The 123,704-nt window shown below is 44.2% G+C and overlaps 2 protein-coding genes across 4 annotated transcripts; both read right to left on the bottom strand.

Annotated features, from left to right (window-relative positions):
- Positions 1-15,821: 15,821 nt before the first annotated feature.
- On the bottom strand, positions 15,822-87,856 carry DCDC2B (doublecortin domain containing 2B). The gene is made up of 11 exons (XM_073551953.1): positions 87,425-87,856; positions 68,068-68,125; positions 66,837-66,901; positions 54,596-54,727; positions 54,369-54,503; positions 54,212-54,251; positions 53,400-53,468; positions 40,841-40,988; positions 39,655-39,758; positions 17,722-17,781; positions 15,822-16,139 (listed from the first exon to the last, which is right to left on the bottom strand). The coding sequence occupies exons 1-10, from the start codon at positions 87,703-87,705 to the stop codon at positions 17,722-17,724; spliced, it is 1,092 nt and encodes a 363-aa protein (XP_073408054.1). The 5' UTR covers positions 87,706-87,856; the 3' UTR covers positions 15,822-16,139.
- A 6,046-nt stretch (positions 87,857-93,902) lies between these two features.
- On the bottom strand, positions 93,903-108,523 carry IQCC (IQ motif containing C). 3 transcript variants are annotated; one of them, XM_073551954.1, is made up of 5 exons: positions 108,401-108,523; positions 104,806-104,949; positions 104,127-104,727; positions 98,804-98,901; positions 93,903-94,173 (listed from the first exon to the last, which is right to left on the bottom strand). In XM_073551954.1, exons 1-5 carry the CDS (start codon positions 108,482-108,484, stop codon positions 94,135-94,137), a joined length of 966 nt encoding a protein of 321 aa, XP_073408055.1. In that variant the 5' UTR covers positions 108,485-108,523; the 3' UTR covers positions 93,903-94,134. The 3 variants fall into 3 exon arrangements, with proteins under 3 accessions (XP_073408055.1, XP_073408057.1, XP_073408056.1); XM_073551956.1 differs by lacking the exon at positions 108,401-108,523 and adding an exon at positions 105,747-105,908; XM_073551955.1 differs by lacking the exon at positions 108,401-108,523 and adding an exon at positions 105,436-105,737.
- Between the last annotated feature and the right edge of the window lie 15,181 nt (positions 108,524-123,704).

Raw genomic sequence — 123,704 nt, forward strand, 5'->3', positions numbered from 1 at the left:
ATGCTGTGATCAGAAATCAATTACAGCTGAAACCACTCACACATTTCACAGAATTGCCATTCATACGGCATATCATGATTGATAGATCCACCCAACTAGAAGACTGTTCTATAAAGGTCAAAGTGACGTGTTCGTAGACAAATACATATAGTAATGTAAAAACTGTCTCACGCAAACTGCTGATTGTGACATAGAAATGAGTATTGGACTACTACAAGCCCTGGCACGCACTTGGCATCTGATGTATAAATGACCAATGCATGTATTTCAACAATGTGCTCCCGGAAAGCTTTGTTTTATGCCAGCTGGAATCGTATAAGGAGACACATGCCAACAAGCCTGTGTGTGAAAGAGCAACAGTCAAGGAAGTGATTAGGAAAGAGAGACAAAGTGCACTCTCACTTCACAACCTGGACCCGTTCCGTGCCACCGTGTCATTAGGATGTCAGGGACTCCATGACCTGATATACTTTTTCGACTTCCAGATCAAGCAATTATACAGCGAGTATTATAAAGAAGCACACACAAATGTATATCTGAGACAGAAGGCATTATATGCCTTGGAAGAAGCCCCAAAGGTAACCCCCCAGTTATTTTCCTCCTGCATGTATCATGTAAACAAAGCAGAAGTGTTCATACTTCTAAAGCGTCAATAAATTGCTCCAATAAAGGTGTTTTTCCAGCCAACCTCCCAGGCAAAACTCTTGATAGGGTTTACTAGGTCACCATCACTCTCTCCAGCCCCAACAAATTGATTTTTGGCCTCTCACCCTCATAAGTCTTTGATGCGAAGTTTGAAGCGACATCACGATGCAGCTTCCATTTTTTAGCATTTGAATGAGCAGTGTTCCTGAAATCTCTAAAACCTATCTTGCAGTCTTCCATATACTGTGCATGTTGATAACTTTATGCTGTAGTTTCCCTGGAAGGTTCTTTGCATTTTATTTTCACAGCCTTGCTTCAGATTCACTGCTAGAACAATGGTACTCAACTTAGAAGGTCTCTTACCAAAAAACGCTCCCTTTGATGTAAAAGCTAATTTGCTAGGTAAAGATGTTTACTGTGTTACTTGGCCCTTTCATAATACAAAGGTTTTATTAAAAGGAAAATTAAAATAATAATACTTCTCAGAATGAATGACTTTAGAGTTTGAACAGCATTATTATACTCAGGTATAACCAGGGCTGCCATCTGCTTCCCGGGCCCTAGCGGCAGGATTCTGCCAATGCAGTAACTGATGTGCGAACATATAAATCCCTTAAAACACAGTTTAATTAAAGTACATTAAAAAACACCTATCCCAGTGAAAAAATGGCAAATGCCATGAATGAAAAGACCTAATCTGGGATGCTACATAGCCCTACATTAAGGCTTACTGATACCTTCCTAGCCGTGGAGGTTGGCACCCTAAAAGAACGAGTTTTGGCGCCCCCACTCAACGAGGACTGTCCCTCACTCCCCTACCAGTCCCTGATAAGACAGGAGGGAAAACAATAATCCGAAAATATTCAGAAATGAATATTCAAATTGCCCTAAGCTAGAGCAAGACCCCAAACAATTGGTAATACCGCATCCTGATCACTTAAAGACTAATATATCAGGCAGATGAGCCCCCCACAGGGGTAAATTTTGAACTAATAAATTGCTTGTCATGTGCAGGTATGCCCCTCTGATGATACAGCCATGAATATTCAAATTGCCTTAGGCTAAAGCAGGACCCCAGAATAATATCACAGATATATAAAAAAATTTGCATTAGAGATTTTGGTAACTGTAGATCTACAGGTCTGGTTTATAAGGCCACGTGCACATGTCCCAGGGATTATGTGGGCAAGACCACTAGAGAACTCAGGGTTAGGGTGGCGGAGCATTTGGGGGATATCAAGAATAAGAGAGACTCCCCTGTCGCAAGACACATAAATGCAGTGCATCAGGGCTGTGTGAGCGACATCTCCTTCACTATGATTGAACTAATAAAGCCGAAAGTGAGGGGAGGTAACCTGGATAACATAATTCTGAGAAGGGAATGTGAGTGGATCTTCAGGTTACAGTCCCTCTCCCCAGATGGATTGAATGAGTGCATGTCATATACCTGCTTTATATAATAGAAAAACGTATTCCTGATATGGCGAATGTTCCCTAATACGTGTTTTTGATTGATGGGGGTTCTTTATTTGGAGGGCATATCTGAGGATGCTTGTAAGGCATACGCTGCATTGGAAAGGCGGCATTTATTTATTATATTGGTTTGCTGATTTGTATCTATATATAGAATCTTTTTGTCCCCAATATGGTCTCTCTAATAAAAAGGCATGTGGTGGAATATTATGTGCCTCTATTTTTAGTATAAATGAGCGATATACTTATATATTTTGTACTTTGGAACATCTTGCACCCTGCTTGGGGTTCAGCGTTTCATTCTCTCCATGGTAACTCTGGAGGCGGGTTTAGAAGGACTAAGACCGGAAGGTCCGGCGCCATTTTTGGTGCGCCCCGCTATGAGGTGTACACTGTCTGCTCCTCCCTGTATCCGAGGACGGAAGCTTTCTGAATGCCGATATTGGAGCCTGATTATAGCTGCCGGAACCAGAAGTTCCGGCGCCATCTTGGATGCGCTCCACTGTGGAGCGCACGCCGGGGCTTACCCTCCCGCTATGTAACTGAGGCGGTTATTATGATGACGTGGGACACTAATGCTGATGCTGAGGACAGGTGGCTATTGATTACGTTATCATGTGGATGTATTGGGGCTATCACTACCGTCTCTTATGTGATTTGCCCACCGGATAGTGGGTGGGGCTGATTTGTGGCTTTGCATCATGGGGGTTATTTAAATCCACCCTTTCCTGACCACCGGTACCATCATGCATCATCTGGGTATCGTATATGGATATAATGGTTATTGATTGATCCTCCTGATGAACCGCTACAGGCGGAGAAACGCGTCGGGGTTTACCTGCACATGATAAGTGACTCTGTTTATCACACTATGATTCATAATATACCCCTGAGAGGGGTGAATCTGTATTATCTGTCTCTTTGACATATTAGTCTGTCACAAATGATCATGATGTGGAGATATTAGAATTTTTTTTATATATCTGTGATATTATTCTGGGGTCCTGCTTTAGCCTAAGGCAATTTGAATATTCATGGTTGTATCATCAGAGGGGCATACCTGCACATGACAAGCAATTTATTAGTTCAAAATTTACCCCTGTGGGGGGCTCATCTGCTTGATATATTAGTCTTTAAGTGATCAGGATGCGGTATTACCAATTGTTTGGGGTCTTGCTCTAGCTTAGGGCAATTTGAATATTCATTTCTGCACTATCAGATTATTGTTTTCCCTCTTGTCTTATCAGGGACTGGTAGGGGAGTGAGGGACAGTCCTCGTTGAGTGGGGGCGCCAAAACTCGTTCTTTTAGGGTGCCAACCTCCACGGCTAGGAAGGTATCAGTAAGCCTTAATGTAGGGCTATGTAGCATCCCAGATTAGGTCTTTTCATTCATGGCATTTGCCATTTTTTCACTGGGATAGGTGTTTTTTAATGTACTTTAATTAAACTGTGTTTTAAGGGATTTATATGTTCGCACTGCTTTTTGATTTCCATGAGTTATACATTTCATATGTTCAATGCAGTAACTGAACCTGCGTCCGAACTTAACCTACGGGCCCACACGGCAATAGTTAAAAGCCGCCAGCCAATCAGAGGCTGGCAGCTGACGTCAGTGCGCACGTCGCCGGTGTATGACGTAATTGTCATTCGCCGGCGAGTGCGCGCTTGAACTGCATGGAGGGAGCATCGCTGCAGGAGCACAGCCAGGGAAGGAGAAAGGTTTTTTTTTTTATCTTTATTGAAAGTGGCGCAGGGGCAGGATGGGAGACACTGGGGCAGGATGGGAGACACAAGGGCAGGATTTTAGACATGGGAGTAGGATTTGAGACACAGGGGCAGGATGGGAACTACGGGAGCAGGATTTGAGACACGGGGCAGGATAGAGACAGATGGGGCAGGATGGGAGACACGGGGGCAGAATGGGAGACACGGGGGCAGAATGGGAGACACGAGGGCAGGATGGGAGACACGGGGGCAGGATGGAGACAGATGGGGCAGGATGGGAGACACGGGGGCAGGATGGGAGCCACAGGGGGCAAGATGGAAGACACAGGAGGCAGGATGGAGACCCAGGGGGCAGGAATATGGGGCAGGATGGAGACAGATGGTGGGGTCAGGTAAGAAGAAAGGGTTTTTTTATTTTTATTGAAAGCGGCAAGCCGCAATATGTTTTGACGGCAGAATGGAGACACAGGGGGCAGGATGGAGACAGATGGGGCAGGATCATGGGGCAGGATGGAGACAGATGGGGCAGGATCATGGGGCAGGATGGAGACACATGAGGCAGGATGGAGACACATGGTGGAGGATCATGGGGCAGGATGGAGACACGTGGTGTAGGATCATGGGCAGGATGGATACAATGGAGACAGATGGGGCAGGATCACGGAACATACGGGGCAGAATGGATACTCATGAGGGCAGGATGGGAGAACATATGAGACCAGGATGGGAGAACATATGGATGGAGTCGGAAATGAGACACACAGGGGCCAGGATGGGGGATGTTATTACCATAAAGGCTAATTAAGGGTTATTATTATTGCAGTGATGGATTTATTTTATTTTTTGAGGATACTGTTTTAAATGGGGGAGGCGGTCCTGTTACCGTGCAGAGCAACACTATGTCACTTTTTTTTCTTTGTCTGGTGTAGTTTAGAAGTTGGGAAAAAAATTAAGTAATGTGTTCTGCAAGCGGTGCTCTAACTAACTGTTATTTCCTGCAAAGACGAGCCCTGGCTGGATAAAGATGAAAAGCAAAAATGAAAGACTTCACTTAGAGATGTCACTGATGAGTCAGTGTGTTACCTGTACATTGACACTATACACTGTATATTATATACAGAGCTCCTGTGTACAATGTCACCAGTGATCACTGTATTACCTTTACACTGACACTATATGCAGAGCTCCTGTGTATAATGTCATTGATCATAGTATAACCTATACAAAATATACAGCGCTTGTGTGTGTATAATGTCACTGATCACTGTATTACCTGTACATTGATACTTTATACAGAACTCCTGTATATGTCACCTGGATCATTGTATTATCTGTACACTTTATGTTGTATACAGAGCTCCTGTGTATAATGTCACCGGTGATCATTTTATTACTTGTACACTGACACTATATACAGATCTGTGTATAATGGCACTTATAGAGATATTAGTATTGTGGTTTTATTTAATGATGATCAGTATTGTAGTATTCAGTCACTATGTGGTAGTAATATGTTGTCCGGCCATGGTGTGGCGGTATTTGGTTCTTGTATGTGCTATTATTTGGTCACTATGTGGAGGTAATATGTGGTCTGGTCATGGTGTGGTGGTATTTGTTCCTTGTATGTGGTATTATTGGTCACCATGTGGTGGTAATATGTTATCTGGTCATGGTGTGGTGGTATTTGTCCCTTGTATGTGATATTATTGGTAATTTTAAAAATTGAAAAATAAATAAAAATATACCTAAATTGTATTGAATAGAGTAGAGCTCGGCCAAAAGAGTCTACCTTGTCGTGGTGGCGGCTTAAAAAATCTTTTGTCAAAAAACAAAAGCTGCTGGGATGATGGGAACTGTTAATGTGTGATTGGTGAGAAGTGGAGTTTTTCCAAGAGAGAGCGGTGGGACAGTTTGAGGGCTGGAGCCTGGGCAGAGTCTCAAGGGGTCCCTGAAAATTTTGCCAGTATGGGGCCCAGAAATTCCTAGTGGTAGCCCTGGGTATAACGAATCCTTACATTTCATTAGTAGAAATATATGGTGTTGAATTACTGGGATTGTCCTCTTTCAGATAATGTTCTGTAACAGCTGCAGTTTGTTATAAAAACAACTAACTGAGCTAAACTCACTATTCCCAGGTCCACTAACGAGTCTTTGTCCGGAGAGCTGACTGACTGTCGCACAGTTGACATGACATCATTGTCACATCCAATAGCAGCCATCGGGAACAATGGTAAGGACCATTGATGGACCCAGGGAAGGTGAGTACAGCACATATTATTTTTTCATAAACTGCAGCTGGTGTCGAACAGTGTCGGAAATAGGACAATCCCTATAATGACACCTCCAGTTTTCAATTTTGAACTTTCTTTGTTTCCTCCCCTTCTTCCAGGAGCTTTAACTTTATTTTTCCTTCGACATAGCTGTATGAGGGTTTTTTGGGGGGAACGTTTTATACTTTTGAGTGGCATCATTCATTTTACTATTCAATTCACTGGAAAACAGGGAAAATATTGTAAGTGCAATGAAATTGCAAAAAAAACCTGCAACTCCTTAATAGTTTTTTTTATTACTATTTTTACAGCGTTCATTGTGCTGTAAAAATTACATGGCAATATGATTCTCAAGATCAGTACAATTACGGTACTACTAAATTTGTAAAGTTTTTTTAATTGAAATAATGTAATTTTTTAAAAAAATATAAAAATTCACCATTTTTCAAGCCCAGCAACATTTTCATTTTCACGTTCATAGAGCTCTATGAGATCTAGTTTTTTATGCAGTTAGCTGACAATTTTATTAATAGCTATTTTGGACTATCCCAACTGATGCAGTATATATATGTCATGTCCATCAATAGATCACCGTGACTATGGCCCTGCTGTTTTTCACTATGATCACTATGATTGGCTGTTGTGAACAGACAATTGTGGCATTTATCGGTGTTGTAAGAGCCCCGATCATAGGCTGGAGCCTAGCAATGCCGACAACACCAGGGCCAACTCTGATTGGTGCGATCGACGATGGCATCGATCGCACCAATCAGAGCACACAGAGATGCAGTGTGACCTGACAGTGATCACCCTGTACCAATCCACTGCTAGAATGAAGAAGGACAGGGCAGTCACTGTGTCGCTCTGTGCGCCGTGTCAGGCCTTGTGGTGCCACAGCAGCCTTTGCATCGCTGCTGCTGCTGCTTCTGAGCCTGCTGATGAAAAAAGAATTCCTGATTACTCCCTGATCCTTGCCTGATCTTTCCTCATTCACCCCAATCACTCTCTTACCACCTATCCCCCCTCCTCCCCACCCATCCCTTCTGCTGCCGAGTGCTAATCAGTACTTAATCGTTGAATAGTATTTTATCGCTCGATTTTTGGCAATTGTTTTCTTTTGAATGCTTCCTTCACCCGCTGAGCAAGTCACTAGTCTGCACTTGTACTTTCTATTTTCCACTAACAATTCCCCTCCTTTGTAACACTTTGTATATGCATCCTAAAGCTGCTGAGCCGCTGATCAGACTCATACCACTGACTAGCACTCATGCTCGTTTTTGGCAAGAACTTTTTTTCCTGTCTATTTTTTTCATGAATCCAATTTGACACCACTCGCCTTCCAGAATTTGACTTTTTCAAAATCTTTTTCTTTGAGAATTTTGTAAATCTTATGGTGTCACAGACAAATCTGTACTCACACCAATTTTCACTCACAATCCTGGGAGTGAGTGGGAAAATTGTGTGGGATTTGGTGCACCCACTGCTGGATCAAGGTTATCACCGCTATGTAGATAACTTTTATACCAGCATCACAATCTTCAAGTTTCTCTCTGGGTTAACTACCGCAGCCTGTGGTACTTTCCGCAAAAATCAGAGAGGCCTCCCTAGGATGTTAATTGGGCAGCTGATCAGAATGGTTGAAATCAAGGCCCAATGTAGCGACAACATGCTGGTGGTCAAGTGCAAGGACAAAAGAGATGTCCTTTTCTTGACGACCATACATAGTGATGGCAGCACCCCCACCGCTCTACGAGGTACACAGTTCACCAAACCAGACTGTGTGCTGGGATACAACAAGAACATAGGGGAAGTTGATTTCTCCGATCAAGTCCTCCAGCCATACAGTGCCATGAGAAAAGCCAAGGTGTGGTACAAGAAGAAGGCTGTGCACATCGTACAGATAGCAATGTACAACGCTTTTGTGCTTTCACAATGTGCAGGTCAGTCAGGGATCGCCCTTCAGTTCTAGGAAGTAGTGATCAAGGCCCTAATATTTGGCAGTCAGGAAGGAGCCGGCCAACATTTCCCCGGTAAGATCCCTCAAACTGGAAAGAGAGGAAGGTCGCAAAAAAGGTGCAAAGTGTGTTACAGAAGGGGGATACGAAAGGACATCATTTATAAGTGTGACACCTGTCCTGACAAATGAGGACTGTGTATGAAAGACTGTTTCTAAGTCTACCATTCATCCATGGACTAATTTATTTCTGGCTTACACAACACACATATGCCAACCTGACGTACACTACACAACTGATAAGCCAACCTGATGCACTCTACAAAACTCCCGTATTCCAACCTGACGTACACTACATAACTCACGTATGCCAACCTGACGTACACTACACAACTCATATACCAACCTGATGCACTCTTCTTTACTCACGTATGCCAACCTGACACACACTACACAACTCATGTATATCAACCTGATGTACACTATACAACTCAAGTATGCCAACACAATAAAAAAAATCACATACCAGGAAAACACTAGATCAATTCCTATACAGGTTTCTAGTGGGGGAATTTCCACTGCTTAGGCATATCAGGGGCTCACCAAACGCGACATGACACCTGCAGGCCATTCCAGCAAAGACTGCTGTCCAAAATGTCACACTTTCCCTTCCAAGCCCTGCCATGCGCCCAAACAGGGTTTTTCCTCCACATATGGGGTATCATCATACTCACAGAAAATTGCACAACAGATTTTGGGGTCCATTTTCTACTGTTACCTTTGTGAAAATGAAAAAATTGGGCCTGAATGATCATTTTTGTGGATTTTTTTTTTTTTAAATTTTCACAATTTAATGTTATAATTTTCTATGGCGCACCTGGGGGTTCAAGGTGCTCACCACACATTTATATAAATTGGGGATCTAGTTTCCAAGGAAACTAGTAGGGGGTTTCCACTGTTTAGGCACATCAGGGGCTCTCCAAGCACGGCATAGGGCCCGCTCTCAATTCCAGCCAATTTTGCTTTAAAAAAAAGTCAAGCGGTGCTCCTTCCTTTTTGAGCCCTGGTGTGTACCCAAACAGCAGTTTTCCCCTACAAATGGGGTATCAGCGTACTAGGAGAAATAGCATAACAAATTGGGGTCCAATTTCTCCCGTTACCCTTGTAAAAATTAAATAAAAAAAATGCGTCTAAAGTAAAATTTTAGGGAAAAAAAGTTAAATGTTAATTTTTTCCTTCCGTATTGCTTCACACCTTGTGCAGCACCTCAAGAGTTAATGAACTTCTTCTTGAATGGAGTTTTGCGGGGTGCAGTTTTAAGAATAGTGTAACTTTTTGGTATTTTCTGTCACATAGACCCCTCAAAGTCACTTCAAATGTGATACGGTCCCTAAGAAAAATAGTTTTGTAAATTTTGTTTTTAAATATTAGAAATCGCTGGTCAACTTGAACCCTTATAACTTCCTAAGGAAAAAAAAATTGATTCAAAAATTGTGCTGATGTAAAGTTGACATGTGGGAAATGTTATTTATTAGCTATTTTGTGTGACATAACTCTCTGATTTAAGGGCATAAGAAGTAAATGTTTGAAAATTGCTAAATTTTCCAAATTTTCACCAAATTTCCTTTTCTTAACAAATAAATCTTACCACTATCATGAAGTACAATATGTCACAAAAAGTGGGATACGTTAAAGCGTTCCAGAGTTATTGCTTCATAAAGTGACAGTGGTCAGAATTGTATAAATTGGCACAGTCATAAAGATGAAAACAGGCTTGGGGGTGAAAAGGTTAAATCACCCACAGTATGATGCACACACAAAGTTTGATGGCTCCCACAGAGTAGGATTCCCCTACAGCTCCACCCCAAACTATAATGCCTCCTCAGTCTCCCCCAAACAGTATTATGCCTCAAACAGCCCTCCCACACAAAGTATGATACCCCACAACACTGCCAACCACACAGTATGACGGCCACCACACTCCCCTTCTCACACACACACAGTATGATGCCTCCAAACAATATGAGGTCCCCACAGTCCACCAAACAGTATGATCCACCACAGCATTATGGTTCCCACAGTTTTCCATTTGAAGTACCAGCTGACAAAAAAATAAATAATATCTAGCCTTGTTCTCCTGATGCGCTGCTCCACTCAGTGTAACATGTGAACTGAGGCTCCGCACAGCAGGCGTGATTTAGTAACAATATTACACCTACTGCGCTGAGACAGAGATGCATGAGCTGAATGGTGGAACAGGCTCAATGTTCCACCACTCTGGTTGGAAGATACAGTTGAACAAAAGGGTCAGATGTGGCCAGCGGGCCACAGTTTGTCCAGGTCCATTTTAGCGCCACCCTGGTGATGTTTTGTTGTAGCTAGAAACCCACATTTGCCATGTACATTTTTCAAAGGCGATTGTGCCAATACTTTTTTAATCCATTTCTCCAAAAACATTAATACATTTTTTCTTATCACAAAACCATGAGGGTGGACCATGCATAACAATAAACTGAGGAGATACAGTAATTGTACAAACTATTTTGACCTAAGTGCAGAGTTTAGCCCATTAATGACCACTAATTCTCCTTTTTGCTGACCTGAGACATAAGTGAATAACATCCCCCGATGGGTGAAAGTACAGCAGCTGTCAGTTAACACCCTACTGCATAGGCCATGATTGGTGATGGAAGGCAAATAGATGGTTAACAGATCATGGTGGCTCCCTCTTTAAACCCTGTGACAGAGTCACTGGCAAAGTACTGGAGGCGAGATACGCTTTTCTGAGGCTATTAGCTTCAGTGATTTGAAACCCAGAAATTTGCTCCGGCACACTATGTGTTGAGAGAGGTTAATCGACCATTTTAAGGGCTGAGTTTTTGTGTACAACCATAGAGCCGGTGTGAGGTTGTCCACCTTATCTCCACCCCAGAGCTTGGTCTGGGGTTTAAATAGTCGGCTCGGCATTCTGAGGTATTCTTTGTTCAGCAGGTCTGGAGAGTGGAACTACAGTGCTAGGTGTCCTGACAAGGAAGCTGAACCATTGAATGTGAATTCCCTGAACAGACAGAGCCCCGCAACAACACGGACTGTGCTGTATGATATGTTTTGTTTTTCCTTAGGCCAGGAAGGTCTTGAAGTCTTGTTTATTTTTGTTAACTCTGCACTGGCTTATGCAGCACCCTTAATAAACCAGTGAGAGTCTTAAAGAGACAGTGTACCTGTGTCTATCTACCTCAGTGATGCAACCGAGTGAGTTGATCTGCCACACACCATAATTTTTTGTTCCTGGCATTTCACTTTCCATTAATTCATGAAAAGCTCCTGAAGTGTTAAACTACCTAAGTGCAGTTTTGAATATGGGGTACTGTTTTTAAAGTGGTATTGTCATGCCAAGACATAGGGGGGTCTAGAAGATCGTGGCGTCTCGTCACACAAACTCCTGCATTGATTACAACTGCTTCACGCTCCTACTAAACAGTGCAGATTTTCCTTGCTCTGCCATTGCATGTGTTAATCAGTTTAGTTTATCTACTGGAGCTCTCCATCCTAAATTGCCTCAGCTGTTTTGTGTTGGCCACTCCTCTCTGGTATATACACTCACTGGCCACTTTATTAGGTACACCTGTCCAACTGTGTGTTAAGACTTAATTTCTAATCAGCCAATCACATGGCGGCAACTCAGTGCATTTAGGCATGTAGACATGGTCAAGACAATCTCCTGCAGTTCAAACCGAGCATCAGTATGGGGAAGAAAGGTGATTTGAGTGCCTTTGAACGTGGCATGATTGTTGGTGCCAGAAGGGCTGGTCTGAGAATTTCAGAAACTGCTGATCTACTGGGATTTTCACGCACAACCATCTCTAGGGTTTACAGAGAATGGTCCGAAAAAGAAAAAAAATCCAGTGAGCGGCAGTTCTGTGGCCGGAAATGCCATGTTGATGCCAGAGGTCAGAGGAGAATGGGCAGACTGGTTCGAGCTGATAGAAAGGCAACAGTGACTCAAATTGCCACCCGTTACAACCAAGGTAGGCAGAAGAGCATCTCTGAACGCACAGTGCGTCGAACTTTGAGGCAGATGGGCTACAGCAGCAGAAGACCACACTGGGTACCACTCCTCTTAGCTAAGAACAGGAAACTGAGGCTACAATTTGCACAAGCTCATCGAAATTGGACAGTAGAAGATTGGAAAAACGTTGCCTGGTCTGATGAGTCTCGATTTCTGCTGCGACATTCGGATGGTAGGGTCAGAATTTGGCGTAAACAACATGAAAGCATGGATCCATTCTGCCTTGTATCAACGGTTCAGGCTGGTGGTGGTGGTGTCATGGTGTGGGGAATTTTTTCTGGGCTCTCTTTGGGCCCCTTGGTACCAATTGAGCATCGTTGCAACGCCACAGCCTACCTGAGTATTGTTGCTGACCATGTCCATCCCTTTATGACCACAATGTACCCAACATCTGATGGCTACTTTCAGCAGGATAATGCGCCATGTCATAAAGCTCGAATCATCTCAGATTGGTTTCTTGAACATGACAATGAGTTCACTGTACTCAAATGGCCTCCTCAGTCACCAGATCTCAATCCAATAGAGCATCTTTGGGATGTGGTGGAACGGGAGATTCGCATCAGGGATGTGCAGCCGACAAATCTGCGCCAACTGTGTGATGCCATCATGTCAATATGGTCCAAAATCTCTGAGGAATGCTTCCAGCACCTTGTTGAATCTCTGCCACGAAGAATTGAGGCAGTTCTGAAGGCAAAAGGGGGTCCAACCCCTTACTAGCATGGTGTACCTAATAAAGTGGCCAGTGAGTGTATGCTTGCCACTGGCACTTGGGAATTGCCAATGATAGTTCTACTTTCTGGTTTGGTGTTGGAGGTGAAGTTCAGTGTTTGGAGTTGGCAGTTCAGGAACTATTCAGGAGCTTTTCTGCTTGGACTTTGTGTATTTGTTTATCCTTATCTTCTGTTTGTTTTTTCCTTCCTATCCCTCCTCTGTATTCCAGTCTGTTGTTTGGTGAGTGTATTTTGTATGATTGTTGTTTTCATTTATCCCAGTCTATCTTCCCTTGTCTGTCTGGTTAGTGTAATCCTATACACTTCAGCCTCACACTTCACTGGGTGTTAGGAGGGGACAGATAAGGGTTAAGATTGGAGAATAGCAAGGTACTTGACCCCAGAATCTCCACCCTCCGGGGATAGGTTTACACTAGGGCGCCCCCTAATTTGAGGGATTGGGTAGGTGCTCACATTTTTTCGGAGTTTTACAATATACAAGGTGCACTAATGTCACTGCAAAAATGAATAAGTTCCTAAAAATTAAAAGGGTTTTTCACTACTAATACAACCACTTCTCGATCTGAATGTTTGCCTCTATTAAAGTAAAAACACCTATACTCTCCTCCCATGCTGGCACCATTCCAGAGGTGTTGGCATTTGCATTTCTGGGGCTCACGCAAGGTTGTGACGTCACATGAGCCCTCCGCCAAATCAGTGCTGGCATCACTCTCCCCGCCTTCAGACGTAAAAGTAAACAAGAGAAAGTGAGCAGTTAGCCACAGTTCTGACTTCCTGTTGATTGCTTATACATCTAAAAAACGGGGACAGTGACACCAATGCTGATTGGGCGCAGGGATCACATGTCATAATAACTTCATGTAACCCCCGGGAACGTGAGTGCCAACACTACTGGAATGGTGTGGGCACGGTAGGTGAATTTGGGTCTTTTTATATTAAGAGTGGCAAGTATTCATATCGCCAAGGGGTTGTCCCAGTAGTCGACAACCCCTTTAAGTTTTGTAATTTCCTTGAAAAATTGCTGGTAAATTTGTAAACCTTTTAAAATCTTACTAAAATAAATGGATGTTTGTCAGGTGGTACTGATGTAAGATAGACATAAGGTAAATGTTATTTATTAATCATTTTTGTGGTGTGACTATCTGAATTGGATGTACAGTATACACATTCAAAGTTTGAAAATTAGCTAAGGTAATTTTTTGAAATTTTTGTAAAATTTCTTACATTTCATAAGTAAACACGAAACATATCAAGCTAATTTACCACTGTCATAAAGTTAAAAAAATAAACAAATTTAAAATCATTGGAATATATTGAAATTAGTGATGAGCGAGTATGCTCGTTGCTCGGATTTTCCCGAACATGCTCAGGTGACCGAGTATTTTGGCGTGCTCGGAGATTTTTTTTATCGCCTCATCTGCATGATTTACGGATGCTGGACAGCCTGAATACACGTGGGAATTCCCTAGGAAACAGGCAATCCTCACATGTATTCATCCTGTCCAGCAGCCACAAATCATGCAGCTGCATCGACAGAAAATAAATCTCTGAGTACGCCAAAATACTCGGACGTCACCCGAGCATGCTCGGGGAAACTCAAGCAACGAGTATACTTGCTCATCACTAATTTCAATATATCCCAGTGATTTTGAATTTATTTTTTTTTTTAACTTTATGACAGTGGTAACTTCGCATGATATGTTTTTTGTTTACTTATGAAGTATGAGAAATTTTACAAAAATTTCAAAAAATTACCTTAGCTAATCACTAATCATTGAAACATTCCAGTGTTATTGACACATTACGTAACATGTCAAATTTGAAACGTTTGGCTTGGTCATTAAGTGGTTACTCCCTAGGCTTTATAGACACCACATAAAAAAAATTAGACTCTTAACTGGTGTTGTATTAGATAACAAAGATCATTATCAGAAAGATCTTAATCTACTTTCTCAGTTATGACTTGAAGGCTTCATTGTTGTTTGGGTCTAAATTAGATATTTTTTTCTTTTCCATAGTTCACTGCAATCTTTATAATAAAGTTTTTAACAAGTTCTAAATGAGGTTAGCCCTGCACACCTGGATGTAACGGTAAGCTCTTGTGTGTGAGCCCTCAGGATCAGGCATGCTGCTACAACAACAGCCACACGTACAGGAACCCGTTGTGACAGTCAACCTCAGCTTCCTCTCAGAAATAATGGTTTCCCTACAGTTAAGAGTCATTTCACATAGTCATAATCACAGATGCTTCAAGAGATGACCTTTTCTTCCATATCATGCAAATTCCAATTATGTCATCAACAAAGTTTCCTGACAGATTTTTCCAGAGTCTATTAAAGGGAACATACCTGGCCGAGATCATATAGTGTCTAATACATATTGCCCGTGGATCGGGCAGCATGTATCAGCTGTCAGGTTCCCTTTTAAGGGAACCTGTCACAAGAAATAATGCTATTAACCTGCATATATAGAAATACAATTCCAACTGAGAGCCCCAGTGCCAGGAGAAAATTAACTTTATTCACCTGGCAGCATTTGGATTTCAGTCATAGGGGTGCAGCCAGCATGGTTTCAGTAACTGCTCTGTGCATAGAGAGGGGCAGCTGTAATCGCGCCTCCGACACTGATTCACAGCCGGCCATAATTTTAAGCCTGCTGTCAGTCAGTGCGGGGGTGAGGTTACAGATGCCATTCACCACTCACAGAGCTCCTGAGACTGATAGAGGATGCAGGGCGAATTAAGTTAATTTCCTCCCGGCAGTGGGGATCTCAGGGTGAGCACCGCATAGTGTCAGAATGATATTAAGCTGCAGATTAACACCATATCTTCAGGTTAACAGCATTATTTCACATAACTTGTTCCCTTTAAGTCTAGTAATTGTACGAAAAGAAAAAGAAATACAAAATTTCCATGCCCCAAAAATGGCACCTGGCAATGATTATTATACCAGTAGAACATATACAACCTCTTGTTTTATTGTGTAACAGCATTGGATGCAGTTGGGTTTATTATATTATTATTTAGCCCAAAAAATGTTTGCAGAAAACTCTTGAAACTGAAATCTTAGTGGAAAAATTACTCCAATTTTTTTTCTTTCCTCACAATATTTGGAAAACAGGGAAAAATGTTGACGAAATAGCTATATAAGTTGAAGAGCTCATAAAAAATGTATAAACAGGGAATATACGCTTATTACAGGGGTAAGGAGTGTCTTTCTTGCTTCTGTATGTTGAGCATAGTAAATATCACTGGTCTTGAGATTTACTTTGCCTAAAGAAAACACAGGAATATTAGGAAGAACACAAAAATAACTTGCACATGTACAACAGGTGCATCTCACAAAATTAGAACATCATCAAAACGCTAATTTATTTCAGTTCTTCAATACAAAAAGTGAAACTCATATATTCTATAGAGTCATTACAAACAGAGTGATCTGTTTCAAGTGTTTATTTCTGTTAATGTAGATGATTATAGCTTACAGCCAATGAAAACTCAAACATCATCATCTCAGTAAATTAGAATACTTTATAACATCAGCTTGAAAAATGATTTGAATATCCAAAATGTTGGCCTACTGAAATGTATGTTCAGTAAATGCACTCATTACTTGGTCAGGGCTCCTTTTGCATCAATTACTGCATCAATGCAGCGTGGCATGGAGGCAATCAGTCTGTGGCACTGCTGAGGTGTTATGGAAGCCCAGGTTGCTTTGATAGCAGTCTTCAGCTCGTCTATATTGTTGGGTCTGGTGTCTCTCATCTTCCTCTTTACAATACTACATAGATTCTCTATGGGGTTAAGGTCAGGCGAGTTTGCTGGCCAATCAAGCACAGTGATACTGTTGTTTTTAAACCAGGTATTGATACTTTTGGCAGTGTGGACAGGTGCCAAGTCTGGATAGAGAATGAAATTTCCAACTCCATAAAGCTTGTCGGCAGAGGGAAGCATGAAGTGCTCTAAATTTTCCTGGTAGATGGCTGTGCTGACTTTGGTCTTGATAAAACACAGTAGATCTACGCCAGCAGATGACATGGCTCCTCTAACCATCACTGATTCTGGAAACATCACACTAGACCTTAAGCAGCTTGGATTGTCTGTCTCTTTGCTCTTCCTCCAGACTCTGGGACCTTGATTTATAAGGTCTACTGTGAAGTATCCACAATCAATGATGGTTTCAGGAGCCATGTCATCTGCTGGTGTAGGTCCATTGTGTTTTATCAAGACCAAAGTCAGCGCAGCCATCTACCAGGAAATTTTAGACCACTTCATGCTTCCCTCTGCCGTCAAGCTTTTTGGAGATGGAAATTTCATTCTCCAGCAGGACTTGGCACCTGTCCACACTGCCAAAAGTACCAATTCCTGGTTTAAAAATAACAGTATCACTCTGCTTGATTGGCCAGCAAACTCACCTGACCTTAACCTCATAGAGAATCACCTCAGCAGTGTCAAAGGCTGATCGCCTCCAAGCCATGCAGCATTGATGCAGTAATTGATGCCAAAGGAGCCCCGACCAAGTATTGAGTGCATTTACTGAACATACATTTCAGTATTCTAACATTTTGGATTGTAAGATCATTTTATCAAGCAGAGTTTTTAAAGTATTCTAATTTACTGAGATAATGACTTTTGGGTTTTCATTGGCTGTAAGCCATAATCACCAACATTAACAGAAATAAACACTTGAAATAGATCACTCTGTTTGTAATGACTCTATATAATATATGAGTTTCACTTTTTGCATTGAAGAACTGAAATAAATTAACTTTTTGATGATATTCTAATTTTGTGAGATGCACCTGTATGTCACATACATTCCGAACTGTCTTTAGTGTGTACTTGTTGCACATACCTATTTGGGCTGTGTTCTCTTTACATGAATATTTTCTTCAGGGACAATCTCTGCTTCTCTCTGTGGTCAAGCCAAACATCAAAGGAATTATGCAATTTGTTATTATACTTTAACAGATATGTCTTGTAGTTTTAAAAATTCAACTTAACAGGATTGTACCAAATTTGGAAATTAACCCTTATCTATAGGATGCGGTATAACTTCCCAACCACTGAGATCCCCATCTATCTTGGGAATAGGGATGGGATTTAAGTAGCCTCTTCTGAATATAGTGGAGGTCAAACATGAACACCTCCGTTACATTTATTCTCAGTGGGACCACCGGAGATAGTCTTCAGCACTCCCATTAGGAATGAATGTAATGGAGATGCTTGACCTCAGCTCCATTCATGCTCAACCTTCACTTGACTTCCACTCCGAAGAGCCTCATTCTTGAGATTATTGGGGGTCCCAACAGCAGTACCCCCAGCAATTGGAAGATTATCTCCTGTTAGAAAACTTGGTACAACCCCTTTAAATAAGATTGCTTAGCAATTTTGGTAGCCAATTTTCAGCAGTGAGACCTGCATCTATCAAGCATTTATGGCAAATCCTTTCAATATGCCATAAATATTAACGATGGGAATAAGCCTTTAGCTTCAAATTTCATCAGGCAACCCCTTGAATAAATGGCATAATAATAGTTTAAATAATAAAGGCCTCAACATTGAAATTGAAACATCAAAAAGTAATGGGATTATGGAAATCACAGGAATGATAGACATGTTAATGGTATCAAATGATGAAAAACTGAAACAAATTTTTTTTAAAAATCTTGATTTATTCATTATCGAGTATATGCGCCACACACAGAAATACATGCACTTGCACACATTGATATGCCATAAATGAGTTTACTAATGGCTGTCTGAGGAATGTTTTGCCACAATGAATGAACTTGGGCACAAAAATTATCCAGATCCGCTGTTGGCAGCTCTCTTTGCAATTGCTGACCAATTACGTCCTAGATGTGCTCAATGGGAGACAAGTCCGGAGACACTACAGGCCATGGTAGTGTGTTAAGGCCTCGCAGACTGCTCACTGGAGCACCAGTGTAAGGTCACGTTCACATGTTCAGCATTTGGTCAGTATTTTACATTAGTATGTGTAAGCCAAAACCAGGAGTGGGTGATAAATCCAGAAGTGGTGACAGGTTTCTATTATACGTTTTCTCTGATTGTTCCACTCCTGGTTTTGGCTTACAAATACTGAGGTAAAATACTAATCAATATTGAAGGTAGGAACGTGGCCTAAGGGTGTGACAGGGACTGTCATATACCTGCCCTTGAAGACAAAAATTGTAGTGTGAATACTTTCATGCATTTTACTGTGTCATGTGAAATAGAAACTGTATAGACTGTGATAAGCATTGAAGGTATAATATGCATAGTGTTATAAGTACTGATTCTGCTGTGTGGGTACTGCAAGGTAATGCCTAAAGTGACTCTGGGACACTCAGCTCAGGTATAAGAGAAAGTGAGGGGTAAACACAAGTTAAAATATAAGTTAGGGTTTAGGGCCCAGAGTAGAGCAGATTAGACAGTGACAGGAAGTTCAGTGCGCTCTGTTAGTAGACAGTGACTGTAATTAAGCAGTAATGTTAGAATGTAGATGAAAGGTTATGTAGCCCAGCAACAGACTGCTGGGACAGATAGACTAATGAAACAGTTAATGTTTGGGACCAACCCAGCATGGAAAGGATGAAGTGAAGCAAAAGGGGAACGCATTTCCTGGTTTAGTCAGACAGTTTTAGTGTGAAGTTCGTGTGACGTTCAGGTCCAAGTGGCAGTGGGATGGAGACACGTGAAACACATAGCGTTCACTTCTGACTGCATGAGGTCGTATCGAGTTTCCTGTGGGCATTCCTGTAAAGTTCGGGGCTTACTTCCCTAACTAGGCACTAGGAAGTGTGCCTTATTCCCATCCATACAGAGGAAACCTGATTGGGAAACGCATAAGGAAACATAGCGGATCTCGGGAGTGCTGTGGGGCCAGACAGGAAATTCCTGGGGCCTTTTCCACCCTTCGATTGGCATTGGCTTCATTGTTCTTCTGCGCAGGCAATGGCGAATCACTGTTACTTCAGTTAATTAACATAAAGGATGAAAAGATGATTTATCTATAACAAGACAGCATCCATGAAGCATACAGGTATGGCTATTTGAACAATTCTATGACCTGTATTAATATATTAATAGCTTAAAAGTATCCCAGGGGGTGACAGATTCCCTTTAAAAACCTCAGTGATAACATGCCACAGTGTGTAAGTGTGTGTAGTGTGTAAGTGTGTGTATTTCTGCACATGGTGCCAATACTCGATAATAAATTGAGATGCTTAGAAAATTTTGTTTTCATTATTTGAATTTCTAGACTTTTGAATGTTGAGGAGAGTATAATAAAAAATATTTTCTATAAGTGTGCTGTTTGTCCAATATGTGTGTGTGTATATATATATATATATATATATATATATATATATATATATATATATATATATATATATATATATATATGTGTGTGTTAGTTATGACTGAAAGTGTTAGCACCCTTGAAATTGTTCTAGAAAAAGAAGTATTTCTCCAAGAACATTATTGCAATTACACATGCTTTGCTATGTTTGTTTCCTTTATGTATATTGGAACAACACAAAAAATCAGAGAGAAAAAAAAAGCGAATTGGACATAATTTCACACAAAACCCCTAAAATGGGCCGGACAAAATTGTTGGCACATTTCTAAAATTGTGGGTAAACAACTTTGTTTCAAGCATGTGATGCTCATTCAAACTCACCTGTGGCAAGTAACAGGTGTGGGCAATATGAAAATCACACCTGAAACCAGATTAAAAAGGGGATAAATTGACTCAGTCTTTGCATTGTGTGTGTGCCACACTAAGCATGTAGAAGAGAAGAGAACTGTCTGAGGGCTTGAGAAAGAAAATTGTTGAAAAACATCAACAATCTCATGGTTTCAAGTCCATCTTCAGTGATCTTGATGTTTCTTTGTCCATGGTGCACTACATAATCAAAAAGTTTACAACCCATGGCACTGTATCTAATCTCCCTGGACGTAGATGACAGAAAAAAATTGATGAAAGGTTGCAAAGCAGGATAGTCCAGATGGTGGATAAGCAGCCCCAATCAAGTTTCAAAGAAAGTCAAGCTGTACTGCAGTGTCAGTGCAAACTATATGTTGACATTTGAATGAAATTAAACTTTATGGGGGGGGGGCGTGGCCAGCGATTGAAGGAGCAGGACGTGCCAGCCTGAGCTCCTCTCAGGAAAATAACAATCAGCCTGATTCAGGGCTCCCTATAGCCCATCCGCCCTCATTGGGTACCGAGATACATTAGAAGGGACCTGGAGGATAACCCCCGTTGGTCCTGGGTCCACCCGATGCCTCGGGACAAGGAACCCACTTGTGGTCTAGCTGCAGGCCTGAAGCCTGCCCGGGTCACATCGCGGCTGCTGCGGTGCTTAAGGTTCGGAGGCCACCTTCCTGTCACCGGAGACCGACGGTGGGAGAAAACCGGCCGCTTGCCTTCTGCTGTCATCTGGCGGTCGCGCGGGGGGAGCTCTCTCCTGGACGCCGGGTGCGCCGAGGGAGACCGTGGAGCATGCTGCGGCCTATACATCCGGCGGAGCCATGGCCTGGAGTGGGCGGACGACCCGCGGCGTGAGCAGTGACAGATCCGGAGGTGACACCGGGAATGCGGTGAGGAGGAGGCTAGCTGCATGCTGTGCCCTGGCGGTTGGTGACTGGCTGGGGCTGCGGGAACACCCGGGACCACTCCATATTGCAGGAGGACAGCAGGAACCATATTGTGGCACACTTGTGGGACCCTCTCTGATTAGCAGAGTGTCTGAAAAGATTGCGGGAGCCCTGCTGTATCCCGACCCTGGCTATCAGAGAGTTATACAGTATGTTCTACCCAGTCCCCAATTGAAGGAGAAGAGTTCATATAATCTCCAGTGCTACCCTGTCTTTAGGTATAAAAGCTTGGGACTCCACCTGCTGGCTTGTTGATGCAATTGCACATACTTAAAAAGAAGGAAGAGAGAATATTTTCTTCTTCTCTTTTACCTATTCTCTTTTGTCTGTTTTCCTATTTTGGGCTGTTACTCTGACCAACAGGCTCATACGCCCCCTTATTCCTGTAAAAAGGGGTATTGCAGCAGAACTGCACCAGAGGCATACTCTGTTCAATAAAATTTACCTACTGTCTTGCTAAAATCCAACACGGTGGGCATGGACGATCCTGGTGGACTATAATTATGGAACACTAGACCTGTCACCACGGGCACAAGTATGCACCCACCTATATAAGTAACTGTCATGCGATAACTTTCAGAACGCAGGAGGTCTCTGAGCAATGCATCCCAAAAAATCTACCCGTCCGATCACACAACTGATGACTCAACGTACAAAACCAGCTAATCGCACTATGTCAGCGTCACAATCAACCTCATTGAACACCGGGAGCTCCCCCCAGAGGTCACAGCAAACTAACTTGACTACTCCAACAAACATGATTCCAATGACAATGGAGGACCTCCTGGCTACCATTCAGAAAACTTTCAGAGCTGAGTTATCTTCTGCTGTGAGCAATTTCACACAGCAAATCCAGGATATTGCTCAAAGAACCAATGATTTGGAAAGAAGAATGGATGATACAGCAGATGCCACTGAACATAATAGAAAGCAACTACAGGAACAAGATGCTAGACTCGAGTTCCTAGAGCTAAAGTGTGAGGACTTGGAAAATCGATCTCGGCGAGGCAATATCAGAATTAAAGGACAACCGGAAAGTAGCTCCAATCTAATGGAGGTTTCCTCAAATCTCTTCTGCACCCTCCTGCCCCAAGCAGGCCCTAATTCTTTAAAAATAACCAGAATCCACAGGGCCTTGGGAGGTCACAAATCTGATGCCTCACCTATGGATGTTGTCCTTAAAATGCACCATGAAGAATCCAGAGACCTGATTCTATCCGCTGCTCGAAAACTGAACAACTTACCAGGTGTCCCAGATACCGTATCTTTGTTTCCTGATATTTGTCCAGCAACTCTAATAAGGAGAAAAGCCATGAAAGATATAACTCTAGCCTTAATAAAAGCAAAGATTAAATACAGGTGGGGATTCCCATATGCTTTAATTTTCTCCTACGGCAACTCCACCTATTCTCCAAGAAATTAAGAGGAACAGAGAAAAGCGCTGGAGAAAGCAGGTATCCCGATTTCTGATTCGGGAGCCCTACCACAGAGACAGAGACCGCGCAGAGAGTGGACGGAAGTTCGCCATGCTAGACTCAGTAAATATTGACGAATGTGCTGGAATATTCTCAAAGAGCGGCCAAAATGCTAAGATATCGTTCTGATAGTATTACTATTTGATGCTTTTTATAGCAATTTATGAATAATATTGTTTCTTTTTCCCATTAGTGGAGTGTTGCGCCCCTGGAGTAAATATGCCACTCCATTTTGGGCTGTTACTGCCTATGGTTCCACTGATAGTGGGCCGGCGCACTACAGCCCACAAACTGGTCATTGGTTGTGACCATTTCTCTTGTTGTTGTATTTTTTGTTACCCTTTCTTCCCTCCTTTTCCTAAAAGAGTGTTGATGAGATGTAAAAATATTTTTGGATTTGTGATTAAGGTGAAAATGCTTGTTCCAGGTCGTAGTTTAATTAGAAATTTCATTAGAATCTCTCTATGCATACCTAATGAATAAGGTACTATCGCACAATGTTAGGGGGTTCAACTCCCCGATAAAAAGAAAACGCGCCTTTATTGATTACCAGAAACATTCCCCTGATGTGCTATTCCTACAGGAAACTCATTTCTCTAATAACTCCTCTCCCAAATTTTTTCATAAGCTTTACTCGAGAATTTTTCTTGCTACCCATGATAAAAAAAACGAGAGGTGTCGCTATATTGCTACATAATTCCTTCCCATTTATACAGGAGGGTTTGGTCGTGGACACAGAGGGTAGATATATAATCCTTTGGGGCACGGTCCAGGAGAGGTGAATCTGTCTTGTGAATTGTTATGCACCCCCGACATTTCAAATGAAAACAATTAAATCTATTGCAAGATCTTTAAGGTCCATATCCTATGATACTATCATATGGGGGGCGATTTTAACCTGACTATAAACCCAACCCTTGATAGCTCTAATAAGGGGAAGCCTGACATGTCAAGCAGGGAAAAAACTATCTTTGATGGTATCTTGCAAGCTCATCATCTGGTGGATACATGGAGAGAATCTCATGGACAATCCAGAGGTTATACCTATTTTTCTAGAGCTTTCCATTCATACTCCAGGATTGACTGGATTCTAACTAATTCAGAAAACATACCATCATTGATGTATTCCAGACATGTTCCCTCCTCTTGGTCCGACCATGATAGTGTACTCTCTGTATTTGAATTAAGCGTGGAAACTGCACGTCTGTATACGTGGAGACTGAATGAATCTTTGCTTTCTGATCCTCAAACGCGAATAATGGTCGAACATGAGCTCAATGCCTTCTTCCTTTCTAATATCACCCCTGACACCTCTATGGGTAATGTTTGGATGGCTCATAAAAAATATATCACTGGTGTACTCATTAGGATAGCATCCCAAAAAAAGAGGAATCGTCTTAAGGAGCAATTGACTCTTGAGAATGAACTTTATAAATTAGAAACCACCAATCAGTCACACCCCTCTCTATACTTAACTAAGCGAATCTATGACTTAAAACTTCAGCTAAACACTTTGCTAACGACTCGTACGGAAAGAGCAATCAGGTGGATGCAAGCGACATTCTATCGGTTCTCTAATAAAATGGACCAAATGCTTGCTCGAAAATTAAAACAGAAAGAGCGATTAAACTCTATTTTCTCCATAAAAGATGAACAATCCCAAACTACTTTTAACCCAAACAAAATTTACAGAATATTCCAAACTTATTATCAAAAACTATACACTGATAGCACGAATTTTTCATTGCCCAAATTGGATGATTTTCTAGCTAATGTACCACTACCTTCCCTAACTCTGGCTTACGCTGATACATTACATTCCCCTATCACTGAAGAGGAAATCACATCTACTATAAACCATCTTAAAACTGGGAAGGCTCCGGGCCCCAATGGGATAACCGCATTATATTATAAAAAAATTTCAAATATTTTATTAAAACATATACAAACATACTGCAATAATATGCTAACAGGCCAAACAATGCCGCCGGAATTCTATACGGCGCATATCACTGTCATCCCAAAACAAGGGAGAGACCCATTGCTCACAAAAAATTACAGGCCAATATCCCTTTTGAACGTGGATCTTAAGATTTTCTCCTCCATAATAGCCAATCTAATATATAAAGCTCAAGTGTGTGTATGTATGTATGTACTATATATATGTATGTATGTCCGGGATTGGCATCCGCACCGTCACAGCTACAGCCACAAAATTTGGCACAGTCACACGTCTGGACCCCGAGAGTGTCCTAGGCTATGTTGTGAGGCGAAATTTTAACCCTGCGTGTTCCAATTCACCAAACAATTTTGCCCCTATCTACATAATGGGGAAAAAGTGTGTGTGTATCAAGCCCCACCCCTCATTATGTCATAATGGTTGCCATGGCGACGCTGATGTCATCATAGGTTGCAAGCCCCGCCGCTCATTATGATGTCATAATGGTTGACTATGGGATGGAGGATGTGTGATGGGTGTATGGGCACTGGACTATGGGATGGAGGATATGTATGACGGGTATATGGGCACGGGACTATGGGATGGAGGATGTGTGATGGGTATATATATGGGCACTGGACTATGGGATGGAGGATATGTATGACGGGTATATGGGCACGGGACTATGGGACAGCGGATATGTATGATGGGTATATGGGCATGGGACTATGGGATGGAGGATATGTATGATGGGTATATGGGGATGGGACTATGAGATGAAGGATGTGTGATGGGTATATGGGCACTCGACTATGGGATGGTGAATATGTATGATGGGTATATGGGCATGGGACTATGGGATGGAGGATGTGTGATGGGTATATGGGCATGGGACTATGGGATGGAGGATGTGTGATGGGTATATGTGACACTCTTGTCTGAGCGTGTCTATGGTGATGCCCAGGTACTCCTGTACTTGACTCGGAGTCGTCCAAGATTTTGGCAGGTTTAGCAGCCAGCCTAAATTGGTTAGTGTTTCTATAGTCCTGTTTAGCTGATCCATGCAGTGAGAAGGGGAGTTGTCTACCATTAGAAAGTCATCTAGGTATGGAACTATGAGTACATCCTGCTCCCTCAAATGTGCCATGACTTCCGCTATGATTTTTGTGAACACTCTCGGAGCGATGGCCAGCCCAAATGGGAGGGCCTTGAACTGGTAGTGCCTTATTTCTCCTTTTATAGTAACTGCAATCCTGAGATACTGGCGATAGTTCGTGTGTATGGGGACGTGATAGTACGCGTCTTTTAAGTCGAGCACTGTCATGAAGCAGGCAGGAAACAGCATTTTTACTGCGGATTTTATTGTTTCCATCTTGAACGGATGGATTATCAGACACTTGTTTAGTCTTTTCAGGTTTATTATCGTCCTGAATGTCCCGTCTGGCTTCCTCCTCAGGAAGATAGGGGAATAGAAGCCTTCTCTTTTTCCTGGCGGGGGACTACTTGTAGTACCGATTTCTCCACCAGGTTCTGAATTTCTAGTTGGACTGCTTCCTGCTCTTCCGCTGACTGTCTTTGCGGGGTCACTACAAAAAAGGGTTTGGGTGAGGTGTGAAAGGGTAATCTGAGGCCTGTTTTTATCATGTTTAGGATCCAGGAACTGTTTGATATTTTTTCCCAGGCTGGGAAGAAGTGGCCTAATCTTCCTCCTACCTGGGAGACACCTTCATTGGGGTTGTTTCTTGTCCGCTGGTTTCCCGAACATGAACCCTTTCCCTTTTCCTCTCCTGTCCTCCCACTTATCCTGGGGGTTTCTAGGTGGCTTTCTCTGGATAAATTTCCTGCTCCGAAAACGTTTGAAGGGGAAATTAGACTGGTTGGGGAAGGATTTCTTTTTATCTCCTGCTTTGTCAAGGATGTCGTCCAACGTAGGGCCGAACAGGAATTCGCCTTCACACGGAATGGAGCAGAGTTTGGATTTCGTCTGCAGGTCCCCCGTCCAGCATTTGAGCCAGAGTGCTCTCCTTGCCACATTTGAGAATGAAGCTTCCCTGTCTGCCAGTCGGATTGAATCCGCAGATGCGTCTGCCAGAAAGGCCGCCGCTCCTCTCATCAATGGGATGGAGTCTAAAATCGCACCTCTTGGGGTCTTGCTTTTTAGATGGCTCTCCAATTGATCTAGCCACACCATCAAGGCTCTAGACGTGCATGTGGCGGCTATGGCGGGTTTCAGTCCTCCTCCGGCTGCCTCCCAGGAACCTTTTAGGAATGTTTCCGCTTTTTTGTCCATGGGATCCTTTAATGTTCCCATGTCTTCAAACGGCAGGGCAAATTTTTTTGATGCTTTCGCTATGGCTACACCCACCTTTTGTCGCTCTCTCCCAATGAGAGCAGCTTGGGTCATCAAAGGGATACTTCCTTTTGGGAGTCAGGAGGCTCTTTTTTTTCTGGCCTTTTCCATTCTTTCTGTATTAGTGCCTGTATTTTCTCATTCACAGGGAACGACCTTCTCTTCTTTTGTTCCAACCCGCTGAACATGGCGTCTTGGATAGTTCTTTTGGGCCTGGTGACCGCCAGCACCATAGTCGTTCTAATTGCTTTTATTAAGTTATCTATTTCTTCAATGGGGAAACAGCTGCGACCCCCTTCTTCGGAGGATGAGGAGTCGGACCCTGAACTTCCCGAGTTAGATGAGGATGATGAAGGTTCGCTCTCCCTGTCGCTGAGGTCTGACTCGGGGTCTCTAGTCGTAGATTTCTTATGCTTTTTGCTTCCTCTCTGAAGGGTTTTAACGGCATTTTCTACTTGGTGTTGGATTAGGTCCCTCAGATCGGAGGCGAACCTTGGGGATTCTTTACAAATTGTGTGGTCAATGCACGCTTGGCAGAGCCTTTTTTCCCACCCTGTGGGAAGCTCTTCTTTACAGAGTGGGCAGATCTTATGGTTAACCTTCTGCGTGCACTTCTTTCCCTAAAAGAGAGGGACCCTAGTTACAGACTGTACGTTCACGTAGTCCACTTACCCACCAAGCCGAAGAAGGATACCGGATCTGGAGGGACCACGGGTCTGCCAAGCCCTTGTCCTTTGGGGTCACCGCCCCTATGGGCTCCTTGCTGCGATGGGACTCCGAGCGGCTGCTGCTGCTGTGTCGCTGCGTCTGGTCCTTGGGATCCTTCTTCCGGCGTTGCGGTTGTTGCGGCGACTGCCGCTGGCGTCCTGTATCTGAGGGCATATCCAGCTGTGACTGTTCCTCTGGTGGCTCACTCATTGTTTCAGCAACCCCCTTTTTTTTTATATACCCTCAGCGTCCCCCTCCCGATCTCTGCCGTGTGGGGAAGTGCGCCTTTTTGTTTTTTTTTTTCTCTAGGTGTGTGCCGCCGCCGCCTCTTCCCCCAGCCTCCCGGGGTTCCTAGAGGTGCATTGCGCGTCCTGGGCTGATGTCAGTAAGCTCCACCCCCCACGCTTGCGCTCTGGGATCCTTCCCAGAGATGCATAGTGGTGGTGGTGATGGCCGCCGGCCCCTGCACGCCACTCTCTCTGCCCAGCTCGCCGCGCTGCCCCGGCCCTACTCCACTGGGCTTCCAGCGCCCGCTGACGCCGCTGATGGAGACGGCTGCCGGCTCCTCTCTGCCGTCCTGTGAGCGCGGGCTCCCGCTCGGCTTCCAGCGCCCGCCGACGCCGCTACCCTGGAGCGCTGCTCTCCTGGGGTTCCTGGGTGAGGCGGACTCTGGCAACACTTCTGCCGCCTCACCCCCCCGCACACCCTGGAGGCCCGCTGACCTTCCAGCGGTGGCGCCTCGGGTCACCACCCCAGCCGGGACAGGGAACTCCCGCTGTCGTCCTCCGGACTGGTTGGCCCCAGCAACTAGTAAGTCCATAGGTTCCCTGTGGGGACAGGAAACCAACATACATGGGAGAGAGGTACCGCCTTTTTGTCTGTAGGTTTCCTGTCCCCGTGGGGCGGATCCCCTCTCTCCGTGGGGCCGTCATGGGGGAAGGAGAAAACCTAAACCTTATACATAACGCCAACAAACGTAAAACCCCTTAACCTTGCTAGCTTTAGATATAGAGAAAGCTTTTGACACTGTCACTTGGTCATATATGTTTAATATCTTGCACAAACTGGGAGTTTCACAACAATTAATCGACTCACTTAAACTTCTATACAATACTCCGCTTGCCTATTTAAAATTACCCTCGACCACTCCAGTACCAAGAATTATCGGCAGAGGAACCAGGCAAGGGTGCCCCCTATCTCCAGCCCTATTCGCTCTAGTGATTGAACCACTAGCGCAGAAGATCCGTTTACACCCCGATATCACAGGCCAAACTATAGGTAGACATTAATACAAGGTCAGTTTGTTTGCCGACGACCTACTTCTGACCATGACAAATCCCCATATATCCCTGCTGAATCTCTTAAATACACTTAATTCTTTCGAGGAAATCTCAGGCTTAAAGGTCAATATCGATAAATCAGAGATTATGTTTCTGAACACTCCTCCTGCTGAACAAGCTTCAATAGTAGAGAACGTTCACTTCCGACATGCAAAGCATTACATTACATATCTAGGAATTAACCTTACTCTATCCAAGTCCAAGCTATTTAAATATAATTACTCTCCTCTCCTCCAAAAACTAACACAATCTTTGTCAAAATGGTCATCCCCATCTCTTTCCTTTTTGGGAAGGGTGCACTCGGTTAAAATGGTTACTTTGCCTCAATTTCTATATCTGTTCCAATCCTTGCCTATTTCAATACCCCTAATGACATTCAAAATGATACACTCACATATACTACGTTTTGTCTGGAACAATAAAAAGCCCTGTATTTCCCAGCAAATTCTGTTTAGACACAAAAGACAGGGAGGAGTCTCGCTACCAAACTTTACTCTTTATTATAGGGCGGCTCAGATCGCCCAGCTGGCAGGGGTAAATGCACAACAACACACACCTATCTGGCCGCAAATAGAAAATTCTCAAATAGCACCTTACTTCTTAGAGAGCCTAATTTGGGCCACGGGGCCTTACCGAAAGATTTGGCATTACATTCTCCATATACCTTTCACTCCCTGCGAATCTGGAGAGCGAATAGGTTCCAATTTGCATTGCAATCTCATCCCTCTCCTCTCCTGAACTTGTTTAATAATCCCATGCTCCCACCAGGAGTTACATCCCGAAACCACGTATGGTGGCAGCAGAATAAGCTAACTAGGCTACAAAATTTAACTACCCACTTCAAACTAATGTCAAAACAAGAGTTCATCGCAAAATATCATGTCCCAAGGTCTGAGACTTTCCGACTTGAACAAATTTTTCATTTCCTGAAAAACCGGTTGGCTCCTCAAACGTACAACCTACAACATACGAACTAAAATGTCTATATGACCCACTTGGCAATGGCCTTATATCCCATCTTTATTCTATGTTTAACAAACCCAGAGATGGCCTGAAAGTGAAGACTATGGAGCAGTGGGAGGCAGACCTACGAATCTCCCTCACACCTCAAAGGTGGTTCAGATGTAAGTTTCGCTTACTGAGACTTCTCTTAAATTGTTCTTTAGAATACACTATGTACCTAGCTTCCTGCACAATATTTATCAATCGGTCCCTAGCAACTGTTTTAGAGGGTGCACTGACGATGGAGATACTCTCCATATTTGGTGGACATGTCCAATAGTGAAGTCTCTGTGGAAAGACATAGTAAAATTAATTGATACTATCTTGGGTAGGAAACTACCTCTGTCACCGTCGGTTCTTCTGCTGGGGGACAGACCAATCAATGCTAACAATAGGACTTGCCGTCTCGTTGACTTTATTGCTATGGCAACAAGAAATCACATAGCTAGTAGATGGAAAACCAGTACGCTCTCAATTACGCAGGTGAGGAGAAGGGTCAATCTGATAATGTTATATGAGAAAATAGAAACCATCAGATCTGATTCTTTCGAAAACTTTCAAGGTATCTGGGATCCTTGGATTCAGGCACATAGAGATGATGACCTTTCCAAAATGATATCTATATAATATACTGGCATGGCAGTGGCTCCTTACAATCAGAGACTCTAAAGCAGGTACACTGGTGTCCCACATTGGTATATCTAGTATTATCGACACTGCCTTTAAATACCTCATTTTCCCTTCCCATCCCTTTAAGTTTTTCTTAGTTGTGTTATAACTGTCTTTCTACACATATTCTAAACAAAGATTCTGTAGTCAAGGATACCGTATGACTTTAAGTGCCTTTTTTTTCTATGTATTTCCCCCTGCGAGGGGATCCTTGTACTCTTAATGTGATTGTATTTCATGTTAAGTGATGCTTTCATTTCAATAAAATTGTTGAAACTAAGAAATTAAACTTTTTGGAGGGGGCCAAGGAGGGGCCCACTGCTGACACAGACAAGAAAAAGCTACATGCAGTTTGCCAAAATGTACGTCAGTAAGCCAAATTCCTTCTGGGAAAGCGTCTTATGGACAGATGAGACCAAGATAGAGCTTTTTGATAAAGCATATCCTTCTACTGATTAACAAAAATGGAATGAGGTCTACAAAGAAAGGAACACACTACGTACCGTCTAATATGGTGGAGGTTCAAAGAAGTTTTGGGGTTGTTTTGCGGCCTCTGGTGCTGGGTGCAAGCCATCATGAAATCTGAAGATTACCAAAGGATTTTGAGTCACAGTGTAGTTCCCAGTGTCAGAAAGCTGGGTTTGCATCCTAGATTATGGGTCTTCAGCAGGACAATAACACCAAACATACTTTAAGAAGCACCCAGAAATGGATGGAAACAAAGTGTCACAATCCATTTTTGGATCTGTGTCAGAGTCTGGATTCTTTTATATAAACCTTTTTCCTTTCTGGTCCTCGGGGGTTAATATGGGTTTTTGCCCCTGGTGGCAGCTAGTGTTACTACAACTGTAGTTGGTAGGCTGCTGGGTTTCCCCCCCCCGTGGCCGCTGGTGTTACTACATGTATAGTTAGTCAGCAGGTGGTGACTACTCCCACTGCCATTTATAAGGCCAACTGGGGCTGCAATTCACTGTTGGTAATACTGGTCATTTGGAGACCAACGGTGGTGTAGAATGGACCTACCTGGTGCAGAGGGGGTCCAGCTTATCTGGAGCAGTGGTGTTGCTGCTGAAGAGAGGAGCTATCAGGAGCAGTGGTGTTACTGTTAAAAGCTGAGTTCAGGAGCCCTTCTCTGCTGCTTGGAGCATTGGCAGCAGGCAAAGCTAAGATTTGTTTTTTAGCTGCTTTAACCCCGTGGTGTCTGTTTTATTTTTCCTTTTTGTTATTGGTGCAGTACACTTTATTCCCTGTCTCACCTCCTGGGGAGGGGGTTGGGTGTTTAGCTCAGGGCTGAACAGGAGATAGGGACAGGTCAGGGACTTGGGCCTTACTACCATTAAGTGGACCCCCAAGTTAAAGAAAGTCAGGGCACCTCCTTAGCCTGAGGGGCAGTTCAGGGGCCCAGGTTCCACGTCTCCTGTTTTTTCCCTACTGCCCCATGACACAAAGCATAGGAAAGCTCTGAAGTGGTCAGCAATAAGTCTGGATCTAAATACCATTGAACACCTGTGGAGATATCTTAAAATTGCTGTTGGGAGAAGGCACCCTTCAAATATGAGAGACCTAGAGCAATTTGCAAAAGAAGAGGGGTACAAGATTTCAGTTGAGAGGTGAGAGAAGCATGTTGATGGTTATATTAAGCGATTGATTGCAGTTATTTTTTCCAAAGGGTGTGCAACCAAATATTAAGTTGAGGGTGCCAACAATTTTGTCCTGACGATTTTTGGTGTTTTGTGTGAAATTATAACCAATTTGCCTTTTCTTTCTCTGTTTTTTTTTTTCGTGTTGTTTCAATATACACAAAGGAACAACAAATCACATATTTCATTTTCACGAACAATTTCAAGGATGCCAACACTTTCAGACTTTGATGGAATGGTCTGCGGGTGTCATGTCGCGTTTGGAGAGCCCCTGATGTGCCTAAACAGTGGAAATCCCCCACAAGTGACCCCATTTTGGAAACTAGATCCCCAAGGAACTTATCTAGATGTGTGATGAGCACTTTGAACCCCCAAGGACTTCACAGAAGTTTATAACGCCCGAGCGTGAAAATAAAAAAAATCATATTTTTTCCACAAAAATTATTTTTAGTCCCCAATGTTTTATTTTCCCAAGGGTAGCAGGAGAAATTGGACCCCAAAAGTTGTTGTGAAATTTGTCCTGAGTAGGCCAATACCCCATATGTGGGGGTAAACCACTGTTTGGGCGCATGGTAGAGCTTGGAAGGGAAGGAGCACCGTTTGACTTTTTCAACACAGAATTGGCTGGAATTGAGATCAGACGCCATGTCGTGTTTGGAGAGCCCCTGATGTGCCTGAACAGTGGAAACCCCCAATTCTAACTCCAACCCTAACCGGAAAATGGAAACAAATACTTTTTTTATTTTATTATTTTTCCCTAACTAAGGGGGTGATAAAGGGGGGTTGATTTACTATTTATTACTGTTTTTTTATGTTTGGCAGCTGTCACACACTAAAATAAGCTTTTAATTGCAAAAAATAGTTTCTGCATCACCACATTATGAGAGCTATAATTTTTCCATATTTTGACCCACAGAGTCATTTGAGGTCTTATTTTTTGCGGGACGAGTTGACATTTTTATTGGTACTATTTTCGGGCACGTGACATTTTTGATCGCTTTTTATTCCAATTTTTGGGACGCAGAATGAACAAAAACCAATAATTCATGAATTTCTTTTGGGGGGGCGTTTACACCTTTCCACGTGTCTTAAAATTGATAAAGCGGCTTTATTCTTCAGGTCAGTATGATTACAGCGATACCTCATTTATATCTTTTTTATATGTTGGCGCTTTTATAAATTAAAAACAATTTTATATAAAAAAATAATTATTTTTGCATCGCTTAATTCTGTGAGCTATAATTTTTTTATTTTGTCACTGATCATGCTGTATGGCAGCTTGTTTTTTGCGGGACAAAATGACGTTTTCAGTGGTACCATGGTTATTTATATCCGTCTTTTTGATCGCGTGTTATTCCACTTTTTGTTCAGCGGTATGATGATAAAGCATTGTTTTTTGCCTATTTTTTTTTTTAAGGGGTTCACTAAAGGGGTTAACTAGTGGGACAGTTTTATAGGGCGGGTCTTTACGGACACGGCGATACTAAATATGTGTACTTTTTTTTATTTACATAAAGAAATGAATTTATTGGGGGTTTTTTTTTCCTTTATTTAGGAATTTTTAAAAATTATTTTTACACGTGTTTTTTTTTACATTTTTACTTTACAGTGTGGGACATCACTATATATTGTCAGATCACTGACACTGACACTGTGTCAGATCAGCAATCTGACAGGCCGTGCAGGAGGTTTCTCAGTGCCTGCTCTCAGCAGGCACTGAGAAGCCACCTCCCTGCAGGACGCGGAAGGACCCCGCGGCCATCTTGGATCCGGGGTCCTGCAGGGAGGAGGCCCTCAGAACAATGCGAGCACATTGCGTTGTTCTGAGGGTCTCAGGGAAGCACGCAGGGTCTGCTCCAGTAAGGGGGGAAATAGGAGAGCAGGGCAGGCCAGACAGGTTCTGGTAGTGGGAGACTCAATTATTAGGGGAACAGATAGGGCAATCTGTCACAAAGACAGGGATCGTCGAACGGTGTGCTGCCTACCTGGCGCTCGAGTCCGACACATCACTGATCGAGTTGACAGATTACTGGGAGGGGCTGGAGAGGATCCAGCGGTCATGGTGCACATTGGCACAAATGACAAAGTTAGAGGTAGGTGGAAGGTCCTTAAAGATGATTTCAGGGAATTAGGCTGTAAGCTTAAAGCAAGGACCTCCAAGGTGGTATTTTCGGAAATACTTCCTGTACCACGTGCCACACCAGAGAGGCAACGGGAGATTAGGGAGGTTAATAAGTGGCTCAGGAATTGGTGTAGGAAGGAGGGGTTTGGGTTCCTGCAGAACTGGGCCGACTTCTCAGTTGGCTACAGGTTCTACGCTAGGGACGGGCTGCACCTCAATGGGGAGGGTGTCGCTGTGCTGGGGGAGAAAATGGCTAGAAGGTTGGAGGAGTGTTTAAACTAGGGACGGGGGGGGTATTCCTTTTATAGGAGGGGAAGACAGTGCAGATAGAGACCTGGGCACAAATAATGACATTGGGGGTGGAGGTGGCATGGGGGGTGGGGTTAGAACAGTTAATAATTTAAGAAAGAATAGAGGTACAGAGAGATACATAAAGTGCATGTATACTAATGCCGGAAGTCTCGCCAAGAAAATGGAGGAATTGGAGTTAATGTTGTTGGAACATAATTATGACATGGTGGGGATATCTGAGACATGGCTGGATGAGAGCCATGACTGGGCTGTTAATTTACAGGGCTATAGTCTGTTCAGAAATGACCGAACAAATAAGCGAGGGGGAGGCGTGTGTTTATATGTAAAATCATCCTTAAAACCCATCCTTCGTGATAATATATATGAATCTAATGAAAATGTAGAGTCCCTGTGGGTAGAGATAAGGGGAGGGGGGAAAAATAATAAATTACTGATAGGGGTTTGTTATAAATCTCCAAAAATAATGGAAGCTACAGAGAATATCCTCATAAAGCAAATAGATGAAGCAGCGACTCAAGGAGAAGTCATTATTATGGGGGACTTCAACTACCCTGAAATACATTGGGGAACCGAAACCTGCAGTTCCAGCAAGGGTAATAGGTTTCTGACAACGATGAGAGACAATTACCTTTCACAACTGGTTCAGGACCCAACAAGAGGGGGGGGCACTGCTAGACCTAATATTAACCAACAGGCCAGACCGCATATCAAATGTAAGGGTTGAGGGTCACTTGGGTAATAGTGATCACAAATTAATAAGTTTTCATGTATCCTTTAATAAGATGTGTAGTAGAGGGGTTACAAGGACACTAAACTTCAGGAAGGCAAATTTCCAACGGATGAGAGATGATCTTGGTGCAATTAACTGGGACGATATCCTGAGACATAAAAATACACAAAGAAAATGGGAGACGTTTATTAGCATCCTGAATAGGACCTGTGCACAATATATACCGTATGGGAATAAACATGCGAGAAATAGGAGGAAACCACTATGGCTAAATAGAGCTGTAAGGGGCGCAATAAGAGATAAAAATAAAGCATTTAGAGAATTAAAGCAAGTAGGTAGTGATGAGGCATTAAATAAATACAGAAGTTTAAATAAATTCTGTAAAAAGCAAATCAAGACAGCAAAGATTGAGACAGAGAGACTCATTGCCAGAGAAAGTAAAAATAATCCCAAAATATTCTTTAACTACATAAATAGTAAGAAGCTAAAAAATGATAGTGTTGGTCCCCTTAAAAATAGTCTGGGTGAAATGGTGGATGAGGATGAGGAAAAAGCCAATATGCTAAATGACTTTTTTTCAACAGTATTTACACAAGAAAATCCCATGACGGATAACATGATCAGGGATAAAAATTCTCCATTAAATGTCACCTGCTTAACCCAGCAGGAAGTACGGCGGCGTCCACAAATCACTAAAATTGACAAATCCCCGGGCCCGGATGGGATACACCCCCAAGTACTGCAGGAATTAAGCACAGTCATAGATAGACCACTATTTTTAATCTTTAAAGATTCCATAATAACAGGGTCTGTACCACAGGACTGGCGTATAGCAAATGTGGTGCCAATATTCAAAAAGGGGACAAAAACTGAACTTGGAAATTATAGGCCAGTAAGTTTAACCTCAACTGTGGGTAAAATCCTGGAGGGTTTTCTAAGAGATACTATACTGGAGTATCTGGAGAAGAATAACCTTATGACCCAATATCAACATGGGTTTACAAGAGACCGTTCCTGTCAGACTAATCTGATATGCTTTTATGAAGAGGTAAGTTCCGGACTGGACCAAGGGAATGCAGTGGACGTGGTGTACATGGACTTTTCAAAAGCTTTTGATACGGTGCCACACAAAAGGTTGATACATAAAATGAGAACAATGGGGATAGGGGAAAATATGTGTAGGTGGGTTAAGAGCTGGCTCAGGGATAGGAAACAAAGGGTGGTTATTAATGGAGCACACTCGGACTGGGTCACGGTTAGCAGTGGGGTACCACAGGGGTCAGTTTTGGGCCCGCTTCTTTTTAACATATTTATTAATGACCTTGTAGGGGGCATAGAGAGTAGAATTTCAATATTTGCAGATGACACTAAACTCTGCAGGGTAATTAATACAGAGGAGGACAATTTTATATTACAGGAGGATTTATGTAAACTAGAAGCTTGGGCTGATAAATGGCAAATGAGCTTTAATGGGGATAAATGTAAGGTCATGCACTTGGGTAGAACGAACAAGTTGTATAATTATGTGCTTAATTGTAAAACACTGGGCAAAACTGTCACTGAAAAAGACCTGGGTGTATGGGTGGACGACAAACTCACATTTAGTGGCTAGTGTCAGGCAGCTGCTGCAAAGGCAAATAAAATGGGATGCATTAAAAGAGGCATAGATGCTCATGAGGAGAACATAATTTTACCTCTATATAAGTCACTAGTGCGACCACTCTTAGAATACTGTGTACAGTTCTGGTCTCTGGTGTATAAGAAAGACATAGCTGAACTGGAGCGGGTGCAGAGAAGAGCGACCAAGGTTATTAGGGAACTAGGGGGTCTGCAATACCAAGACAGGTTATTACACTTGGGGTTATTTAGTTTGGAGAATCGAAGGCTTAGGGGTGATCTTATTGCAATGTATAAATATATGTGGGGACAATACAAAGACCTTTCTAATGATCTTTTTACTCTAAGACCTGTGACGGGGACAAGGGGGCATCCTCTACGTCTGGAGGAAAGAAGGTTTAAGCATACTCACAGACGCGGATTCTTTACTGTAAGAGCAGTGAGACTATGGAACTCTCTGCCATATGATGTTGTAATGAGTGATTCACTACTAAAATTTAAGAAGGGACTGGATGCCTTTCTTGAAAAGTATAATATTACAGGGTATATACACTAGTCTCCTTAATATTGCGTTGATCCAGGGAGCTAGTCTGATTGCCGTATGTGGAGTCGGGAAGGAATTTTTTTCCCCAATGTGAAGCTTACTGTTGCCACATGGGTTTTTTTTGCCTTCCTCTGGATCAACATGTTAGGGCAAGTTAGGATAGGATATGGGTTGAACTAGATGGACTTAAAGTCTCCCTTCAACCTTAATAACTATGTTACTATGTTACATCTGTTTCAGCCCCTTGGATTTTTAAAGTGTTTTTAATTGTGTGGTGGGTTTTTTTTGGCACTGTAAACAATAATATATATTTTGTCATATATATTGGTATCTTGTGTGGTGATCCTGAAATTTATGCATGGTCCTTTCCATTTTGCTTCATTGTGCTTTTTACAATTTAGAGATCCCAGTGGGAGTATTTTAATGATGGTGCCCTCTTAGATTTCTTGTACAGCTGTGATAATCAGCTGACACCTGGCTGTGATCAGCTGTGCTCCTCCCGTGAGCGCAGCTGATCGCGATGACGTACTATCCCGTCGACGGTCATACGGGCCTGGGTCACCTGGATGAGATAGTACATCAGATGTCAGGAAGGGGATAATATGCAAGTTGTCTCTTCAGAGAGGAAGAGGACTTGAACTCTAGCGCCAACTATTGGTAGCAGCGATCCTACAAGTCAATACTCTATAACGAGCCTTGCAATATGACTTAGAATAAAAGCTATACCAGAATCTCAATTTGCATACACAATGTTTCGGGGTGTTACCCTTTGCCAGTGCAAAGTATGAAGTTTGATTTGGCTAAGTGAAAGGCTCTGGACTGCAGTCTAAGAGGTAATGATTCTCCTTTTGGAGAGTGACAAGCCAGGCCTGGCATGTCAGAGTGAGGAGACGTATAAGCCATGCATGCTCTTCTGGGAAATTTAATATGCAAATTGTCTCATCAGAGAGAAAAAGATCTAGAACTCTAGCACCACCTATTGGAAGCAACTGAACTTTTTTAATGTTTGCTGATTTATATTAAAAAAAAAAGTGTTTGTGCCTTAGTGTAAGAAGTAATTTTGAGGTGCAATCGGTAATTCTTGTTGTCTTTCTGCTTGGAGCATAGGTAAAAAAAATACTGATCAGCACTCAATAACATTTAGTGAGGTCTGCCAGTCATGTCTTTTCTGCAATCTGTAGAGCAAGGGTATAAGGACACTTCTTAGCCACTGCGCACTGAGCATATGTAGAGTGGGTGATCAGAGTTGCTACAAATTAAATACCTCGTTTTGTGATTCTACATAGTACAACTTCTGATATTATCTAATATAATAAAGACAGTCATTCCATTTCATCGTTAGGCATCAAATGCAGAACATGCAGTTTGTCATAAAAATACTGAACAGTTTGTACCAGGCAATGAATTCCAATTACATGGGCTCTTAACTAACTGCAAGCAAGATAATCACCAATAAAAGCCTCTAATTACATTGTAGCGTAATAGCTTTATAATGTGAATCTTCCCAGTATAAGCAGATAACTTTGGTGATCTGCACTACATAGTATATGCTTTATTTTACATACTCTGATATAAACATTCATCATGTTAATAAATAATAGATGGATTGTTAGTAACAGAATACAAAGTGATTTTCTAATAATACAATTATGGTGATACATAATATATCATTATACCTGATCAACAGGAACCTCTACTCTTGTATTTGCATCTTCATTTACTTCTTGAGCTCCATCTAATTCATGTCGGGTTTCTTTGACTTTATATACTCCATCTGCCTCTATTAAAAAAAATTAGGCCAAGTTCACATGTCGCAAGATCTGTGACGCAGGTTCAGCACCGCAAGTCAACAGCACTTTACAGTACTATACAAGTAAATGTTTGTTTTTTTAAATCCCAGTCACACGTGGGAGAAAAAAATCCTCATGAAAATTAAATCAAGATGTAGATTTTTCATCTACGGCATCTTCATTGTGTTTTTACCTAATTCATTGCTTAGTAAATGAAGTAGGGTGGCATTCGTCAGTAATATATGGGGTTTCTGACTGTGTAATTGGTATCAAATCTGTAGCGGAAATTTTCGGCTAAGGCCGGGGTCACACTTGCGAGTGCAATGCGAGAAACTCACGCGGGTCTCTCGCCTCAATACCCGGCACTTGGGACAGGAGCATGCGGTTGCATGTATTTCTATGCAGCCGCACACTCCGGTTCGAACCACCGGCGGCAGTGCCGGGTATTGAGGCGAGAGATTTGCGCGAGTTTATCAAATTGCACTCGCAAGTGTGACCCCGACCTAAGGGCTCATACATGCGAGAAACTCGGACGGGTCTCGCACGTCAATACCCGGCACTCGGATTGGAGCGTTCAGCTGCATGTATTTCCGAGTGCCGGTGGCAGTGCCGGGTATTGACGTGCGAGACTCGTCCGAGTTTCTCGCATGTGAGTATGAGCCCTTAGTCTGAACATAGCCTTAGTGTTAATTTAGGTGTGAATTGAGCAACAAATGACAGCACAGGGGACAGTTTATCAAAATTTTTATGCCTTGTAGCAAATGTTGTGACTCCTTGTTTTTGCACATGGAATTGCAACTTTTTGCAATTTTATGGCATTCAAAATGTGGGTGGGAGAGGGGCATGGTCAGCTGTGTATATAGGTCTATTTCATGTAACGATGTACGAAATCTATCAGACATTGTGCAACACCTTGATTGATTTTATAGAAGTAATGGTAATACAGTCTCAAGCAAAACAGAAAAAACAACACTTTAAAAGGTCACTAAAGACAAAGCATCCCTAAAATGTTATCAATAGACATTATTTCAATAAAACTTCAGAAAAAAAAAATAGCTTGACATGAAAATACCTTTAGTTTCCATCTGATTAGTCTTTTGCCTTTGAGTTGGTCGCACTCTTACAGGTTTTGCATAAAAGACAGAATTCTCCCCATCAGTGTGTTTGACGCTGGAAAAATTTGGTTCTGCACCTGTGGAATAGATCCTACGATTGTCTTCCTGGGGAAAGGAAAATACAAGAATAGTAATAAAGGTTATGAATACCTTCAGGCACAATTATTTTCTCTTACATGCATGTATTTTGGGCTAAAAAAAATAAATAAATTGGGTTTCATTAAACATTTTGTACTGTTTGGCCCTTGATGGGGCTGATTGTACATTGCTGGCTACAGAATGAGATTACAGAATTAATCTGGTTCCACGTCTTTCTGAATCAAGGTTGAATACTGCCGATATCTTGAATTTGAATAGGACAGGTGTGTGATACCTGCGGTTCACGGATGCAACCCAGCAGTTACCTGTAAGCAAGACTTCACCGGGCATGCACTCATCCCGATGTGAAAGTGAGTGGACCAACACCTTTTAAAGAGCAGCACGGTGGCTCAGTGGTTAGCACTGCAGCGCTGGGGTCAAGTTCCACAAAGGAAAACATCTGTAAGGAGTTTGTTCTCCCCGTGTTTGTGTGGGTTTCCTCCAGGTTCTGTGGTTTCATCCCACACTCCAAAGTCATAATGAAAGGGAATTTAGATTGTGAGCCCCAATGGAAGCAGTGATAATATCTGTAAATACGATAGCGCTATATAAGCAAGCATAATAAAGGAATAATAATTAAGAATCCATTAGTGAGCTTCTTTTGATGTGTTGATTTATGATCACAGACCACATTCAAGGTGAGATGAACTTTAATGTGGTCATAAATCAGTTGATATAAGCTCTGGAAATGACAGATAAAGAGTTAAAAGCCCTCCTTAAAAAAAAATAAGATGAGTGATTGTTAGTTAACTCATTCTGCAGCCAGCAATGTGCAGGGAAACAAACAGCATGTAAAAGCCAAGCGGTACATAATTTGTACCTCAATCTCAAAAAATATTTTTTATCCAGAAATACATGCATTAATAGAAGGCCTGTCACAAGACCTAAAGTGGCTAGTTTCTACTTTTGATTCACTCTGGCTGCTTCTCTGAGTATTCCATTCTTTGTTATGTGTTTTTTTTTATTCAACGTACAATTCCAAAAATATTGCTCTTTTTATTTAGCATTAATTTGTATAGTTTTTACAAGGGGGTGGGGTTTAGGTTTCTCCTCATAATTATCCTGTGAGCACAGCCCCTATTATTATAGCAGCAATGAATAAAAAGGCTCATATCTCTTGGACCGTATGGTAGATTTAAAAAAATATATAAATTCAAGGGAGCAGCAGGAATTAAATAAGGGTCCACTTTTGTCCAGGTGACAAATTCTCTTGAACTGAAAAAAAAAATGTCCACATCCTTGTGCACAGTAACATACAGCCAGTGTCAGGTCAGCACGGTTATGCTGATTACAATGATACCTTGGGTGATTAAATCCGTCTTGTGGTTGTTGTTTAATCTTTATTTTCAGTTTTACGTTAATGATATGCTCGTGCTCCGGGGCGGCCTGTGGGGTGAGGGGGCTTCATGTGGTGCTCTGATTAGGTATTTATGTGTACAGCTTATGACAGGTCGCTGATCCCTCAGTGACCTGCTCCCTAATTTACATAATGAATATTTTATATATTGTAAAATAAAAGCACCTGCGCAGCAGCATTATCGCATGTGTAATGTGTATTAAATTGTTTTATTTGATGATATAAGTAAATTCATTTAAAAAAATTTCTCTTACAAGATGGCGCCACTCCTGACTGTGCGGTAGTGTCTATCGGATTGCCGATAGATGCTACTGCGCAAGCGGTGCCATCTTACTTAGTGGAGACAATTTTTTTTTTACTCTAGGAAGATAGCGCCGCCAGGACCTGCAAAGTAGCAGCTATCGGCGATCACGGCGCCATCTTGTAGGAGGCATTGTTTTTTAAACTAATTTATTTATATCATCAAATAAAATAATTTAATACACATTACATGTGCGATCATGCTGCAGCACAGGCGCCACCGCTGGCCTGCTGAAGGTGATTTTTTTTACAATATATATACAGGGTGGTCCAAAAGTAGGTGGACAGTATGTGTAATAGGGTTATAAAGGGGGAGATTTATCAAACATGGTGTAAAGTGAAACTGACTCAGTTGCCCTTAGCAACCAATCAGGTTCCACTTTGCATTCTTAACAGACTCTTTGGAAAATGAAAGGTGGAATCTGATTGGTTGCTAAGGGCAACTGAGTCAGTTTCACAGATCCAGTTTTCACAGATAAATCTCCCCCAAATCTGTTTTCTTTTCAGATAATTCAGATAACCCATCATGACAAATAATTTAAATACAGATCAAAGAAAATGGATTTTAAAACAGTATTGGAAATCTCAAAATGCTGAAACAGTTAGAGCAAATTGAGTTGAAAAATTTGGCACTCAAGCCTCAAAGGGACAAACCGTTTACCGCATTCGTGACAAATTCGATGCCACTGGCTCAATCCTTAATGCTTCAAAAACTAGTCGACCCAAAACAGCATGTACAGAAAATAATAAACAATTTGTTGTTGAAACATTTGTTCAGAGTCCAAAAAAGTCCACAAGAAGAGTCTCTTTAGAATTGGGAATTTCACAAGCTTCCATCATGCGAATCCTGAAATCTACTGGGTGGAAAGCTTATCGTCCACGTCTAATTCATGGTTTATTGGAGGATGATCCAGACAGGCGGCTGCAATTTAGTGAGATTATGCTTAACGAAATTGAAGAAACAGGGATTTTTGTGTTACTCACCATAAAATCCTTTTCTCCGAGATGCTCATTGGGGGACACAGGACTGTGGGTGTATGCTACTGCCGCCAGGAGGCTGACACTAAGTGAATGGAAAAAAGGTTAGCTCCTCCTCCGCAGTATACACCCTCACCTCGATTGCAGGCAAAATCAGTTTGGTGCAAAAGCAGTAGAGGATCAAAAAGAAGACAAAATTAACCTTAATGCAGGTAACAACATGTCTAGAAAACCCACCTGCTATCAAAAATATATTAGTAAACAAAAAAAAGGAGCCAAATGGCTTAGTAGGGTGGGTGCTGAGTCCCCTAATGAGCGTCTCGGAGAAAAGGATTTTACGGTGAGTACCACAAAAATCCCTGTTTCCCCTTTGCCTCATTGGGGGACACAGGACTGTGTGATGTCCTAAAGCAGTCCCTGGGTGGGAAGTCGACTCACTGGTCCAAGCTGTACACACCTCCTGTCGAAAGGTGCACCACCGCTGCTTGGGGAATCCTTCTACCCAGGCTTGAATCTGCTGAAGCCTGAGTATGGACATTGTAGTGTTTGGAGAATGTGTGCTGGCTGGACCAGGTTGCCGCCTTGCAAACCTGCTCCGCCGATGCCTGGTGCCGAAGAGCCCAAGAGGCGCCCACTGCTCGAGTTGAGTGTGCTCTGATCCATGCTGGAACAGCTGCGCCTCTGATGCGGTAGGATTCCTGAATTGTCAGACGAATCCACCTGGCTATGGTCGATCTTGAGGCAGCAAGTCCCTTCCTGCGACCCTCGGGAAGCACGAACAGCGTGTCTGTCTGATGAAAGGATGCCGTCTGTGACACGTACCTCCTGAGAGCTCTCACCAGATCCAACGTATGAAGAGCCTTTTCCACACGGTGTACTGGTGCTGGGCAAAAGGAGGGCCAGACAATGTCCTAATTAGTGTGAAATGAGGAAACGACCTTCGGCAGAAAAGGGGGAGCTGGCCTGAGAACCACCTTATCCTTGTGAAAAATCAGAAATGGAGCTCGGCAAGATAGAGCTGCCATCTCCGAGACCCGCCTGATTGATGTTATAGCTACGAGGAACACCACCTTCCAGGAAAGGTATGTCAAAGAGACATACTGTAGTGGTTTGAATGAAGCTTCCTGGAATCATAGAATTGTAGAGTTGGAAGGGACCTCCTGGGCCTTCTGGTCCAACCCCCTGCTCAAAGCAGGATTTGCTAAATCATCCCAGACAGATATCTGTCCAGCCTCTGTTTGAAGACTTCTATTGAAGGAGAACTCACCACCTCTCGTGGCAGCCTGTTCCACTCATTGATCACTCTAACTGTCAAAAAGTTTTTTCTAATATCTAATCTGTGTCTCCTCCTATTCAGTTTCATCCCATTGCTTCTAGTCTTTCCTTGTGCAAATGAGAATAAAGATGATCCTTCTGCAATGTGACAGCCCTTGAAATATTTGTAGACCGTTATTAAGTCTCCTCTCAGTCTTCTCTTTTGCAGGCTAAACATTCCCAAATCCTGCAACCTTTCCTCGTAAGACAGGGTTTGCAGACCGGTCACCATTCTGGTCGCTCTTTTCTGAACTTGCTCCAGTTTGTTGATGTCTTTTTTAAAATGTGCTGCCCAAAACTGGACACAGTATTCCAGATGAGGTCTGACCAAAGGGCAATAATGACTTCACGTGATCTAGACTGTATGCTTCTGTTAATACATCCTAGAATTGCGTTTGCCTTTTTTGCTGCTGCATCACACTGTTGACTCATATTCAGTCTGTGATCTATTAGTATACCCAAGTCTTTTTCACATGTGCTGTTACTTAGCCCTATTCCTCCAATTGTGTATATGCTTTTTTCATTTTTATTGCCCAGATGTAGTACTTTTCATTTTTCCCTGTTAAAAACCATTCTATTAGTTGTTGCCCACTGCTCCAGTTTATTTATATCTTTTTGAATCTTCTCTCTCTCTTCTCTAGTATTAGCTATCCCTCCTAGCTTTGTGTCATCAGCAAATTTATTCAGTTTGCCCTCAATTCCTTCATCTAAATCGTTGATAAAGATGTTGAACAATACAGGGCCCAGGACAGAGCCCTGTGGTACCCCACTTGAGACATTCTTCCAACTGGATGTGCAGCCATTTATGACCACTCTTTTGGTCCAATCACTAAGCCAGTTATGAATCCACCTAACAGTTGCCTTTTCCATTCCATACTTAGTAATTTTTTCAATAAGTATTGTGTGAGATACTTTGTCAAATGCTTTGCTGAAGTCAAGATATACTATATCTACAGCATTTCCCTGATCCACCCAATCAGTGATTCTGTCATAGAAGGAAATTAAGTTAGTCTTTCATGACTTATTAGTTACAAACCCATGCTGACTCTGTTTAATCACTTCATTCTTATCCAGTTACTGACATACATGTTGTTTAATAATTTGTTCAAAGATCTTTCCTGGTATAGAAGTCAGACTCACCGGCCTATAATTGCCTGGAGAACACCTAGGACCAGGTTAAGGTCCCAGGTGTCCAGAGGGGACCTATAGGGAGGTACCAAGTGTGAGACCCCCCTAGATGAAAGTCTTTACCTGCAGATTGGTAGCAATCCTGCGCTGGAACAGGACGGATAAGGCCGATATCTGTCTCCTGAGGGAACTGGGAGCTAAACCTGAGTCTAGGCCAGACTGGAGAAAGGCTAAAATGTTGGGAATAGAGAATCTCAGTGGAGAACAACCGCGGTCCCTACACCATGCGAAGAAAATCTTCCAGGTGTGGTGGTAAATATTTGCTGAGGCGGGCTTCCGGGCACTAACCATTGTAGCAACCACATTGCGGCCGAACCCAGCCTGGGTCAGAATCCAAGATTCAACGGCCAAGCCATCAAACACAGGGCCCCTTTGTTCGGATGGTAGATCGGGCCCTGGGAAAGCAGGTCTGGGTGCTCTGGCAGCCGCCAGGGGACGTCGGCGAGTAGCTGCACTAGGTCTGCGTACTACGACCGATGAGGCCAATCTGGGGTCAGCAGAATCACTGGAAACCCCTCTGCCTTGACCTTCTTGATGACCCTCGGAAGCAGTGGCAGCGGAGGAAATAGGTATGGGAGGCAAAACTGGTTCCATGGTTCCATGGCAGAACCAACGCATCCATGGCGATTGCCTGGGGTCCCGGGACCGAGCGACAAATGCGGGCACTTTGGCGTTCACCCTGGAGGCCATCAGGTCCACATCCGGAGTTCCCCAACGTTGGCAAATCTTCTGGAAGACCTCGGGGTGTAGTGACCATTCCCCGGACGCAAGACCCTGCCGGTTGAGGAAGTCTGCCTCCCAGTTCTTTACACCCGGGATGTGGACTGCCGAGATCACCGAGTGGTTTCTCTTGGCCCAGCAGAGGATGTGCTCCACCTCGTGCATGGCTGCCCTGCTGCGGGTGCCCACCTGATGATTTATGTAGGCCACGGCCGTGGCATTGTCCGATTGAATCCGGACGGGGCGGCATGCTAGAAGATGATGAAAATGTTGCAGAGCCAGCCGGATTGCTCGCATCTCTAGCAAGTTGATCTGGAGGCGTGCCTCCTGCGGCGACCAACGTCCCCGAGTCATATGATGGCGAAAAACCGCTCCCCAGCCGAGGAGACTGGCGTCGGTTGTGACCACCAGCCAATGGTCCGGGGGAAAAGGTTACCCCTGAAGAAGGGAGGAACTGTCCACCACCTGAGTGCCTGTCTGACCTGCGCGGACAACCGGCAGTGGTGGTAGAGAGTAAATGGGTTCTTGTCCCAGGATGCCAGGAGGACGTGCTGCAGAGGATGAAGATGAAGTTGGGAAACCGGAATCGCTTCCATTGCTGCCACCATTTTCCCTAAGACCCTCATGCAAAAACGAATGGCATGAGGGGCCTGTTTGGCGAAGTACCTGGACTCCCTGCCGGATTGCTAGGGCCTTGTCCCGAGGGAGAATTATCAACCCTCGGGAGGTGTCGAAGATCATCCCTAAAAAGGAAATCCTCTGAGCTGGAACAGGGGAAGATTTCTTCAGCTTGACCAACCACCCTAAGTGGGAAAGAGTATCTAGCGTGATGTTGACGCTCTCCTCGCATGCTCGATATGAAGGGCCTTTGACCAAGAGGTCGACTAGCAAAATGACTATGCCCCGGGAGTGCAGGATGGCCATGATGACCACCATGACCTTTGTGAACACTCTGCTGGCGGTATCTAGCCCGAAGGGCAGGGCTGCGAACTGAAAATATAGGCCGTTGATAGCGAAGCGTAAAAATTTCTGATGTGGAGGGAAAATGGGGATGTGCAGGTACGCGTCTTGGCTGTCGATAGAGGCCAAATATTCTCCCCGTCCTATGGCAGATATGACCGAGCGGAGAGACTCCATCCGGAAATGTCTGATCCTGACAAATTTGTTTAGAAGCTTTAGGTCCAGAATGGGCCTGACAGTCCCATCCTTTTTGAGGACCATGAACAGGTTGGAATAGAAACCCTGAAATCTTTCGTTTTCCGGTACGGGAATAAATCCACCGTTGTGCTGGAGCAATTTGATGGCCTTGAACAAAGCCTGTGCCCCGGTTTCCATTTTGGGAGGATGAGAAAGAAAAAATCGTCTTGGGGGGTGCTTGACAAACTCTAACTTGTACCCCGAGGACACCAGCTCTCTTACCCACATGTCATGTACGACGGAGAGCCAGACATGGCAAAACCAGAGTAGGCGACCGCCTACTCTGCTGGTGTCACCCGGAACTTGCCTTGAGTCATTTGGCTGAAGACCTTTGGGACCTAGGTCCCCTTGATCTGGGCTGGTGGGATCGCATTCTCCCCTATGGGTTGGCTCTATATGAGATTTGACGATCTCTGTCCTGGTTGGGGCGACCTGAAACGACAGGGTTGGTTGCTGCAGCCCACCCGGGGTTGCGAAAGGACCGAAACCGTGCCTGAAGCTGGTGACGAAAAGGCTGTTTAACCCTTTGCTGAAGGAGAAAACTGCTCTTGCCTCCTGTGGAGTCAGAAATAAGCTGGTCTAACTTTTCACCGAATAGGCGGTCACTCTGATAAAGTAAAGAAGTTAAGGATTTTTTTGGAGGTTGAATCTGCACGCCAAGTCCTCAACCACAGAGCCCTCCTAACGGATACTGCATTTGCGGCAGTGTGTGCTGTGCAGCTAGCTGCATCCAAAGATGCATTAATCAAGTAATCTGCGGCCAAAGCGATCTGATTAGTGATCTCTGCTACCTCCTCTGGCAGGTCCATACCTTGCAAGGCTCTCATTAATGATTCTGACCAAGAGACTATGGCCTTGGCTACCCAAGTTGCTGCAAACGAGGGAGAGAGTGCTGAACCTGACACCTCAAACACTGAGTGAGCCATGCTCTCTATGAGACGGTCAGTGGGATCTTTGATAGAGGAACCATTAGGTATGGATAGCAGGGTCTTAGAAGTCAAGCGCGACACGGGTGGTTCTACTGTTGGGATTCTGCCCACTCGTTATGGAGATCAGGGGCAAATGGGTATCTTGCCTCGAGCGCTTTCTGGCCTGAGAAATGCTTGTCTGACCGTTCCCTGTGTCGTTGCACTATGTCCTTATACTCTGGGTGAGTGGCAAATACTCTATAAGGTTGCTTGACCCGCTTAAATGACACCTTGTGACCTGAGGTCAGGGTGGACTCATTGTCAATCCCCAGGGTCTGGTTGATGACCTCGATGAGACTGTCAACTGTCTCCTGGTAACCAGGAGTATCTAGGTCAAGGGGTTCGTCCAAGTCGTAATTTGAGCTTTGCTAGTAATAGACTACGGTGAAGGCGAGCGAGAGGCAGAGCTCATTGATGCCGAGGCACCAGACGGACCGGGAGACGCTGTGTAGGTTCGTTTCCCCTGCGTCTGCCTACAGTGAGAGTGGCCCCTGCAGGCCGAAGGTTCCTGTGAGGTGGAGGACCCCTCAAAAACAGGCGAGCCGCTGTCCCTGCCCCTATCTGGGGCTCGAAGGGACTCGATTGCTCTCGTAAGCGATGCCATGGACTGCGACAGAGATAGAGCCCATTCCAGGGGACTAGGTACACTGGGCTCGGTCGCAGGGGAGGGCTCCTGGGCACGTTTCGAATCGCAGGCTTCACATATTTGTTTGCTTTGTGCATGTGGGAAGGAGGACCGACAGGAGGTGCATGCAGCGTACAGAAACGTGTGCGCCTTAGTCTTTCTGGACATGGTGGCCCTGCTAGGTGATATGTCTGCAGGGGGGAATAAGCAAGTCGCTTAGTCTCGCAAAAAAAGGGACAGGCCCTGCCAACAAATGGGGGGGGTCTTCCTCTTTCGGGGGAGCACTTACCCCAGTCCTGTGTCTCCTTAGGCGTCCAGACTGCCGAACAGCTGCTCCCTTTTCAAAAAAGTGCACCTCGGCGTGTGGGCGGGTCCACCGAAAGAGGTGACCGCCGGTAAATTTCAGGCAGCCGCCCGAGACCCCGGGAGCAGGCCCTCCCGAAGTAGACGCGTCGCGGGGGGCGGAACCTCCGCCCGTGGCCTAGTGCTGGCTGAAGTCAGGGGCTAAATTTTCGGTGCCCGCCCAGGTACGGGGGGCGGGACTGCCAGAAGTAGAGGCCTGGCCCAGGTGTGGCGCTGCCGACCGCCCCCTCCTTGTCCGAAGCCCGGGAATGCCAGGAAAAAAGGGGCCACCAGCCTATGCCTACAGGAGCCCTCCCAGCCCACTTCCTTCCGCGCCTCACCCCTGGAACAGCTGACAGCCTCAGGTTAAGGGGGAGGGGGGCCGCATAAAAACAAGGACGGTGCAGGCACCCTAACTCCATCTTCCCTCCAAGGGAAGAGGAGAGGGACCGTCTGCCTCCTTCCACCACCGCAGTCTTAGCATTGGTGGTGCAGTGGGGGCCGCACGGACGGCACCAATGCCTCTGTACAGTCTAGGGTTTCAATACCTTAGGGTGGTGAGGGCTGCGTCCGGCATCATGTCCCACGTTGCGGGAGAGGATACGTGGAGGCGACACTCCACGTGCTCGCCCGTTGATGGTTTGGGGAGATCGGACCCTTTCAATAGGATCTGTCGCCCCTGTCTCAGCTTCATGGAAAAAGAAAAAAAAAAAAAGAAACAAAAAGTCTGGTAGAAAAGCCAGATGTGTGCCTCCTACGGACACTAGACATGAACTGGTTTTGCCTGCAATCGAGGCGAGGGTTAATACTGCAGAGGAGGAGCTAACCTTTTTTCCATTCACTAAGTGTCAGCCTCCAGGCGGCAGTAGCATACACCAACAGTCCTGTGTCCCCCAATAAGGCGAAGGAGATAATCCAGTAATTTTAGATAACATTATGTGGAGTGATGAAGCTTCTTTCAAATTATCTGGCCATATTAACAGACATAATTGTATTTACTGGTATAATGAGAACATGCATTTAACATTAGAGCAACAACTATATGAGCCTGGTGTCAATGTTTGGGGTGGTATTTCATGTTTTGGTGTTTTTGGACCTTTTTTTTTTTTTTTTATGGAACAGTCACAGGAGATAAATTCTAATGAATCAAGTTGTTCCCCAGTTACAGCAACAGCCTAATTCAAATTACCTTTATTTCCAACAAGATGGGGCCCCTCCACATTATTCAAGAGTAGTCCGCGAGTATCTTGATGAAACATTTCCTAATAAATGGATTGGCCAAAGAGGCCCACTTGATTGGCCGGCACGTTCACCAGACTTGACCCCAATGGATTTTTTCTTTTGGGGAGTACTCAAGGACAAAGTTTATAGTCGAAAACCAAAAAGTATCAGTGATTTGAAAAATTACATAAGAGATGCATTTCAAGAAATTAATACCCAAAGAGACTTGTGCAAAAATGTTTGTCGAAGCGTAAGAGGCAGACTTCAAAGCTGTGCAAGTTGTGATGGAAAACAGTTTAAGTGCCTGCGTTGATAAAATTTAAGGGCTTTTGTATTATTGTTCAGAATAAAATTTAATTGTCAATGTTATGCTTGTGTTAGTAAATATAATTTTATATATAAATCAAAATAAATGTTATTTTCTGACCACCTACTTTTGGACCACCCTGTATATATAATTCTAGATGGTGGCCCGATTCTATAGCATCGAATATTCTAGAGTCTCTTTTAAAATAAAAAATAGTGATATACTCACCTCCCGACGGCCCCCGGACTCTTTCTCTCCTCTCACCACGCTCCCGGCATCTTCGGGTCCCAGTAATGCTTAGCGCGAAACACCGCTGATGACGTCGCGCTCTCGCGAGAGTGACGTCATCTCCAGCCCTTCTCGCTAAGCATTACTGGGACCGGAAGATGCCGGGAGCGCGGTGAGAGGAGGGACAGAGTTCGGGGGTCGTCGGAAGGTGAGTATATAACTATTTTTTATTTTAACAGAGACTCTAGAATACCCGATGCGATAGAATCTGGCCACCATCTAGTGTATTATTCTCCTGTTACACCCGGAGTTGCAGTCACTGTTCTGCTGTTACCTAATGTAGTGTACTCCAGTTACACCCAGAGCTGCAGTCACCGTTCTGCTGTTACCTAATGTAGTGTAGTCCAGTTACACCCAGATCTGCAGTCACTGTTCTGCTGTTATCTAATGTATTGTACTCCAGTTACTCCCAGAGCTGCAGTCACTGTTCTGCTTTTACCTAATGTATTGTAGTCTAGTTACACCCAGATCTGCAGTCACTGTTCTGTTCTTACCTAATGTATTGTACTCCAGTTACAGCCAGAGCTGCAGTCACTTTTCTGCTGTCACCTAATGTATTGTATGCAAATTACACCCAGAGCTGCAGTCACTGTTTTACTGTTACCTAATTACCTAATGTATTGTACTCCAGTTACACCCAGATCTGCAGTCACTGTTCTGCTGTTACCTAATGTAGTGTACTCCAGTTACACCCAGAGCTGCAGTCACTGTTCTGCTGTTATCTAATGTATTGTACTCCAGTTACACCCAGAGTTGCAGTCACCGTTCTGCTGTTATCTAATGTAGTGTAGTCCAGTTACACCCAGATCTGCAGTCACCGTTCTGCTGTTACCTAATGTAGTGTAGTCCAGTTACACCCAGATCTGCAGTCACTGTTCTGCTCTTACCTAATGTATTGTATTCCAGTTACACCCAGAGCTGCATTCACTTTTCTGCTGTCACCTAATGTATTGTACGCAAGTTACACCCGGAGCTGCAGTCACTGTTCTACTGTTACCTAATTACCTAATGTATTGTACTCCAGAATATGTACAGGACTGTGCCTGTGTAATGGGCAACGCAGCAGTGATGCCTTTAACTGCTGTAATGTGCCTGTACAATAAGCAATGCGGCCGTGTTGCCACGACGACTAAGCAACTGTCACTGATTGGTCGCGGCCTAACTGCCACGACCAATCAGCGAGGTGGGATTTCCATTACAGACAGACAGATAGACAGAATTAGACAATTATATAGTAGATTCATTATGTAAAGAAGGGGTCAGGTCAGTGAGGGATCAGTGACCTGTCAAAAGCCATACTGGTGAATACCTAAGCAGGGCACCACATAAAGACTCCTCGTACAGGCCGCCCCGGGGCACGAGCATATCATTAACTCAAAACTAAAAATACAGATTAAACAACAACCACAAGACAGATTTCATCACCCAGGTATCATTGTAATCAGTGTAACGGCGCCGACTTGACACTGTGTGTAGGTTACTGTGCAAAATCCTGCTGATAGGTTCATTTTAATGTATAGATTTATACAGAAATAATTTTTACAATACAAATTCATTTCTAAGACAGCTATACCTGGGTTGGAGAGTTATTCAAAGCAGAGTCGCTGATTCCATCTTGTGATACGCTATAGACCTTTCCCATCTCAGAAAGAAGAGAGAAACTGCTCTTAAAATGGCATGTAAAATTGAAATGGTGCATACAAAAACATATTTATAGGGTTAGACCACTTTATCTTTACTTTAACAGATGTGTTGGGGACATGATTTTGTGGCACTTACTATAATATAGATGTAACAGGTTCCCCTCATGCACTTATAAGTACAGCATTCCTCACAAACTGCTCAGCTCTCTAGTCCATAAAATGGCTGGTGGCCAGACAAGTGTACCAGCCTCCTCCAATAGAAAAGCAGCTTTCCCATATGAGGTGTTTTTCTATTGGAGGAGCCTGATGGATGACTTGGTCACATGCTCCTTCATCAGCAGCCATTTTGTATAGCAGTCTGTGAGGAAAGCTGTACTAACAAGCGCAGGAGGAGAACCGGTCATACCTATATAATAGTAAGTGCCACAAAATAATGTCTCCAACACATCTATGAAAATAAAAATAATATGACCTAACCCTTTAACTGATAGCCAGCAACAGACAGCGCACCACAGACTGTAGAAGGCAAGTTGTGGAAAATTTTTGATGAAACCCAATTGCAAAAAGGATTTTTAGTCCCAATTGCATGCATTTTAGTAATAACAAACAAGTGTCCCCAAAGGTGGACAACCCCCTTTAACTACAATTTATTGATTGTACTGTAACCATGCTGATCCAGCAGAGCTCTATGACAGAAGCAAAGCTTTATGTTATTAGATGACATATTTCACTTTCCGCTTACCCCAACTTTAGGAATCCTGCGCTTCACACCAGGCCGATTCCTAAAGTAGACATGACAGGAGTACAAATTAAATACTCTAAATAATACTAAATAGATGGATTAGAGAGGAAGCAAAGTGTTAGTAAAATGATAAAATATAATAACAAAGTGTCTGTACTTGTTCCTTCCAGGTGGGCTTAGAAGTTCCTCATATGGAAGACATTTATATTTCTCAGATCCAATAGCAACATAATATTCTCCAGACACCAGTTCAGATCCACATGAGATGGAAACTCCATCTAAAGTGCAGAGCCTGAAGAAGCAGAGTATTAGTGCATCACGTCCAGACATCAGGCTGAACATAGGAGGACATGTTCCTTTACTATGCCTACAGCCTTCACTTACTTTCTTACTGCTCCATTATATAAGTTGGCCTTTTCGGTAAGCAATGTTAACACCAGCTCCCACTCTCTCAAGATACTAGGAGGTATAAGGACTCGAATAGGTGGGGTCATAAGATCGCCATTTCGAAATATACTGAAAAAAGGAGAGATGAATGGATTAATATATTGGCAGATGAGAGAGAACAATTGTGATTCAAATAAATATAATGCAACTGTCCAGTTACCATATTATTCATTGCATTTAGTGCTCCCATATAAAATCTAAAAAGATAGGTATTCGAATTTATTGCATTTATAAGCCATAAAATCTGTCACCAGGCTTTTGCTATATAATCCAAGAGCAGCATGATGTGGAGAATAGAGACCCTGATTCCAGTGATGTGTCACTTGCTGGTCTGCATACTGTCATTTTGATAAAATCACTGTTTTCTCAGCTGCAGATCTATCAGTTCTCTGAATACTTAGTTCTGTTTAACCCGCCCACACCACTGATTAATTTTTCTACAATTTTACAGTATACGCAGAAAGCTGCCAATCAGTGTTGACGGCAGGGTAACAGAGAGCAGGACGTACTGGGTACGTCATGGCGAACAGCATAAGCGACACCCGGCGATCACTGCAAAGAGCGGTGCCCTCATTTAACCTTCTAAATGCTGCAATCAATGACAACTGCAGCATTTAATAGGCAGGGAGGGAGAGCTCCCTCTCCCCTCCGATCGGCACTCTCGTGACATCATCACAAAGGCCCGATCGTGTCGTCATGATGACATCCGGGTCACCAAGCTACAAGCCCCTTACACCATGTGCAGAGCACTGACAGTTATAAACCATTGCAATGCAAGTGCATTTTAATGGTTTATAAGAGCAATCAGGCACAAGAACATGAAAGTTAAAAAAAAAAAGATTGTAAAATTATTTTAAAAAAAATACTATATATATTGTACCCATAAATTTGTATTTTTATGGAAAAATAAAAAAGGATAAAAATACAAGTTTGGTATTGCCGCATCTAGAACGTCTCACCCCATAAAACTGTCACAGTAGTTAAGAGCTTCAGAGAACACCACAAAAAAAAAAATTAAAGACAGGGCAAAAAAAAAGCTTTATCATCATACCACTGAACACAAAGAGAAATAAAACTCGATGAAAAACACCAATGTAAAATGGTATAGCTGAAAACAAAACAAAAAAACAAGCCATCATACAGCTCCATCAGTAGAAAAATTAAAAAGCTATAGCTCCCATAATAAAGTGATGCAAAAATAATTATTTTTTCTATAAATTTTTTATTGTGTAAAAGCACCAAAACATAAAAAAATATATACAAATGTGGTATCGCTGTAATTGTACTGGCCCAAAGGCTAAAGCCAAAGAAGTTTACCACATGTGGAATGGCATTAAAAAAAAACAAGCAAAAAAATAAACAAAATTCCTGAATTGCTGATTTGTGTTCATTCTGCCTCCCAAAAATCAGAATAGAAAGTGATCACAAAATGTTATGTGCCCAAAAATAGTACCAATAAAAACATCAACTCATCCTGCAAGAAACAAGCCCTCACATGACTGTGTCGGTAGAAATAAAGGAAAACATGGATTTTTGTGAGTACTCATCGTAAAATCCTTTTCTCCGAGACGCTCATTGGGGGACACATAGACTGTGGGTGTATGCTACTGCCGTCTGGAGGCCGACACTAAGTATACAAAAAACAAATTAGCTCCTCCTCCGCCGCATACACCCTCGCCCCGATAGCGGGCGGAAACCAGTTTAGTGCAAAAGCAGTAGGAGAACATAACAATAAATTAGCCTTAACGCAGAAAATCATATGTCTGAAAAAGGACCACCCTACATTAAACAATGAATTATACTAATCAAATAAACAAGATCCAACTGGCTATCAAGGTGGGTGCTGTGTCCCCCAATGAGCGTCTCGGAGAAAAGGATTTTACGGTGAGTACTCACAAAAATCCATGTTTCTCCTTCGCCTCATTAGGGGACACAGAGACTGTGGGACGTCCTAAAGCAGTCCCTGGGTGGGAGCAACTCACCGATCCAAACCGCATGCCCTCCTGTCTAAAGGTGTGCCACTGCTGCCTGGAGAATTTTCCTACCCAGGCTCGCATCTGACGAAGCCTGAGTATGCACATTGTAATGCTTAGAAAACGTGTGCAGGTTTGACCAGGTTGCCGCCTTGCATACCTGCTCTGCCGAAGCCTGGTGCCGAAGCGGCCAAGAGGCGCCCACTGCCCGAGTAGAGTGCGCCCCTATTCCAGGTGGAATCGGCGTGCCTCTGATACGGTAAGCCTCCTGAATAGTTAGACAAATCCATCTGGCTATAGTCGACCGTGAGGATGCGAGCCCCTTCCTGCGCCCTTCGGGAATCACAAACAACGAGTCTGTCTGGCGAAAAGGTGCTGTCCTCGACATGTACCTCCTGAGAGCTCTTACCAGGTCCAATGTGTGGAGCGCCTTTTCCACTCTGTGTACTGGCGCTGGACAAAACGAAGGCAGAACAATGTCCTCATTAATATGGAAAGAAGACACGACCTTCAGCAGAAAGGGCGGTGGTGGCCTAAGGACTACCTTATCCTTAAAAAAAGTCAGAAACGGAGCTCTACAAGATAGGGCTGCCAACTCCGAGACCCGCCTAATGGAAGTTATGGCTACCAAGAATACAACCTTCCTGGAAAGGTATGACAATGAGATTTCTTGTAACGGCTCAAAAGGAGTTTCCTGCAGGACACCCAGAACCAGGTTAAGGTCCCAGGCGTCCATGGGCGCTCTAAAGGGGGGCACCAAATGAGAGACCCCCTGAATGAACGTCTTGACCTGCATATTGGTAGCGATCTTTCGCTGGAAAAGGACAGACAAGGCCGATATCTGTCTCCTCAGGGAACTCGGGGCCAAACCTGCGTCTAGACCTGACTGCAGAAAAGCCAGAATGTTGGGAACCGAGAAGGACAATGGCACAACCCCGTGCTCTCAACACCAGTGAAAGAAAACCTTCCAAGTGTTATGATAAACCCTCGCCGAGGCCGGCTTCCGGGCGCTAACCATCCATCCCCCCCCCCCCGCGACACCCTGCCGGCTTAGGAAATCTGCTGCCCAATTTTCCACGCCTGGTATGTGAACTGCTGAGATTACCGAGTGGTGCCTCTCGGCCCAACGGAGTGCATGCTCTATCTCGCGCATGGTTGCCCTGCTGCGCGTGCCTCCCTGGTGATTCACGTAAGCCACTGCCATGGCGTTGTCTGATTGAATCTGGACTGGGCTTCCTGCTAGCAAGTGCCGAAAATGCTGCAGTGCCAACCGCACCGCTCGAATCTCCAACAAGTTGATAGGGAGATGTGCCTCCTGAGGCGACCATTGCCCCTGGGCCGTGTGATGAGGGAAGATTGCCCCCCAACCGAAAAGACTCGCATCGGTTGTGATCACCAACAATTGATCTGGGGGAAAGGGCTTCCCCTGACGAAGAGAGGAGTCGCACGTCCACCATTGAAGTGCCCGTCGGACTTGAGAGGACAACCTGCACTGATGATCGAGCGAGAACGGACTTCTGTCCCAAGACGCTAAGAGAGCATGCTGCAGGGGACGAAGATGAAATTGAGCAAACGGAATTGCTTCCATCGCCGCCACCATCCTCCCTAGAACCCTCATCCCGAACCGGATAGTGTGAGGGCCTGGTTGTTGAAGACATCGAACTCCCTGCCGGAGCGCCCAAGCCTTGTCCTGAGGGAGAATTACCAACCCTCGGGAAGTGTTGAAAACCATCCCTAGGAATAGAATCCTCTGAGCTGGGGTAAGGGAAGACTTCTTCCCGTTGACCAACCATCCTAGGCGAGATAGGGTATCCAGTGTGATACTGACATTTTCCTTGCATGCCCGAAAGGACGGACCCTTTACTAAGAGGTCGTCTAAGTACGGCAAAACCACTATGCCCCGAGAATGTAGAATGGCCATGACGACAGCCATCACTTTCGTGAATATCCTGGGGGCCGTGACCAACCCGAAAGGTAGGGCCACAAATTGGAAATGCCGCCCATCGATTTTAAACCGCAGGAACTTCTGATGCGGGGGAAAAATAGGGAAGTGCAGGTAGGCATCATGGACATCGATCGAGGCCAAATATTCTCCCTGCTCCATGGACGATATGACCGACCGGAGAGATTCCATGCGAAAATGCCTGACTCTGATGAACCTGTTCAGGAGCTTTAAGTCCAGAACTGGCCTTACTGTTCCGTCCTTCTTGGGGACCGCAAACAGATTGGAATAAAATCCTTGGGTTCTTTCGCACTCTGGTACAGGGACAATGACCCCGTTGCGCTGAAGAACCCTGATGGCACCTAGCAATGCCTCTGCCCGGGATTCCGATTTGGGAAGACGGGAACGAAAAAAATTGTCTTGGAAGATCCCCGACAAATTCTATTTTGTACCCGGATGACACTAATTCCGCCACCCATGCGTCGTGTGCCACCTCGACCCAGACGTGGCGGAACCTGAGCAGACGTCCGCTACTCTGCTGTCTTCGGATACCTGATGCCCCGAGTCATTTTGCTGAGGGCCTCTGGGACCCGGCCCCCCTTGACCTGGGCGGTCAGCCCCGCATCCTACCCAGCGGGTTGGTTCTATACGTGACCCGACGCTCCTTGTCCTGGTTGTAGCGAATTGGGGCAGAAGAACTGGCCGCTGTTGCCCATCCGGGGGTGCGAAATGCTCGAAAGCGCGCCTGAGGCTGACAAAAAGGCAGTCTAATCTTCTGCTGTGGGAGAAAGCTGCTCTTTCCCCCTGTGGCATCCGAAATGAGTTTGTCTAATTTCTCACCAAATAGCCGGTTACCCTGATACGGCAGGGAAGTTAACGATTTCTTAGAAATTGAATCAGCCCGCCATAGCCTTAGCCACAAGGCTCTCCTAATGGCGATAGCATTTGCCGCCGCTAGTGCCGCGCAATTAGCCGCATCCAAGGACACATTAATTAAATAGTCACCCACCATTGCGATCTGATTTGCTATCTCAGACACCTCCGTCGGCAAGTCTCTATCTTGTAGGACTTTATTCAAAGAATCTGACCATGACATCATGGCTTTGGCTACCCATGTTGCCGCAAATGAAGGAGAGATCGCTGCTCCTGATGCCTCATACACCGAGCGGGCTAAACCTTCTATGAGCCGATCCGTGGGGTCCTTAATGGAAGAACCACTAGGTACTGACAACAGGGATCTTGAGGCCAGGCGTGACACTGGGGGATCCACAATCGGCGATTCCACCCATCTCTTACAGAGCTCTGGTGCAAACGCGTATCTCGTTTCTAGCGTCTATTGTCCTGAAAAGCGCTTGTCTAGACGTTCCCTGTGCCGCTGCACTATGTCCTCGAACTCTGGATGAGTGCTAAACACTCTATGTGGTCGCCTGGCCTTTTTGAAGGATATCTTATGCCCTGCGGTTAGGGACACATCCTCCTCAATACCTAGAGTCTGATTGACAGCTTCAATGAGACTGTCTACCGTCTCCCGACACCCCGGGGTATCCAAGTCCAAGGATTCCTCCACGTCATCACCTGAACTCTGCTCGCTCCCAGAAAATGGTGACGGTGAGCGAGACGCCGCGCTCACGGATGCCGAAGCAACAAAGGGGCCCGGAGACGCCATATAGGTTTTCCCCCTATGCGTCTGCTTAGAGAGTGTGCGGCCCCTGCAGGCCTGAGGCTCTTGTGAGGTGGATGAACCCTCCCAATCAGGCGAGCCGTTGTCTCTACCCCTATCCGGGGCCTGAAGGGTCTAAATCGCCTTCGTAAGTGAAACCATGGACCGAGAAAGCGATAACGCCCATTCCGGGGGATCCAGACCCCTGGGCTCCGTTGCGGGGGAGGGCTCGTGGGCGCATTCGGAACTACAGGCTTCACATAACTTAACAGTCTGCGCTCGTGGGAACATAACCCCATAGGAAACGCATGCGGTATAAAGGAACGTGTGCTTTTTTCCTTTCCCAGACATACTGCAGAAAATAGGCCAATTTTCTCTCTTTTTTTTTTTTTTTCCCTTATGAAGGGGCAATGAGGAGGAGGAGGAGGGTAACCCTTAGTGTGGCTCCGGGACGGGGTCGCACTTACCCGGCTCCTGCGTGTCTCTCCCGCGCTCCTGCGTCTGCCTGCTCCTTCCTCTGGGTAGGCTGCGAGTGCTCACCTGCTCGTGGCCTACCCTGCTCTGAAGCCGGGGCCTCAATTTTATCCAGCGTCCGCCCCGGTCATGGGGGGCGGCACCAGATATGATGTCACGCCTGGGTCGGGACTTCCACCCGCGGCCTGGGCCGAAGCCGCGGGCTAAATTTAGTCACTGCCCGTCCGTGAACTGGCGGCCCCGCTATCCCGGCGATACCGCCGGAACTCTCCTCACCCCGCTGGGGGGTCTGCGGCCCCCCATGTGCAAGTATAGGAGGGAGGAGGAGGGAGGAAGGGAGAGGAATGGAGCCTGCTGGATCACCTCCATCCGGGGGTGCGAGCCCTCCCGAACCTGCCACCTCTGGCCGTACCGCACTGGAGCCTCTCGCTGCCCAGGAGCCCTCCCCAGTCATCCATACCTGCCCTCAGCCGAGGCCCTGAGGTAATCCGTTTTTGGACGGTGCAGGCACCCTAGCGCCGTCTGCCCTGTAGGGGCGAGGAGAGGGACTGTCCGCCGCCATGCAGCACCGCTGTTGTGCGTTGGTGGAGCAGTGGGGGCCGCACAGACTAGTCTTGTGCCTCTGTGCAAGCCCATGGTTTCAATACCTAGGGGTGGACAGGGCTAAGTCTGGCATAGTGTCCCACGTCGCGGGAAAGGAAACGTGGAGGGACACTCGCACGTGGTCGCCCGTTGTTGGTTTGGGGAAATCGGATCCTTTCAATAGGATGCGTTGCCCCTGTCTCATCTTCTCAAAAATAAAAAATAAAAATAGATGTCTGGGGAAAAGTCCCAGAGATGTCCCTCGGTGCGGGAAAGGATACGCGGAGGCGATACTCGCGTGTGCTCGACCGTTGATGGTTTGGGGAGATCGGACCCTTTCAGTAGGATCCGTTGCCCCTGTCTCCTCTTCATAGCGAGACAAAACAAAAAATAGTCTGGAGAGATCCAGACTGCGTGTGCCTCCATCAGACACTAAGCAAAAAACTGGTTTCCGCCCGCTATCGGGGCGAGGGTGTATGCGGCGGAGGAGGAGCTAACTTGTTTTTTGTATACTTAGTGTCGGCCTCCAGACAGCAGTAGCATACACCCACAGTCTCTGTGTCCCCCAATGAGACGAAGGAGAAATTATAGCTCTCAAAATATGGCAAGTTTTTGCAATAAAAAGAGTTTAGCAGCCAAAAGTGTGTGATAACAGCCAAATAGAAAAAAAAAAATAATCTAAATCTGGTATCTCTATAATCGCACCGACCTGAAGAATAAAGTCGTCTAATCACTTACACTTAAAATAAATAAAACAAATTCTTCACCTGCTGTTGATTTGCTCATTTTGACTATCACAGTAAGGCTCAGCTCTCATTTATCCTGCACTCTGCACTGATTACTTACAACGGGATTTCAGTACAAATCTCTGAAGTATGTGATTCAGATGGAACCCCTAGCGATATAGTCCCCATAATGAGCCAGATGGAGACACTATGCACACTGTCTGTCCTATGATCTGGCGGTGTCCGTCTTTTTAGGAGTGTATAAAAGCAAGGTCAACCACAGTTTTGTGCATTCCTGAAAATAAGGACATTGCTGAACTGAGGCCATAAGCAATCCTGAGCAACTCTGCTGCCTCATTAAAGTGAATGGATCCCTCAGGGATTTCATCTGAATCATGTACTTGAGAGAATTAGATGGAAACTTCAATGTAAGTGCTCAGCATAGAGCGCAGGATAAATGTGATGATAAACATTGTGTAAAATGTTCCCAACAAAAGCTTCAAATCAATCCACAAAAAAGTAAGCCCACACTAAGGTTCGACATTTGTTAACAGAAATATTGGAGGCTTTCACATTTCTGGTAATGCAGAGGCTCTGGAAAAGCAAAATGGTTCCTTTCCTCTAAAAATAAATTCCGCAAATTCTGCTCTCCCAAATCCAAATATCCCTCTCCCTCGAGCCCCACGGTGACGGTGTGCCTAAACCGCATTAAGATCCACATGTTTGGCATTTCTGCATCGATCATAGCTAGCCTAATTTATGGGTGCGTGTCTACAGAAGTACTGGGCACTACAATGGCAGATTTGCAATTTTCACTCAGCAACATCCACTGCTGCTTGTTTGTGGAAAACACCCATGGAGTCAAATTGCCATTACACCAGTAAATTCCAAAAGGGGTATCATTTCCAAAATGGGATCACTTGAAGGGGGTATTCTGCTCTTCTAGCACTTAGGGGCTCTGTATAAGGAGTCACAGAAACATAGAATGTTAGAGTTGGAAGGGACCTCGTCGTCCCTCCCAAGTCTCGCCATGTGGCTAAGCAGTACTGTACAGACACATATGGGGTATTTTTACGTTCAGAAGAAATTGTGTGACAGATTTTGGTGCCATTTTGCCCATTTTCCCATGTGAAAATGTAAAATTTGGGGCCAACACAAAATAATTGTGGTAAAAATGTATTTATTTAAAATTATGTGACACATCTGTGGTGTCAATATGATTACTGCACCACAAGATGAATTAATTTAGAGGTGTAGTTTGTAAAACGGGGTCACTTATACGGGGGCTCTGCTGTTCTGACCTAAAGACTAAAAGCCTCTGAACTTGAAACGCTTAGACCTGTGCCCCCCTTCTTTTCCTTTCACTTTTATTTTTGGTATTGTACATGTTTTTTTTGCTCTTACATTTTTTAATTGTCGCTATTAAAAGTCATGTTTTAATACCTTCTTATTGCCGCGGATGCTGAATCTTTATCTCTCCTCTTTGTTCTGCTGTTCTGGCACCTCAGGGGCTCTCCCAGTGGGTCATGGCAGCCTCATATGATAATATTAAAATCTGCACTATACTATGGCTTCTACACTTCTGAGCTTTGCAGTGTGCCTGAAATGTATTTCCTGATTACATGTAGGGTATTTATTGGTGCACTCAGGAGAAATTGCACAACAAACTGACAGGTCAATTTTTTCCTACTAGCCCATAGGAAAAATAAAAACTTTGGGCTAAAACAACATTTTGGTGGTAAAAATCTAATTATAATTTCTTCACTGCCCAATGGTATCAAATTCTGTGAGGCACATATGGTGTCAACATATTCACTGATCCCCTAGATGAATTCAGTGGGGGTTTAGTTTGTAAAACGAGGTGATATATGGTCGGGTTTGTGCTGTTCTGGAACCTCAGAGGCTCTGGCAATGTGACATGGCACCCTCAAACCATGCCAGCAAAATCTGAACTCCAAGATGGCGCTTCTTCCCTTCTGAACTTTGCACTGTACCTCAAAATTAGTTTTCATCGACATATGGGGTATCGGTGTACTAAATTGTGCAACAAATTTTGGGATCCACTTTCTCCTTCTATCCTAGTGAAAAATGAAAATAAATTGGGGCTAAAACAACATTTTTGTGCTCAACGTTGTCAAATTCAGTGAAACACCTGTGGGTTCAAATTACGCACTACACATCTAGATAAATTTCTTAAGGGGCCTAGTTTACAAACTGGGGTCACTTATGGAGGGTTTCCACTGTTTAGGCACATCAGGGGCTCTCTAGGCACGACATTGCGTCCATTCCATCAAAGTCTATGCTACAAAACGTCACTCCTTCCTTTCTGAGCCATGCCGTGTGCCCAAACAGTAGTTTTTATTTCCCACATATGGAGTTATCTGTGTACTCAGGAGCAATTGTACAACAAATTTTGAGGTCCATTTTCTTCTGTTACCCTTGTGAAAATAAAAAAAATTGAGGCTAAAAGAACATTTTTGTGGGAAAAATGTGATTTTTTTTTTTTATTTTCACAGCTCTGTTATAAACTTCTGTGAAGCACATGGGATTCAAGGTGCTCACCACACATCTGTGTTTGCAGAGCCCCTGATGTGCCCAAACAGTATAAACCACCCACAAGTGACCCCATTTTGGAAACTACTTTACACCCCTCAAGGAACTTATATAGAGGTGTGGTGAGCTCCTTGAACCCACAGGTGTTTCACAGAATTTTGCTATGTTGAGCAATGAAAATAAAGAAAAAATTTTTTCCCACAAAAACATTGGTTTTGCCCCCAATTTTTAATTTTTATAAAGCTAAATGGAGAAAATGGACTGTACAATTTGTTGTCCAATTTCTCCTGAGTACATTGATATGTTGTGGAAAACTTTTGTCTGTGCACACAGCAGGGCTCGGAAGAGAAGGAGCACCAACGGAACTCTTGTGCTCAGTTTTGACTATAATAAATTGTGGATACCATGTTACATTTGAAGAGCCCCTGACATGTAAAAACAGCAGAAACTCAGACAGGTGACCCCATTTTAGAAACTAGACCCCTCAAGAAATTCATCTTGGGGTGTAGTGAGCATTTTTATCTTTAGGCGATTCACATTAGGCTGAGTACGTGGCAAATTACCATTTTTTTTCTTGTACAATGCTTTTAATTTTCAAAAGGGATAATAGGAGAAAATGAACAGTGCAATTTATCTTGAGTATGCCAATACTCAATATGTGGTAAAAACAACAATACTTTTGAGGCACAAAGCAAAGCTCAGAAGGGAAGAAGCTCTATATTGGAGTCCAGAGTTTGTTGAAATGGTTTGAGGGTCACATGTCACACAGAATTTTATAACATTGTACGGTGAAGAAAGAATAAACTTTTACACTAAAATGTTATTTTATCCCCAAATTTTAAATTTTTATAAAGGCTACTAGGAAAAAAATCGACCTCACAGTTTGTTGTGCAATTTTTCCGAGTGTGCCAATACCCTACATGTAATCGGGAAATACTTTTCAGGCACATTAGAAAGCTCAGAAGAGGAGGAGCGCAATATTATAGTGCAGATTTTGCTATTATGATTTTAGGTGCCATGACCCACTGGAAGAGCCCAAGAGGCGCCATTTTACCACAAAAATATTGTTTTAGCCCGAGATTTTACATTTTCACATGCCTACAAATGGCACCAAAATGTTTCTCACAATTTCTATTAAATGCGGCAATATCCTATGTGTTGCTGTACAGTACTACTTAGCCACACTGCGAGACTTGGGTGGGAAGGAGCGCTATTTGACTCTTGGAGAACAAATTATAGTACAATAGCTTGTGGACTCCATATGCAGAGTCCTTAAGTGCAAGAGCATAATCCCCACTCAAGTGACCCTATTTTGGAAATTGTACCCCTCTATCATTATCTACAAGTTTTATGATGATTTTAACTCCGTGGACGTTTAAAACAAAAAAGTCGCAGTGGTTGTTGCCGAGTGAAAATTGCAAATCTGCCAGTGTATTGCCCAGTACATTGCAGTGCCCAGTACATTGTAGTGCCCAGCTCATGCTTCTGGAGACATGCACCCGTAAATTAAGCATGCTCTCATAGCTACACAAATGCCAAACATGTGGACACTAAATGTGGTTTAGGCACCTTGGGGCTCAGAAGGGGGGGGGGGGGATTTGGATTTTGGAAGTGCAGAGTTAGCTGGATTTCTTTTTTTTTTTGGGGGGGGGAGGAGCCATAGTGCTTTTCCAGATCCTCTGTGCTACCAATAATGAGGAAGCCCCTATATTTCCATCAACAGATGATGGACCTGAGTGGGGGACTTGCTTTTTTTGTGGACTAAAATGAAGCTTTTAATAGGAACATTTTACATAACTTTTTGGATGGCATTTTTTATGCTATTGACATATGGAAAAAAGTGATAAGACAGCTTTATTGTTCGGGTCAGTACGATTATAGCTATACCACATTTATATCACTTTTTTTTTGTTTTGTTTGTTTTACACAATAAAAACTATTTTATAGAAAAATAATTGTTTTTCCATCAGTTTATTCTGAGAGCTATAACTTTTTTGAGCTGCATTGTGGCTCGTTTTTTGCAGGACAAGATGACTTTTTAGCAATACCATTGTTATTTACATTCGTCTTTTTGATTGCATTTTATTCCACTTTTCTTGGCGGTATGATGAAAGGCATGCATATAAAGTTTCGTAATCCATAAAACTATATATCAGACTGATCAACTTTTTGTGCTAGGAGATAGTATTGCATTACCAACATTCCAACATGACAAGTTTCCTTTAAGATATGTCAATCTTAATGCGTCAAACTTTGTGAATGTACTCACTGAATTATACAGGGAAGGTGAGATTCCTCCCTCCAGCGGCCAGGGACTTTTAGCTTGCGATGGATCTAGGGAAGCAAAATTTAGGGTGGGAATATATCTCTGCCAGAATTAATTATATTTTAGTATGTTTTGTGCATGCCCTTCCTGAATGCTTCATTTATTCACCTCTGAACACTATGACTCCAGTCAAACACCCTTCCTGTCGACCCAATTCACATACCTCTCCCTTCTGAACGTTTTGACTCATCAAAGTAGAGGAAAACCAATCCTGGTATGCACAGTGAGAACAACTAGCAGAGAGGGAACAAGGGTCATATATAGAGGAAGTGTTTGAGATACTGGAACATTCTGGGAATTTTTGTCCAGAAAGTACAAATGGTTCAGAGAACATAAAACAATACTATGTGTAACAAGTAGGTATTATGTTGTATACATTATATGGCCATCACTGTTCATCACAATTTAAGCTTGCACTATGTGCTTGATGGCAGACATGGAAACGTTGCATGCCATGGTAGCACACATAGGACACTCAGATTTCTCACAATAGCACGAGCAATATGTGGCCTGGCATTGTCATGTTGAAAAATGGCTCCTGGGATACTTTCCTTTTCCCCCAAGAAGGGCTCTTCATGGCCTTGTCCAAGTTGTCTCCAAACCAACCACTGTCTATTATTGTGTCCAAAGGTAGGACTGATTGTGAAAAGGATAGACCCATTCCATCAAATGCCTTCTGGTGAATTGTGTAGACACTGTATGAAGCCTTAGGCTTGATATGTGACATTTCATGTCACTTGTGGTATAGAGTAGATCACTACACTCTAGTCTTCTAATCAGACAGGACCATGTAGACAACACCATGAAGAAGTCTTCATGAGGAAACCTCACACCGGTCACACCCACGGGATTATCATATGGAGTGGCATAATGTAGAGTAGCCGGACCACTCTAGTCTTCATGTTACATTGAGTTGATCATAGAAACAATGGTACAGCCACTTCTGCAAGGTCTCCCAGGAGCCGATTTTCAGCACAACAGTGCAAAGCTGCATGTTGCTGGTTCTACTGCAAGAAGCCTGCGCTGCCTAAACATGTGAAAGATAAAAATACATATATACTGTATTCATGGTGGGATAGAAATTGGAAAGTTCATTTTCCTATTTCCTAATAAAATCTCTAAACAGTAAGCAAACATAAAAACTATATTCCTGAAAATACTTTTCTGATTTTACCTGTTGGATATCCTTGCTGTGTGTGGGAACAGGCGGCTTAACTTCTGTGTGAAGGTAACTATTATACGTAAAATAAAGATGATTAGAGAAGTACGGTAATTTATGGTAATTGATATCAATGCTATATTGCATTAATACATTCAGAAATGCAGAGTGTCTATTAGCTGTATCCAGTTCCTTATTCAATTGCTGTTTAAAGTGCTACATGAAGAAAACCAAATACATGAAATTTCCATCATATTCTCCCACCAGACCTATCAATCGTTGTTAATGGTTCAATGTTTCCATCTGTCTCACAAGTCCACCACCTCACGGTAAACTTTGACTTTATTGTCTTTTAAACCACACATTTGAGACCTTACCACTAGAGATGAGCGCATTTGTTTGGGTTCGGTTCCGAATACGATCGGACTCGAATATTGTTTTTGCAATATTCGTCAAACACAGCCGAACGACATTAGAGTCAATGGGAGTAGAAATTTCAGAATATGTTCGGAACCGATCATCAAACATACATTCGGCTCAAATATGGCCAGAATATGTCAAAATCAGATTCTGGGACAAAATCCGAATGAATTCGCTCATTTCTACTTACCACCTCCTGCCAATGCTAATTTTTCAAAATATTTCTCAAAATTTGCCTTCTCCTCAAGTCAATAAAACTGCAAGTGCATGGCTCATACTACTGCAAAATCCTTCCCTGTGGCCTCCCATGTGACAATATTGTGCCCCTCTAACCCACCCTCAACTCTGCTGCCCAGTTATTGAACTTTTCTGCTCTACCAATCAATTTATCAATTTTCTGGTTTGCCAATGCAGCATGTATCAGTTATCAGGATCTCTTTAAATCTATATATATATAAATGAATGTATGTGTGTGTGGGTCGCCCTCCCAGGGCTGTGGGGTACTCGGTACCGGGCCGGTCACTCAGAGGGGAAGGTGTCACAGCAGCAGTGACCCGGTCCATGGCCCTGGGCGCCCAAGTAAAAGGGAGATTGAATGGTGGAATGTAGTGGATTAAATGAATAGTTTGTGACGCCACCTGTGGTGTTTGGCAAGGGAGGTGTTAAGCTGACACTGCTTGCAGATCCTCTGGGACTGGTATGGCGCAGGAAAGATGTTATAGCTCCCCACAGGTGGAGCTGTAGTCCCAGGGCAGTGTAGATGTAGGGGCAAAGGGAAGGCGTAGGTGAGGCAATGTCGGGCACCAAGATGTAGCAGTGTCGGGTGTGTTGGCGCAAGAATAAATGGAGGACACCAGAGCATGTAGTTCCAAAGCTTTACTCACAGTCTGTTGTGCAAACAGGTGCCTGCCTCCGTGCTGTGTCCTCCGGGTCAGGGACTCAACCTCCAGGCCAGATGGAATACTCCCTTCCAACACTCCGCCAACATGTGCCTTTCGGAACGTCTCCTCTTATAGCGCCTTTAAATGAAGTACTCCTAGTACTGAGTTACACTGGAGTTCCTCCTGTCCAATGTTCTTATGAACTTTCCTTGTACGGCAGACAGCTGTAGCCTGCTTCGGGGACTCCTTGCTTCCTAAGTCCCGGCTCACTATCCAGTTGCTGTTGTTCCCCCAAGTCTGATGTGGGAATAAAGTATTGGTAACTTCTACTCCTCCGGTGTCTGCTGCAGGATCATTAGTATCCATACAACCTCGGGGACCGGGCTCCGGCCTTCTAGGAAAGGTTCTCCTCTAACCCACGTCCTCTGTTCTCCTGTACTCCTCACGTTCCGTACTAATCCTTTCTTTCTATGGAACAATCAGGTTTCCTTTCTATGTCTCTTTCCTGTGCCAGCAGACCCAGGTCACTGTGGCCTGCTGCAGCACTTCCTTCATCCATCCCTGTCCCGGGGATCTTCTCTGTCCTTCTGCATCCTCACTCACTCCCAGTGACTGAATGAATGAATCCTAAACTCTTCTCGCTCTTTGTAATATAAACTAACTCCACCCACCTCCCAGCACGTTTCGTGTTCCAAGCAGGGAGCCACCAATGGGTGCTTTGCTATACTCCAAGAAGGGAGCCGCCGAAGGTGCTTTGCTACACTACTTTGTGGTATGGGGTGCAGGTGTTGGAGCATGGTTGGGAGTCTCCACCTTACCTGGATGGTGGGGTACCACACCTCAGGAGGAGGTGCAGTACCTCTGTGGCGACTGAGCCTCAGGGGCGCCACATGTGTGTGTGTATCGGCCACGCCCACTCCACATAGCCCCACCCAATCACTAAGCATCTTTAATTTCACCAGAGCAGTTTAAAAGAAGCTGAGCTGTGATTGGTTGCTATAAGCAACAGTTTTCCCACTCCACAACACCTCAGCAGACACTGACCGGGTGGGAGAAATCTAGCATCCCCAGGAACATAAGCTCCCAGCCATTGTCTGCCCCCCAGAAAGGAGCAGAGAGCACATGACAGAAATGAATCACCCCCTCCCTGCCCATATACCCATCACACATCCTCCATCCTATAGTCCAGTGCCTATATACCCATCACACATCCTCCATCCCAGAGTCCCATAGGCACATCTTCCCTCTTAAAGGGATCTCCAGTATGGAAGTTAGGGGAAATCCCTCAGCGCTCTGATTCTGACCCCAGACTTCTATTATAGGGGTCATTGGTATGGAAGTCAGGGCAAATCCACTCTGCGCTCTGGTTCTGACTCCAGGCCCCTCTTAAAGGGATCCCCGGTATGGAGGAGAGGGAAAATCCATTCAGCGTTCTGGTTCTGACGCCAGGCCTCTCTTAAATGGATCCCCGGTATGGAAGCTATGACAGTTCCACTCAGTGCTCTGGTTCTGACCCCAGGCTCTCTTAAAGGGATTATTGGTATGGAAGTTAGGGCAATTCCACTCAGTGCTCAGGTTCTGAACCAAGGCCCCTCTTAAAGGGATCCCTAGTATGGAAGTGAAGGTAAATCCACTCTGTGCTCTGGTTCTGACCCCAGGCTCTCTTAAAGGGATTATTGGTATGGAAGTGAAGGCAAATCCACTCTGTGCTCTGGTTCTGACCTCAGGCCCCTCTTAAAGGGATCCCCAATATGGAAGTGAAGGCAAATCCACTCTGTGCTCTGGTTCTGACCCCAGGCCCCTCTTAAAGGGATCCCCAGTTGTATACTATGAGTTATTTTTATATGGTTTCAATCAGTTTAATATAATATACACTGAGATGAGGTAAGCAAAAGGTCACTGAAACTTACTTAAGATAAAGGAATGTAAATTACTGGTCATTTGTTTATCCATCAACAAAGGACCATTGATATTCAAGGCAACTACCCTAATTAGATTGGGTGTGTTAACTTTCCCCATGGATTGTCACCTGGTGAAATCTCATCTATTTGGTTTCAGGGGACTTTCTCATTAGCATTCAAGGATAGATCAAAGCTTTTTAACTAAGACACATTTGGATGCTTTTTGGGGGATAAAAGGAGGGATGTGTACAGAGAGAGGGAGAGATGATCTGACAAGACAAGGACAGGGAGATGAGAAAGAGATGGACCTGAATTCTAACTGAATAATGTAATGTATGTTTAATTCACGTGTATATTTATTGTTTATACTGTTTATTATTTGATCTTATCACTTATTAAGTAAATCAATTTAGTAAATTCAATTCTTGTGTGAGCATTTTCTTATTCAATACAATCCATTGGAACCGTTACAATACAAATTGGTGTCATAAGTGGGATTGTTTTGAATAAAAATGTTTGCAAAATTGAATAAGTTTGTTAAGAGTAGGAAAGCCGTTGAGAGTAGTGTCAAATCTTTGCCAGAATGGGTGTTACCAGGAAAGTGGACCCCAATGGCACAGGAATGTAACAAATATATGGAGGGACAGCGCTTATCAAATCCCCAGGATATAGCTACCAAATTTGATCTCTCAAGGTATGATGCAGAAAGCTGCAGCAGCCGTTGGATGGATCTTTGTGCAAGTGTCTCAAAGCTTACAGGAGGAGATAGATAATTTGCATTTAGAGCTGCATACAGCTATAGCGCAAAGGATTAGCTTGCAATCAGCCTTGAGAGACCAAATGAAACAGCATGACAATATGCAAAGGAATTTTGAAGCTTATGTAATGAAAAATGTGAATAAGAATAGGCGCAGGAGGAGACAGTGGCCAGTGTCAGATATTTGTACTGCACAGATTATCACCATGACTGCACGTGAGAAATGGTCAGATTTGCTAGAATGGGATGGCTGTAACAGTGAGACAGATGAGGAAGAAAAGCAAGCCAGACCGATTGTGACTACTAAAACTAGGAGAGAAGTCACACAGCGTAGTGGAGATAGGATGGATGCAGGAAACGCAGCTACAGGAGCAGAAGCTTCAATGACCGAGGAAACTAGGAATTATACAGCCGGAGAATTAACAGAATTAGCTACCAGGTACAGGCAGCAAGCAGGAGAACCTTTGTTAGCATGGATTCTCAGATTATGGGATCAGGGAGCAGATACTATAATCTTGAACTTGAGGCAGTAGGACTTTGTAGTATTTGTATTGATCCAATGTGCGTCTAAAAATGAGACATGCAAGGGACACTACAGAGACTTTCTCTTTGCTGCATTTGGTGAGGGATTCTGTGGCATAAGTGTATGACTCTCCCATGGAATTAATACCACAGACACAATGGGAGACTCTTGCAGATGGAGTTCAGAGATTGAGAGAAATCGCAGGTATAGGTGGCATAACTCGCAATCCTTTGCCAGATCTGAATGATCACTTTGCTGTGGTAGAGGATTGGAAGGGACCAGATGCTGCAATATTGACAGTATTGATGAAGAATAAGTTCATAGAAGGTGCCCCAGCTGCTTCCAAAGCCCCATTGTTCACTATGTTCAGTGCAATTATGGGAAATTCCACTAATGTCTACACAGCATGCAATTTAATCTCCCAGTTATCTGCTCTAGAGAGAGCAAAAGTATCAAAAAATAGTACAGTAGAGAGAGTAGATGAAGAAAGGAGAAAAGAGGATGATAACCAAATTAGAAAGAGCAGGACGGAGTTGTTTTATGACCTGATAGCTAGTGGAGTTCCTTTCCAGGAGATAGATGGGATCTCTACAAGTGACCTGTTGAGAAGATGGCAAGATCTGTGGAGAAAAGGTAAATTGCAACTCACCAGACCCAAGAGGGTGGCAACAAATGAGCTTGGGGTTGGAAAGATAGAGGTGGGACACCTGAAAGAGGAATACACAGCCCCTACTGTAACCGCCCTTTGCACTCTTACACCCCCTGCTATGATTCCCTCATGGACTAATTTTAAATGTATATTTTAGATAAAAGTTCTTGAATATCCCTGAAAATTGTTGTTTGAACAGTTGTGCCATTTTTTGATGTCTAATGATGTTTGTTTTCATTCTAGAGTTTCTTAGAGAAATACTCCTGTGAGCATAATGTGATGTATGCACTGGCTGAGATATATGATGAATTGGGTTTGGTCTTGGTGATGCATAAAAATGTGCATTCCTCACCTGAGGGTTTGTAATAGACCTTGATGTTTTAAAAGGCAAAAGACCACAGCAGATATAAGATGATTCTGTATGTGGGAGCCATGAGAGAAACATACAAGGAAAAGAGGGAGTGACAGTACAGACAATGAATTTAAGACTGACCTAAAGTTAGATGACTGATAATATACTGAGGGGTTGACAAGATAATAAATGACTTATTTGTACTTTGTCACTGTATGTGCTTTGTGTATTTGTCATGGATATCCCTTGTTCCACGTGGTATTTTTATTTTTACTTTTTATTTGATATATTTTTATTTTTTATGAGCTCATTTTTTGAATTTTAATGGTACTGTGTTTAGCATTCTTGGTTTTTAAAGGAATTGGGGTTTTTTTGTCTTTTCAGTCCACTACATGTTGGATTGGGGGGAGGGGTGTGTAATTAACCTTTTGTTTGCAGGAGTAAAAGAAGAAACCTTGTTCATTTAATTAACATGTAAATACACTGCACAGTAAATAGTTCATTCCTGCAGTAGTGAAAAAGGCGTCCATCTGCCTAATATTTTATGACTTATTTTTTAGTTTTACCATTTTTTATTTTTTGGGAGCTTCCATGCAAATTGGATTTTGAAGAACATACAGTATATGTTAAATGATTTCAATGAATGCTAGTTTGTTAATGTCAGTCTTTTGTTCTCGATATAGCTTTGTTCACCTACACCTGAGTCATGCAATGCAAATGTGTGGGTACCCAAAGTGTGTGTTTGTCTATATGTAAATGAGAATCTCTCCTGCTTACTGAATGAATGCATTAGGTGAAGCCAGAGTGTGTGTTGATGTAATGTGTATATTATGATGTAAAAATAATAATTTGCTAGAATTGGGTTAATAGCAAATTGGTTTGGGTTCTGGTTTCCTTAACATGTAATTGTACTGATTCTATTTAGTAGTAACATTATTATGTGATCTCCATGAATATGATTGTACTGGTAATTATGATCATCGTTATTATGCAAATGTGATTGACATGAATTTGATGTGTTTTATAACTGTTGTCTGATATTTTTATATTATGATTTATTTCAGTGTATAAGTCCATACACATATGATATATTTTATGTAGTAGATATTATCTAGATTAGAAATATTTGCTACAGTAGAAAATTTCAAAGGTCATTCTGGGCACAATTAATTTTGACCAACAAACCTACGGTAATTTTGTTTGATTCATTTGATCAAGGGGTGGAAAACAAGCCACGAGGACTGAGTTATATTGAACAAGTTATTCTATCTTGGACTGTGAATATATCATGGACTGAGTTATTTTGGACTGTTGCTTTGGACTGAGTTAGCTCTGCCAAGACTTTGGAACTTTCAAGTATGATTGTGAATTTCACTTTCCCTCAGTGCAGGCTGTCTTGTGTGTAGACTGAAGATATCCAATTGAGCGATGAGACTGAGCCCAGATGCTGCTAATACGTCACCAGGGTGAATAAGGCCCCGAACGGCGGCAGCAATAGAAGATAAAGGTACTCTTATGCTCAGCCATTGGACACCTGCACCGAGGGGTTAATGTCATGAAGGGCAGGGACAGATTGCTCTTTAGAGTCTGTTCTTTTGCTAACCAGGGAACGTAGTGAAGTCACTAAGGCCAAGTGATGAGGGCATAATACTCCCCGTGCGTCCCTGCAACAGACCCATTTAAAAATTGCGGTCAAGAAGATCCGAAGAAAGAAGATTTCTACAGACATTTGATATTTCAGCACCCGCTGGTCCAATGTTGTTTTTGTTTTGTTTTTTTCCGTTTTAAGCCCAGGATGTTGCTTTTTACCAAAGTGGTTTTCTATTGTAGCAAATAAATAAATATATATAGGAGCAATGCAAATAATGATAAATGGTATAGTTTAGTGGAAGGTTAATTAATTGAAAAAGTGATTGAAACCAAGGGGTGGAATGTATACTATGAGTTATTTTTATATGGTTTCAATCAGTTTAATATAATATACACTGAGATGAGGTAAGCAAAAGGTCACTGAAACTTACTTAAGATAAAGGAATGTAAATTACTGGTCATTTGTTTATCCATCAACAAAGGACCATTGATATTCAAGGCAACTACCCTAATTAGATTGGGTGTGTTAACTTTCCCCATGGATTGTCACCTGGTGAAATCTCATCTATTTGGTTTCAGGGGACTTTCTCATTAGCATTCAAGGATAGATCAAAGCTTTTTAACTAAGACACATTTGGATGCTTTTTGGGGGATAAAAGGAGGGATGTGTACAGAGAGAGGGAGAGATGATCTGACCAGACAAGGACAGGGAGATGAGAAAGAGATGGACCTGAATTTTACCTGAATAATGTAATGTACAGTACAGACCAAAAGTTTGGACACACCTTCTCATTCAAAGAGTTTTCTTTATTTTCATGACTATGAAAATTGTAGATTCACTCTGAAGGCATCAAAACTATGAATTAACACATGTGGAATTATATAATTAACAAAAAAGTGTGAAACAACTGATATGTCTTATATGCTACAGTAGGTTCTTCAAAATAGCCACCTTTTGCTTTGATTACTGCTTTGCACACTCTTGGCATTCTCTTGATGAGCTTCAAGAGGTAGTCACCGGAAATGGTTTTCACTTCACAGGTGTGCCCTGTCAGGTTTAATAAGTGGGAGTTCTTGCCTTATAAATGGGGTTGGGACCATCAGTTGTGTTGTGCAGAAGTCTGGTGGATACACAGCTGATAGTCCTACTGAATAGACTGTTAGAATTTGTATTATGGCTAGAAAAAAGTAGCTAAGCAAAGAAAAACGAGTGGACATCATTACTTTATAAGAAATGAAGGTCAGTCAGTCTGAAAAATTGGGTAAACTTTGAAAGAGTCCCCAAGTACAGTGGCAAAAACCATCAAGCGCTACAAAGAAACTGGCTCACATGAGGACCACCCCAGGAAAGGAAGACCTAGAGTCACCTCTGCTGCGGAGGATAAGTTCATCCGAGTCACAAGCCTCAGAAATCGCAGGTTAACAGCAGCTCAGATTAGAGACCAGGTCAATGCCATACAGAGTTCTAGCAGCAGACACATCTCTACAACAACTGTTAAGAGGAGACTTTGTGCAGCAGGCCTTCATGGTAAAATAGCTGCTAGGAAACCACTGCTAAGGACAGGCAACAAGCAGAAGAGACTTGTTTGGGCTAAAGAACACAAGGAATGGACATTAGACCAGTGGAAATCTGTGCTTTGGTCTGATGAGTCCAAATTTGAGATCTTTGGTTCCAACGACAGTGTCTTTGTGAGACGCAGAAAAGGTGAACGGATGGACTCTACATGCCTGGTTCCCACCGTGAAGCATGGAGGAGGAGGTGTGATGGTGTGGGGGTGCTTTGCTGGTGACACTGTTGGGGATTTATTCAAAATTGCAGGCATACTGAACCAGCATGGCTACCACAGCATCTTGCAGCGGCATGCTATTCCATCCGGTTTGCGTTTAGTTGGACCATCTTTTATTTTTCAATAGGAAAATGACCCCAAACACACCTCCAGGCTGTGTAAGGGCTATTTGACCAAGAGGGACAGTGATGGGGGGCTACGCCAGATGACCTGGCCTCCACAGTCACCAGACCTGAACCCAATCGAGATGGTTTGGGGTGAGCTGGACCGCAGAGTGAAGGCAAAAGGGCCAACAAGTGCTAAGCATCTCTGGGAACTGCTTCAAGACTGTTGGAAGACCATTTCCGGTGACTACCTCTTGAAGCTCATCAAGAGAATGCCAAGAGTGTGCAAAGCAGTAATTAAAGCAAAAGGTGGCTACTTTGAAAAACCTAGAATATAAGACATATTTTCAGTTATTTCACACTTTTTTGTTAATTATATAATTCCACATGTGTTAATTCATAGTTTTGATGCCTTCAGAGTGAATCTACAATTTTCATGGTCATGAAAATAAAGAAAACTCTTTGAATGAGAAGGTGTGTCCAAACTTTTGGTCTGTACTGTATGTTTAATTCACATGTATATTTATTGTTTATACTGTTTATTATTTGATCTTATCACTTATTAAGTAAATCAATTTAGTAAATTCAATTCTTGTGTGAGCATTTTCTTATTCAATACAATCCATTGGAACCGTTACAATACACCAGTATGGAAGTGAGGGCAAATCCACTCTGCGCTTTGGCACTGACCCCAGGCCTCTCTTAAAGGGATCTCCGGTATGGAAGTTAGGACAAATCCCTCAGCGCTCTGATTCTAATCCCAGGCTTCTATTAAAGGCATCATTGGTATGGAAGTCAGGGCAAATCCACTTAGCACTCTGGTTCTGACCTCACGCCTCTCTTAAAGGGATCTCCGGTATGGAAGTTAGGACCATTCCACTCAGCGCTTTGGTTCTGACCCCAGGCTGACGGAATGATGTGGCATATTGGGGGAAGTAGTCCGTTGGCTCAGAAGGGATGATGTGGGATATTAGTGGTAGCAGTCGGTGGCTTTAGCTGACGGGATGATGTGGGATATTAGGGATAGTAGTCCGGTAGCTCTGGCTGACAGGATGATGTGGGATATTAGGGGTAGTAGTCGGGTGGCTATGACAGGATGATGTGGGATATTAGGGATAGTAGTCCGGTGGCTCTGACGGGATGATGTGGGATATTAGGGATAGTAGTCCGGTGGCTCTGACGGGATGATGTGGGATATTAGGGATAGTAGTCCGGTGGCTCTGACGAGATGATGTGGGATATTAGGGACAGTAGTCCGGTGGCTCTGACAGGATGATGTGGGATATTAGGGGTAGTAGTCCGGTGGCTCTGGCTGACGGAATGATGTGGGATATTAGAGGTAATAGTCCGGTGGCTCTTGCTGACGGGATGATGTGGGATATTATGCGGCTATGCGGAGTGGGCGGGGCTCTACACTCAGCTTTATATATATAGATATAATCATAATTTGTTATAACTAACCGTAGTTAGTTACTATGTCCGGTCAACGCTGGGCTCTTCAGCTAGTATTTTATAAATGAACAGATAACACAAACCCTCACTGCCCAGTATGCAAAAAATGTCCCTGCATTTTGAAAATATTTCTTAACCCCTTACCGACATCCACCATACATGTACAGTGCAAGTCAATAGCAGGTGTATGGAGTGGACTCATGGGGTCTGTATGCTACAGCTTACCTGCCTATAACAGCCACGACCCATGACTGTTAACCTCTGTCAAACAACTGTCAAACTCTGACAGCAGCATAAAGTGAGTCAGAGTGGAAGGGCGCGTCAGTCTATGCAACCATCGGTGCTCCTGTTGAAGACCTCCTTGCCTCTCATTACGAAGCTCCCTTGAAACCCAACCTGTGGCCGATCTTCAAAGGAGACAGTGATTTTTACTATATGCGGCAATACTATGGTATTGCTATATATACAGTAGTGCAAGTGATCACGATCAGACAATTGCAGGTTCACGTCATCCCCTAAGGGATCTAATAACTAAAAAGAAGAGTAACAAATTTTTTTTTACAAAATATGAAAATTTAAAAAAAACCATAAGTTCAAATGAATCTATTTTTTTCCCCATTAAAAATAAAGATAATATAATAAAAACAAAGATACACATATAGTATTTCATCATCCAGAAAAGTCCATTTTAGCAAAATATAAAAACGATTAAACAGAGAAAATTCAAAACGTCAAAACCCCGAAATTTTGAAATATTTTGGGGGGGGAATTGTTTTTACGACGTACATTGTGTGGTAAAAATGACCAAACAATATGATTCTCCTCATCAGTACAATTATGGCAACACCAAACTGGTACAGTGTTTTTTTATTATTGTTTTAGTGCTGAAACAAAAATCAGAAATGTATTTATTTTGTGTTATTATGTTGCCATTTTCAGAGATCAGTAACGCTTTAATTTTTTAGTTTCAACAGTTTTATTGAAATGAAAGCATCATTTAACATGAGATACATTCATATTAAAGTACAAGGATCCCCTCACAGGGGGAAATACATAGAAAAAAAAAAGGCACTTAAGGTCATACGGTATCCTTGACTACAAAATCTTCGCTTAGGCTAGTTTCACACTAGCGTTTATGAGCGCAGCGACGGCCTGCGCACGGCCGCCGCTAAGCCCCGCCCCCTGCCGCGCCTCCGCCGGTAGCTCCGCCTACCGGCGCATGACGCTGCATGCGCCCTGCGTCCCCTATCTTTATCACAGGGGGCGCAGGCCGTGCGCAGAATGCGTTTGGCGGCGCATGCGCCTTTTTGATGGTGCGCCGACGCAACCAAACTGCAGCAGGTTGCGTTTAGCGCAGGTCGGCGCACCATCAAAAAGGCGCATGCGCCGCCAAACGCATACTGCGCACGGCCTGCGCCCCCAGTGATAAAGATAGGGGACACAGGGCGCATGCAGCGTCATGCGCCGGTGGGCGGAGCTACCGGCGGAGGCGCGGCAGGGGCGGGGCTTAGCAGCGGCCGTGCGCAGGCCGTCGCTGCGCTCATAAACGCTAGTGTGAAACTAGCCTTAGAATATGTGTAGAAAAACAATTATAACACAACTAAGTTAGACTTAATGGGATGGGGAGGGAAAGTGGGGGGTTCAAAGTGAGTGTCGATAATGCGAGATACACAAACGTGGGGCGCCAGTGTGCCTGTTTCAGAGTCTCTAATTGTAAGGAGCTACTACCATGAAAGCTTTAATTTTTTAGTCGATAGAGGTGTGTGAGAGATTTTTTTTGTTGGGCAGTACAACATTTTAATTGATAACACTTGGGATAGATAAAGCATTTTGATCGCTTCTTACAGCATTTTTGCAGTATTGTGGCAACTCAAGAAAAACTAATTTTTTTGCAATTTCAACACAATTGAGAAATTTATTCCTGCTTTCTAGTACACTATATGGTAAAATTAATGGTACCATTAAAAAGTATAACTCATCCTGCAAAAAAAAAGCTCTCAAACATATATGTGGACAGGAAAATGTGAAAAGCTATGGTTCTGGGAAGGGAAGAAACAAACGGGTATGTGAGAGAGAGTAAGGCCAGAGTCACACTAAATGCATCTAAAATCGGTCCCCTGCCAAGAGTCGCGACGTTTCTTTTGTCAGGGCAAACGCCGCAGGAAAATTTCCCACAGCACTTGCTCCGATGTCACAAAGGTGAAGTTCTTTGGCCATGAACATGCAGGACCTTTCAGACGACACCGCAAGCAGGAGAACTTTCTCACACTCATGGTGCCCTCCAGGGCCGGACTGGGACTAAAATTCAGCACTGGCATTTGAAGTTACACAGGCCCACTAGTCACATGGTGACTATATAATATATTTGTACACTTGTAGGTTACAAGAAGTGAGAGGAGATTAACACAACTATATAACATGTAGTCACAAGCTGTGCCCAGGATTTCAGCTCAGTCCTATTTATTGCTTTTAGGTACAGTACTCCTCCCAAAGCTCTGTCGCCTTTTGTACGCACGGTGACAGAATTCCTGGCAGAACTGCTTTGGGCAACAAGACCCCCTGGTAATAGCTGCCCCTATCATACCTCCCAACTTTTGAAGAAGGGAAAGAGGGACAAAGACTAGGCCACGCCCAGCCACACCCATTTCACAACTAGTCACACCCATGTCCACGCCTAATCGCACCCATTTAGCACGGCTGATCACACTGACTGGTACTGAGGGCACAGGGGCTGGCATTATGGGCACACTGACTGGCACTAAGGAAGAGAGAAAACAGAGAGAAAAAAGAGAGAGAAAGAAAGGAGAGCGAGAGAGAAAGAAAGAACAGAGAGAGAAAGAAGAAAGAACAGAGAGAGAAAGAGGGGAAAGAAAGAAAGAACAGAGAGAGACAGAGAAAGAACAGAGAGAAAGAAAGAAGTAAAGAAAAGAAAGAAAAAGAAAGAGGGGAAAGAAAGAACAGAGAGAGAAAGAAAAAAGAAAGATTAGAGAGAGAAAGAACAGAGAGAGAGAGAAAGAAAATGAGGGAAAGACAGAACAGAGAAGGAGAAAGAAAGAACAGAGAAAGAAAGAAAAAGAGAGAAAGAAATAAAGATTCTATAAAGATACTATAGCAGCCCGGCTCCCATTGTAGTGCCCACCATTAGCCTCCCGATGCAGGACATATTATGATCCGCTCACATGGCCAGCATCCCCGATTCCAAGGCGATCCTGCTGTCTGCGCTGTCGGAGGAGGACACGGTGATGGATCTGAAGCATTCCTGGTTCCGTCACAATCTCCTCAAGAAATTATCTCATTTCCGGTCAGCTTCCAGCACATCACTTCAGGTGGAACGTCATGTGTGTGTTTTAAAATGCTCCTCGGGGCTCCGCCGTGTACTACTGTGTCCGTGGGAAAAGCCCCCTTTGTATGCTTCATACACATATGGCTCCATGCCGTACACGCGCGGCTCCGCTCCGTGCACCTCGTACACGCGCGGCTCCGCTCCGTGCACCTCGTACACGCGCGGCTCCGCTCCGTGCACCTCGTACACGCGCGGCTCCGCTCCGTGCACCTCGTACACGCGCGGCTCTGCTACATCAACCCTGTAAACCTCTCCTGACCCCACACATACTTACCGCATCCAGCACCATGACAACAGCACAGCAGTGTCTTGCAGACACCAAGAGGCAAGGCTGAGCGCACAGGACCTGTGATGAGGTCACAGGAGGGGCGGAGTCAGGGGTGACATGATCAGGGGTCTGGACAAAGGCTCCTGATCATGTGACCCCTGACTCCTCCCCTCCTGTGACCTCATCACAGGTCCTGTGAACAGAGAAGAGAGCAGGCAAGCGACGCTGTGAGTGGCTGCGGGGGGGGAGGTCTCATGCTAAGGCGAGGATGGGGTGCGTGGGAGGGGGCGTGGCGGCTTATCTCCCTGCAGTGCTGGAGGGTTGGAAACTATAACCGCCGTGCCCGCAGAGGGCCGGCGGCAGGAGCAACAGCCAGGCCAGTGGCCGCATCAGCTGGCAAGCGGTCAGATGATCGGGCGCTGCCGCCCGCGGCCCACATGACAGCGGCCCAGTGGGAAAATGCCCAGTTGGTTATATTACCAATCCGGGCCTGGTGCCCTCAGACAGGGAATAGCAGTACACAGGCAGAAACTGAGCACACGGTGCTCAGTGTGTACTGGATAACAGGATGCATGGTCGCATCATGCAACCATGCAGCCTGCCATCTACAGTGCTGTGCAAATTAATTGGGACAAAGCATTTTTTTTTTAAGTAAAATCGTAAGTTGGTTACCAGTAAGTGATTCAAACCAGTTTTAACTACTTTGAACAGGCACTCACACCTGTTCAAAGCAGTTAAAACTGGTTTGAATCACTGACTGGTAACCAACTTGCGATTTTACTTAAATGTAAATACTTTAGTCCCCCCCAAAAAATTGAGAAAACTATTCAAGGAGTGATACTTTTATTGGCGAACCAATTGGTTAGCCAATAAAGGTATCTCTCCTTGTATACTTTTCTCAATTTTTGGGGGGGACATAAGTATTTACATCTATTTTTCTGGCTAACATGGTATCACAATATTATTTTGTATTGTACATCGATTTTACTTAAAAAAATGCTTTGTCCCAATTAATTTGCACAGCACTGTAGATGCAGCAAAGCTAGACCCATCGTGGGACAAATGGATTAAAAGCATCTCTGCGGAAAGGTGAGGAATATTTTTGTTTTTTTACCTCTTTTGCAGATGACGAGGGCATTGGGGGAATGAGCGAGATTTTAAGTATGGTTTAATTAAGAATATTAAAGGAGTCTATGTCATTCTTTCAATTAAAGGACTTTTTTCTGGGTGTCTGTTTTCTTTCAATGTGACTATGGGGTTAGTGATGGGGCCATCTTATTGACGCCACTCCATTGCTAACCTCGGGGCTTGATGTCACCTGACAATACAAAGGTGACATCAACCCCCCCAACTATCACCCCACTTGCCACCGCTACAGGGCAAGTGGGAAGAACGACGCTAAATACAAGAATTGACGCATCTTAGAGATGAGCCTTTTCTGGGGCGACAGAGCTGATGTTTTTAGCCTGGGAGGCCAGTATCCATGGCACCTTCCTTGGCTATATCAGCCCGCAGCAGTCTGCATAGCCTTTGCTGGTTATTAATTATAGGGGGATCCCACGTCATTTTTTTGGGGGTCCCCCATTTTAATAGCCAGTAATGGCTAATTATACAGCTGTGAGCTGATATTAATAGCCTGGGAAGCTCCATGGGTATTATCCCCTTCCCAGGCTATAAACATCAGCCCCCAGCTGTCAGCTTTCCCTCTGCTGGTAACGAAAAATGTGCGGGAGCCTACAGCATTTTTTTTCCAAAAAATAATCTTTTATTAATTAAATACATGTACAGTAAGCTGTACACACACTGTACTAATTATATTTGTCACAGACATCTGTATATCTACCTATTCTATTTGTATTTACTATATGTAATCCATCTATTCTATCCTGCCGGCTCCTGCAGTTATTTTAAAGTGCACTGCACATGAATTGCCGGCTTTTCTTCTATCTATGCAATATATATATATATATATATATATATATATATATATATATATATATATATATATATATAGATATATATATATATATAGATATATATATATACACACACGCATACACACACACATACACACAGTACTAGCTGAAGAGCCCGGCGCTGCCCGGTCATAGTAACTAACTACGGTTAGTTATAACAAATTATGATTATATATATGTATATATATATATATATATATATATATATATATATATATATATATATATATATATATATATATATATATATAAGAGTGTAGAGCCCCGCCCACTTCGAATGGCCACATTCACTATAATATCCCACTCTCATCTCGTCAGCCAGAGCTACTGGACAACAACCCCTAATAGCTCACATCATCCCATCAGCTACAGCCACCGGACTACTACTAATATCCCATATCATCCCATCAGCCAGAGCCACCGGACTACTATCCCACATCGTCCTGCCAGCCAGGGCCGCCAGACTACTCCCCCTAATATCCCACATCGTCCCGTCAGCCAGAGCTACCGGACTACTACCCATAATATCCCACATCACCCTGTCAGCCAGAGCCACCGGACTACTACCCCTAATATCCCACATCATCCCGTCAGCCAGAGCCACCGGACAACTACCTCTAGCATCCCACATCATCCCATCAGCCAGAGCCACCAGACTGCTACCTCTAATATCCCACATTGTCTCATCAGCCAGAGCCACCGGCCTACTACTCCTAATATCCCACATCATACCGTCAGCCAGACCCACTGGACTACTACCCCTAATATCCCACATCATCCCATCAGCCTGGGGTCAGAACCAGAGCGCTAAGTGGAACGGTCCTAACTTCCATACCGGGATCCCTTTAAGAGAGGCTTGGCATCAGAACCAGAGCGCTGAGTGGATCTGCCCTCACTTCCATACTGGGGATCCCTTTAAGAGGGGCCTTGGGTCAGAACCAGAGTGCTGAGTGGATTTGCCCTAACTTCCATACTGGGGATGCCTTTAAAAGAGCCTGGGATCAGAACTAGAGCGCTGAGTGGATTAGCCCTGACTTGCATACCAATGATCCCTTTAATAGAACCCTGGGGTCAGAATCAGAGCGCTGAGGGATTTGCCCTAACTTCCATACAGGAGATCCCTTTAAGAGAGACTGGGGTCAGTACCAGAGCATTTGAAGGCAAGTCAGGGCTGACTTCCATACCGGAGATCCCTTTAAGGCCTGGGGTCAGTACCAAAGCGCAGAGTGGATTTGCCCTAAATTCCATACCTATGATCCCTTTAAGAGAAACTGGGGTCAGAACTACAGAGCTGAGAGGAACGGCTCGAACTTCCATACCAGAGATCCCTTTAAAAGAGGCCTGTGGTCAAAACCAAAGCACTGGATGGATTTGCTCTGACTTCCATACCAATCATCCCTTTAAGAGGGAAGATGTGCCTATATTATGGAGGATGTGTGATGGGGATATAGGCACGGGAGGGGGTGATTAATTTCTGTTATGTGCTCTCTGCTCCTTTCTGGTGGCAGACAGTGGCTGTCACATGTCAGTGTCTGCTGAGGTGTTGTTAAGTGTGAAAACTTGCTCATAGCAACCAATCACAGCTCAGCTTCTTTTGAACCAGCTCTGTTGAAAAGAAAGTTGCTTCGTAATTGGTTGGTGATTCACACACACACACACACACACTTTTATATATAGAGATATATATACACATATATATGTGTGTGTGTGTCACTGACATCAATATATGTATTTTATGCATATATATTTATTCTATATATTCTAACCTGTCAGTGTGATTTTACTGTACGTGGCACATGAATTGCCGGCTTTTCAAAGAACACACGATGAATAAAAATCAGACAGCACTCGAATGGTCCAAGTGCTGTGTGTTTTTTTTTTTTCTCGCACCCATAGGCTTACATCGGCGAGTCTCGGACTCCATACGCATACAATCACAGCATGCTGCAATTTTACACGCACGCTGAATATGCACGAGAAAATAAACGGTGATGTGAGCTGCCCCACAGATTAACACTGGGCCGAGTGCTATGAGATGTTTTCTCGCATAGGCCTTGTCGGTATTCTACGGTAGTGTGACGTCGGTAAATCTGTAGCACCCCCTTCCCTCTACTACAGAATACAGAACACATTAAATAACCCCCCCCCCAAATGGACAGAGGACGATATATTGCCTTACATATTCTTCCCCCGAGTGGGAGGTCAACATGTACAATCACCTATCCCTGTCCATAAGCTAAAACAATCCCAGACGGAACCTAATTAACTCTCTGGAACCTGGATGCATCAATCCATAACGCACACAATTTCTAGAATTTTGAAATGAAACACGGTTTAGCAAACACTCCTTTCTCCAGAGATAATCTCCAATTTCTTATCACTAAATTCTTGTATAGTCAGACCCTTCTCATTTATCCACTGTTGTGCCAATAGCTTCCTTGCCACCAGATAAAGTATCCTTGTCACTGCTGTCTTTGCATGCTCTTAAACCTCTAAGTCAGTGGTCCCCAACCTTTCTGACCTCGGGAGCCACATTTAGTTCTGAGAGGGGGGGGTCGCAAGCCATATCCAGCTTTGTGAGAGGGTCATGAGCCACATCCAACTCCTAACCCCTCACAGCAGTGGCAACCAAAGCCCCCATTACAGGTATAATGATAACCAATGCTTTCCCACAGAAATCACCCCAAAGTAGCATACCTAAATCCAGGTGTTCTCACAATACCCCATCGAGTGTTATCCCATCAAGCGCTCCCACCACAATGTCACATCCAGCTTCAATCACCTCCTCTAACAGGTTTATCATCCTGTTTCCAGCTTACCATACTTACATTATCTCTAAACCCCTAAGACCAGTAGATGTGCATCCATATCTGCTCTTCTGCGACTCACAAAATTCACCATTTTGAGGTATGCTCCATACCTGTTTGCTAGACCTGGAGCTAATGCACCAAGCTGGCAGACAGCAACAAGCCAAAATTAATGGGACCGTGAGCTACAGGTTGGGGACCCCTTCTCTAAGTCCTCCACATATCCCAGAATACACTCTACTGGCATGAGGGGAATACTTTCAAAATACAGTGTGTCATTTTTTTAATCATTTTAATCATTGGTACTTGTTTTCTACATATTATGTACTTATATTACTGTACATACAGTATATATGTTATACATTGTAAAACCTATTATTTGCACCTTTTTCATATGTACCCAGCCCTGGAATAAAGGGACTTTATGAGAAATAATTATTAATACATAAGGATATTCACCTATACGTTGTAACATGTTTAGGTTCTATACAATAAAATAAACCCTTCTTTTGCACAAAAACCTAAGGTACACACAAAATTGAATATGAATTTTCATACTTACTCGAGTTTTCTGAACTTTTCTATTCCTGCGGCAACATACTGACCCCTATTAAGTAGGTCGCTGAGCTCTGTCACGCGATGGCCATTGCGGGGCGTGTATATGCTACGTACAGCAGTCGGGGCTTGAATACAGGTTGTCACCTCATTTAAGAAGGCTTCAAATGTAATAAACTGCTTCTCGTTCACAACCATACGGCGCCCATGGTGAAAAGCGTCTCCATTTCGAAAAACAAGCAAATTTTTGCCATGCGGAGCCAGCTGTACCCCCAAAGGGGAGCTCATTTTGAAACAAAAATAAAGACAGAAGTGGACAACATAAAAACAAAAACGAAAAATGTTTTCCAGTAGGTCTTTACATTGCCAGGTTACAAGGGATATCTGACAGAAGTAATCGCACACAAAGGACGCACAGTTCACACGAGGATCTGCACGCTACTGTCGATCATTTGGTTGCTGTGACTCTTTGCTGTTGCCAGGTGACAATTACTGGTTACAAGTGTAGGAGAGGAGGGTGCTGGGTTACAGCCACCACGCCTCTTACACAAGAGCTACACAGGCTTTTACAAATCCCATGAAACGTCAAGGTTTAGACTCTAAAGTGTGTGGTATGAGAGGCTCTAAAAAGTTGCAGGACATTGCAGGTTTCTAATCCTTTTTGGACAATTACATTACTAATATGCATCAGCAAATAAAGATACAAAAATAACCACTATTTTTCTTTTAGCAAGTTGTCTTGTGTTAGAACTTCTGCTGGACCAAAAGCAACAAGCTAACAACTGGTAGCAACAATTGAGATTTTTCAATTATTTCTCACCCATAGCCAACTTAGATTAGAGATGAGCGAATCAATTAGCAGGACCCTGATCCAGCAGCTACATTAGTATTCTGGGGAAATCCTGCAAACCGCCTCTTACCTGACAGAATTCTCCTTTCCGGAGTGTAGATCTGGCGCAACGTCATGTGTGCGTCGCTCCACAATGGTGATACCATGTCAAGCCAACAAATCAAAACAGGAGCGAGAATTCTGGCAGTTAGAAGGTAGTTTGCAGGGCTTTGATCTGACAGCCATGGACTTACTACGTGGTCTCTGGACCAAAGTCCAAAAATCGTTTTGTTCATCTCTATTAAAAATGTATGACTCCTAAAACAAATCTCTAGGGGGCCTGCCGGGGTCAGCAAACTTTGGCACATAGAATGCGCTTGCCTGGTACACCGGATAATGTGCATACAACTGGCCAGGTGAAGTCATGGCTAAAAGCCTACCCACATGTGACTGGTCAATAACTGCACGATTTTGAAGGTTTAGCCAGTAGTCATTGCCCAGCTCCAATCATAGCAATACCCGGTCCGTGTGCTAGTACGGCAATCTTGATCAGTAGGATAACCAGACAGGTATAATACCAGATAATTAAATCAAAGGTTGTGATCCATGTCACTGTATTGTGTCACCAAGACGATTTTAAATCAGGTTGTGCCACTATGCTCCCTTAAAGTCAAAGATGCAGAGTAGCCAGATGTGAACACATACAATTATTCATCAAAAAATGTACTTTATTTTGTAATAATAAGCAAACTAGACACACAATAATTAAAAACAGATGCCTCTTGTGAGGAACGCTTTATGGTACAGATCCTGTTATGTAAAGTTATGTAAGATTGCAATTGTACATTACAATTTACTGGACTGTATGCACCAAAATACCCTTTTAGTCCAATAGTTTGTTCAGAATTTGCAATTTATGTTGTCAGCCAGATAGAATATCTAACACTAATGTGTGCCAAAGTGTAAATGTTGAGTTAAGTCCGTATAGTAAAAACAAATCTGGCTGAATATGGGTATCAGGGCACATTCTTCAACAAGTTTTATTTATGTCATCATAGAGTGAATCTGTAAACCAATTCAAGGTACCTATTTGTATAGAGACATACAGCTTGAAGCGTGGCGTCCAAAGTGTTGTATGTCTGGCTGATACAGTAATACAGTGCAAATCAACATGCACACAGGGTAGTTACAGACAAAGCTGTTTGTGCTGTGCAAACTTACAGTAGTAAAGGATCTGTCCTGCATCCCTCAGCCCCGACGAGTGTTTTGTCCATACTTCTTCAGGTGGTGTGTCTAGGAGAAGGGACACCGGACCTTTAAAGAAATGATGTGCCAATGATCTGTGGAATCCCTGTGTCACGTGCACAGTCCAGGGTTGCCGAAAGTATGATGTGGTGCACTATGTCATCGGTCCGGCCATCTAAGGATGACTTGTCACCTCAGGTGATTGGACCGCAAACTAGCAGTGCAGCCATGGTGATGGCTGCTGTGCGTTCCAGCGGGATCTGAGTACCCGAGGTAAAACAAGTCCGAGGACAGCCCCAATGAACATGCGCACTCACACACAGCAAGTCTGACAGTTTGGAACCGTAATAACAAACGGTAAAGCTGGAAAGACAAAAAGTGTAAATAGGGTCTTATCTGGTAGCCAAGTAGAATAAGATGTTATAGATACGCTCACCTGATAGGGTTGTGGCAGTTACAACACCTATAGAAGCATTTAACTGGACCACCAAGGAGTTACCTCTTCATCAGGACAAAACCACAATAATCATGAAAACATAGTTTGCAGCATGGGCACTCGGCACAGTAGACCACCCCTTTCGAAGAGAATGATAAGAAGTGCCTGACAGAATTCGTATGATCCCCTGTGGCTGTGGCGCCCCCAGGAGTATGGTCGCCACAGTGGCTTTGCCTTCCTCCAGGGGAGGGTAATGCCAGGCTTGGAGGCAATGATGGGTCTCTCTCGCAGTCAATCTATGCATGCAACACAGTTCCACTCCAGGCCAGCAGGGGGAACTCTGAACCGGGATTAAGGGGAGGAGTGCTCTCTGAGGGCCAAGAGGAAGGGGTGGTTAGTTAGTTAGTCTGCGGAGGGTGAAGTGTGCAGACGTGTGGAAGGAGCGCTGAGACAGAGCAGAGAGGACGAGCTCATCTCTGGAGAGAGCGCATGAACTGGAGCCTGGTCTCCACGGTTGTACGGATACTAGCGGTCCTGCAAAAGACACCAGAGGAGTAGGAGGCTGTAAATGCCCTACTCCAATCCAAGAATTGACGGCACAACAGCAACTTGGGTAGTGAGCCAGGACTCAGGAGAGAGGAGTCCCCGAGAGAGGCTACAGCTGTCTGCCTTGCAAGTGAGGTTCTTGAAAATATCTGTCCGGAGGAACTCCAGTGTAACTCAGTACTGGGAGTACTTCATTTGAATAAGCGCTAGTAAGGAGACTGCACAACCCATCTGCTGAGAGAGAATCCCTGAAATGCTTCCAGGCTAGCCTGCTTCAATACCATCTGTAATCAGGACCCTGGACTGCAGTTACCAAGTAAAGGTACAGAAATTACACCCCACTGTGTCTTGTCTGCTTCCTACCTTTCCGGCACCACTACATCCCCGTGCCGACCACATCTACACTGCCCTGGGACTATAGCTTCACCTGTGGGGAGCTTTTACATCTTTGCTGCACCATACCATCAGTCCGAGCGCATCTGCATGCAGCGTCGGCTTAACACCTCCCTTGCCGAGCACCACAGGTGGCGTCACAAACTATTCATCTAACTACATTCCACCATTCACATCTTCCTATTACTTGGGCGCCCAGGGCCACGGTCTGGGTCACCGCTGCTGTGACACATCCCACTGATACCGGCCTGGTACCGAGTACCCCACAGCCCTGGGAGGGCGACCTGTTATGAATGGGTCACCGAGGAGGAAAACTAAGCAAGCTAAGTCACAGAAAACCAGAGAGGTTGGTAACTATGCAGATTGCAGACCTCTGATCCTATCCACACAACTAGCAGCAGCCGTCGAGCGTTCCTACGATGAATCTAGACGCCTCGTCACAGCCGGAGGACTAAATAAGCCTAAAGCAAGAAAAGGGGAAAACTAACTGCCCCAGAGCAGACCCCAAAGGAATAGACAGCCCCCACACATGTATTGACGGTGAAACAAGATGAAAACACAAACACAGGCAGGAAAATAGGCTGAGCAAACGATCGGGCCCAAACTAACTAGAAAGGACAGGAAAGGAAAGACACTGTCTGCAATCTGCCCAAAAAAAACCTACAAAAATAATGTCCAACACTTCTGATAACAAAATTAACCCTGAAGTCACTAGACTTCTCCCACTATATCAGCACTCTGAAATATTCTGAGACAGAGCAAAAAAGAGGCCAATCTAATAAGGGACAAAAAGCAAATTGGCAAATACATATAAATAAGAGTGGAAATTCATCACAGCCCCAGCCGGGGCTGGCTGACCACACAAAAAACTGAATAGACCAACAAAATCAAGTGTGAACATTAGCAGAAACACTTAGCTTGAGATGACTGGAACAGAGCTGAAAACCAAGACCTGAAAAGCCAGAAGGAATCACCAGCACCAGAATAGGGTGTCAGCTGTCTTAAATCCAGTCTGCGATTCCAGAGATCCAATCGTTATCCTCATCATCAGGTGGCAGATCTCTACTAATTAAATCAACCTCACTACCTCCAGAGGGAGCCCGGAAGGAGAACTCACAACTGTAGACCAGAAAATGAGTTCACAACAGCGACCCATGGCATTTTGGGAATGTTTGGCTTTTCACCATATTGGAGCAGTTTTCTCCTTGTTTGAGATGAAAGTTTAGAGGGACGGCCGGGTCTTGGTAGAATTGCAGTGGTATGATACTCCTTCCATTTCAATATGATCGCTTGCACAGTGCTCCTTGGGGTGTTTAAAGTTTTGGAAATCATTTTGTATCCAAATCCGGCTTTAATCTTCTCCACAACAATATCACGGACCTGCCTGTTGTGTTCCTTGGTCTTCTTGATGCCCTCTGTGCATCAAACAGAACCCTGAGACTATCACAGAGCAGGTGCATTTATACGGAGACTTGATTACACACAGGTGGATTATATTTATCATCATTATTCATTTAGGACAACATTGGATCCTTCAGTGATCCACATTGAACTTCTGGAGTGAGATTGCTGCACTGAAAGTAAAGGGGCCCAATAATATTGCACACCCCACTTTTCAGTTTTTGAATTTCCACAAAAATTTAAAATAACCAATAAATTTCATTCAACTTCATAATTGTGTTCCACTTGTTGATTCTTCATCAAAAATTTACATTTGGTATTTTTATGTTTGAAGCATGATGTGGGAAAAGGTTGAAAAGTTCCAGGGGGCCAAATACTTCCGCAAGGCACTGTATATAATATATCAGGGAATAGGAGGGTCAGCTCACCGTATAGCACTTCTTCCGATGAAGTCCACGCAGGGAGTCATTTATTGTAGAAACATTAAAAGGACATATAGTGGATACACTTGGAAGCCCAAGATGGCTAGCAGCCGACGCATTTCGACTGTGAGGTCTTAATTATGGACCATGATTAAGACCTCACGGTCAAAACATGTCAGTCGCTAGCCATCCTGAGCTTCCAGGTGTATCCACTATATGTCCTTTTAATGTTTCTACAATAGAAGTACCACATTTATATCATTTTTTTTATGTTTTGGGGCTTTTACACAAAAACTACTTTATAGAAAAAAAATTATTTTTGCATCGTTTTATTCTGAGCGCTATAACTTTTTTATTTTCCCAGTGATGGAGCTGTATGGCGGCTTGTTTTTTTGCGGGACAAGATGACGTTTTCAGAGATACCATTTTTATTTAGATTGGTCTTTTTGATTGCGTTTTACTCCACTTTCTGTTCGTTGGTATGATGATAAAGCATAGTTTTTTGTCTCGCTTTTATTTATTTTTTTTTAACGGTCTTCACAGAAGGTGTTAACTAGTGAGACAGTTTTATAGGTCGGGTCGTTCCGGACACTGTGATATCAAACGTGTACTTTTTTTTTTTACGTAAATAAATGTATTTATTGGATTAATATTTTTTTCTTTATTTTGTGATTTTTAAAAAAAATATTTTGATTAACTTTTTTGCATTGTCCTCTGTTCTTCACTCCAGAGCATTAGAGAAGCGTATGACGTGCAGGGAGGAGGCGTATCAGCTCGTGCTCTGAGTATGAGCTAAGGCCACCATCCCCGGGGTGACCCTGTGGCCATCTTTTGGCCCAGGGTCACCATGGAGACTATCGGCATAACGCGATCGCATCACGTTGTACCGATGGGAGCACAGAGGGAGCTCCCTCCCTCTGTAATGCCCCTTGATGTCGTTGTCACTATTGACAGTGGCATCATATGGGTTAAACGCCCGCAATCAGTGCTAGCATAGATCGTGGACATCTCTGCAGGGTGTATATAAATATACATACACACACACACACACACACACACACACACACACACACACACACCGCAGTTTGAGGGAACGCAGCTCCCGTGGTGCCGTATATATGCGCATGTCAGGAAGGAGTTAATGTCTCTTTTACACAAAATAAACTGAACTTATTCAATGTGATGCTTTTTTAAATACTGAAAAGGCTTTAGAAACAGACATGAACAATAAGTTTATTACTTATTTCTTATATTTGGCAACCAGCACTAATAAATGTAAAATATCCATTGTTATTTCTATGGAAAAATTCAGCAGTGATCATCCTCAAAAATATAGTGAAGGACACATTGGAGGATGCTCCATCAAAAATGCTATAACTATGGTCTTGAAGTGTCAAGTCCCTGGTACACATCTGGCATAAAGCTAATTTCTGAATCACAGAAAATCAATCACAGGCTCCCAGCTTCTGTTTTACCATAAGATACTGTGGAGAAAAAAAAAAAAAAAAAAAAAAAAAGGTAATTGCAAGACCTACAGAAAAAGTTACTTACTGTAAAAGAGTAAGGCCTCTTTCACACTTCCGTTTTTTTACAATCAGTCACAATCCGCCAGGTTTTGAAAAAAACGGATCCTCAAATTTTTTTTGAGGATCCGTTTTTTTTCCCCATTGACTTGCATTAATGACGGATTGCTGTCCGTTGCATCCGTTTTTTTTGAGGATCCGCCAAAAGTTGCTGTCCGTCACCATCCTCAAAGATTTCAAAACGGAGCTTGTAACGTGTTCTCTCTCTCTCGCCAGCATTTCCTTTAAATTTCAGGATCCGGCTAAAAACGGATCCTGTGCCATCCGTTCACATCAGTTAACAACGGATCCGCTTGTATGACTTTTTGGCGGATTTGAACTGATGCAAAAAACTGAAGTGTGAAAGAGGCCTAAGCATTATGAAATATACATACAGTGGCATATAAGAGTTCGGGCAGCCCTGGGTCAAAATAACTGTGATATAGTGAAGATGAAGATTGAAGCAAGTTGAAGATGATGAAATGATCTCTTAACCCCTTAGAGAGAGCCAATTTGGTACATAATGACCGGGCCTATTTTTACAATTCTGACCACTGTCCCTTTATGAGGTTATAGCTCTGGAACGCTTCAACGGATCCCACTGATTCTGACACTGTTTTTTTAGTGACATATTGTACTGAATGTTAGTGGTAAAAATTTCTTTGATATAACTTGCGTTTATTTATGAAAAAAACTGAAATTTGGCAAATTTTTAAAATTTTGCAATTTACAAACTTTTAATTTTTGTGCCCTTAAATCAGAGAGTCATATCGCACAAAATTGTTAATAAATAACATTTCCCACATGTCTAATTTACATCAGCACAATTTAGGAAACAATTTTTTTTGTTAGGATATTATAAGAGTTAAGTTGACCAGCGATTTCTAATTTTTCCAACAAAACTTACAAAACCATTTTTTTTAGGAACCACATCACATTTGGAGTGAGTTGGGGGGGGGGGGGTGTCAATATAACAGAAAATACCCAAAAGTGACACCATTCTAACAACTGCACCCCTCAAGGTGCTCAAAACCACATTCAAGAAGTGTATTAACCCTTCAAATGCTTCATGAGAACTAAAGCAATGTGGAAGGAAAAAAATGAACATTTTACTTTTTTCACAAAAAAATTACTTTGGAACCATTTTTTTTTTATTTTCACAAGGGTATCAGGAGAAAAATGGACTACAAAGTTTGTTGTGCAATTTCTCCTGAGTATGCCAATACCCCGTATGTGGGGAAAAACCGCTGTTTGGGCACACGTCTGGACTCAGAAGGGAGGGAGCACTGTTTGACTTTTTGAACACAAAATTGTCTGGACTCAATGGTGGCGCCATATCGCGTTTGGAGACCCCTGATTTACCTAAACAGTGGAACCCGCCCTACCCCAATTCTAACCACAACCCTAACCCACCCCTAACCATAGCCCTAACCACAAACCTAAACCTAACACACACCTATCCGTAATCCTAACCACAAACCTGACCCTAACCCTAATCCTAACCCTAAGTCCATCCCTAACTATAAGCCCAACCCTAACTAAAAAAAAGTATATATATATAGACCCTGTGATAGGGTCTATAGCAAAAATTTCCTATTGTAGCCAGGTGCTGGCCATCCGATCTCGGCGAGCACACTGCGCATGCGCCTGCCATTTTCTTCCCGGAAGAAGACACCGGCTGCCGGGGGGGATGCAGGAGGGTCCAGGGACACTGGGAGGTACCAGGGAACCCCATTTCTCTCTCCTCTGATGTGCAATCACATCACAGAAGAGAGACTCCGTGAATAACGGTGATCGCAACACTGGTGTCAGTAAAAAACCGACCCAAATCATGTTCTCTGGGGTCGACACTGAGACCCCGGGGAAATTCCAACTCTCGGGCGCGCTATACACTTATTTCTCAACACCGTTAAAACAGCGGCGCTGAGGCGTAAGTACCTTTAACTGCCGCCATTAAAAGGCGTATCAGCAGCCGTTAAGGGGTTAGAGGCCAAAAGTTGAGGATAACATATTTCCTTTATAAAATTATATATATATATATATATATATATATATATATATATATATATATATATATATATATTGTAAAGCAGCAGCGTTCACGCTGTGCAAATTTGAGGCAGTGACCCAGCAAGTTCAAACAAAAAAAAAATTTGTGTTTAATGTCCACAAAAAAAAAAAAAAAAAAAACACTCAGTGCACAACACGCTGTATCCTCCGGATCGCAGCCGGGAAGCAACAAAACAGTCCATGGCCAGTTGCTGTGAGCGACCGCGTTGCCCGGGTATGAAAGGGGTGCCAGACCTTGGCTAAGCTTGGCCCTGTGTTGCCTCACACAGGGAGCTCTGCAGACCACTGCTCTCTCTCTCTCTCTGTGCAAGTCAGAACTGACACACCCAAACCCTTTCTGCAGGGTTTTTTTTTTCCTTTCTCCAATCTGTGGCCATAGGCCACTTATAAGACCTGGGATGGAGGAAACGGACCGGACCCCACTACCTTCCTGCAGTCCGTTTAAAAAATAAAAGCCCATACCAGGTTTCCTGAATAAACTCCTTGGTCCAAATAACTTGACCAGGCTCAAACTCACTTTTATTCTGCCCTGTGAGTCACAGGCACACTGCTGCGACGACAGGGCACTCCAGTGGATCTAATACACTTCTGAGTGCATTCTGGGGGACACATAGCGACCCTCACATATGACACCGGTCACTGCCTCACTATATATATATATATATATATATATATATATATATATATATATATATATATATATATATATATATATATATATACACACACACACACATATACATATATATATATATATATATATATATATATATATATACACACACACATACATACATATACACACACACACACAAAGAATACAGCAGCACATGTATCTAGGCCACGTGAAAACACAGAAAAACATTAAAACCATTCAATTTAGATAATGATCTTCAAAAATATTTTTTTCAAAAAAATGTATTTAAACTTACAGTAAGATGAAAATGAAGGTTCTTAGTGCACAAATTGGCCAATTCATCAATCACTGCAAGGTGACCTCCCCCCTGATGAGTCCCTGCTCTACCGTACATAAGCCACTTCTGGGCCACAAGCCTACAATTTTGGACAAACATGTCTATATTGTGCAGCTTTTGCAGCTTGCACGTGTTCACACTAGGAGGTGCTGGTCGTTTTCTTTTTGTCTATTTTTCAGTCTGATCTTGCACCCCTCCCATTGGCCTTGCAGGTGGCCGCAATCAGCTCTACCTGCCCATAAATTGTAGGCTTAGCCCGATTGTAACATGTTTGTCCAAAATTGTAGGCTGGTGGCCCAGAACTAGCTTATGTACGGTAGAGCAGGGACCCATCAGGGGGAGGTCACCTTGCCGTGGTTGATGGGCTTACATGAATTGGCCAATTTGTGCACTAAGGCTGGTTTCACACTAGCGTTTTTTTAACGCAGCGCATCGTGCGCGTACATGCGCATGCGTCCTGATCCCCTATCTTTAACATGGGGGCGCATGGTCTAGCGTTTGCACGCGTTCGTATGCGTTATCGTGCATATGCGGTTTTTTGTGGTGTGCGCCCAGGCGCGCCGGACGCAACCTGTTGCATATTTGGTCCGTCCGACCTGTCTCAAAAAAACGCATGCGCATGTAATGTGACAAAATAACACATTAGAGCCTATGGGAACGTAGATGTGCGCATGGACATGCGCACGTCAGCGTTTAAAATCGCATGCATTTTAAGAGTCAATATGGCTACAAACTGGTTAAAATGCATGCGCATAAAATAAGCAAACGCATGCAAAACGCTTGTTGCGCTTTTTGTATGCATTTGGACTGCGCACGCAGCCCAGCGCAAAAAAACGCTAGTGTGAAAGTAGCCTAAGAACCTTCATTGTCATCTTACTGTAAGTTTAAAAAACTTTTTTTGAAAAAAAATTTTTTTTTGAGGATTATTATCTAAATTGAATGGTTTTAATGTTTTTCTGTGTCTTCACATGGCCTAGATTCATGTACATGTGCTGCTGTATTCTTTTTGTCTATATTGTGCAGTTTTTGCAGCTTGCATGTGTTCACACTAGGAGGTGATGGTCAGTTTTTTTTTGTATGTATGTGTATGTATGTAGATATATAAAAAAATATATATATATATTTTTTTTTTGGTCTAAAATACAAAGAGAAAATGTCATCCTTAACTTTTGGCCTTTAAGAGATCATTTCCGCGTCAACTTGTTTAACTATTCACAATACCAGCACTTTTGTCCAGGGGAGTGTTTGTCTGATTGCTTGATCTATATGTAACATGGCGTCAGCTCTGCTATGTATAGCAGAAATCATGATCTCTAATGAACGCCAGCTAAACGCTTGCTTTCACAGTAGCATCATAATGACAGGCAAGCAGTCCACATCACAGGTAGGGGACACGATATATGATGTAAGTTTACGTCATATGTCGTGAAGAAGTTAATACAAAAACTAAGTAGACACAGGACGACAGTATTACTGGAAGCACTATGCAGAACATATTAGCTACTTACATTCTTTCTACTGGTGATTGCTTGTTGAACCCATAACATCTCCATCGCTAAATGACTTCTGAGCTTTCTTAGTTCATTTGCAGTCTTCGAGGTAATTTCTAGAATAAAGTACAAAAATATTAAAAAGATATGCTGCGACATAAAACAGAAACACACCCTGCTAACTAATAATACATACGGTACATTCAGACACGATCGAATATTGTTGTATCAGTAATGTCAAACTTACAAACCTTATATATCTGATGTACAGCCCCTAGGGAAAGACACTGCTACCATCTCCCCAACCAATGCTGAAAAAAGGAAAACCTTTTTTGTGCTCTAGAATGGGGGCAAATCTTGTACCTTTCTCATAATTGCTTATGTATACAGTTGTTAGATACCTCATTAGATATGTTCGGGAAAGCTGCTTTTTTTTCCTATGTGAAAACCTGCTTTAAAGGGAATCTGTCACCCTTTTTTCGACTATTTGCTGCCGGCACCGATATCAGGGGCTTATCTACAGCATTCTGTAATGCTGTAGATAAGCCCCCGATGCAACCTGAAAGATAAGAAGAGTTAGATTATACTCACCCGGGGGCAGTCCGGTCCAATGGGTGTCGTGGTCCGGTCCATCGCCTCCCATCTTCATACAATGCCGTCCTCTTCTTTTCTTCCTGTTGTGGCTCCTGCGCAGGCGCACTGCTCTGCCCTGTTGAGGGCAGAGCAGAGTCCTGCGGTGCGCAGGCGCCGGGAGAGGGCAGAGAGGTCCGGCGCCTGTGAGCTGCAGTATTCTGCTCTGCCCTCAATAGGGCAGAGCAGTGCGCCTGCGCCGGAGCCACGACAGCAAGGAAAGAAGAGGACGGCATGGTATGAAGATGGGAACCGCCGGACCGCGACACCCATCGGACCGGACCGCCCCCTCGGGTGAGTATAATCTAACTTGTTTTTCTTTTCTTTCAGCTTACATCGGGGGCTTTTCTACAGCATTACAGAATGCTGTAGATAAGCCCCTGATGTCGGTGCCGGCAGCTAATAGTCGAAAAAAAAAGATTACAGATTCCCTTTAAAGGGGTTTTCCAATTTGGCATATTTCCTTTCCATCAGCTGAACCTTTTGGGTTTTTTTTAAATAAACAACCTGTTCTTTACTCACCTTCCCCGTGTCTCTGTTATTGTCTGCAGCACGTATGTTACATCGAGAACACTGCACTCAATAACACTGTCAACATGACATCAGTGCTTCAGAAAATAAGTCACCGGGAGCAGCAGCAGAGACTCAGCACTGAAACTATACTATCTGCATGTATCTTTTAATAGTGGATCTATATTATTGATTGCCCATGTGCACTAGTTAAGCAAATCACAAAAAAAAAAAAAAAATCACTCTTCTGTCAGTCAGCATTTCCCAGCATGACTTCACATCAGGTTACACGTGTATAAAATATGTCTTGCTAAGTTGTATGGTAATACCATAGTAGTCAAACATACAAAAAAGGGAAATATATCTCTGAAAATGCAATCTCAGAAAGATGTCACTAAATAACCATTATCAAAACACCTACACCATAATATTCATGTAATCCTTCCTTTTTGTCCATACATACAGTTGTGGCCAAAAGTATTGACACCCCTGCAATTTTGTCAGACAATACTCAGTTTCTTCCTGAAAATGATTGCAAACACAAATTCTTTGGTATTATTATCTTCATTTAATTTGTCTTAAATGAAAAAAACACAAAAAGAATTGTCCTAAAGCCAAATTGGATATAATTCCACACGAAACATAAAAAAGAGGGTGGACAAAAGTATTTGCACTGTTCGAAAAATCATGTGATGCTTCTCTAATTTGTGTAATTAACAGCACCTGTAACTTACCTGTGGCACCTAACAGGTGTTGGCAATAACTAAATCACACTTGCAGCCAGTTGACATGGATTAACGTTAACTCAACCTCTGTCCTTGTGTGTACCACATTGAGCATGGAGAAAAGAAAGAAGACCAAAGAACTGTCTGAAGACTTGAGAAACCAAATTGTGAGGAAGCATGAGCAATCTCAAGGCTACAAGTCCATCTCCAAAGACCTGAATGTTCCTGTGTCTACCGTGCGCAGTGTCATCAAGAAGTTTAAAGCCCATGGCACTGTGGCTAACCTCCCTAGATGTGGACGGAAAAGAAAAATTGACAAGAGATTTCAACGCAAGATTGTGCGGATGTTGGATAAAGAACCTCGACTAACATCCAAACAAGTTCAAGCTGCCCTGCAGTCCGAGGGTACAACAGTGTCAACCCGTACTATCCGTCGGCGTCTGAATGAAAAGGGACTGTATGGTAGGAGACCCAGGAAGACCCCACTTCTTACCCCGAGACATAAAAAAGCCAGGCTGGAGTTTGCCAAAACTTACCTGAAAAAGCCTAAAACGTTTTGAAAGAATATTCTCTGGTCAGATGAGACAAAAGTAGAGCTTTTTGGGCAAAGACATCAACATAAGAGTTTACAGGAGAAAAAAAGAGGAATTCAAAGAAAAGAACACGGTTCCTACAGTCAAACATGGCGTAGGTTCCCTGATGTTTTGGGGTTGCTTTGCTGCCTCTGGCACTGGACTGCTTGACCATGTGCATGGCATTATGAAGTCTGAAGACTACCAACAAATTTTGCAGCATAATGTAGGGCCCAGTGTGAGAAAGCTGGGTCTCCCTCAGAGGTCATGGGTCTTCCAGCAGGACAATGAGCCAAAACACACTTCAAAAAGCACTAGAAAATGGTTTGAGAGAAAGAACTGGAGACTTCTAAGGTGGCCAGCAATGAGTCCAGACCTGAATCCCATAGAACTGTCACGGGGGCTTAGTTCAACTAAGGCTGAAAGACCCGGGGCCCCTGTGGTGTCCCTTTACTAGGGGAAACCCTGTCTGACCCTCAACCCAGGGTTTTTGCTGAAGGTGCAAATGCCTGAGCCTCCGACCTTTCCTTATCTCCTGCTCAGCCCTGCACTTAACCCTCCACCCTCCACCCAGTGAGAAGTCACCACCAAAGCTCCCACACAAATAATGACAGACAAGGAGAACTTAAACTGCACTGCGCCGCACACACACAGGAATAAACAGTAATGTGAACAGGGCACAACTAAACACAAATATGGGAAGGAGAAAGGATAACGACGGATCATACGACACCAGATATGAATCTCTCTCTCTTGAACACCTCCACTCCAGACCGGAACCACTTGGTATGAAACACAAGCTATAATCGGCGACGCCCATAGGCCAGCATGACTATTTAAAGACCGTGGGCGTGACTAACCATCCAACCTGGTCTCCAGCAGGATTAACCCCCGAGAGCCTGAAGATCAGGCCGGCGCCACTGAGGCTATAGTGGCTGGAGGTGGAACTACCTCTGCCTGCCGGATGCTGTGGTGTGAACAGCGTCCGACATGACAGTACCCCGTCTTCTACGAGGGACCCCAGGGCCCTCAAGACTCATAGGACCCGGCTTGTCCGGATGACGACGGTGAAAAGAACTGACCAGCCGATCCGCATGTATGTCTGAGGCTGGAACCCAAGACCTCTCCTCTGGACCATACCCCCGCCAGTGCACCAAATACTGAAGAGTACGGCGTACTACTCGAGAGTCCACTACCTTGGCGACCTCAAACTCTAACTCGCCATCCACCATGACTGGAGGTGGCATCGGCGTTGTGTCCACAGAGCCTACCACCTTTTTCAATAAAGCCCTGTGAAACACGTTGTGTATCTTGTACACTGCGGGAAGTTCCAACCGATAAGCCACTGGGTTAATGATGGCAGAAATCCTAAAAGGCCCAATAAACCTTGGACCCAGTTTTAAAGAAGGGATTTTGAGTTTTATGTTCTTCGTAGCTAACCACACCCATTCACCCACACACAGGTCCGGACCTGGCACGCGTCTACTGTCAGCCACCCGTTTGTACCTGGCACTCATGCTCAACAAACGCTGTTTCACCCGCCTCCAGACTGATGACAATTGGGCTCCTAGCTGATCCTCCTCCGGGACACCCCCGGAGTCACCCTGACGTAAGGTACAAAACTGAGGATGTTGACCGTACACACAAAAGAATGGAGACTCTCCTGATGACTCTTGGCGGTGATTATTTAATGCGAATTCGGCCAGAGGAAGGAAAGTAGACCACTCCTCCTGGTTGTCGGACACAAAGCATCGTAAATACTGTTCAAGATTTTGGTTCATGCGCTCAGTTTGTCCATTAGACTGTGGATGAAAGACCCGGGGCCCCTGTGGTGTCCCTTTACTAGGGGAAACCCTGTCTGACCCTCAACCCAGGGTTTTTGCTGAAGGTGCAAATGCCTGAGCCTCCGACCTTTCCTTATCTCCTGCTCAGCCCTGCACTTAACCCTCCACCCTCCACCCAGTGAGAAGTCACCACCAAAGCTCCCACACAAATAATGACAGACAAAGAGAACTTAAACTGCACTGCGCCGCACACACACAGGAATAAACAGTAATGTGAACAGGGCACAACTAAACACAAATATGGGAAGGAGAAAGGATAACGACGGATCATACGACACCAGATATGAATCTCTCTCTCTTGAACACCTCCACTCCAGACCGGAACCACTTGGTATGAAACACAAGCTATAATCGGCGACGCCCATAGGCCAGCATGACTATTTAAAGACCGTGGGCGTGACTAACCATCCAACCTGGTCTCCAGCAGGATTAACCCCCGAGAGCCTGAAGATCAGGCCGGCGCCACTGAGGCTATAGTGGCTGGAGGTGGAACTACCTCTGCCTGCCGGATGCTGTGGTGTGAACAGCGTCCGACATGACAAGAACACCTGTGCAGAGATCTAAAAATGGCAGTTTAGAGAAGGCACCCTTCAAATATCAGGAACCTGGAGCAGTTTGCCAAAGAAGAATGGTCTAAAATTCCAGCAGAGCATTGTAAGAAACTCATTGATGGTTACCGGAAGCGGTTGGTCGCAGTTATTTTGGCTAAAGGTTGTGCAACCAAGTATTAGGCTGAGGGTGCCAATACTTTTGTCTGGCCCATTTTTTGAGTTTTGTGTGAAATGATCAATGTTTTGCTTCATTCTCTTTTGTGTTTTTTCATTTAAGACAAATTAAATGAAGATAATAATACCAAAGAATTTGTGTTTGCAATCATTTTCAGGAAGAAACTGAGTATTATCTGACAGAATTGCAGGGGTGTCAATACTTTTGGCCACAACTGTATGTATGGAGGCCAGAGTGTTTCTAGACCATACGTATCCGAAAACTCTAGTGAATTGCAAATGATGATCAGTTTTATCTTTCAGACAAAAACAAATCTTGAGCCATTCCTTCTCACCTAGGTTCACATTTTCTTCACACCATGATGAACAGTCTCTTCTCTGCTCCAGACTTTGAAATGAGTTCATGATTGTGTCAGAATGAGGTAAGGAGAGCTCCATATCACATTTAGAAGTCCTTAACAAGACCTCATTTTCATGGCAAATTTCCAGCTCAGCAGAGTCCTCCCTTTCTATGTGATCTGTATGGCTGGCCTCTCGCACTGGAGCATCAGTCTCTTTATAGCTATCCTCTCGTAACGGAGCATCAGTCTCTTTATAGTTATCCTCTCGTATTGGATCATCAGTCTCTTTGTAGCAGGCCTCTCGTACTGGAGCATGAGTCTCTTTATAGCTATCCTCTCGTACTAGAGCATCAGTCTTTTTGTAGCTGGACTCTCGCATTCGATCATTAGTCTCTTCATAGCCAGCCTCTCGCACTGGAGCATCAGTCTGTGTAATACCGTTGTGAATTTTTGAGCTAACAGTATCAGCAAAGCTGTCTTTCCTTTCTGATTTAGCTCTTTGAATAATTAAAGAGATATCCTCTGTTGTGTCTAAGATTTCATTAGGGTCATTCTTTCTTTTCGGTTCACCACACTTTGGTTTGCTTGTTCTATCCTGTGGGTAAAAATTGAGAATTAAAGATGAAACCAAACAAAGCAGGAGTAAATTCAGATAAAAAATATGAATACTCACCAATGTAATAAACTTTGGGATGGATAGGAGCCACTTTCCTGGGTAGAGGGCAAGGTCTTCTCCTTCTATCTCTTGCACCACCTCTAAATATTCCTGATGCACCCTCAGTAGCTTCCGGCGGACTAGATAACCCCGGATGCGTGCCTTTGAGACCAGAAAGCGTCATAATTTGGGTAGATATAACAGACAACGCAGTGACGGCAGCAAATATTCACTGATCACGGTCAGCACTCTGTGTAATGTGCTTGTTATTAGCACAGTAGTAATGAGACAGAGGATACAGCTGCACACTGAGAAATAGGCAACACCACCCCCTGATCTGTGTCGGGTGCAACTAGATTGCTGCCCGCCTCCTGCTGAAGGAAACTTGCGGCATTGTAGGTCCCTCTCACCACTACTACAAAGCATGAAGTGTGAGGTGGTCCGAGCAGACATAAGCATGGAGCGACGCTGCACAGCTCCTGTCACCGTGTGGTGGTGACCGCTGCCGAGCACAGCAGAGCAGCTGCTAGTCTGTACGTGCAGAGCAACTCCACTCAATAGCTTACACCAGTGGATCAGTGGGGTGTCGGACCCCCAGAGGTCTGACATTGATGACCAGAGGAGGGGAGCAGGTCTGACATCTGTTACCTCAGAGCCTGAAAATGAAGGTGATGCAGCACGGTGTCCCATTCCCCACACAACCACAAGGAGGCAGTATAATCAGACTTCTCATCCTGTGCCACTTATCTGGAGTGTTTTTCACTGACTGGGGAGAAATAACATTAATGCCTTCTTCATTTCATGCTCTGCTCTATAATGGTCCCATTGACCCCCAGTCTTGTAATGTGAGGCGATTCCCCTATGTAACCTCACAGAGCAGTGTCTGCCGCACATCCTCTACAGACGGTAATCCCACGACTTGTGGAATCCCCATTATGGAGAATTCCTTGTAGCTTCACCTGCAAGACTCTCGCAGCAGCTTCTTCCGCCTCCATCTTTCAACCGCCGTCTCCTTAGCAACTGTTCCCGCGCTTCCTGATGACGTCAGACGCACTCACGCATGTTTCGTTCCCAGCGCTAGAGCTTTACCGTTGCATATCTGCTAGACGGCGCGACTGCTAGCTGATGGCCATGTTTTTGAAGACCAAAGCAAATGTAAAGACTTCTTCATAGGCAGAAGGTTCATTGTACTTTCACCTGTCAGCTCTATCTTATGTTTTACTGTGACAGGTACCAGTGTGTGTCAGACAGCCTGTAATGTTCAAAAAGCATCAGAACCGGGATTGGATTGGTGGCTACTATATATATGAAATGAGGATTGTCCCACCAGAGCTCGGCGTGTACAAGCTCTGACTGACAACGTTAGGGCCCCTCAGTAATAACGTGACCACCAATCAGCAGTAATCTATTGCTAGGATTGCTATGATGCCCTCACTGCCCCCTATACAGTATGTTGCCCCCACAGTACATTCCCCCATACGCAGCTTGATACCATCACAATTTCCCCCACGAACAGAATGATGCCCCAGCTTGAACTTTAATGTTCCCCACAGTAACACACAGTATGATGCCCCTACAGGCCACCCATATACAGTATGATCCCCACCACACAGTATGATGCCCCTACAGACCACCCATACACTATATGATCCCCACCACACAGTATGATGCCCCTACAGACCACACATACACAGTAAGATCCCCACCACATACAGTATGATGCCCCTACAGACCACACATACACAGTAAGATCCCCACCACATACAGTATGATGCTCCTACAGACCACTCATACACAGTAATTTTAGGCCACGCCTCGACCACACCCATTTCACGACTAGTCACACCCATGTCCACGCCCAGTCGCATCCATTTAGCACTGCTGATCATATTGACTGCTATTAGGCGCATAGTGGCTGGCATTATGGGCACAGTGACTGGTACTAAGGAAAAGAAAGAAAGAAAACAGAGAGAGAAAAAAGAAAATAGAGAGAGAAAGAAAGGAGAGCGAGAGAGAAAGAAAGAACAGAGAGAGAAAGAAGAAAGAACAGAGAAAGAAAGAACAGAGAGAGAAAGAAGAGAGGAAAGAAAGAACAGAGAGCAAAAGAAAGAACAGAGAGAGAGAAAGAAAGAAGAAAGAAAGAACAGAGAAAAATAAAGAGGGGAAATAAAGAAAGAACAGAGAAAAAGAGAGGGAAAGAAAGAACACAGAGAGAAAAAAGCGGGGACAGAAAAAAAGAACAGAGAGAGAGAAAGAACAGAGAGAAATAAAGAGGGGAAAGAAAGAACAGATAGAGAAAGAAAGGGACCGAAAAGAACAGGGAGAGGGAAAGAAAGAAATGGGAAAGAAAGAATAGAGAGAAAGAAAAAGAAAGAAAGAACAGAGCGATAGAGAGAAAGAAAGAGGGGAAGAAAGAACAGAGAGAGAAAGAAAGAGAAAAAATGAAAGAAGGAACAGAGAAAGAAAGAAAGAGGGGAAAGAAAGAAAGAGGGGAAAGAAAGAACACAGAGAGAGACTGAGAAAGAACGGAGGGGGAGAAAGAAGTAAAGAAAGTACAGAGAGAAAGAAAGAGGAAAGAAAGAACAGAGAGAGAAAGAAAAAAAAGATTAGAGAGAGAAAGAAAGAACAGAGAGAGAAAGAAAAAGAGAGGGAAAGACAGAACAGAGAATGAGAAAGAAACAGAGAGAAAGAAAGAACAGAGAAATAAAGAAACAGAGAGAGAGAAAGAAAGAAAGATTCTATAAAGATACTATAGCAGCCTGACTCCCATTGAAGTGCCCACCTGAGCCTCCCGATGCAGGACATATTATGATCCGCTCACATGGCCGGCAGCCCTGATTCCAAGGCGATCCTGCTGTTTGCGCTGTCAGAGGAGGACATGGTGATGGATCTGAAGCATTCCTGGTTCTGTCACAATCTCCTCATGAAATTACCTCATTTCCGGTCTGCTTCCAGCACATCACTTCCGGTGGAACGTCATGTGCGAGTTTTAAAGTGCTTCTTGGGGCTCTGCCGTGTACTCCTGTGTCCGTGGGAAACACCCACTTTGTATGCCTCGTACACACTTGGCTCCGCTCCGTACATCCAGTACACATATGGCTCCACTCCGCACACACACGGCTCCGCTCCATACACCAAGTACACACGCGCCTCCGCTCCATACACCTAGTACACACACGACTCCGCTCCATACACCTCGTACACGCGTGGCTCCGCTCCAAACACACGCGACTCTGATCCGTACGCCCCATACACACGCGGCTCCACTCCGTATGCCCCATACACACGCTGTTCCGCTCTGTACACCTCGTACACATGCGGCTCCGTTCTGTACACCTCATACACGTGCGGCTCCGCTCCGTACACCTTGTACACATGCGGCTCCGCTCCCCACACCTTGTACACATGCGGCGCCGCTCCCCACACCTCGTACACATGCGGCGCCGCTCCCCACACCTCGTACACGCAAGGCTCCGCTCCATACACCTCGTACACGCGTGGCTCCGCTCCATACACCTCGTACACACGTGGCTCTGCTCCGTACACCTCATACACACGTGGCTCTGCTACATCCACACTGTAAACCTCTCCTGACCCCACACAGAAACTTTACCTCATCCAGCATGACAACCAGCACAGCAGACCAGACTCCTGCAGAGTGCAGACAGACATGGAGGCAGACACAGCCCCTGATCATGTGACCCCTGACTCCTCCTCTCTCACAGGTCCTGTGCACACAGAACACACACACAGCCCAGCCACATAAACACAGAGGGCCCTGATCATGTGACCCCTGACTCCTCCCCTGTCACAGGTCCTCTGCGCACAGACAGAACACATACAGCCCAGCCACATCATTGCAGACTGCGGTGCGTCTATCTGGGACAGCGAGCATGGCGTCGGTGGATGCGGGGGCGTGGCGGCTCAGTGCAATGCGGGAAAAATACCGTCCCGTCCCGGGCGGGACGCGGGAGAGTGGGTGTCAAAAACGGGACTGTCCCGCGGGAATCTGGACCCTTGGGAGCTATGTGTATACGTACCTTTTCTGTGTATTCCACTCCTTGCCTCCACTACTAGTTAGGTGAACTGTGAATGTCACGTGACATAAAGGTCCTGGCAGTTCTTTCAGTCTAATATACTATACGTCTAATATACTATACACTGAGAGGTGGAGTACGGATCTGATGGTTCCCTGATCCACTGTTTAATTTAATCGTATCTGTATCTAAGTACACAGATAGGACTGAAGTTAAGACATGCCGCCAACCTGCTGGGACAGCTACCTAGAGTTCAGACAGACCTGCTGGTTCTGAAACTATAAGGTATGTCATTACTTCATGCAGTCAAGTGTAAAGGTCTAGGAGCCTCAGACAGACAGTGACTCTTTACTATTAAATGGAACCTGTTATGAACTGGTCACCGAAGAGGATGGCAGGAATAGGCTAGGCCACCAGGAAACCAGAAAGGTTGGTAACTTAGCGAATTGCAGACCCCTAATCCTAACAACACAACTAGCAGTAGCCGTGGGGCGTACCTACGATGCCCTAGATGCCTTGGCACAGCCGGAGAGCTACTATGACTAAAGCAAGAAAGGTGAAATCTAAACTGCCCCGGACTAGAACCCCAAAGGAATAGATAGCCCCCAAACATATTGTCGGTGAGACAAGATGAGACACAAACGCAGGCAGAAAATAGACTAAGCAAATGATGGGGCCCAAACTGACTAGATAAGATAGGAAAGGAAAGACTGTTATGATTGAGTCACCGTAGGAGGCAAAAACAGAAATGCTAGCTAAGTCCTGAAAACCAGAGAAGTTGGCAACTATCAGATTGCAGACCCCTGAACCTATCAACACAACTAGCAGTAGCCGTGGGGGGTTCCTACGATGACCTAGACCCCTCGATCACAGCCGGAGAGATACATAGGCCTAAAGAAGGAAAGGGGAAATCTAACTGCCCCAGAGCAGACCCCAAAGCAATAGGCAGCCCCCCACATATAATGACGGTGAAGCAAGATGAAAACACTTACACAGACAGAAAGACAGGCTGAGCAAAGACGGGGCCCAAAAACTACCTAGATAGGAACGGATAGGAAGGCTGCTATCTGCAATCTGCCAAAACCCTATCAGAGACAAAAGCCAACAAGCTGATATAAAAAGGCCCTGAAGCAACTAAGCTTCAAAAACTAAATCAGCGCTCAGGTACTTTCAGAAGACAGAGCTCAAGGAACACTGCACACTCCAGAAGGGAGTGGCAGAATCCAAAAAGCAAGAAAAACAAAAACAAATCTTAAATGCAAAAGGCAAAACAGAAAACTTAGCTTTAGGAGAGCAGGAATCAGACTGGTGTCCACAGAGAAATCACCCTCAGGGCAGAAAGGGCGTAGGCTGCCTTAAATCCAGTCAGTGACTCCACTCAGCCAATCGTCTTCATTAGTCCCAGGTGTCTGATAATCAGGCTCACTACCTTCCTTCACCAGAACAGGGAGTTCACCAGGCCTCAGTGACGGAGGGGAAAATGAACTCACAACAGTACCCCCCCCTTGAGGAGGGGTCACTGAACCCTCAACAACGCTACCAGGGCGATCAGGGTGAGCCCGATGAAAGGCACGCACCAATCTTTTGGCATGAATATCAGAGGCAGAGACCCAGGAATTATCCTCCTGACCATAACCCTTCCACTTAACCAAATACTGGAGTCTCCGTCTAGCCAGACGGGAATCCAGAATTTTCTCTACCTCATATTCCAAGTTACCTTCAACCAATACAGGGTCCGGAGGTGCCACCTCAGGCACAACTGGCTCAACAAACCTCTTCAACAAGGACTTATGGAACACATTATGGATCTTAAATGTGACAGGAAGAGCCAAACAAAAAGAGACCGGATTAATAATCTCCAAAATCTTGTAAGGTCCAATAAATCTAGGCTTAAACTTAGGAGAAGCCACCTTCATAGCAATATTTTTTGATGATAACCACACCATATCACCAATCTTAAACTGGGGACCAATGGTCCTATGTCGATTGGAAAACCGCTGGGCCTTTTCCTGGGAGAGAGATAACTTATCCACCACTTGGTCCCAGATCTGGTGCATTCTCTCCACCACAGTGTCAACACCTGGGCAGGCAGAGGGCTCCACCTGCCCTGAAGAAAATCGAGGGTGAAAACCAAAGTTACAAAAAAAAGGTGACATCAAAGTGGCAGAACTAGCTCTATTATTTAAAGCAAATTCGGCCAAGGGCAAAAATGAAACCCAATCATCCTGATCAGCGGAAATAAAACATCTCAAATACGACTCCAAGGTCTGGTTTGTTCTCTCTGTCTGCCCATTGGTCTGAGGGTGAAAAGCAGAGGAGAAGGACAACTGAATTCCCAACTTGGAACAGAACGTCCTCCAAAATTTAGACACAAATTGAACTCCTCTGTCAGATTCAATGTTCTCAGGAATCCCGTGCAAGCGAACCACCTGTTGCAAAAACAGAGGCACCAACTCAGAGGAAGATGGCAACTTAGGGAGTGGTACAAGATGAACCATCTTAGAGAACCTATCACAAATCACCCAAATAACAGTCATTCTTTGAGAGACCGGCATATCAGAGATGAAATCCATTGAAATATGGGTCCATGGTCTCCTGGGGACCGGCAAAGGCATCAACAACCCACTAGAGCGAGAACAAGATTTAGACCGGGAGCAAGTCCCACAGGACTGCACAAAATTCCTGACATCATGAGACAAGGTGGGCCACCAAAAAGAGCGACTCACCAGATCTCTAGTACCAAAAATACCTGGATGACCAGCCAATTCAGAGCAATGAACTTCAGACATCACTCTCTTCTTCCACTGGTCAGGAACATACAACTTTCCACTGGGGAAACGCTCAGGTTTGTCCTCCTGGAACTCTTGCAGAGCAAGTCTCAAATCGGGCGAGATGGCAGAAAGAACTACCCCTTCGCCTAAGATGGTGGCAGGCTTGGTCACCACAGGAGAATCAGCAAAGAAACTCCTAGAGAGGGCGTCTGCCTTGACATTCTTAGTTCCAGGAAGGAAAGAGACCACAAAATCAAAACGTGTAAAAAACAAGGCCCACCTAGCCTGTCTAGGGTTCAAGCGTTTAGCCGACTCTAGGTAAATCAAATTTTTGTGGTCAGTGAGGACCACAACTTGATGTTTGGCTCCCTCCAACCAATGTCTCCACTCCTCTATTGCCCATTTCATGGCCAACAGTTCCAGATTCCCCACATCATAGTTACGTTCAGATGAAGAGAACTTACGGGAAAAGAAAGCACAGGGATTCATTTTAGATGTTACCGGATCCTTTTGGGACAACACCGCTCCTGCACCAATCTCAGAAGCATCCACCTCTACCTGGAACGGGAGTGAGACATCAGGTTGCCGCAGAACCGGGGCGGAGGTAAATCTACGCTTCAGCTCCTGAAAGGAAGCAACCGCCTCCGGAGACCAATTCAACACATCCGCACCCTTCCTGGTCAGGTCAGTCAATGGTTTGGCAATACTAGAAAATTTTGCTATAAATTTCCGATAAAAATTAGCAAAACCCAAAAACTTTTGGAGGGCCTTCAAAGAAGTGGGCTAAACCCAATCATAAATGGCCTGTACCTTGGCCGGGTCCATTTCAATAGTTGACGGAGACAAAATAAATCCCAAAAAAGAAATTCTCTGTACTCCAAAAAGGCATTTTGATCCTTTGACATACAGAGAATTCTCTCTCAAGATCCGGAACACAGTCCGAACATGTTCCACATGAGAATCCCAATCCTTGGAGAAGATCAAAATATCATCCAGATAGATAATCAAAAATTTATCGACAAAGTCTCGGAAAATATCGTTCATGAAGCACTGGAAGACAGAAGGGGCATTAGTGAGCCCAAAAGGCATCACCAGGTACTCAAAATGTCCCTCCGGAGTATTAAACGCCGTCTTCCATTCATCCCCCTGCTTAATGCGGATAAGATTATACGCCCCCCTGAGGTCAAGCTTGGTAAACCAGCAAGCACCTCTGACTCTAGAGAATAGATCCGAAATCAGGGGTAACGGATACTGATATTTAATAGTAATTTTATTGAGGGCACAATAATCAATACAAGGCCTTTGAGAACCATCCTTCTTGGCCACAAAAAAAAAACCCGGCACCTAAGGGTGAAGAGGATGGTCTAATATGACCCTTCTCCAACGCCTCCTTAATATAGGATCGCATAGCCTCGTGCTCGGGTACAGATAAATTGAAGAGCCGACCCTTAGGAAATTTACACCCCGGGTTTAGTTCAATTGCACAGTCATAACTCCTATGAGGAGGCAAGGACGCAGACTCATTCTCACTAAATACATCATAGTAGTCCGCCAAATAGTCAGGAACCTCATGCGACTGAGGAGAGGTGGAAAAAACCGGAGCCTCACTAAAGGTACACCGGCAACCCCAACTCACCACAGACACAGACTTCCAATCCAAAACTGGATTATGAATCTGCAACCAGGGAAACCCCAGAACAACGGCATGATGCAGACCATGCAACACCAAAAATCTGCAGTTTTCTTGGTGGTCTGGGGCGACCCGCATGACCAACTGGGCCCAAAACTGAGGTTTATTTTTAGCCAGAGGGGTAGCATCAATCCCCCTCAAAGGGATAGGCGTCTGCAGAGGTGTCAACGGAAATCCACAACGTTTAGCAAAATCCAAGTCCATTAGGTTTAGCGCTGCTCCCGAATCCACAAAAGCCTTGGAGGAAAATGTGGACAGGGAACAGATCAGAGTAATCGCCAAAAGAAACTTAGGCTGAACCCCACCAACAGAAAACGTGTGTGCAAAGCGTTTCTCACGTTTAGGACAAACAGAAATAACATGTGAGGCATCTCCACAGAAAAAACACAGCTTATTACGCCTTCTGAATTCCTGATGTTGCACCTTAGACAAAACTCTATCACATTGCATAGGTTCAGACGTCTGTTCAACCGGTGGCAACACCTCTCGTGTAATCCTGCGTTCACGTAAACGCCGATCAACCTGAATGGCTAAAGACATAGAATCGTCCAGACCAGAGGGAACAGGAAATCCCACCATAGTATCTTTTACGGTTTCTGACAAACCCTTCCGAAAGAGAGCAGCCAAGGAACTATCATTCCAGGTAGTAAGGACCGCCCACTTTCGGAACTTTTGACAGTACAACTCTGCAGATTCTAGACCCTGGTTCAATACTAACAGGGTCTTTTCAGCCTGATCAATAGCATTAGGTTCATCGTACAGCAACCCCAAGGCTTGAAAAAATGCGTTCACATTAGTCAGAATAGGGTCATCTGGTTTCAAAGAAAACGCCCAATCCTGGGGATCGCCGCGCAGCAAAGAGATGACAATTTTAACCTGCTGCGCGGGGCTCCCTGACGAGTTAGGCTTCAAAGCAAAAAATAATTTACAATTATTTTTGAAACTCAAAAATTTAGATCGATCCCCAAAAAATACATCAGGTGTGGGGATCTTTGGTTCAACAGCATGTGAACGAGCAAGATAGGCGGAAATTCCTCACACTTCAGCAGCGAGCTGCTCCACACGATCAGACACTTGCTTTATCTCCATTGAGAGAAAAAAAAATTCCCCCTACGGCCTCAGAGATATAGAGGAAAGAATATACACACCTTTTTTTTTTTTTAAACACAATTCTTTCCTGCTATTGAGTACCCCAGGATCTGCGGTTTGGCGGGTGATTCTGTTATGATTGAGTCACCGTAGGAGGCAAAAACAGAAATGCTAGCTAAGTCCTGAAAACCAGAGAAGTTGGCAACTATCAGATTGCAGACCCCTGAACCTATCAACACAACTAGCAGTAGCCGTGGGGGGTTCCTACGATGACCTAGACCGCTCGATCACAGCCGGAGAGATACATAGGCCTAAAGAAGGAAAGGGGAAATCTAACTGCCCCAGAGCAGACCCCAAAGCAATAGGCAGCCCCCCACATATAATGACGGTGAAGCAAGATGAAAACACTTACACAGACAGAAAGACAGGCTGAGCAAAGACGGGGCCCAAAAACTACCTAGATAGGAACGGATAGGAAGGCTGCTGTCTGCAATCTGCCAAAACCCTATCAGAGACAAAAGCCAACAAGCTGATATAAAAAGGCCCTGAAGCAACTAAGCTTCAAAAACTAAATCAGCGCTCAGGTACTTTCAGAAGACAGAGCTCAAGGAACACTGCACACTCCAGCAGGGAGTGGCAGAATCCAAAAAGCAAGAAAAACAAAAACAAATCTTAAATGCAAAAGGCAAAACAGAAAACTTAGCTTTAGGAGAGCAGGAATCAGACTGGTGTCCAAGAGTCCACAGAGAAATCACCCGCAGGGCAGAAAGGGCGTAGGCTGCCTTAAATCCAGTCAGTGACTCCACTCAGCCAATCATCTTCATTAGTCCCAGGTGTCTGATAATCAGGCTCACTACCTTCCTTCACCAGAACAGGGAGTTCACCAGGCCTCAGTGACAGAGGGGAAAATGAACTCACAACAAAAGACACTGTCTGCAATCACGCAAAACCCTAAAAAATCCAACACGTCTGATGTACAAAAAACACGCCCTCTCCCCCCACTATATCAGCATTCTGGTGAGAACTGGCAGCAAAGCAAGAGAGATTAATATAATAGGGGACTTGGCAAACTGACACAAGCTGTAACATATGGAGTGGGGTCCATCACAGCCCCAGCAGGGAGCTCGCTGAACCCTCACAGCAAAAGCAGAAAGAGGCAAAACCAGTTCAGATGCAAAGGATTATCAAATGAACATCTTAACTGAAAAATGCAGGATCAGGCAGGAGACAGCAGACCTCAGAATGTACAGGGAGAACCTAATCACCAGCAGCCACTGAAGGAAGCCTGCTCACTTAAATACTCCAGTCAGTAACCCCAGATTTCCAATCATCATCGTCAGGTGGCAGACTTCGGCCAGCTCCACTACCCACAGTAACCACCAGAGGGAGCCCCGACTCAGAAGTCAAATCGAGAGAGTTCACAACAGTACCCCCCCTTGAGGAGGGGTCACCGAACCCTCATCCACGCCACCAGGCCGATCAGGATGGGCCCGGTGAAAAGCACGACCAATCTCTCGGCATGAATGTCAGAAGCAGAGACCCAAGAATTATCCTCCTGGCCATAACCTTTCCACTTGACCAAGTACTGGAGTCTCCATCTAGCCAGACGAGAATCTAATATCTTCTCTACCTCATACTCCAAATTACCCTTAACCAATACAGGGTCAGGAGGCGCCACCATGGGAACTACTGGCTCCACAAACCTTTTCAACAAAGATTTATGAAAAACGTTATGAATCTTAAACGTAACTGGAAGAGCCAAACGGAATGAAATGGGGTTAATGATTTCCAAAATCTTAATAAGGTCCAACTAACCTTGGCTTGAATTTTTGAGACGCAACCTTCATAGGAATATTTTTTGAGGGCAACCAAACCATATAACCCACTTTAAAACCGGGGACCAATGATCCTATGCCGGTTGGAAAACCTTTGGGCCTTTTCCTGAGAGTGGGACAACTTATCCACTACTTGGTCCCAAATCTGCTGCATTCTCTCTACCACAGAATCCACACTTGGGCAGGCCGAAGCTTCCACCTGCCCCGAAGAAAATCGAGGATGAAACCCAAAGTTACAGAAAAAAGGAGACATCACAGTGGCAGAACTAGCCCTATTGTTTAGCGCGAATTCGGCCAAGGGCAAAAATGAGACCCAGTCATCTTGATCAGCAGATATGAAACATCTCAAATAGGATTCCAAAGTCTGGTTTGTTCTCTTAGTCTGCCCATTGGTCTGAGGATGAAATGCAGAGGAGAAAGATAACTGAATTCCCAGTTTGGAACAAAAAGCTCTCCGAAATCTGTAAACAAACTGGACTCCTCTGTCCGACACAAAGTTATTATTATTTATTGTTATAGCGCCATTTATTCCATGGCGCTTTACATGTAAGGAGGGGTATACATAATAAAAACAAGTACAATATTGTTAAACAATACAAGTCATAACTGGTAGAGGAGGAGAGAGGACCCTGCCCGCGAAGGCTCACAATCTACAAGGGATGGGTGAGAATACAGTAGGCGAGGGTAGAGCTGGTCATGCAGCGGTTTGGTCGATCGGTGTTTACTGCAGGTTATAGGCTTCTCGGAAGAGGTGGGTCTTCAGGCTCTTTTTGAAGGTTTCGATGGTAGGTGAGAGTCTGATATGTTGTGGTAGAGAGTTCCAGAGTAGGGGTGATGCATGAGAGAAATCTTGTATGCGATGTGGGAAGAGGAGATAAGAGGGGAGTAGAGAAGGAGATCTTGTGAGGATCGGAGGTTGCGTGCAGGCAAGTACCGGAAGACGAGGTCACAGATGTATGGAGGAGACAGGTTGTGGATGGCTTTGTATGTCATGGTTAGGGTTTGTACTGGAGTCTCTGGGCAATGGGGAGCCAGTGAAGGGATTGACAGAGGGGAGAAGCTGGGGAATAGCGGGGCACAGGTGGATTAGTCGGGCAGCAGAGTTTAGAATAGATTGGAGGGGTGCTAGAGTGTTCGAGGGGAGGCCACTGAGCAGGAGGTTGCAGTAGTCAAGGCGAGAGATGATGAGGGCATGGACTAGGGGTTTTGCAGATTTTTGGTTGAGGAATGAACGGATTCGTGAAATATTTTTGAGTTGAAGTCGGCAGGAAGTGGAAAGGGTTTGGATATGTGGTTTGAAGGAGAGATCAGCGTCAAGGATTACCCCGAGGCAGAGAGCTTGTGGGACTGGGGAGAGTTGGCAGCCATTTACCGTAATGGATAGGTTCGTTGGGGGGATCACGTGAGATGGGGAAAGATGATGAATTTTGTTTTGTCCATGTTAAGTTTCAGAAATCTAGCGGAGAAGAAGGATGAAATAGTAGACAGACATTGAGGGATTCTGGTTAGTAGGGAGGTGATATCTGGTCCAGAGATGTAGATCTGTGTATCATCAGCATAGAGATGATACTGAAAGCCATGAGATTCTATGAGCTGTCCCAGGCAAAGGTGTAAATGGAGAAGAGCAGGGGTCCTAGGACTGAACCTTGTGGGACTCCGACAGATAGGGGGCGAGGTGAGGAGGTGGTGTGTGAGTGGGAGACGCGGAATGTCCGGTATGTTAGGTATGATGAGATCCAGGATAGGGCCAAGTCTGTGATACCAAGGGATGAGAGGGTCTGTAATAATAGGGAATGGTCCACTGTGTCAAAGGCAGCCGACAGGTCCAGGAGGAGGAGGACAGAGTAGTGTCGCTTGCTCTTGGCGATTAAGAGGTCATTGGTGACCTTAGTAAGGGCAGTTTCAGTGGAGTGGTGTGACCGGAAGCCAGATTGTAAGCGGTCGAAGAGGGAGCAAGAAGAGAGATGGGAGGACAGTTCAAGGTAGACGTGTTGTTCCAGTAGCTTGGAGGCATAGGGGAGAAGTGATATACGGCGATAGCTAGATACAGAGGATGGGTCAAGAGAGGGTTGTTAGTGATAGGTTGAAGAGATGGGTTAGGGTTGGGATGACGACTGTGGTGAGGTTGGGGATGAAGTGGGATGGGATCGGGTCAAGTGCACAGGTGGTGAGATGTAATCTTGAGAGTAGAGTGGAGAGTCGATCTTCTGTAATGGTGGAGAAGTTGGTTTTGGAGGTGGAGGGCTGGGAAGTCGGGAGCAAGGGCTCTGGGGGTTGTTGACCAAAACTGTCTCTGATGTTATTAATCTTCTGCTTGAAAAATGAGGCAAAGTCTTCAGCTGAGATGAGTGGGGAGGGAGGAGGTGCTGGGGGACGGAGGAGAGAATTGAAGGTGTTGAATAACTGTTTAGGGTTGTGAGACAGGGAGGATATGAGAGATGAGAAGTAGGTTTGTAGGTTTGTTTAGCTGTGGCGAGTGTGGTCTTGAAAGTAGTGAGGGACTGTTTGAATGCGATGAAATGCTCGTTGGAGTGGGATCTTTTCCATCTGCGCTCAGCAGCCCTGGAAGCTCGCCTCAGTTCTTCGGTCAGGCTGGTGTGCCAGGGTTGTCTGTTGATTTTGCGAGCTTTGGTATGTGTAAGTGGGGCAGCAGATTCCAAAGCTACAGCTATTGTGGTGTTATATAGAGCAGCAGCGTCATCCGCATTGTGTAAGGAACTTATATCTGTGAGAGGGAGGAGGGATTCCGAGAATGAGTGTAGGTCAAGGTGTTTAAGATTTCTGCGAGGGTGTTAAAGTTTGTGGGTTGGGGATTGTAGACATGGAGTGGAGAGGGAAGAGAATGTGAGAAGGTTGTGGTCAGAGAGAGGAAGAGGTGAGTTAGAGAGGTTAGATAGGGAGCAGAGGCGGGTGAAGATGAGGTCCAGTGTGTGGCCATCTTTGTGGGTGGCTGTAGAAGACCATTGAGTGAGGCCGAAGGAGGAAGTGAGAGATAGAAGTTTAGTGGCAGCTGAGAGGGAAGTGTCAATGGGGATGTTGAAGTTGCCCATGATGATAGTAGGGATGTCCGCGGAAAGGAAATGAAGTAGCCAGGTGGTGAAGTGGTCAAAGAAGGTGGTGGCTGGCCCTGTGGGGCGGTAGATGACAGCCAGTTGGAGGTTGGAGGGGGAGTAGATGTGCACCTCAAAGGAAGGGAGGGTAACAGAGGGTGGCAGTGGGATTGGGGTGAAGGAGCAGGTATCTGACAGGAGAAAACCAACTCCTCCGCCATGTTTGCTGCTGGGGCGGGGGGTGTGAAAAAGGTGGAAGCCACCATATGAAAGTGCAGCAGGAGAGGCTGTGTCAGAAGGGGTGAGCCAGGTTTCGGTGATGGCGAGGAAGGAAAGTTTGGTAGTAACAAAAAGATCATGGATGTAGGAAAGCTTGTTGCAGACAGAGCGAGCGTTTCACAGAGCTCCTATTAGTGGGACTGGGGAAGCGGGGGCTGGGTGAATGGGTATAAGGTTGGAGTGGTTACGGAAGGTTGTGATAGAGCGTGGATGGGAGGTAGAAATGACTGTGGGAATGTGGTGAGGAGGACCAGGATTTGGAGAGATATCACCAGCAGTGAGAAGGAGCAGAGAAAGTGTAAGCAGGTGGGAGCAGGAGGGGGCATGAGGGGGCTGTCTGTGTTTGGAGACAGAGGATTGTATGTTAAGGAACAGTTTTGAGGAGGAGGTGAGGTGGATGAGGAGGATTGAAGAAGAGATGAACAGTTCCTTACTAGAAGTAGGGATTAGGGGAATTAGCAGAAAGTGAAGGATTATAGGGGTGAAAGTGAAAACAAACAGAAACATTGTTTACAGTGACTGTGTACAGTTACCTTCAGTTCCCTTCTGGTTCAATTCTGGTTTTAATTCTAAAATTTATCTTCTCACTTCTAGGACACACTTATAGGAATCACACTGCAGACTGAAGTCTATGCAGACTTGAGCTATGCAATATATGTACAACTAAGTGCAGTCAGGTGTGAAGCAGAGAGGAGTGGTCTCTGCTCATCTTGGTCACACAATTAAGAGTGGACCAGATGCATATGATCAAGCCAGAGTAAACAAGGTCATAAATAACTCTGGGGTAAGCTGGGGTTAGCTGAAAGGCATACCATGTGAATGCTAGGTGCAGAGGCAAGTCTATGTGCAATGCTGGGTGATGTACTATGTGCTCTTCATAGACAGACAGCAGGAGAGCAGGAGAGCTGGGTGGATGAGCATACCATGTGAATGCTAGGTGCAGAGGCAAGTCTATGTGCAAAGCTGGGTGATGTACTATGTGCTCTTCATAGACAGACATCAGGAGAGCAGGAGCATGTTCTCAGGAATCCCGTGTAAACGAATCACCTGTTGTAAAAACAAGGGCACCAACTCAGAAGAAGATGGCAACTTTGGGAGTGGTACAAGATGGACCATATTAGAAAATCTATCACAGATCACCCACATAACAGTCATTCTCTGAGAGACAGGGAGATCAGAAATTAAGTCCATTGAGATATGGGTCCATGGCCTCCTGGGCACCGGCACGGGCATCAACAAACCACTAGAACGAGAACAGGGCTTGGACCGAGAACAAGTCCCACAGGACTGCACAAAATTCCTGACATCACGAGATAAGGCAGGCCACCAAAAAGACCGACTCACCAAATCTCTGGTACCAAAAATACCTGGATGACCAACTAACACGGAGCAATGAATTTCAGACATTATTCTTCTCCTCCACTGGTCAGGGACATACAATTTTCCCATAGGGCATTGTTCATGTTTGTCCTCCTGAAATTCCTCCAGGGCACGTCTCAAATCGGGAGAGATGGCAGAAAGAACTACACCCTCATTTAGAATGGTAGTAGGCTTGGTCACATCAAGAGAATCCACAAAGAAACTCCTAGAAAGGGTGTCTGCCTTAACATTCTTAGTGCCCGAAAGGAGACCACAAAATTAAAGCGCATGAAAAACAAGGCCCACCTAGCCTATCTAGGATTCAAGAGCTTGGCTGATTCAAGATAAATCAAATTCTTGTGGTCGGTGAGGACCACAACTTGATGTCTAGCTCCCTCCAACCAATGTCTCCACTCTTCAAATGCCCACTTGGCCAACAATACCCAATTCCCCACGTGATAGTTACGTTCAGATGGGGAAAATTTCCGGGAAAAGAAGGCACAGGGATTCATCTTAGAGGTTACCCAATCTCTTTGGGACAAAACGGCTCCTGCACCAATCTCAGAAGCATCTATCTCCACGTGACATGGGAGTGAGACATCAGGTTGCCGTAGAACTGGAGCAGAAGTGAATCTCCGCTTAAGTTCCTGAAATGCCGAGACTGCCTCTGGAGACCAATTCACCACATCAGCGCACTTTTTGGTCAAATCCGTCAGTTGTTTAACAATACCAGAAAAATTACTTATAAATTTACGGTAGAAATTAGCAAAACCCAAAAACTTCTGGAGAGCCTTCAGAGAAGTGGGTTGAACCCAATCATAAATGGCCTGTACCTTGGCCGGGTCCATTTCAATAGCAGACGGGGACGAAATGAATCCCAAAAACGAAATCCTCTGTACACCAAAGAGGCATTTCGATCCCTTAACATACAGAGTATTTTCCCTCAAAATCCGGAACACAGTCCGGACATGTTCCACATGAGAATCCCAATCACTGGAAAAAATCAAAATATCATCAAGATAAATGATCAAAAACTTATCCACAAAGTCGCAGAAAATATCGTTCATAAAAGATTGGAAGACGGAAGGTGCATTAGTGAAGCAGACAGGAACAACAGATTTGAGGTTACAGCAGCACCAGGAATAGCAGAAATGAGTTTGTTATCAGGTAACGTGACACAGCCGAGCTGAAGGTGTGAACAGCATCAGTAAAGCTGGAGTCACACATAGCGACTTACCAGCAATCCCGACAACGATATCAACGTTTCAGGATCGCTGGTAAGTCGCTATGTGATCGCTGGTGAGCTGTCAAACAGACAGCTTCACCAGCGATCAGCACAGCGATGCCGAGCGCGCGGCATCGCTGTGTTTGTTAGCGCTGATGCCATCCCTGTAAAAAAATAGAATTAAAATAAAAAGTATTGTTATTCTCACCTTCCGACGTCCCGCGCAGCCATCCCGCCTCTCTCCATGCTCTCAGTCCCAGTGATCCTTTGCACGAATGACCGCGAGACTTCGCGCTCCCGCGAGACCGTGACATTCTCTCGGTCATTCTCGCAAAGGATCACTGGGACCGGAGCGTGGAGAGAGGCAGGATGGCTGAACAGGACGTCGGAAGGTGAGAGTAACAATATTTTTTTATTTTTTTTTTATTATTTTTTACAGCTGATCGCTGGTCTCCCGCCTGTCACACGCAGCGATGCGTGCTGGCCAGCGGGAGACCAGCGGCGAAAAAAAGTCCAGAGGTTTCTTGCAGCGATCAGCGATACCGGCAGGGGGGCCGGTCGCTGATCGCTGTCACACACAGCGATCTCGCTAGTGAGATCGCTGTTACGTCACAAAAGTTGTGACTCAGCAGCGATCTCGCTAGCGAGATTGCTATGTGTGACTCCAGCTTAAGGGTAGGTTCAGACTTGTTTTTTCAGCTGTTTTTTTTTCTGCAGCAAAACCTGATCTCTTGTCAGGAAAGAAGCTGCAGCAAAAAAGCATGTTTTTCTTGCGTTTTTTTGTGGCAGTTTTGGCATGCCAGATTTGTTTCTTGGGCATGCTGATAAAGTTTAGTGTTGAAAAAAAAGGTATATTCTATAGAATCAGGTTTTGGCACAAAAAAAACGCAGCAAGACCTGATACCTGCGTTTTTGGTGCGTTTTTTCAGGGGGGTTTTCACCACCATTCCAGTCAATAGGTTAAAAAATGCTTATAGAAGTGACATGCTATGTGTCCAAAAAACATGCAAAGCACAAAATCCTGATGATAAAAAAAAACAATGTGTGTGCGCATGAGATTTCTGAAATATCATTTGTTGGTACTGTAAAAAGTAGCTGAAAATTAGCATAAAAAGCAGCAAACTCCCAGTGTGAACGTAGCCTACATAATTGAAGTTGTAGTTAGTTGTGAAAAACACCAAGAATAGCAGAGAAAAGTTTGTAGTCAGGTACTTTGATAGCAAAGTTGAGAGTGCGAATTGCGGCAGGCCAGCAGAACTGAGCTTGATAATAATAGTTGGGATCTTTAATAGCATTCTGGGGCAATGGAAATGATATTTAGCCTCCTGGCCTGAGCAGAATTAAGTGGGAATTGTGGCTGAATTCCAGAAAAGCACAATAGCAAAGCGCTCTACTACCTGAATACTGAAGAGGCAAACAGCTGCCTGAACCTGCCTTAATGATATCATAGGTGCTTTCAGGGTCACCATAGTCACCCGATGCAGTTTAGTACAGAGGATGCCAGCCATAGGAAAACGAACAAAACCCGGCACTAAAGCCAGGACAGGTGAGTAACATAATCGCTACTAAGACTAATTAGAGA

This window comes from Dendrobates tinctorius, unplaced genomic scaffold, assembly GCF_039654945.1.
Source record: "Dendrobates tinctorius isolate UK_male_01 unplaced genomic scaffold, ASM3965494v1 ptg000183l, whole genome shotgun sequence".
NCBI classification, from domain to species: Eukaryota; Metazoa; Chordata; class Amphibia; order Anura; family Dendrobatidae; genus Dendrobates; species Dendrobates tinctorius.

What these genes read in the sequence shown, in the direction of transcription:
- DCDC2B (XM_073551953.1), bottom strand. Translation starts at nt 87,705, where the DNA reads ATGAGCTCCCCTTTGGGGGTACAGCTGGCTCCGCATGGCAAAAATTTG. An exon ending in AGCCCACCTGGAAGGAACAA is followed by an intron (nt 54,252 to 54,368) that starts GTACAGACACTT and finishes TGTCTACTTTAG; the next exon opens with GAATCGGCCTGGTGTGAAGC. An exon ending in TAATCAGATGGAAACTAAAG is followed by an intron (nt 39,759 to 40,840) that starts GTATTTTCATGT and finishes TTTTTTTAATAG; the next exon opens with AGGCAGATGGAGTATATAAA.
- IQCC (XM_073551954.1), bottom strand. Translation starts at nt 108,484, where the DNA reads ATGATCAGGGGCTGTGTCTGCCTCCATGTCTGTCTGCACTCTGCAGGA. An exon ending in TCCCAAAGTTTATTACATTG is followed by an intron (nt 104,728 to 104,805) that starts GTGAGTATTCAT and finishes TTTTACCCACAG; the next exon opens with GATAGAACAAGCAAACCAAA. An exon ending in TGAAGAAAATGTGAACCTAG is followed by an intron (nt 98,902 to 104,126) that starts GTGAGAAGGAAT and finishes ACTTTATTCTAG; the next exon opens with AAATTACCTCGAAGACTGCA.